The sequence below is a fragment of the Neoarius graeffei genome, chromosome 21, assembly GCF_027579695.1.
Source record: "Neoarius graeffei isolate fNeoGra1 chromosome 21, fNeoGra1.pri, whole genome shotgun sequence".
NCBI lineage: Eukaryota > Metazoa > Chordata > Actinopteri > Siluriformes > Ariidae > Neoarius > Neoarius graeffei.
In genome coordinates, this window is record NC_083589.1 from 2,255,339 (window position 1) to 2,399,517 (window position 144,179).

Consider the following 144,179-nt stretch of genomic DNA (forward strand, 5'->3'; position numbering starts at 1 on the left):
GGAAAATTCAGTGATCTAAACTGCTCGAGCTCCAAACCGTTCATCTGCCAAAAAGGTGAAACCTGAGCTCGGTTCTGAGGTGGAAAGTTGTGTTCAGGTCATGTGTAAACATTATTTTATGATCAGAGCATCTCCATCAGTCAGAGGCGATGACCTTCAACCTTATAGTCTGCTTCTTTCTGCTGTAATCTTTATAGCCTCTTTTCTAAAGGATGATGTTCATTTCTCATTTTTTTAATTCTACAAATTTATCTGTATTTACCAATTTAAGTAAAGAGTGGAAATATATTATGATTTGCAGAACTTTCAGCTTTCTGGTAGAGTTTTATTCTATTATTAAATATCAGTTTGATAATATTCAGATTAATGTGATGTTTTGATGTCTTCAGGAAAAAATGTTGGCCCTCCACCAGTTCCACCCACCGCCGTACCAGGTATCAGTTTCTCTCTCTCTCTCTTTCTTTCTTTCTCTCTCTCTCTCGTAATGATTTATTGTATAAAATATATAATAATCACACAGTAATATTGTAAACCAATAATGTGAAAGTTAAAGAATAAAGGAAAATGCTTCAATGAAACTGTAACATTTACTAACTGTGTAAAACATTATTTGATGATCAGAGCATCTCCATCAGTCAGAAGCGATGACCTTCTACTTTATAGTCTGCTTCTTTCTGCTATAATCCTCTTTTCAAAAGGATGAGATTCATTTATCTTTCTTTTTTAATTCAACAAAATTACCTGTATTTACAAATGTAAGTAAAGAGTATTAATTATATGAAATTTCATTCAGTGTATTTTGATCTGAGCCCTGTGATGACCTGGTGACGTGTCCAGGGTGAACCCCACCTCTCGCCCATAGTCAGCTGGGATAGGCTCCAGCCCGTGACCCTGTACAGGATAAGCGGCTACAGATAATGGACGGATATTTTGATTTGTGTAACTTTCAGTTTCTGGGAGAGTTTTATTACCTTATTAAATATATGTTTTATAATATTTAAATTAATGTGATGTTTTGATGTCTCCAGGTCAAAGTGTTGGTCCTCCACCAGTTCCACCCACCGCCGTACCAGGTATCAGTTTCTTTCTCTCTCTCTCTCTCTCTCTCTCTCTCTCTCTCTCTCTCTCTCACACACACACACACACTCTCTCTCTCTCTCTCTCTCTCTCTCTCTCTCTCTCTCAGGCAGTGTGAGGCTGGTGAATGGTGGAAGTCGCTGTGCTGGGAGAGTGGAGGTTCTTCAGGATGGTCAGTGGGGAACAGTGTGTGGTCGTGGCTGGGATATGAGAGAAGCTGCAGTGGTGTGTAGAGAGCTGGGCTGTGGGGAGCCTGTAAATGCACCACAATATGGTGAATTTGGAGCGGGATCAGGAACAATCTGGATGGTTTATGTGTGGTGTAGAGGATCAGAGTCGACACTGAAGAACTGTAGATCAGATGGGAGGGGGGATTACTGTGGTCACGGTCGTGATGCTGGAGTCACCTGTTCAGGTAAACTGCTGTATTTAGGAAAAAAATATAACAAATAGTAAAATTATTGTTTTGATCGATTTGACTAAATTTTGCCCCTCCATTGTAATGATTTATTGATATTCTGGCTAACAATGTGTGTGTGTGTGTGTGTGTGTGTGTGTGTGTGTGTGTGTGTGTGTGTGTGTGAGAGAGAGAGAGAAAGAGAGAGAACATGATGTTATGGTTTTTGTGGATTTTCTCTCTCTCTCTCTCTCTCTCTCTCTCTCTCTCTCTCTCTCTCTCACACACACACATACACACACACATGCTCTCTCGCTCTCTCTCTCTCTCTCTCTCTCAGACGGTGTGAGGTTGGTGAATGGTGGAAGTCGCTGTGCTGGGAGAGTGGAGGTTCTTCAGGATGGTCAGTGGGGAACAGTGTGTGGTGATGACTGGGATCTGGACGATGCTGCAGTGGTGTGTGGAGAGCTGGGCTGTGGGGGGCCTGTAAATGCAACACAAAATAGTGACTTTGGAGCGGGATCAGGACCAATCTGGCTGGTTGGTGTGCAGTGTAGAGGATCAGAGTCGACACTGAAGAACTGTAGATCAGATGGGAGGGGGGATTACTGTGGTCACGGTCGGGATGCTGGAGTCACCTGTTCAGGTAAACTGCTGTATTTAGGAAAAAATATAACAAATAGTAAAATTATTGTTTTGATCGATTTGATGAAATTTTGCTCCTCCACTGTCAAGATTTATTGATATTCTGACTAAAAATGTGTGTGTGTGTGTGTGTGTGTGAGAGAGAGAGAGAGAGAGAGAGAGAAAGAGAGAGCATGAGAGAGAGAGAGAGAGAGTGTGTGTGTGTGTGTGTGTGTGTGTGTGTGTGTGTGTGTGTGTGAGAGAGAGAGAGAAGTTTTATTTGATGGTCTGGTTTATGTGGATTCTCTCTCTCTCTCTCTCTCTCTCTCTCTCTCTCAGGCAGTGTGAGGTTGGTGAATGGTGGAAGTCGCTGTGCTGGGAGAGTGGAGGTTCTTCATGATGGTCAGTGGGGAACAGTGTGTAATGATTACTGGGATACGAGAGAAGCTGCGGTGGTGTGTAGACAGCTGCGCTGTGGGGAGCCTGTAAATTTTCGGTATAAGGCTCACTTTGGACGAGGATCCGGACCAATCTGGATGGATGATGTGAACTGTAGAGGATCAGAGTTGACACTGAAGAACTGTACATCAGCAGGGTTGAGGAAAAATGACTGTAATCATGGTGCAGATGCTGGAGTCACCTGCTCAGGTAAATTGGTTTTAATCTTAACATTTAAAATATATGCTCAAAAATATATTTATTACCACAATCGATATTTAAGTTCAATAAAATAAATGTTGATCATAATAGACTGCGCTGTCGGGGTCCGGTGTAAAGTCCACTTTGATGAACATGACAGTGTGTTGGACGCAGCGTCACTGCAATCTGCTGTAAAATCAGCTTTCGAGGAATTACACACTATATGATCATTTTACTACTACTGATAATAATAATAATAATAATAATAATAATAATAATAATAATATCTCAGGTGACCTCTGGTGGGATCACAACCCTGAGGGTAATAAGCTCTGCCTCAAACATTCACACTCTGCTTTTCCTTTGATTTCGATGAAACAACAGAGAACTCTGATTATGTTTTGTGATTATTACATTACATTCTGCTCAGTGAGATTCTGTTCAGTTTCTTTGACAAATTAGAAGAAATTTTAAATTATATTTAAATCTCCACATCAGTATTCAGACCTGCGATGTAATAACTGACTTATTTTCAGGGCGGAGTTTATCTACAACAGAGGCGTGTCTCAGTTGCGTGCGTTTCTGATGTTGAACTTAAATGCGTGTTTCTTGCGTGATATCAGCCTGAGTGAGGAGCAGTGTTAACTCCAGCGCCACCATCTGACAGTTTGCTGGAACAACAATGCCATGCTGACATTTATATTCATGCTGTAAATTCACTCAAAAACACGATGGAGCGTCATTCAAGGGCAATAATCAAGACATAAATACGATGGTATTAAATGATTACCAATATTCACACTTATAGTGCATGAAAAAGGTTGTTTCACATGGAGGATGTTGGAAGAGACACATGTGAATAAGAAATATTGCTTATCTGGAGGAGTGAAGTCTTTATGGCCAAAATTATAAATGAACTTAAAGTTTCTCTGTAAGTGTATCAGACGAGCGCTCGGTCAGATTATCCTTCACACCGTGATTATGTTTTCTGAACAGGAGAGCAGATGGAATTAACACAGACATCATGTTTTATTCATTTGAAGAATTAAAATTCAAATCTAAAGCATGAAAAAACTGACTACAATAGAACATGATGTTCTGGATCAGGGCCCATTTTATAAGCTGGAGAACAATGAGTGTGGAAGCCATATAATTAAATTAACAGAACTATTCAGGCATCAAAATCTTATCAATATGATCGACTCAGTGCTCGCCATCTCATTCCTATATCATCATATTAGTCTTTTTATTTTTAAACTGTTTCTTGCTTTTATGTTCCATCGTGTTACATTTGACAGGAAATGTAAAAAGTGCGATTTTCAGTCCCAGATATTTTGTGAATTTAATGATGAGTGTTAATAAAATGATGATATTAAATGTGAATAATATAAAGGAAGAACACATAAAACTGCCTGAAGCAGCTGTGTAACCCGACTCTGAATATGAGGAACTCTCCCTGTTGACATTCTGCTGTGACTTCTGGACTTCACTGGTTCTGAATCTGGCCCACTGGGATTGTTGTGACTCTTCAACACTATTTCTGTCACTTTAATGTTCATTCTGACTTCATCACTTTAAATATCTGTGTGTTACTGTAGGAAATGATCCTGAGAACGAGGATGATGCTGTTCCAGCTGATCAGAGTACAGTTATAGTGACAGGTATGATAAAGTAAGATGAGATTTATTTTTGTATCATTTGTTTGGTGAATTATTGAATTTTCCTCTTAATGAAAGAGTTAATATAATTTCATTCATGGTAATTACAGCACATACTGCATACTGTACAACCCCGATTCCAAAAAAGTTGGGACAAAGTACAAATTGTAAATAAAAATGTAATGCAATGATGTGGAAGTTTCAAAATTTCATATTTTTTTCAGAATAGAACATAGATGACATTTCAAATGTTTAAACTGAGAAAATGTATCATTTAAAAAGAAAAATTAGGTGATTTTAAATTTCATGACAACAACACATCTCAAAAAAGTTGGGACAAGGCCATGTTTACCACTGTGAGACATCCCCTTTTCTCTTTACAACAGTCTGTAAACGTCTGGGGACTGAGGAGACAAGTTGCTCAAGTTTAGGGATAGGAATGTTAACCCATTCTTGTCTAATGTAGGATTCTAGTTGCTCAACTGTCTTAGGTCTTTTTTGTTGTATCTTCCGTTTTGTGATGCGCCAAATGTTTTCTATGGGTGAAAGATCTGGACTGCAGGCTGGCCAGTTCAGTACCCGGACCCTTCTTCTACGCAGCCATGATGCTGTAATTGATGCAGTATGTGGTTTGGCATTGTCATGTTGGAAAATACAAGGTCTTCCCTGAAAGAGACGTCGTCTGGATGGGAGCATATGTTGCTCTAGAACCTGGATATACCTTTCAGCATTGATGGTGTCTTTCCAGATGTGTAAGCTGCCCATGCAACACGCACTAATGCAACCCCATACCATCAGAGATGCAGGCTTCTGAACTGAGCGCTGATAACAACTTGGGTCGTCTTTCTCCTCTTTAGTCCGAATGACACGGCGTCCCTGATTTCCATAAAGAACTTCACATTTTGATTCGTCTGACCACAGAACAGTTTTCCACTTTGCCACAGTCCATTTTAAATGAGCCTTGGCCTAGAGAAGACATCTGCGCTTCTGGATCATGTCTAGATACGGCTTCTTCTTTGAACTATAGAGTTTTAGCTGGCAACGGCGGATGGCACGGTGAATTGTGTTCACAGATAATGTTCTCTGGAAATATTCCTGAGCCCATTTTGTGATTTCCAATACAGAAGCATGCCTGTATGTGATGCAGTGCCGTCTAAGGGCCCGAAGATCACGGGCACCCAGTATGGTTTTCTGGCCTTGACCCTTACGCACAGAGATTCTTCCAGATTCTCTGAATCTTTTGATGATATTATGCACTGTAGATGATGATATGCTCAAACTCTTTGCAATTTTACACTGTTGAACTCCTTTCTGATATTGCTCCACTATTTTTCGGCGCAGAATTAGGGGGATTGGTGATCCTCTTCCCATCTTTACTTCTGAGAGCCGCTGCCACTCCAAGATGCTCTTTTTATACCCAGTCATGTTAATTACCTATTGCCAATTGACCTAATGAGTTGCAATTTGGTCCTCCAGCTGTTCCTTTTTTCTACCTTTAACTTTTCCAGCCTCTTATTGCCCCTGTCCCAACTTTTTTGAGATGTGTTGCTGTCATGAAATTTCAAATGAGCCAATATTTGGCATGAAATTTCAAAATGTCTCATTTTCGACATTTGATATGTTGTCTATGTTCTATTGTGAATACAATATCAGTTTTTGAGATTTGTAAATTATTGCATTCCGTTTTTATTTACAATTTGTACTTTGTCCCAACTTTTTTGGAATCGGGGTTGTACATGTGGAAGTTGTCCTTCATTTAGATCAGGAACTTGATAATACGGTACACCTTGCCTGTAAGGTTAGTGATGGTTATGGTTAGCGGAGTGATATGGTGTAAGGTCAGCAGGTCATCTGTCACGTTGTTGAGTTGTCGGGTGTCCTACAGTTGTGGCGGACATTAAAGTGAATTAATGAGCAGACAAGCTCTCCCTTTGTTTTCTCAAAATCAGTCTCGAAAAAGCCACGTTACAATAATAATGTGACAGTTTTTATACTGACAGGTATGATAATAATGTGACAGTTTTGTAATCTCTATCATCAACACAGTCATAAATAATATCAAAGTGTATTTACTGTCATTGATTTAATTAATTTTGACAGAGAAAATACCAGAGTCCTGTGATGCTGCTGTTACCAATAGTACACAAGGATTATATCACAGAAAGAAAGAAAGATGTTTCACTTTTACATCTGTGTGTCTGGATAGAATCTTTTGAGTAAAACAGGGTAAAAATATTTTGAAATTATGTTCTGTATCTAACAGACACCATCACAGACCCTGATCTTTTTATTTGTTTTTTTTTTTGCATACTGATTCCATTGTTCTGTCCACCTCTCAGACGGTGTGAGGTTGGTGAATGGTGAAAGTCGCTGTGCTGGGAGAGTGGAGGTTCTTCAGGATGGTCAGTGGGGAACAGTGTGTAGTCTTGCCTGGGATTGGAAAGATGCTGCAGTGGTGTGTAGAGAGCTGAGCTGTGGGGAGCCTGTAGATCTGCGGTTTTGGACTGGGTTTGGGCGAGGATCCGGACCAATCTGGATACACGATTTGTACTGCAGAGGATCAGAGTCAACACTGAACAACTGTAGCTCACAAGGGGGACACGTCTGTAATCAGAATACTAATGCTGGAGTCATCTGTTCAGGTAAACTGATGTACTGAGAAAAAAATCTATCTAATATCAAAACAATTATTTTTTACATTTTCGATTTTATGTAAATCTAAAGCATTTTGCAGCTACACTGTAATGATTTGTTGGTATTCTGACATGTTGAAAATGTGTCCAATATTTACACAATGAAATAAAACACAGGTCACATAAGGCCGAGACTCTCTGCTGGTCCTCACCGGTGCTCTGGGAGAGTGGAGGTGTTTCTTGGACGTTCCTGGTCCACAGTGTGTGATGCTGACTTTGACCAGCAGGATGCAGAAGTTGTGTGCAGAGAGCTGGGCTGTGGGATTCCTGTGGAGGTGCTGGGATCAGCTGCTTTTGGCCGAGGGGAGGGTCAGGTGTGGACAGAGGAGCTTCAGTGTAGAGGAAACGAATCTGAGATTTACTTCTGTCCAACATCATCTTCATTCAAACACTCAACCTGCTCCCATGACAACAATGTGGGATTAAAATGTTCTGGTGAAGTATCATGATTTAACTTCTGTTTAAATAGAGACCACAAACCTGTCAATCAAACTTTAAGGTGCCTTTGTTAATTTTCCTCTTTCACCGAGCTCTCGGCTGTTTGTTCAGCTCACACAGGGGCGCGGCTGGTGAACGGACCGGACTCCTGTTCCGGTCGAGTGGAGCTCCAGTACCTCAGTGAGTGGGGCACAGTTTGTGCTGTAAGCTGGGATATGAGAGCTGCAGATGTTCTCTGTGCACAGCTGGACTGTGGGAGTGCTGTGGTGGAGGTTGACTGGTTTGGGAATGGGAGTGGCCGCATCTGGGCTGATGTGTTTGATTGTCAGGGGAATGAGACACACCTCTCACAATGTGGCATCTCATCATGGAGTCGAGCTGCATGCTCTCATCAACACGATGCTGGAGTCATCTGTAATGGTGAGATATTAACATCACATACACCATGTTAGTGAATAAAGTCAGTGTTCATTCGAATATTTAAACCATGTTCTTCTGCTTCAGGATCATCCGTGGCGTTTCATGAGGGGCGAGTGCGGTTGTCTGGAGGGAGCGAGTGTCAGGGGGAGGTGGAGATTTATTTCAGGCAGGACTGGAGGAGAGTTCTCCAGGACTTGTGGAGTCTGTCTGAGGCGTCTGTGCTCTGCAGACAGCTGGGCTGTGGCTCTGTGCTGAACTACCGCTCCTCTCCATCCACCACTGAACACAAACACATGTGTGTAACGGGCTTCAGCTGCTCTGGGACTGAAGCTCATCTGGGGAACTGCAGCAGAGCACTAAATGTCAGCTGCAGCTCCGGGGAACAGCTGTACATCACCTGCTCAGGTAAGCAGCACAACACCGACCAATGAACGATTAACACGATTAACAACAGTAATAAATGTTTTATCCTTCTAAAGTGTTCTATTAAATATACAGAAAAATAAAATAGTCTACAAAGGTATATTAGTTTTATATACTTTATTAAATTAAATAAATCTTTAACTCAGACCCCAGGTCCATCAGGCTGGTTGGTTCTGGTGGAGACTGTGCAGGAAGGCTGGAGGTTTTCCACAGCGGCTCGTGGGGGACAGTGTGTGATGACTCATGGGATATTGAGGATGCGCAGGTGGTGTGCAGACAGCTGCAGTGTGGAGAGGCCCTCAGTACCCACATACCAGCCTGGTTTGGTCCTGGAACTGGGTCCATATGGCTGAATGAGGTGGAGTGTGAGGGGAACGAGACGTCCCTGTGGAACTGCAGATTTCAGCGGTGTGAAGAGGGTGAATGTGGACACCAGGAGGACGTAGGAGTCGTGTGCTCAGGTACAGTGTGATGACTGAGATTAAACCTGTTAAATATGGACATGTCTGTGTTTCAAAACTCAGCTCCAAAGTTCCTGAAATTCAACATGAGAGTAAGGAGCTGTTTATAAATGTCATCCATGTTGAATATCTTTTTACAGAAAGATAACAGAGTAAACCTCAGCCACGAACTGCCAAAATATAAACAGCACATTAAGTGTCCCACCAGGGACTCTAACACTCTGGACCACTGTTACACTGTTTTAAAGGACTCATACACGGGCGATTACTCTAAGACAATGAGGGAGGCTCAGCCTCCTCTAAAAATGACGAACATCGTGTAGGATGAATTGCGCTAGGCTTATGTTATAGCCGACCTTATAACATTGCTATTTCAGATCCAGAATCATAGAAATATATGTGCTCAACCCAACTACAGTGCGAAATCATTTTGTTATAACTTTCCCCAGTTCGCCTAATGTGTGCGTGAGTTTTTCCCCCTCGTGACAGCGTGATCCAGCCCAGCCTCAGTGGACTAAAATGGCATTTGGGAGCTATGCGCTTGTCAATCTCAAAATGCAAGACAATTATTGGACAAATACTGCGAAAATGCCCACCCCACGGAGTCCCACGGACTCCCAGCCTCAGTGGACTTCAACGGCATTTGGGAGCTATGCGCTTGTCAATCTCAAAATGCAAGATGATTATTGGACAAATACTGCGAAAATGCCTGCCCACGGACTCCGAGCCTCACAGTGGGAGGGACATGGCAGTTTCCGCAAGGAGACTGGTGATTGGTGAAAGCGGCCGGATATTTTCTTTGATTGACAGCTCGTTTCAACTATAGACAGGCAGCGGTGAATTTCAGTTCAGTCCCATGCGGATTCGCAAGTGCTGTGGTGTATTGTAAGAGATCAGCTTACATTTCGATTTCATTCATTACATACGGTTTCTACCAGCTTTTTTAGTTTGTATATATTTTCATTGTAAATAAAGTGTAAATATAGTGTTGTCAAGTTTGCTATCTTAGTTCCAGAAATTTCGTTTATTTGAGTGACTGAACTTGAACTTGAGGGGGCTAGTCAGCTAGCAAGAAAGCTGCGCATGGATGCCAAGCATTGTTGATTTAATTTTGGCAAAGCAATTTGCCAGTCTTCCTTTCGAGGAAAAAATAAAAATTAAAGAGCAGGGTAGACCAACGCCTCAAATTGACTTGGTGAAAAAGGTAGGGAATAATACTCGTTCCTTTCAGCTCTCCTGGTACGAGAAAGTGAATTGGCTAACAGCAAGTGACCCACATCAACAACAGTAAATAGGCTACTTTAGTAATATGTCATGGATGGACCAAAACTATAGAATCTATTTAAAATGTTTATGCTGAGTATATTATATTGGAATATATATTTTTCTGGATATGAATTAAACACCGCTACAATTTGGAAAACATTTTTAAGCAAAAACACAGCTGAGAACATTTCACACTACAGACCTTGATTAAACGTGAAGGGTTATCAAAATTGTCAATAAAACATTTCTCAGTCAAAATAAATAAAATATAGGGAAAGTGTCATTGAATGAAATGTGTGGCACCCAGCTCTATGTTTGGCTCCCCAAGGTCAGTGCTTGTGCCTATTCCAGAACACTCTGCTGTTACTGCTGAGGTTCCTGACAAACAGCTGCTTTCAATAATGATCAATTTTTAAACAACATGCCACAATTTTAAAATATCTCATCTCATCTCATTATCTCTAGCCGCTTTATCCTTCTACAGGGTCGCAGGCAAGCTGGAGCCTATCCCAGCTGACTACGGGCGAAAGGCGGGGTACACCCTGGACAAGTCGCCAGGTCATCACAGGGCTGACACATTGACACAGACAACCATTCACACTCACATTCACACCTACGGTCAATTTAGAGTCACCAGTTAACCTAACCTGCATGTCTTTGGACTGTGGGGGAAACCGGAGCACCCGGAGGAAACCCACGCGGACACGGGGAGAACATGCAAACTCCACACAGAAAGGCCCTCGCCGGCCCCGGGGCTCGAACCCAGGACCTTCTTGCTGTGAGGCGACAGTGCTAACCACTACACCACCGTGCCGCCCATTTTAAAATATAAAATGTTAAAATATACCCCCCCAACACCACCATCATGTATATTGGACAGTAGGCTAATGGGCCAAAGAACCTGTTATTTCACAGTTTGTGACCCTGCCAACAATCAGCCAGATCAGAGGCAAGAGTATGGGCAAAATTGATGTGTTTTTTCTTTTAAAATCTGGAAATATCGTAACCGATCAGCCTCCCCTGTTTGAAAGACTACCAGCCGCCACTGGACTCATACCACTCTGTCCCCCGTGCAGCCTTGGGACTATCTGATCACTGTATGGTTCATCTTATCCCGTCCTAAAGGTAGAAGCTGAAATCTGCTAAGCCTGTAGTTAAGACAGTGAGGAGATGGTCTGATGAGGCCAAAGCGGAACTACAAGCCTGCTTTGACTGCACTGATTGGAGTGTTTTTGAGGCTGCAGCTTCAAACCTTCATGAACTGACTGATACTGTGACATCTTACATCAGTTTTTGTGAGGATATGTGTGTGCCCACCAAGACCTTCCGCACATACAGTACAATAACAACAAACCCTGGTTCACCACAAAACTCAGACAGCTTCGCCAGGCCAAGGAGGAGGCCTACAGAAGTGGGGACAAAGTCCTGTACAAACAGGCCAGAAACACACTAACGAAAGAGGTGAAATCAGCTAAGAGGAGCTACGCTGAAAGAATTAAAAACAGCCTTTCAGCCAACGATCCAGCATCAGTGTGGACAGGCCTGAAGAATATCACTCAGTGCGTTTACATGCACATCCAAATCGAGCTACTGTCGGTAATCGAGCTAAGGGTCCCAGCAGGGGTGCCAGAGAAATCCAATCCTACATGCACACAAGGAAATCGAGCTATTGTGTGAGGTACATTGTGCACCCGAGCCACAGGTGGCGCTACACACCCCATTATGTTGGTACACTTCCGGTTGTCATCATGAAGAAGAGCTATTCAAGAGTATAAACAAAGTTATCAGTTCCATGTTCACAAGAAGAATGACAACGAGGACAGCAACATCGAGAGAGAGAAGATGGACAACAACGAAGCAGCTCAGCACTTGCTGAACATTCTGTACACCGAGGCTGTTGTGTTTCCCGCTTGTGGTCTCGTCACTCGTCACTTCTGGAAGGGGCAGTGCTGAAGTAAGTAGCTCGACTACGTAGCTCGATAGGGTTTACATGCACTAAGTAGCTCGGCTACAATCACATAATCTAGGTCGCGTAGCTCGATTACGAGAAATCCAGTTCGGTTCGATTTCAGCCGAGCTAATGTGTTTCCATGGCATTTAGAACTTCGATTTCAGTCGAGCTACAGCAGAAATTAGATTTTCTCTATGTGCATGTAAACGCACTGACTGTGGACAGGCCTGAAGAATATCACTAACTACAGGAGACCATCCCCCTACACTGCAATGAACCATCAACTGGCTGACGAGTTGAATGTGTTCTACTCCAGATTCTACAAATTCACACCTCTCCCCCCCTCAGACATTAAAGACCCATTCACACCCCCTGCTATTCTGCCTCCTCTCACCTCTGACCCCACACCAGCACTCAAGATCTGCGAAGAGGATGTTTGTCAGCTTTTTCGCAGACAGAAGATCAGGAAGGCACCTGGCTCAGATGGTGTATCACCCTCCTGTCTGAAGGTCTGTGCTGATCAGCTGGCTCCCATCTTCACCCAGATCTTCAATATATCCCTGGAGCTGTGTGAAGTCCCCTCATGCTTCAAACACTCCACAATAATCCCGGTTCCCAAGAAAACCACCATCACAGGACTGAATGACTACAGGCCTGTAGCTCTCACATCTGTAGTCATGAAGTCCTTTGAGAGACTGGTGTTGTCACACCTGAAGGACATCACAGACTCCCTGCTGGACCCCCTGCAGTTTGCCTACTGAGCAAACAGGTCAGCAGATGATGCAATCAATATGGGACTACACTACATCCTGCAACACCTTGACTCTGCAGGGACGTACACCAGGATTCTGTTTGTGGACTTCAGTTCGGCATTCAACACCATTGTTCCAGACATCCTCCACACCAAGCTCACACAGCTCACTGTGCCCTCCTCCACCTGTCAGTGGATTACAAACTTCCTGACTGACAGGAAGCAGCAGGTGAGGATGGGGAGCTTCACATCCAGCACTCGGACTGTCAGCACTGGCGCCCCACAAGGGTGTGTGCTCTCCCCACTGCTCTTCTCCCTTTATACCAATGACTGCACCTCAAAAGACCCTTCCATTAAACTCCTGAAATTTGCAGATGATACAACGGTCATCGGCCTCATCCGGGACAGTGACGAGTCTGCATACAGACGGGAGGTTGAACGGCTGGTCTGGTGGTGCGGTCAGAACAATCTGGAGCTGAACACGCTCAAAACTGTGGAGATGACAGTAGACTTTAGGAGGAGCCCCCCCACTCTGCTGCCCATCACCATCAACAACAACACTGTGACTGCAGTTGAAAGTTTCAGGTTTCTGGGTTCCACAATCTCTCAGGACTTGAAGTGGGAGACCAACACAGTCATTATCATCAAAAAGGCTCAGCAGAGGTTGTACTTTCTGCGCCAGCTCAGGAAGGTCAACCTGCCTAAGGTGCTGCTGACACAATTCTACTCTGCCATCATTCAGTCTGTTCTTTGCTCTTCCATCACTGTTTGGTTTGGATCGGTCACCAAACAGGAGAAGAACAGACTGCAATGGACAATAAGGTCTGCAGAGAAAATTATTGGTGTCAACCTGCCCTCCATTCAAGACTTATACTTGTCCAGAGTCAGGAAACGGGCAGGTAACATCTCTGCGGACCCATCACACCCTGGTCACAATCTGTTTAATCTTCTCCCCTCAGGGAGGCAATATAGATCTCTGTATGCAAAAACAACCAGACACAAGAATAGTTTCTTCCCTCAGGCTGTCTCTGTGATGAACAGCTAAAATACAGATTCATATATCAGTAATATCACTTGCAAAATAACTGCACACTCATACTGTCATTCTGTGCTCACTGTTACTTATATTTATACTTATTTAAATTTACTATTCATCTTTGCACTATGCACCATATTGCACCAAAAGGGAAATCCTTTCTGTGATAAACAGCTAAAATCCAGATTCATATGTCAGTAATATCACTTGTAAAATATCTGAACACTTATACCGTCATTCTGTGCACACTGTATACTTTATATTTATTTAACTATTCCATACTTGACTTACCAGGATTACTTTGCACTATGCACCTATTTTTGTTGTTGTTGTTTGCTTGTTTGTTTGATTTTGTGTCTATGCTTTTTTATCTGTTTTGTACTATGAGAGCTACAGTAAGTGAACCGGAGTCAAATTCCTCGTGTGTGTCCACATACCTGGCAATTAAAGTGTTTCTGATAGCTTCTGATAGCTTTCTGATAATATTACACATCTTTAACTGAGTCAATAAAACAGGATTTTTACAAATGAAGTCGAAGTCATTCTTCTTCCAGCAGAGTTTAAAGAGATCCGACTTACGGAGGGCTGTGAGGGGAATCTGGAAGTGTTCTACAATGGAACCTGGGGTAGTGTGTGTCACAATCAGATGGATGATGAGACAGGAAACATGGTGTGTCGAGAGCTGAACTGTGGAAGACGTGGCAGTCTGTCAAACACTGCAGCGAGAGTAAAATCTGCTCCGAACTGGCTGGATTATCTGAAGTGTAGGAAACACGACTCTAATCTGTGGCAGTGTCCATCTTCACCCTGGGGACAGAACCGCTGTGATAATGGTGATGAGGTGGTTCATATTACCTGTACAGGTGGGTGGATTCAGACTTTTCTGCTTCTGTCCATTGCCATAAACTGCAGTGTTTCATTGTGAATAGTGTATAACTAATGTTGCTGAAATATAAAGTGTATTTGGTAAAAAATCCTGTGAAAAGTCTGAGGAAAGTCTGCTCTGAGAGATAAACCTGCATGTGAAACCTTTTCATTAATGCATGTATTTTATTCCTGCAGATGACGGAAAGTCTCTCCATCCACGAGAAAAGTGCTCTTCATTTCCCTCTCAGAAACATTGCTCAAGTAAGGATGGATAAGGAAAAGCTTTTTGTACTGTTCTTCATTTGCATTTGTTAGTGACAGAAGATATTTCCTCATGTGTTTATAAAATCATTTTCTGAGGACTTGAATGGATTTCCTCATAGAACCATCCTGAGGGCATCAGTCTTCCTCACACTTCATGAAAATTCAACCAACAGAGATCAAATCAGGAAACAGAACCCAAAGCTGATCTTAGTGCTTTACATGATTTCATTCAGCAGCAATTCATTCCTTTATTTATGAATAACACATCAAAGTAAACACCTGGATATGGAGTTGGTATAATATTCTTTTTCAGAAGACCTCAGAAAGTGTTTTTGGTAAACGAGCCCATGTTGAGTGTAATATAAGGTTGTATTATCATTGTGTTGTAGTGAGCTGTGTGACTGGAGCTGTTCTTCAGCGTGGGTGTGATCCTCATGTGTGATGTGTGTGATGTAGAGCGCTGGTCTCTCAGGCTGAGGGAAGTTAAGGGAAGCTGCTCTGGGAGGTTGGAGGTGTATCATAACGCTACGTGGGGCTCCGTTTGTGATGATCAGTGGAACATCAGGAACGCTCAGGTGGTGTGCAGACAGCTGGGCTGTGGGTCGGCGCTGAGAGCTGAGAGGAATGTTACTGGTTCTGGTGAAGGGACAATCTGGCTGAACAGAGTGAAGTGTCGAGGGGATGAGATTCACCTGTGGGACTGTCATCATTCCCTGAAGAACCACACTGACTGCTCTCATGCTGGAGTCACCTGTGCAGGTCAGAGGGGTGCACTAACTTTTCAGCTTTCTGTCTCCACTCATTACACTTTTCTCCCAGTGTTAAAACTTGCTGACTTTTATTTATAATCTTTAATGGAATCTTGAAAGCTCAGATCTGAAACAGTAATTCACTCATTAGCATCTCATAAACCTTATTGAGTGAGAGTTTATATTTATTGGAGGATAGAAATGTTTTTTTTTTTCTTTTTGTAAATACAGACATATCCACTGTGTCCATGACAATACCCATCACCAGCACCACCACCACATCAGGTCTGTATATTTGTTCCAGTACAATAATTGCTACTGTTCAGTATTTTTCTAAATATTTATGATTACAGTGTCGTATCGAGATCCTCTTCTGTGTTTCTGACTTTAGTAAGAGCCACTCAAACTCCTCCATCAGCTGGAGCTCCATCCAGCCCTCCACTGGTTCTCTTTGTGTTGGGAACGCTGCTCTTCCTGGCCTTAGTGCTTCTGCTGCTCCTGTTTTACCAGAACAGAGCGCTCAGGAGAGGTACGACACATTCACACATTTTCTTTTCTCTTCAACACCAACTCTATTATTGGATTATATTATTTACAATCGCACACTTTATTCAAAATTGGTATTCAGAATTATTCACAAATACAAACTCATTATTATTATTATTATTATTATTATTATTATTATTATTATTTTCCACTCCCAGATGTCTCTAAGACGAGGCATAAGACTCAGCCTGAGGCAGTCTATGAGGAGATCAACCACAGATCCATCACTAGAAGAAGTAGGAGCTCCACTCAAAGAGGTGAGTGAGATGTGAACTGATCTCCATCACACTGAGGGCCCGGTCCCACAACACCCATAACTATAACTCTACCTATAACTCCAACTCTGACTCTCCCTCTGCCTGAGTTTAGTTCCAGTCTGGAGCAGAAACACCACAACTATAATCCCCACTATAATATCGCTTGGTCCTGACCCTCAGGGAAATAAATATTCATGACTGTTGGTTTAAACAATGAGCTGATTGGTCAGATGCTTGATGGGATCAGGTCCAGGCCTGGAAACATCGCTCCAGAAGCAGCGATACGGATAAACCCAGGCCTGGGCTATAGGGATCCATATCGCTCTGGTGTGAGCACCGACCACATACACTGCAGGGGACCCAGTTATTTATAGTTAGAGTTAGAGTTATTGTGGGAGCGGGCCTTCAAACAGTATTTTCCCCCAAATCCAGTGAGATTTATTTCTTTACAACAAATCAATAAAAATGAATAAAAATGAGTGTGTGTGAGAGGAAGTGTGCAGTTGGAATCCATGTGGTGTCGAGACAGAATTCTGCTGATAAACATCTATTAAAGCTTCTGATTTAGTGCAAGTGTGTGTGTGTGCACTTTCCTGCAACACCCCGCCCCCTCCTGTGTGTGTGTGCTTACGTGCTTTCCTGAACCCTGAACCCCCCTCTCTACCTGTGTGTGTTTTCCTGTACAGGTGCATTACTCTCTCCCTCCCTGTGTGTGTGTGTGTGTGTGTGAGAGATTTACCAAAAATGAATAAAAATGTGTGTGAGAGGAAGTGTGCAGTTGGAGTCCATGTGGTGTCGAGACAGAATTCTGCTGATAAACATCTATTAAAGCTTCTGATTTGCTGCATTTGAACATCAAGTCGAGTCAAATTTATTTATAAAGCAAATTTAAAAACAACAGCAGTTGAGCACAGTGCTGTACAATCATCACAACACACACCATAAAACACCACAATAACACACAAACACCAAGTTAAGAGACAAATCACACCATCTAATAATAATAATAATAATAATAATAATAATCTGAAAATGTCACTGATAATTTTGAATCTTCATCTGTTTCAAACGTAAACTGACAATGTTAATGTTAACAGTCTCGCACCATTTGCTTCACACCGAACGACATTCACCTCGCGGCTCACTCCAGACAGTTCCCCCTACACACACACACACACACACACACACACAGAGTTGTGTCATGTGACTCTTCTTACGATGCATTTACACTCCATCCAATCTACACTTTCACTGCACTGTTCACCAGTTACACTTTTTAAAAGCCTGATGATGATTTCTCTTCTTACACACTGACACACAAATCTCATCCACTTCTCTTTTTAAACACAACTTTCCTCTTCTTGATCATTTTATAGAAACTCCATCTGTTTGTGTTTTATTTCCATTACAATCTGCACTGAAGATTGTGTTTACTCCCTAAAGTATCTGTCCATGGAAACAGCTGACGGAATTAGTGCATTAAAAACTGAACATCACCGACCCGACCTCGCAAAGGAGCTCAAAGGTCAAATCTGACAGTTGATTCAGGGAGAATGGGTGTATATTTGGGGTCGTTTACTGTCACATGGTCTCAGCCAAAAACTTTATTTCATGGTGAAAATGACATTTTTGTCTCTTTTGATAGTTTTTCAGACTTTAGAGCTGAAAATATCAGAGAAACCTGTGATTTGACAGAACGAACAGAAAGAGCAGATGTAAATTATACACAGTGAATAATACATTTCATTTATGTCGAGGTCAGAGTTTCGGGTAAAAGTGGAGAAAACACCGACGCAAAGTTTTCAGTGATAACCATCACACTGGGGAATTTCTGTCATTTTTATCTCCAGCTTTTGATAAAATATATCAGTTTGTCAATAATCTACAAAAGAATCTGCACGAAAGAAAAAATACAAGGTCATTATCTGTAAATATGAAACTATTTTTATGATTTTTTGAAAATAGTACAGTCAGAAACAGAAAATGACCTTTTTGACCTCTCACAGTAGGTCAAAGGTCAGATTTGACACTTGATTCTGGTAGAACGGGTCGGTATTTGGGGTTGTTTACTGGAACATATTAGAAGCCAAAATCAATATTTCATGGTGAAATGGCGAGAGTGACCATTTTTGCGAGCGCCAAAATACATTAAATTCAGTTTTTCAAAAACTGACAAAGAATTCTTGACCAAAGAAGAACCTGCACTGGTCCAGAGCAAATCATAACTTTTGGCACCATTGGTGTTTATGAACATGTTGTGGTTTTGGCTGTTTAGGAAACAAACCGTTTTCCACCGCAGTCCAGAACGCGTCACTTTCCACTTGACTGGCGTCGAAGCTTTTTGCGCAGGAAATGAGCTCATAATTTATTTACATAAAATCCAGGGTGAATCCTGATATCTTTAGGAGATACTGTAAGAAATGAAATGACATTTTCAACAAAAAACACATAAAATGTACTCTGTGACCTTGAAAAATAGATCAAGGTCACTCATCTTGGGTCAGTGAGTTTCCGTTGTCTGTGGCTACCAGCAGTTAAAATTTCATCCAAAACCAAAAACTTTTGGAAGAAAAAAATAAATATCACCAAAAATAACAATCCAACAGTAACAGCTTGGGGGCGACAACTGCAAAGGCACCATCTCCCCTGGGCTTCAACCTCGATTTTGGGACGCGACACCCAATGCAACCGGTCAGTGACCTGAGTGACCTTGATGGGACGTGTGGCTGTAAAAGGTCAGAGAGAGAGGGCGGAGCTCGCCCATTTAATGAGTTGTTTTTGGAAAATAAAAATGGATCCTAAACCCTACAGGGAGTCAGTGAAGGAAGGCCAGTACAGGACAAGTAAGAGCTGAAGCCCTCCAGAGCAGGAGCTTTAATGCCCACACAATGCTCCAGGCAGGAGATGAGGATGCTGTGGTCTACTGTGTCGAATGCAGCAGTGAGATGGAAAAGCATCAGAATGGCAGAATCCCTGGAGTCAGTAGCCAATAAAAGATGGTTCAAACTTTTAAAAGTGCAGATTCAGTGCTGTGAAGGACTTTAAAACCAGACTGGAACACCTCAAGAACTCCGTGTGTGTCTAAAAAAGATTGCAATTGTAAGAGCACAACTTTCTCCAGAATTTTTGAAAGCCAGTTAAGAAATTGATGTAAAATTGGAGAGGACTGCGGAGTCCAGATGAGGTTTTGTGATCAGTGGTTGCACTACTGCATGTTTCAAATGTACTGGAACAACACCTGAGGAGAGACTGCTGTTCATAACCATTTGGATGTTTGGGCCAATAGTTTCCAAAATCTCTTGAAAAAGGCGAGGGGGGACAACATCTGTGGGACAAGCTGAAGATTTCATCTGACCAATAATTTCCTTTCAGAGAGAAAGAGACACAGGCTCAAAGTGGGTAAAAGCAGCAGAGCGAGTGACAGTGATAGACGGCTCATAAGAAGGGGGTGAGATGATGCTCTAAGGCTCGCAAGCTTGTCCACAAAGAAGTGGAGGAATTTTTCACAGGTTTCTGGGGAAACATCAGGACGAGCAGATTGGGGGGAATTAAGAACAGTGTTAATGGCACTAAAAAGAACGTGAGCTTTATGACAGTTATTTCAAATAATATCAGAAAAATATTTTGTCTTTTCAGCTTTGACAATTTTCTGGTATCTGCACCAGCTGTCCTTTAAAATCTCAAAACACACCTGCAACTCGTCTTTTTTCCGCCTGTGTTCACCTATCCTGTGAATGTTTTCCTGTACAGGTGCATCGCTGTCTGTGTGTGTGTGTGTGTGTGTGTGTGTGTCTCATGACCATGCTGCTCTCCTCTAACAGGAAGTCTCCTCTCTGAAGAACAGCATTCTGGGTATGAGCATGTGGATGATGAGCTTCTCTCAGGTAAAAAAGCCCAGAGTGTGAGTTTGTCGAACTCCATGAGATTAGAAGAGATTAGAATTGCAATTAAAAATCAGAAATGACTAAACGTGTCCTTTCTGAGACGTGATTATGATGTATTGTATCGAAGAATTACAGTAACTCCAGTGTTTTAATGCTGACACATGACATCTCACAATCAACCTGATCTTACTTTAAGCTTCTGAAATCCCTCTTATCAAATTGATCAAAGCTTCTTTGGATGAGGATTTTATTGAGTATAAATGTGTTTAAAAACCCCAAACAAACAAATGGTTCTTTTTACAGTCAAGTCTGGGATTGGAGAAAAGGCGGAGTATTATGATGATGTCATCAACACCAGTGACTTCATAAGTGGGTGCAGTTGTGAACTGATCCCATAAATTTAGTGACTTGACATGAAACCATGAGGTCAGAATGTGATGGAGCTGTTTGTACAGACCCTCTGCTTTTATTTCATTTAGGTGATACAGGAAGAGTCGAGCCACCAGAGGACTACGATGATGCCGTCACTGCTGGACCAATCCCTGATAACGTGGAGGGTGTGGTTCTGTTTGGGGATTTGTTTTAGAAAGCAGTAGAAATTAAACACACACACTGCACATCAGTTTGTTTCTTGCTTTGTGTGTCGTGACATTTTTGACATGTATACGACATAATTTTGCATTGCGTCATCAAATACACAGTGTACAAACTGCCACTTCAGTAAACTTTAACTCTCTTTAAATATCTGTGTTTTGGTGTAGAGGATGAAGCGGAGAATTATGATGACACCATTCCAGCTGATCAGAAGTCAGTTATACTGACAGGTATGATAATAATGTGACAGTGTCGCATCCACAAGCATCCAAACCATCATTAATGACATTCATGTGGATTTAATAGCTTTTATCTCCACATTCTGACAGAGGACGTGTCCGAGAACTATGATGATGCAGTTACCATGGAAACAAACCCAATCATCATCACAGGTCAGATTTTTTTCTGGAAATAAACAAAAAAAGAAAAGCTGCTGAGGGAACCACTGTTTATAGCTGCGATGACATCAGTGAGCAAAGGAACAAACTTATTTTTCCAAAGATATACAACATTATCTGTAACTATAAATGGATGAAAAGTACAAGATCTAATTCTTTACTCAGTGAAAAACTGAAATTGTTGGCAAAGTCCCATGGTCTAAGAGGAATAAACCACTTGGGGACATGCTGTTGTAGGTAAATGATCAACGTTAGGGTGGTAGCAGTAACTCAGCTTCATCACACCACCCTGTAACTCAGTATTTTACTAGAACAGCAACACAAACAGTGGTTTATTACTGATTCATTGATTTCTTCAGGAGACGGTCCAGAAGATTATGATGATGTCATCACTGAGGAACAGGATGGAGGAGAGACAGAAAGTGAGTGAGTTGTTTATTCTGGTAATGTACGTGAGTGCAAAAGCAGCAAAGTTAAAGTGTGACTCTATTCTATACCATATATAATATAAATATCAGCTTTCTGTTCTGTAATCTCCATTCTGTCATTGAACAAGTGCCGTCATATTTATTACACAGTTTAGATAAGACCTATATTTATGTCTCATTTACTTCCACATCTTATACACATGGCCTGTGTTCATATTAAGAAAGCTGAACTGATAAATCTCCTTTTTTCTCTTTTTTATTGATAGAATATTAAAGACATTCCCACATCGTGCATCACTGATTGTATTTTTAAGGTTTTACATCATGATTAATAGAATACACAGGATCTATTAAAGAGGTCGATGTATTTATTTTACAGAATATGATGACGTGGAGGAGAAATCTCAGAAAGACAGGGACCATGTGACTGAGACACGCTACCAAAGGCCTTTTCTCAGGAAATTACATTTCAACTTTTATAAACACAAAAAATGATTTTATTATCCTTCCAACAATGTCATGTTTCCTGAACTGTGTTCATTTTCCCCGAGTTATTAGCAAATAGAGGAGGAGAGTTAAATCACCTTTCATATTCCCTAATGCAATGTCTCCAGCTTTTCTTTTACAACACTTTTAATGCTATAAGTCAGCTTCAATATCACTGACACACCACACCTCATTTATCTCACCAATTATTTCAGCTCAACTCATATAATATTCATCTTCATCTTTTACATTTATCAACCTATTATTCACTCTTTTACAAATGTCTTAGTAACTATAAGCCACTTGGCAAAAGAACACAAATCTTTGGATTCCTTAAAACAATGTGTGTTTTTACATTTTTAAAGACACATTTACCTTTATGTTCAATGCTGTGCTTTTAACTGTAAAACATCTCATTGAGGGGCGGCACGGTGGTGTAGTGGTTAGCGCTGTCGCCTCACAGCAAGAAGGTCCTGGGTTCGAGCCCCGGGGCCGGCGAGGGCCTTTCTGTGTGGAGTTTGCATGTTCTCCCCGTGTCCGCGTGGGTTTCCTCCGGGTACTCCGGTTTCCCCCACAGTCCAAAGACATGCAGGTTAGGTTAACTCGTGCCTCTAAGTTGACCGTAGGTGTGAATGTGAGTGTGAATGGTTGTCTGTGTCTATGTGTCAGCCCTGTGATGACCTGGCGACTTGTCCAGGGTGTACCCCGCCTCTCGCCCGTAGTCAGCTGGGATAGGCTCCAGCTTGCCTGCGACCCTGTAGAAGGATAAAGCGGCTAGAGATAATGAGATGAGATGAGATGACATCTCATTGAGACGGATTCGAGAATTCCTTTATGAAATATTCAGACCATGACGTGCTCATTAGATCGCTTGCTATATTGCGTTTTTGTTGTCATTTTTATTCGGTAGCTGGCGATGTTACAAGCCAGATATAGTCTATGCAAGTATCATAAATATATATACAGGTTTCATTATGTATTCTCAGATTTTCATTTTAAATTCTCAGGTTTGTTTCCTTATTCTCAGGATTTTGTTTTATATTCTCAGTTTTCATTGAATATTCTCAGATGTTTGTTTTATAATCTCAGCTTTAATTCAATATTCTCACTTTTTAAATGAGTGATGGCCAGTTCATTTTAATATTACATCTTCATCAACAATATACAAGTTAATGTGACTTTTTATCTTTCCACTATGAGAACAAGTCAATATTTTACATTCTGCAGAGTTTTACTGGCTCGTTTTCATATTGTGTAACAATCATCTATTTTTATCCATTCAATGAAATAAAAGTGCTTTGATTATTTTGAGTATAATGTGATGATGTGTGTTGGAGTTGAGTGAGCGGCTCTTGTAGTGATGAATCTGTGGTCGATGCCCTTATAGACCATCTCAGGCAGTAAAAAATAAATCAGTATTTATCGACTGATCAGAAGGTTGTGAGTTCAAATCCCAGCACCACCTTGAGCTCGACCCTTAACCCTCGGCATCTCCACTGTATCATAAAAGCTTCAGCTAAATGAATAAATGTAAACACACACACACGTTAGTCTTCCTGTCCTTCTGAGGACCTTCCACTGACATCATTATTAATGCACTTAATTAATGCTGTGACTGCAGTTGAACCGAACCCCAACCTCAACCTCAGGAATGGAAAGGACACGTTTTGCCTCTTTTATTTATTTATTGTTCCAACAACAACAACACTTTCCTTATGGGGACCATCGAGTTCTGATTTGACAGAAGTTGATGAAGTGCTGCTGTGGTTTGATTTGGACTGAAACCCAGCTGAAGCCCGTGATCCCCGATTTTATTTTTATTTTGATCTTTTGTTTTTTATAATATTTAGGTTTTGCCAATAATAATAATAATAGGCGGCACGGTGGTGTAGTGGTTAGCGCTGTCGCCTCACAGCAAGAAGGTCCTGGGTTCGAGCCCCGGGGCCGGCAAGGGGCTTTCTGTGTGGAGTTTGCATGCTCTCCCCGTGTCCGTGTGGGTTTCCTCCGGGTGCTCCGGTTTCCCCCACAGTCCAAAGACATGCAGGTTAGGTTAACTGATGACTCTAAATTGACCGTAGGTGTGAATGTGAGTGTGAATGGTTGTCTATGTGTCAGCCCTGTGATGACCTGGCGACTTGTCCAGGGTGTACCCCGCCTTTCGCCTGTAGTCAGCTGGGATAGGCTCCAGCTTGCCTGCGACCCTGTAGAAGGATAAAGCGGCTAGAGATAATGAGATGAGATGAGATGAGATGAGTAATCTCAGGTTGGAAGTGCTTTACTGCCATCTAGTGGAGGGAGAAATTGTCCTGTGATTAATAATAACACTAATAATTTATTTTTAGTTATTAATGTGTATGAATCTGAAACATGTATCGAGTCTCTGTGTGTGCTGTTAAAATATCTAATAATTTATTTCAAAGCATTTCAGAGTCTCAATTCTCTAACAATAAAAATCATAATATGAGCAAATAATAAATTATAACAATAAAAGCAAATGTAAATTAGCGTTTACATGTATTAAATATTATGAAAACAATTTAACTGAAATGAAGATTAGGATTCAAATCGTAAGTAACAACAATAATAATAATACATTAATATAAATATGACAGTATGCAAGGTGGCAGTATGTGGATAAATAACTGTACAGTATGTATAAATATGATCATTTAAAAATCAGTATCTACAAAAATGTCGTGTGGTGCAATTTGCTTCTGAGGGAGAAGGATCAATCGCAGCAGAGACGATATTTAAAGTGGTGTGTGTACAGAGGGGGTGGTTAATACACCAGACAGGTTCGAGTGCATGTGAAGAAGGGGGAAGTGGCTGGAGGGGTGAGGAGAGGGACAAGGATGGCAGAGAGTTGAGGAGCTGAACCTCTCTGGGGACAAAGTTCGCTCTTCTCCTCTGTGTTCATCAGCTCAGACAACGCAGTCGGCGTCCTGAGGGGACCCACTCAAATGCAGGGAACTAGACATGTGAAGGGTCCTGAAGAATCCTGCTCACTGAGTTTACTGTCTGCTGCTCACACAGTGTTGAGAGTGACCCGAGGGGGGGCAATAATTTTAGAGCACACCTTGACTGTGCTCTGCAGGCAGTTTTTGTACTGAAGGATAAGGGAGCGGAACTAGCAGGTTATGGAAAACAACATTCTACTCTCAGTGAAGGAGTAGTAGAAAGTAGTCAGAATGTCCTTGCTGACTCCAAAGGACTTAAGCTTCCTCAGGAGGTACTGTTGCTGTTGGCACTTTCTGAGGATCTCCTCTGTGTTGGAGGCAAATCTGAGTTTATTATAAAAGATTGTGCCCAAGTACTTGTACTCCTCAACCATCTCCACCGCCTTCCCATGAATGGTGGTGATGATGGCGGCATTATACTCGATGCAGCATTATACTCGATGCGGGCATTATACCCGATGTGGCATGATACCCGATGCGGCATGATACCCGATGCAGGCATTATACTCGATGCGGCATTATACTCGATGCAGGCATTATACTCGATGCAGGCATTATACTCAATGCAGGCATTATACTCAATGCAGGCATTAATTGGCAGCCAGTGTCGCCTCTTCAAGACATTGGTGACGTCTTCACCATGTGGGGGTCATGCTACACCTCTGGCGGCTGAATTTAGGACACGTTGGAGTTTCTTGAGCTTGTACTCCAGCAGACTGTAAAGCAGGCTGTTACAGTAATCCAGCCTTGATGGAACAAAGGTATGGACCACCCTCTCGGCAGGTGGCTGATCCAGGCCCTTTTGAATCTTGCTAATCTGACTCAGAGCCAGAAAGGAGGACTTGCAACAATTGTTGATCTGTTGAGTGAAGGACAAGTTGTGGTCAAACAATAAACAAAGATTATGAGCTTCAGGCATTGGTGAGATTTCGGAGCCTCCACCTCGTACTTTCGAGATTGCAGAAACAGACGGCAAGAACTTGGACTGGATCAGTCGCAGTTTGGTTCTGTCTTTGTTTTGAATTAGTTTATTGTTTAGGCACCAGGTCTTTATATCATTCAAACAGTTCTGTAGCACATGAACAGTGTTATCATGGCTGCCCTTCTCAATGATGTACAATTGTGTGTCATCCGCATACGTCATGGCAGATAACCCATGAGTAGCCAGTACATCTTCAAGTGGAGCAACATAAAGTCAAAAGAAGATAGGACCAAGGACAGAGCCTTGGTGGACGCCACAATCAAGTTTGTATGTAGATGAGGTCAAGTTCATAACTCTGACAAAGTGGTGTCGATCCTCAAAGTAAGATTGGATCCAAGCCAGTGCGAGGCCAGAGAAGCCAAACCTTTCTTCAAGTCTTCACAGCAAAATGCTATGATCACTGGTGTCAAAGGCTGACAAAAAATCTAAAAGTACAAGCAAAGCCTCAAAACCCTTGTCCACAGCTCTGAGCAGATCATCATGGACACGAAGCAGTGCAGTCTCAGGTCTGTGGTGTTGACAATAGGTTGATGGCATTTTAGGAAACAAATTGTTTCCAGCAAAGTGGTGATATAACGGAGGTGCAACAGCACGTTTCAGAACTTTTGATACGAAGATGAGATTGGAGTCTGGTCTATAATGGTTCAGAACATCCAGATCTAAAGATGGATATTAAATGGTCCTATAAGGTTAACAGTTTTCAAGTAAACACCATGCAGGAGGTCATCTGTACAGATGTGCTGTCACCACTTTTCTCGCCATTGTTTATCCTGTCTCTCAGCAGGAACGGAAGGGAAGCAGGAAACACTTTCTTTGCTCCGATTAAATCAATCTGAACGCCGTAAAGCGCACACAAACGGACCATACCACCAACTTAAACGCTTCTGATTAAATCACAACTGTTTGTCCTCTTGACGACAGTTGTTAAGGAGCTGAAAGCGCTCTGTATGCATTCAGCTATTTATTTCATATTAAGAACCAACTTTAGTTTACGTTAAGGTGAATAAATAAAACTAACTGTGTAAAACTCCCTGAAATCACCTCTACACACAAAATATATGAACTGAATTCACTCTTTATATTACACCTGTGTACACTAAAACCAAATGAACTAAAATCCATAAGCTGATGCTGTGGCTGTTTTTATTAACCGCGGCTTTAATAAATCGCGTTTCTTTGACCCGGACAGGCGCCGTTTGGCCCCTCGCGGCTCCCGTCACTCTCTTTCCTTGGCAACACGTCAACTTTCCATAAAACTCTAAAGCGGATCCAGACGAATTAGAACCGACCAGGAAAATTCTCTCTCTTAAACAGCCTCTAGTGTAGATTTATTATTGTTAAAAGGGTTATAAATATGTATAATATGTGTTTTAATAATCTTGAGAGCTTTTATTTCGGCCAGCTGGGATTTCCGGCTTTAACGGAAGTGACGAAAAGAAAGATGGCGGCGCCTCAGAAGCGCTAAACACACGATTAATTTTTTTAATTAACCCTCATGATAAAACTCATCCCGTGTATCGACACAACCACAGAGTTAGGGAACTGATTTAATTATAAATTATTAATTACAGAAACACCACACACTGGGCTAACCGCGAAGCTAACTGTGAAGCTAACTGTGAAGCTAACTGAGCCGCACGAGCTGTTGAGCTGAAGCTATTGTTAGCATTGTGTCCGCTGTGCTAAGCTAACGGCTTCTCCTCAGACCTTCACACGGCCTCCAGAATCCGGACCGAATTCAGCCATCCTCTTAAACATAGTCCCCACAGAGGGAACCCGGAACCCGTCCTCTTAAACATAGTCCCCACAGAGGGAACCCGGAACCCATCCTCTTAAACATAGTCCCCACAGAGGGAACCCGGAACCCGTCCTCTTAAACACAGTCCCCACAGAGGGAACCCGGAACCCGTCCTCTTAAACATAGTCCCCACAGAGGGAACCCATCCTCTTAAACACAGTCCCCACAGAGGGAACCCGGAACCCATCCTCTTAAACATAGTCCCCACAGAGGGAACCCGGAACCCGTCCTCTTAAACATAGTCCCCACAGAGGGAACCCATCCTCTTAAACATAGTCCCCACAGAGGGAACCCGGAACCCATCCTCTTAAACATAGTCCCCACAGAGGGAACCCGGAACCCGTCCTCTTAAACATAGTCCCCACAGAGGGAACCCGGAACCCGTCCTCTTAAACATAGTCCCCACAGAGGGAACCCATCCTCTTAAACATAGTCCCCACAGAGGGAACCCGGAACCCGTCCTCTTAAACATAGTCCCCACAGAGGGAACCCGGAACCCATCCTCTTAAACATAGTCCCCACAGAGGGAACCCGGAACCCGTCCTCTTAAACATAGTCCCCACAGAGGGAACCCGGAACCCGTCCTCTTAAACATAGTCCCCACAGAGGGAACCCGGAACCCATCCTCTTAAACATAGTCCCCACAGAGGGAACCAGGAACCCATCCTCTTAAACATAGTCCCCACAGAGGGAATCCGGATCAGTTTCCAGAGAAACAAGCCTGGGTTTAATAACTGATCCGGATTACAGTGTGAAGCTGCCATGATGCGCAGCCGGAGAGTCGCATCAGCGGGAGGAGTGTGAACTGTGCGATGATAAGAGTCCACACAGAGAGAGAGAGAATAAAAGTCTCAGTGTTCCTGACGCGATTTCGGAGTCAGAATCTTTATTCCATGAAATTTTAACAAAATAAAAAAGACTCTAAATCTGCTGACACTGTAACTGAAAATAACATCACATGCCATTTGGTTGAAATTTATATTTATGGTATTTGGCAGAAGTGTTTATCCATCTGACAGTGAGTGTGGCCTGACTGGAGAAACATTTCCACAGTAATAACTTCATATTTTTATTGTATTTATCCTTTATTTAGTATCCGTAATCATACAGGGCCGAGTAAAATCAAGGATTAATTTCACGAGTATCGTTTTCCATAAAATAATCTGAAAACGTAGGACAAGTTTTGCTATTTCTAATAATTGAATTTAATCCATTCCATGCACCTCTAATGTTCTCCTTATTCTTTTCTAATACGTTATTGTAGAAATCTTTCTTACATTTCTGAATAATATCAGTTAATTTATTTTATATCTTTTATATTTTATTTCTCGTTCTGTAGTTCTATGCTTTATAAATTGTTTGTACAATATATTCTTTTTTTTTTTACAGGCATTCAACAAGCCCTTTGTAATCCAGGGTTTATCATAACTGATTATTTTCCTCCTGCTCTGTTTTATTGGACATGTTCTGTCAGATAAGGAAAGGAAAGTATCCAGAAAACAGCCATAAGCAGAGTCTACATCCCCTGCTTTGCATACATTTCTCCAGTTCTGACATAACAGTTCACTTCTCAATGTTTTTATCGTACCTTCTGTTCTTCCTCTCCTCTGTCTTATTTCATTTTCATCTTTCAACATTTTATATTCACAATCATAATTAACAAACATGGGCAGGTGGTCGCTGATATCATTTATTAGTAATCCTCCAATTATGTTGTCTTCCAAGTTGTTAGTAAATATATTATCTATAATTGTTGCTGATTGAGATGTTATTCTACTGGATTTAGTGATGATCGGATAAAAGCTCATACTATGCATTGCAGCACTAAATTCATCAATCAAGGCTTATTTATTAGGATTTAAGAGATCTATATTGAAATCACCACAAATGAAAGTGACCTTCTGCTCAGTGTTTATGAACATACATTCCATCACTTCTTTGAATTGTTCTATCCTGGAGCTGGGAGCTCTGCAAACACAGCTGGCAAGAATATTTTTGTTGTTCTTCATGAAAATCTCTATAGAAATACATTCACATATATCATCAATAGCAGCAGTCATACTGTTAATAATCTTATATTTCAATCTTCTGTCTACATACAGAGCTGCCCCCCCCCCTCCCATTTTGTTAGCTCTATTCGTGTAATTTAATTCATACCCTTCTAGTTCAATATCACCCTTTTTCCCACTCTCAGCCAGGTTTCAGAGATGGCTATCGCACTAAAGGCTGCAGTGAACTGACCCAGGTGATCTTTTATATTTTGAAAGTTTGTGTATAAACTAATGCTATTAAAGTGAAGGATCGATACTCCATGTTTTATACTGAATTTGTTATTAAACTGATCTTCAGTATCGTAACAGCAATTTCTAATCACATTATTTAACAGATTGCTTTCTGGGTCTATATCTGATTCTATGTCCTGCATATTGACTAAAGAGTTTCTGACGACTATATATAAACACACAACTTCTATATATTTTACACTCCAAAAACAAAAATGGGCATCTTCCGTCAAAAATAGTGCAAAACTGGGGCAGGAAACAACATGATCCCTGATATCCAAACCATACAGCGTAACTATTCATTTTGGAAAAGCAAAATTCCACAGTCCAACAGAAACATATAAGGAGAGAAGGGTGATTAAAACTCTCCATATGAAAAAAGCACAAAAAAATGCCTTTTATCATTTCAAAAAAGAAAAAAAAGGTTAATCCTACTACAGATAAATGGTGTCATTAATACTTGTCCAGTTCCTCCAAGCTTCTAACAACCAAAACTTTAGCTTGCTCTGGGGAACCCTTTAGTTTAATAAAGATTTTGCAGTTTGTAGACCCCATAGACTGTATTTTCTTCTGCCTTCATAGTGAGCGGGCTTTTCGAGCAATATCTGCATTCTTTTTAGTCAAATGTTCATTCAAATATACATTGGTTCCTTTCAGCATTCGGCCTTGTTTTAGCAACTCCTTTTTGAACTTTCTGTTGACAAACCGTACAATCACAGCTGGTTTGTCCATATTTGTTCTCTGAGGAAGGAGATGGCATGCCTCGATGTTGTTGATGTCTAGCTTAATTCAGTGTGAATGGAAGAAAGTGGACACCTGTTGCTCCACCGAAATGGCTTCCATCTCAGTGAGTTCTTCTCCGTCTTGCCACTTTACTGCGTGGGCATACGACCGGGGTTTAATCTCCAGCCCGGAGACTATGACATCATTTATCCTTGAATATTGTTCAGGATTTTCGACCTGGTTTTCCAGCAGCATGATCTTCTGGTCCTTCTCAACATTTTGGATCCTGAGGGATTTCACCTCGTCTACCAGATCCATTATTATTTTCTGCTGCTTGTGGACAGCAGAAACCTCTTCCGTAAGGAAATCGAGCGATTTTTTAAAATCCTCGATCTCATCCATTAAGTTATTTTTTGGCTGCATTTCTTGAATTTCTTTTCTTTTTCGCGTTAGGGGGCGGAATGGCAGCGACTTCTCTATCTAGCTTTCCTCCTCAGTTGATTCTCCACAGAGAGTTAGCTTTGCTAACACTGCTAGCACTGAGCAGCTCTGACTCTGGAGCAGCATCACTCCACACAACTCCAGCATAGAGCTTCTCCGCAGAAAAACGCAGCTCTGCCTCCACTCAGCCGTGCGACGCTCCGATTTTGGCTAGTTTATTTTTCTCAGTGTTTTCATGAATCATCTATCTTTTGTTTTCAAAACATTTTGCTATAAATCCCTAAAGTACACTGCAGTTTATAGGAATAAAAAGAATAATATACATGTGAGTTTGGAGAAATGTATCTTCTCGTGATGAAATGGAAATTGAAACACATCAAAGTCCATCATCTGCTGCAAGTTTGTTTTCATTTGAATGGAAGCACCGCTATTAGGGAGGATGGAGCTCATTTTATATTATAAAGCATTCATTCATATTCTCTCAGAGCACAGCTGAAAGCCATGGCGACTCCCCAAAGCATTCCCACCTCAGGCCTGTAGATGGCAGTAGTGTACTAAGATTGCAATCTGCCACTAAACTCAGCAGAAGAAGACACACCCCTTCACACTCGTGAGACTGTTTCATTTAGGAAGGAGTCTTGCCTCTGAAGGACGCGTCCTACCAAAGCAACATCCTTTACCTTGAGAAGCTCCCAGAGTTTGACCTGTGGAGGAATTCTCTGAGCTCAGACAGGAAGTGACGTTTCCACACATCTCCCAATGGAGGAAAACAGTTGAGGTGGAATTTTGTGCACTGAGCTAAAGATAAAATATAAAACATAGTTCAACATCAGCATTATAAGTTGTGCTCCTATAAAAATAACCAGAATTAGGATTTTTATATTTTAGAGTAATATCAAATATAAAGGGGTTGTGTGGTATCTTTGGTACATGACTGATGTTTTTTTTCCAGCTGCTATTAGTATTTTTCAAAATTTTTAAAACCTATTGATGTTATATATAATACATTGTGTGTGTGTGTAATATTGTGAAAGTTTGTGGTGATAAATAGTTTCAAAAACAGAATGAACTGGTTGGTCATTTCCAGCTGCACTTTCTCAGCTCCACCAGCAGGGAGCAACAGATCTTTGATAATACGAAAGTGAGGCAAGTGGAGAAATCAGTCGGCACAATGTTTTCTGCTGGTAATTATTCATTCTGTAAGTGTTTTCCAGCATTAACTCTTTTCACTCAGTGTTCCAGTCCCTTTTCTTACTTCCTGTGGACTGAGTGCACTTGGCAGCCATCTTAAGGGTGGTTTTATTCAGTTATTGACTGAAGTGTATTAAGACGAATTGCTTGTTTGTGTCTTTTTTTTTTTTACAGAGAACTATTAATTCTAGACATTGTCACAAAGCAGCTTTACAGAAGCCTGGGTGTATGTTTATGGGGAAGTTATGGCCTAATGGTTAGAGAAGCAGCTTTACAGAAGCCTGGGTATATGTTTATGGGGAAGTCATGGCCTAAGGAGGTGGGGCGTCACAGTGGTGTAGTGGTTAGCACTGTCGCCTCACGGCAAGAAGCAGGGCTCTCAAGTCTCACGCCCTGAGTGTGACAGTCGCGCTTTTCGGTCTTTTGTCACACACTCCCGCCACACATTGTGTTTCTCACGCTGAAAAAAAATTATAATATAAATTTCTCTGGCGCGCCACTGTCACTATGGAAATGGCAGGAAACAAGCACGTCTCCCATGAGTCGAGCCTGCCCCTTACCAGCCAATCAAATAAAGGAAAAGGGCGGGGCTACACAATAGCCAATCAGAAACACTATTGTATCTGGGTCGATAACGCAACAACCAATGAAAAAAGCATTGTTATCCTGGGAATTGTTCACGTGATTCTGCTCCAACCACAGTGTTGCGAGATTGGGCGGTTTTGAATTCTACTTTGCGGGCAAAAATGGTTTAGGCTTGTTGACAAAAATTGGGCGGGTTTGACGTTAGTTCAGCGGGTTTTTATCAGATGTTTATAAATATTTTGCACTGTTCTGTGTGAGAATGCAGCCAGAGACACTTATCGCCTTAGAAGGACTTTGATGCAGAACATTCTATGTACTATCTACGTCCACTAGTCTACATCCAATCCATATTAAACACTTCTGTGACCCAATCAGAGATCATGGGCATCACACAACGCAGAGTGCAGTTAGTGAATGACGGCTAGTCAAGATGCCAAAGTGGGCAAAATACAAAAAAAAAGTACAGAAAGGAGTGGGAAAACGACCCAGATTTAAAGTTATGGATAGTATACTGGTATTTAGCTGCATATTTTTACTTTACAAGATAGGCATCAAGTACATTTTACATTTTGGGTGGTTTTAAGTGCATTTTGGCGGGTTTTGAACATATTTTGGGGCTGGAAAATGTCAGCAGTATCTGGCAACACTGTCCAACCATCTTCTGAAAGTGTTGTTCAGTGGACACCATGAGGATGAGCTCCGAGCAGCACGGAGACCAGAGGAAGTCATATCCTGTTTTAATGTTACAACAAATTCACAATGTGTTTAACACAAGAAATGACAGTTTGCCTGCTGTGAGAGAATGTTGCCCAGATAAATGATATGGAGCTGTGTGTGGGCACGATGTGAGTGCAGGGGTAGAGCAGCCATGAATAGATGCAGTTTGGGGATGAAATCGAGTGCATGGGTAGAGCAGCCATGAAGAGATGCAGTTTGGGGATGAAATTGATTGCATGGGTAGAGCAATCATGAATAGATGCAGTTTGGGGATGAAATCGAGTGCAGGGGTAGAGCAGCCAGGAAGAGATGCAGTTTGGGGATGAAATCAAGTGTAGGGGTAGAGCAGCCATGAAGAGATGCAGTTTGGGGATGAAATCGAGTGCATGGGTAGAGCAATCATGAATAGATGCAGTTTGGGGATGAAATTGAGTGCATGGGTAGAGCAGCCAGGAAGAGATGCAGTTTGGGGATGAAATCGAGTGCAGGGGTAGAGCAGCCAGGAAGAGATGCAGTTTGGGGATGAAATCAAGTGTAGGGGTAGAGCAGCCATGAAGAGATGCAGTTTGGGGATGAAATCGAGTGCATGGGTAGAGCAATCATGAATAGATGCAGTTTGGGGATGAAATTGAGTGCATGGGTAGAGCAGCCAGGGAGAGATGCAGTTTGGGGATGAAATCAAGTGTAGGGGTAGAGCAGCCATGAAGAGATGCAGTTTGGGGATGAAATCGAGTGCATGGGTAGAGCAATCATGAATAGATGCAGTTTGGGGATGAAATTGAGTGCATGGGTAGAGCAGCCAGGAAGAGATGCAGTTTGGGGATGAAATCGAGTGCATGGGTAGAGCAATCATGAATAGATGCAGTTTGGGGATGAAATCGAGTGCAGGGGTAGAGCAGCCAGGAAGAGATGCAGTTTGGGGATGAAATCAAGTGCAGGGGTAGAGCAGCCAGGAAGAGATGCAGTTTGGGGATGAAATCGAGTGCCCTTCCCACCTCACCCTAACGAAGATGGGCCCACACAACGACCCCGAGGCCTTCCTCGCTCTCTTTGAGCAGGCAGCAGAGGCGTGGGTTTGGCCGGTGGAACAGCGCGCGGCACGCCTCCTTCCCCTGCTCACGGGCGAGGCGCAGCTGGCCGTGCTACAGCTCCCCACCAACAGCCGGCTGGTCTACGCGGACCTCCGCAGGGCCGTCCTCCAGCATGTGGGTCACACTCCGGAGCAGCAGCGGCAGTGCTTCCACGTGCTGCGCCTGGAGGAGGTCGGCCGGCCGTTCGCGTTTGGCCAGCAACTCCGGGATGCCTGCCGCTGGTGGCTGAGGGCCGACAACCGAGACGCCGAGGAGATCATCGATCTGGTGGTGCTGGAGCAGTTCGTCGCTCGACTTCCAGAAGGAACCGCGGAGTGGGTCCAGTGCCATCGCCCGGCATCGCTGGATCAGGCCATTAAGCTGGTGGAGGACCATATGGCGGCCATTCCAATGGCAGGACAGCGTGTCTCCCCTTCTCCCTTCCCCTCTCCCTCTCTCTCCCCTTCTGTTCCTCTCTCTTGCCCCATTCCCCCACCGGGGAGGCGGGGGCCGGCTCCACCCCAGCTGGCCCGCTGCACCCGCGGTGTCCTACCGTTTCCTACTTCCGTGTCTGTGTCTTCCCCCCCCCTCAGGTGAGTGATATCCGGAACACCGTTGCAGAGAGAGAGAGCCTGGGCCGGTGTGCTGGCACTGCGGGGAGCCGGGGCACCTCCAGCCTCAGTGCTCGGCGATGGAGGTGGGCGCGGTGGTCCAGATCCCCGATGCGCCAGGAACCACCCTCGATCGGGCCGGAGCGTATCGCATACCGGTCAGTATCCAAGGGGATATGTATCAGGCTTTGATGGACTCCAGCTGTAATCAGACCTCAATCCACCAAAGCCTGGTGCAAAATGAGGCATTGGGGAGAGCACAATTGGTGAAGGTGTTGTGTGTGTGTACGGGGATGTTCACAACTACCCTTTAGTGTCGGTCCACATTCTGTTTCGAGGGGAGAAATTTAGAGTTCAGGTGGCGGTTAAGCCAGGCCACCTTCTTCCTTTCCTCTTTGGTCCAGTTCTGATGCTTATGTCCCAGTTGTAGGTCTTTTGGCAGTGGACAGGGGTCAGTATGGGCACTCTGACCAGTCTGCAGCTACACAGCCCCAAACACAGCAAGCTGCAATGCACTGTGTGTTCTGACTCCATTCTATCACAGCCAGCAGGAACTTTTTCAGCAGGTTGTGTTACAGGAGCTCTTCTGTGTGATGGGACTACCCGGTCTAGCCTTCGCTCCCCTCGTGCATCAGTGAGCCTTGGGTGCCCATGACCCTCTCACCAGTTCACCAGTTTTCCTTCTTTGGACCCCTTTTGGGAGAGACTCACCATTGCATACTGGGAACACCCCACAAGACCTGCCATTGTGGAGATGATCTGACCCAGTCATCTAGCAATCACAATTTTTGTGGCAAAAAAGAGAAAGAAAACAAACAAACAAAAAAGCATTTGGATGATTTTTTAAAATTTGTTTTTCAAATAATTTTTGTTTTAGAAAAAAAACAATTAGTGGGTGGGGATTGATGGGGGAGGGGTGTGTGTTTGCCAGGGTGCCGTATATAGCTCGCACTGCCACTGCCTAATATACCCCACCCCTTTACAGTTGCCATTGTTACAAGATAATCAATGTTCTTCATTTCACCTCTCATCATCATCATCCAGCAACATTCTAACAGCGCCCTCAGCAGGTCAGTTCAGAGAAAAATGCATTTCATGAAACACAATGTCAGTTTGGGGCGGCACGGTGGTGTAGTGGTTAGCGCTGTCGCCTCACACCAAGAAGGTCCTGGGTTCGAGCCCCGGGGCCGGCGAGGGCCTTTCTGTGTGGAGTTTGCATGTTCTCCCCGTGTCCGCGTGGGTTTCCTCCGGGTGCTCCGGTTTCCCCCACAGTCCAAAGACATGCAGGTTAGGTTAACTGGTGACTCTAAATTGACCGTAGGTGTGAATGTGAGTGTGAATGGTTGTCTGTGTCTATGTGTCAGCCCTGTGATGACCTGGCGACTTGTCTAGGGTGTACCCTGCCTTTCGCCCATAGTCAGCTGGGATAGGATCCAGCTTGCCTGCGACCCTGTAGAAGGATAAAGCGGCGAGAGATAATGAGATGAGATGAGACAATGTCAGTTTGGAAGTGTTTTACTGCCATCTAGTGGATGGAAAATTGTAATAAATAATCAAACTAAAATCGATTTTTATTATTCATAATATTAATCTGTGTGTGTGTGTGTGTGTGTGTGTGTGCGCGCACTGTAAAAATTATATCTCAGTGAAAATAAAGGGATTTTTTAATATGCAAATCTGTCTATGTGTAATAATGCTCAGGAAAAAAAAAAATTAAACTTCAGTAAAATGTCTAGAAATTGTTGAAATCATGTAATAATAATGTTATAATAGTGTAATACTTAAAATACTAAATATTTAATGTTTAACATAATACCTGATTAAATATTAGATGTGTGTGTGTGTGTGTGTGTGTTCAGATTATGTAGTGGGGGGGGGGGGGGTCATGGTCAATTCCCACCCACCAGACAGGTCTCCTCTATCACATGACAGCTACCAATCAGGGACCGCAAAGACTCTCATGCGTATCCTCCAAAGAATGTGACACCAGCCGACTGCATTTTTTATTTTATGTGGCTGCTGATGTAACATTAGTGGGCGGAGTAACACGCTCAGAGGAAAACAGTCTCCGCCCATGAGCTCACAGATGCCCATGATTAGCTATTGTCACTGTAATAGACAGGGGTCAGAGAGTACACCACCCCTCCCTCCCTGAGAGCACGGAGCTCTTGGGCTTCCGGCCATGGATGGCTATGACATCATCAGGATCTGAACTAGTGACCTCCAGATGATGGGGCAAATACTTTTCTGTTGTGGCCCTCAGGAGCCCAGTTAATTATAATTATTTGGAATGTAACCAAAAAGAGTCTTCAGCTGAAAGAGAAAAAAAGACCAAAATGTGGCACTAAAAGATGAAATGGGCCGACAGTGACGTGTCAAATCTAATGAATAATGTTAATGGTGATGTGAATTAGAAAGGGATTTATTTTTGCTGTTTTTGTGCCTGTGTTGTGCTGAATTCTGACTCCCTGCAGAATCTGACTCCCCTTCATGTGCACATGCAGATGGACCTGATTTCTGCTGTTTCTCTTCTCTTGGTAGATTGCAGTTCATTTTTAATTGTCCTCCACAGTAACCACCAGAATAATGCAAAACATCCCAACAAAGAGCCTCACAGTGAAACTATGCATCTAATGACCTGAAGACTTTGTGAGTGTGCTGTTCAGAATCCAACTTCCCTTCACATGCATGCAGGCCTCATAGTGTCCTTTTCCTCACATCGCATGTTCTCAACAGAAACTGGAGGAAATATGCAGCTTCACTATATGGATTCTGTAACACACATGAAGAGCAGTCTGATTCTGCCGGGAGTCTGAATTGGACATGACACCGGCAAGCGATTCCCAAGCTCATGAATTGGGCCATCAGTTCAGGATGATTTATATCATTTATCTCCAGATTTTACAATCTCAATCATGGACAAGGAATAAATCAATATCGCACAAGCTGATACTGCACTATTGCCCTTTCACCTGGCCCTGACTACCTCTATAAGCTGCTGTACCATTCTACAGACCACATTCTCATCATTATATACATCCATATTTTTATTTCTAATTCTGGACACTTTAGGACTTTTTTTTTGTACTGCAACCCAAATGTGACTGTACCTGTATGATAACAATAAAGATTCTATTCTCAGGAACACAAACATCATCAATCATGAGTTTATACACGTACATCATCAAATTTACGCACGCCAACATAATTTTATTTGTTATATATAATAAAATATTAAATGAAAAAACATATATTTTACGTGTGTGTGTGTGTTTAGCTGATGTAGTTGTAATGTGCTGCAGTGGTTTATCAGTGTGTGTATCTGCTCTGTGCAGCTGTCAGGAATTAATGCTGTATGAGAGCCGAGTGCTTCCTCTCTCTGAAATCAGTGTGTGATGTGGTTGACTCTCATCAGTCACACAGCTCAGAGCCGGGAGGAGGAGCTCTGTTCATCAGTCACACACTTCAGAGCCGGGAGGAGGAGCTCTGTTCATCAGTCACACACCTCAGAGCCGGGAGGAGGAGCTCTGTTCATCAGTCAAACACCTCAGAGTCGGGAGGAGGAGCTCTGTTCATCAGTCCCACACCTCAGAGCCAGGAGGAGGAGCTCTGTTCATCAGTCACACACCTCAGAGCCGGGAGGAGGAGCTCTGTTCATCAGTCACACAGCTCAGAGCTGGGAGGAGGAGCTCTGTTCATCAGCACTGATGTTATTTTGATATATATGGAGAAAGTGAAAGATTCCTCGTCTGATTTGTTCTTGAGGCTGTGTGATGATTTCCGCTCATCTTTCTAATAAGGTAACAGTGAGTGTGATTGGTCTCTCTCTCTCTCTCTCTCTCTCTCTCTCTCTGTAGGGGCTGAGTAAGGGGACACACTTCTCTCAGTCTCTCTGGGTGAGTGGAGGTGAACACATCGTGTACAGCGAGGAGGGAGATGGAAATCTGTCTGAGTTTTATGATTCTCTCTTCCACATTCTTTCTCTCTTCTGCAGGTAAGAACAGACTGATTATTCACACTAAAACATCACACACTTCTCACTTTAACAGGAGGGATGATTTTTAATCATGAAATCTGAGAAAGTCTCATGGATCCATCATAACTTTATAAACAGTGAAACTTTCATTGTTATAGAATTTAAAAAGCTGTGGATGAGCAAACACATACCATCCTCAGGGTTTTTTCTGAGGCATCAGTTATAAAATCAGCTCCAGATTAATGTTTAGAGTTTACACATGATTTATTGTGAGTAAAAACACCTGAACTAACACAGGGCTGTGTTCGTGTGTGTGTGTGTGTGTTTGAGAGAGAGAGAGAGAAATGGGGAGAGAATTCTCATAAACCACAATATAAACTGAAATCTCTCTCTCTCGCTCTCTTTCCCCACTGTAATGCTTTATTGTATAAAATACATAATAATCGCACAGTAATATTGTAAATCAATAATATGAAAGTTAAATAATGAAGGAAAATGTTTCATTGAAACTGTAACATTTACTAAACTAACTAATTTATACTAAATACTGTATTTCGTAAACAAAGTCTTCATCCTTCTCTCTTGTCTCTCTTTGTTATATATTATCCCGGTTTCTCTGGCTGCAGAATTTCACTGTGATAAGGGATATCATCTCTACGGGGATTACTGCTATCACTTCAGCAGTGAATCAGATAAAATGTGGCAGGATGCTGAAAACTATTGCAGCTCCCAGAACGGACACCTGGCCAGCGTCCACAACCAGGAGACAGTCAGATTCATAACAGGTGAGTGACAGACAGCTGCTTATGCTGGGTGGCACAGTGGTGTAGTGGTTAGCACTGTCACCTCACAGCAAGAAGATTCTGGGTTCGAGCCCAGTGGCTGACGGGGTCTTTCTGTGTGGAGTTTGCATGTTCTCCCCGTGTCTGTGTGGGTTTCCTCCAGGTGCTCCAGTTTCTCCCACAGTCCAAAGACATGTGGTTTGGTTAACATGGGAGCAGCCTTGGGCTGAAGAGCCCTTTAGCAAGGCCCCTAAACCCCCAACTGCTCCCCGGGTGCTGTAGTATAGATGCCCACTGCTGCAGGCCTGGCGCCATGGGGGGGCGAAAGGGGGTGTCGCCCCCTCGTGGCTACAGCCCCGCCCCCTCAACGGAGACTCAGATAACTTATTTGTCTCATCTCATCTCATTATCTCTAGCCGCTTTATCCTGTTCTACAGGGTCGCAGGCAAGCTGGAGCCTATCCCAGCTGACTACGGGCGAAAGGCGGGGTACACCCTGGACAAGTCGCCAGGTCATCACAGGGCTTAACTTAATTGTTTTCTTATGAAAATATAATGTATTATAGACGTATTAATAATTTGCATTTTCAAATACGAAATATTAAGTGGTTGCGCATTGCACAAAAATACATTTCACATAAATCACTACTAAAACTGGCATGGTAGAACAAATCTGATTGGTTGTTATGATTCTTATGTTGCAATCGGAGAATTCAACTGTATTAAGGTAGGATTATTTCAAAAAGCCTGAATTTAATATTAACCCTGTTTTAGACATATGTATCAATCCTAACTACTGGGGACTAGTTATTGTGGGTGTATGTGTGAAATGCTGACACAGCCGCGCACACACAGACCTGTGATAAGGACAGGGGGAGGGGTCATGCGGGCGGGGGTTTTACATGTACACTTACAAGTGCACTGTCTCTGCAATATCCTGTAATATGCAGACAGTTTTCGGGAGTAGTCTTTCCCCCGCCGAATTAAACGAATTCAATCACAATATTGTGAACCCATTTTCTTTCTTTGTAGGCTAAGTTTATCTCCGTTTATGTTGGTGTATGTGTTCATATATGGTCCGCTTTGTGCGCAAATAGCGTAAGAATATGTGTCGTTGACGTCACCCCCCATGCAGCGGGGGTGAAAATTCATCACTTCAGAGTGTTTAGTTCCCTACACGCCTAAACTGGGATCGCGGATTAAGTGGTTAGCGTTGACTCGGTGCGAGTCAGGAAGGCTATTACTGGTGCAGCCGCGGGGTCTGTTGATTTTTTTTAAATTATGATTTTGGCCGCTGAGCCAAGTACCTTAGACTTGCATTGACGTTTTGTTTTCATGCCGTGGAGCTATTTGTATGTATTTTAAATTTAAAGGACTTGCCTGTAGGTTTGTGTGTGTTGTTTTATGTTTGGCATCTTTCCAGTTGTAACGCGTGTCTGTGAGAAAATTGGAGGGGAGGGTTAACAGGTGGGCACGGGAGTTGATAAAGCGCAACTGCCCTGGTAATATGCCACATGATTTTCCCGGACTAAAGCAACCTTCGGGGCCGTGGTTTTGTGGTTGGCACAGTTAATTGTTTGAAACACGTTGTCAGGCCGCCATCACTACTACACACTATATGAAAAAAATATTTGCCCCCTTGCGATTTCTAATTGCCCCCTTAGTAAACTGTTCCTGGCGCCGGGCCTGCACTGCTGCATGTGTGTGTGTGCTCATTGCTGTGTGTGTGTGTGTTTTCACTGCTTCAGAGGGTTAAATTCAGAGGAGACATTTTACTGTGCTAGAGTGTGCATGTGACAAATAAAGGCTTCTTCTTCTCCTCATTTCTCACTCAGTCATGTTATTCATCATTAATCAGATTATTCTCTGAGGCAAGCGTGAGTCTTGGGAATGAACTGGTTTTCATGAACGTGTTTGCTCTTTATGGACATCTCTTAGTAGCTTCATGTAGTAGGTGGGATTTGAATATGACTGTGTTTATGGTTTTGTTTTGTTTTCTTCCTCAAGCTTACATTCCCAGAGCTTCCTGGATTGGACTTAATGATCGACTACATGAGGGAAACTTTGTCTGGTCTGATGGAACGCCTTCCGTATGTAACACTCCCTCAATATCCTTCAACACGTACTTGAAGTAAAGGCTCTCATTTTAACCCTAAAGCATCATTTTAAAATGACTTTAAATAGTTTATGTCCATGTTCAGTTTTTGGTTTGTTTACAAAAACATATTTTTAACCACTTTTTATTGTATATCTCTTTTCTATACAACATTTATTCTGTTGAAATAAAATCTTAAGACATCTTCAATAAATTCTCCGACACCACAGCGCTGATGGATTCTCGATTCTCATTGGGCAGAAGGTGTTGATTAATTTTCTATAACAGCAACTAAAACAAAAGTGTAGCTCTAAATCACAGGTTTATATTAATGATCTCGTTCTTCGACGTTGTTTCGATAGCAACAGCTCATTCAGAGGGACTTTTACAGTCGATGCTCCAGATAAGCAAATGAAAAATAATTCTTTTCTCCAGGGTCAGGAGATGTTTATTTAACATTTATGAAAGGAGTCTCCAGTGTCAGTGCTTTGTAATAGTCAAAGGGAAAACTGAACCCAGATGGCTGGAGGATGTTGCGTTTCATGCATTACAGTTTTTATTAACTCCATGAGAAAGTGAGGGAACAACCTATAGCTGCTATAACATAAAAGATAACAGGAACTTACTTGTTCTGCAGATGTTCCACAGCATTGACTGGAACTTTAAGTGAAAAAAAGTATGACATATGTTTTATTCATTTATTTATTTATTTATTTTATTTTTTTTTTACTGAATTCAAATTTAAATCTCTGGCACATTGTTGTGGTATAAGAGGAATAAAACACATCAGGACATATTTTTACAGGATAATAATCAACTTTAGTGTGGTGAGATTAACTCTGCTTCATCACTCCACCCTGTAATTGATTTTCTAACAATAACAGTATGTCCTGTCATATTGTCATTATTTTCTTTCATGATTTCTGGATTGCTGTCTCCAGGACTTCTTGCCGTGGGTCCCGGGTCAGCCGGATAACTGGGAGGATGATGAGCACTGCGTACAAATCCACGGCATGAAGGACAATTATAGGGGAAAATTCAGTGATCGAAACTGCTCGAGCTACGAACCGTTCATCTGCCAGAAAGGTGAAACCTGAGCTCGGTTCTGATGTGGAAAGTTGTGCTCAGGTCATGTGTAAATATTATTTTATGATCAGAGCATCTCCATCAGTCAGAGGCGATGACCTTTGACCTTATAGTCTGTTTCTTTCTGCTGTAATCTTTATATCCTCTTTTCAAAAGGATGATGTTCATTTATCTGTATTTTATTAATTATAAAAATGTATCTGTATTTACAAATTTAAGTAAAGAGTGGAAATATATGATGATTTGCAGAACTTTCAGCTTTCTGTTAGAGTTTTATTCTATTATTAAATATCAGTTTTATAATATTCAGAATAATGTGATGTTTTGATGTCTTCAGGAAAAAATGTTGGTCCTCCACCAGTTCCACCCACCGCTGTACCAGGTATCAGTTTCTCTCTCTCTCTTCCCTTTATTAAGCTTTATTTTATATAAAATATATAATAATCACACAGTAATATTGTAAACCAATAATGTGAAAGTTAAAGAATAAAGGAAAATGCTTCAATGAAACTGGAACATGTACTAACTGTGTAAACTTTATTTGATGATCAGAGCATCTCCATCAGTCAGAGGCGATGACCTTCGACCTTATAGTCTGCTTCTTTCTGCTATAATCCTCTTTTCAAAAGGATGAGATTCATTTATCTTTCTTTTTTAATTCAACAAAATTACCTGTATTTACAAATGTAAGTCAAGAGTATTAATTATATTAAATTTCATTAAATATATTTTGATCTGAGCCCAGTGATGACCTGGTGACGTGTCCAGGGTGAACCCCACCTCTCGCCCATAGTCAGCTGGGATAGGCTCCAGCCCGTGACCCTGTACAGGATAAGCGGCTACAGATAATGGACGGATATTTTGATCTGCATTACTTTCAGTTTCTGGGAGAGTTTTATAATCTTATTAAATATACGTTTTATAATATTCAGATTAATGTGATGTTTTGATGTCTTCAGGTCAAAGTGTTGGTCCTCCACCAGTTCCACCCTCCGCTGTACCAGGTATCAGTTTCTCTCTCTCTCTCTCTCGCTCTCTCTCTCTCTCTCTCTCTCTCTCTCTCTCTCACACACCTCTCTCTCTCTCTCTCACTCACACACACACACACACACACACACACACACACACACAATATCTCTCTCTCTCTCTCTCTCTCAGGCAGTGTGAGGCTGGTGAATGGTGGAAGTCGCTGTGCTGGGAGAGTGGAGGTTCTTCAGGATGGTCAGTGGGGAACAGTGTGTGGTGATGACTGGGATCTGGACGATGCTGCAGTGGTGTGTGGAGAGCTGGGCTGTGGGGAGCCTGTAAATGCAACACAAAACAGTGACTTTGGAGCGGGATCAGGACCAATCTGGCTGGTTGGTGTGCAGTGTAGAGGATCAGAGTCGACACTGAAGAACTGTAGATCAGATGGGAGGGGGGATTACTGTGGTCACGGTTGGGATGCTGGAGTCACCTGTTCAGGTAAACTGCTGTATTTAGGAAAAAATATTACAAAGAGCCTGTAAATGTTCGGTATGAAGCTTACTTTGGGCGAGGATCCGGACCAATCTGGATGGTTGATGTGTCCTGTAGAGGATCAGAGTCGACACTGAAGAACTGTACATCAGCAGGGTTGGGGAAACGTTACTGTGATCATGGTGAAGATGCTGGAGTCACCTGCTCAGGTAAATTGGTTTTAATCTTAACATTTAAAATATATGCTCAAAAATATATTTATTACCACAATCGATATTTAAGTTCTATAAAATAAATGTTGATCATAATAGACTGCGCTATCGGGGTCCGGTGTAAAGTCCACTTTGATAAACATGACAGTGTGTTGGATGCAGAGTCACTGCAATCTGCTGTAAAATCAGCTTTAGAGGAATTACACACTATATGATCATTTTACTACTACTGATAATAATAATAATAATAATAATAATAATAATAATAATAATAATATTGGGATATTAGAGGCAGATGACCTAACACACAGTGGCGTGAGAAAGGCAATATCTAATGAGTAGTTGAGAAGGATATGAAGGATACTGAAGTCAGAACTGAATGGTGGAAACGTGATGAAGGCGATCAATTTAAAGGCAGTTTCAGTGGGAAGGTCTGGTGCAGGAATTATCAATTGGGCCAAAGAAGGGCTCAGGAGATTGGACCAGAAAACGAGAAAGTTGTTCACCATTAACTGAACACTTCACCCACAGGGGGATGATGATAGATTTTATGTGAAATGATAAGTGGTGGATGAGGTTTATTAAGTGTCGAGGACTGTGTAAACATTGAAGTAGGTTGTTTATACAAGTTTGTTGAAGCAACTACCGAAAGGTTACTTCATTTTGTAGCAGATGAAAAATTTTTGGATGAGGGGGTGAGAAAGCAAAGTATAGCTGAAGAAAGAATGAGCAGATATAGAAACAAGAGACTGCATGGATAATTTATGAAGGGACCGGAGGAAGTGAGAGATTAGGATTTGTGGAACTGGTTAAATAGACGTACCATAAAGAAAGAAATGGAAGGACTCTTAACTGCTGCACAAGATCAAGCATTCCGAACCAACAGCATCAAGAACAGAGTTGACAAGGAGAATGTGTCCCTGATGTGCCGATTTTGTGGAGAAAGAGAAAAGACAATGCGTCATCTAACAGCAGAATGAAAGAAACTCACACAAACAGAAAACAAAATGTGGAGACAAGATAAGTTCGGACAAGTCATTCACTGGAAGCTCTGTCAGAAGTTCAGTGGTATAAGTGGTATGACCACACTCCGGAAGGGCTCATGGAAAATGATGAAGTGAAAATACTGTGGGACCTCAGGGTTCAAACAGGCCATCATCTTCAACATAACAGACCTGATATGGTCGTATTGGAGAAGGAGGAGAAAACGTGAAATGTAATCGACATAGCATGCCCCTTTGACACGCGAGTGTTTGAAAAGGAACATGAGAAAATTAAAAATATCAAGACCTTAAAAGAGTGATTGGGAAGATCTGGAAGTGCAGGAGAGTAAATGTAGTACCAGTTGTTATTGGAGCACTTGGGAAAATCACTAAGAACTTCAAGGCATCGATAAACAAAATTGGACTGAATGACAGCACTGCGTTGCTTCAGAAAGCTCACTTGTTGGGAACAGCAAAGATTTTAAGAAAGTCACTTGACACCTCAGGATATAGGCTAAAGCTCGATGTCTAGATTACAAAAAAAAACATTATCAGCTTACCGTTTGAATTGCTGAAATAATAATAATAATAATAATAATAATAATAATAATAATAATAATAATATCATCTCAGGTGACCTCTGGTGGGATCACAACCCTGAGGGTAATAAGCTCTGCCTCAAACATTCACACTCTGCTTTTCTTTGATTTCGATGAAACAACAGAGAACTCTGATTATGTTTTGTGATTATTACATTACATTCTGCTCAGTGAGATTCTGTTCAGTTTCTTTGACAAATTAGAAGAAATTTTAAATTATATTTAAATCTCCACATCAGTATTCAGACCTGCGATGTAACAACTGACTTATTTTCAGGGCGGAGTTTATCTAAAACACAGGCGTGTCTCAGTTGCGTGCGTTTCAGATGTTGAACTTAAACACGTGTTTCTTGCGTGATATCAGCCTGAGTGAGGAGCAGTGTTAACTCCAGCGCCACCATCTGACAGTTTGCTGGAACAACAATGCCACGCTGACATTTATATTCATGCTGTAAATTCACTCAAACACACGATGGAGCGTCATTCAAGGGCAATAATCAAGACATAAATATGATGGTATTAATTGATTAACAATATTCACACTTATAGTGCACAAAAAGGTTGTTTCACATGGAGGATGTTGGAGGAGACACATGTGAAGAAGAAATATTGCTTATCTGGAGGAGTGAAGGTTTTATGGCCAAAATTATAAATGAACTTAAAGTGTCTCTGTAAGTGTATCAGACGAGCGCTCGGTCAGATTATCCTTCACACCGTGATTATGTTTTCTGAACAGGAGAGCAGATGGAATTAAACCAGACATCATGTTTTATTCATTTGAAGAATTAAAATTCCAATCTAAAGCATGAAAAAATTGACTACAATAGAACATGATGTTCTGGATCAGGGCCTATTTTATAAGCTGGAGAACAACGAGTGTGGAAGCCATATAATTAAATTAATAGAACTATTCAGGCATCAAAATCTTATCAGTATGATCGACTCAGTGCTCGCCATCTCATTCCTATATCCTCATATTAGTCTTTTTATTTTTAAACTGTTTTTTGCTTTTATGTTCCATCGTGTTACATTTGACAGGAAATTTAAAAAGTGCGATTTTCAGTCCCAAATATTTTGTGAATTTAATGAATGAATGAATGTATTTATTTTTTTATTTCGAACATGTATAAAAAAATGTATGTAACTATTTGTACATACAAAAGAAAGAAAATGAGAAATAAAAAAAAAACAATAAAGAGCTAAGACATTACAAAACACCGCACATTGTTCGAAAAAGGAGTGGGAAGAAGTACAATAATTTTTTAATTTCCCACCCCTTTTTAACTACCCCGAAATCCAAACTACATTAATACACCTATAAAAATATATACCATATATACACTTCATGAATATCTATATAAATATGTAATGACAAAAATAAATATATACTACATACTATATATATATATATATATATATATATATATATATATATATATATATATACTTCATAAATATCTATATAAATATATAACTACAAAAAAATATATATATACTATATACCATATATACACTTCATAAATATCTATATAAATATATAATTACAAAAATAAATATCTATTACATACATATCCCTGTAAATATGAATATATAATCTATCCCCATGAATAAATATATACCATATATACCAAATACTAAGTTAGTTCTAATATAACAATCAACCCTATTTTATTTATCCCTCATCATCCTCCGTTAACATACTTCCTCTTCTATATACTTGTTTAAAAATATTTTTTGTACCTTTTTTTAAACAGATTTATATTTGCATTTGTTTTATTTCTGTCTCCAGTCTGTTCCATAAAGTCACCCCGCAGCTCGAAACGCACATGCTTTTCATATTTGTTCGAACCTTTGTTTTTTTTTTTAAATTTAGGTCTCCCCTTAGATTATATCCCCCCTCTCTCTCACTAAACATTCCTTATATATTTTTTGGCAATAGATTATTTCTCGCTTTGTACATTATTTGTGCTGTTCTGAATTTCAATCATGATGAGTGTTAATAAAATGATGATATTAAATGTTAATAATATAAAGGAAGAACACATAAAACTGCCTGAAGCAGCTGTGTAACCCGACTCTGAATATGAGGAACTCTCCCTGCTGACATTCTGATGGGACTTTTGGACTTCACTGGTTCTGAATCTGGCCCACTGGGATTGTTGTGATTCTTCAACACTATTTCTGTCACTTTAATGTTCATTCTGACTTCATCACTTTAAATATCTGTGTGTTACTGTAGGAAATGATCCTGAGAACGATGATGACGCTGTTCCAGCTGATCAGAGGACAGTTATAGTGACAGGTATGATAATAATGTGACAGTTTTGTAATCTCCATAATGAACACAGTCATAAATAACATCAAAGTGGAAAACTGTTATTGATTTAATTAAATTTGACAGAGAAAATACCAGAGTCCTGTGATACTGCTGTTACCATTAGTACACAAGGATTATATCACAGAAAGAAAGAAAGAAAGAAAGAAAGAAAGAAAGAAAGAAAGAAAGAAAGAAAGAAAGAAAGTTTCACTTTTCTATGTGTGGGTCTTTTTTTTTTTTTGCATACTGACTCCATTCCTCTGTCCACCTCTCAGATGGTGTGAGGTTGGTGAATGGTGGAAGTCGCTGTGCTGGGAGAGTGGAGGTTCTTCAGGATGGTCGGTGGGGAAGAGTGTGTAGTTCTGCCTGGGATGTGAAAGATGCTGCAGTGGTGTGTAGAGAGCTGCGCTGTGGGGAGCCTGTAGACCTGTGAGATTGGGCTGATTTTGGACGAGGATCAGGACCAATCTGGATACACGATTTGTACTGCAGAGGATCAGAGTCAACACTGAACAACTGTAGCTCACAAGAGGGACATGCCTGTGGTCATGTTAGTGATGCTGGAGTCATCTGTTCAGGTAAACTGCTGTATATATTTTTTTCAAATATATTAGCTGGGATAGGCTCCAGCTTGCCTGCGACCCTGTAGAAGGATAAAGCGGCTAGAGATAATGAGATGAGATGAGATGAGATATTACAAAGAGTAAAATTATTGTTTTGATCGATTTGACTAAATTTTGCTCCTCCACTGTCATGATTTATTGATCTTCTGACTAAAAATGTGTGTGTGTGTGTGTGTGTGTGAGAGAGAGAAAGAGACAGAACATGATATGTTTTTTCTCTCTCTCTCTCACACACACACACACACACACACACACTCTCTCTCTCTCTCTCTCTCTCTCTCTCTCTCTCTCAGATGGCGTGAAGTTGGTGAATGGTGGAAGTCGCTGTGCTGGGAGAGTGGAGGTTCTTCAGGATGGTCAGTGGGGAACAGTGTGTGGTGTTGGCTGGGATCTGGACGATGCTGCAGTGGTGTGTGGAGAGCTGGGCTGTGGGGGGCCTGGAGATGCACCACAAAACAGTGACTTTGGAGAGGGATCAGGACCAATCTGGCTGGTTGGTGTGCAGTGTAGAGGATCAGAGTCGACACTGAAGAACTGTAGATCAGATGGGAGGGGGGATTACTGTGGTCACGGTCGGGATGCTGGAGTCACCTGTTCAGGTAAACTGCTGTATTTAGGAAAAAATATTACAAAGAGTAAAATTATTGTTTTGATCGATTTGACTAAATTTTGCTCCTCCACTGTCATGATTTATTGATCTTCTGACTAAAAATGTGTGTGTGTGTGTGTGTGTGTGTGTGTGTGTGTGTGTGTGTGTGTGTGTGTGTGAGAGAGAGAGAGAGAGAGAGAGAGAGAGAGAGAGAGAAGTTTTATTTGATGGTCTGGTTTATGTGGATTCTCTCTCTCTTCTGCTCCTCCTACTCAAGTGAGTAGGACACTTCTTTGCTTTGCTCCTGCTTTCTTGATCTTTATTTCTATACTTTACTTTCTCATTTAATTTCCACTATTTTTTCATTTTATTTTTCATCTTTATAAGCTTTTAATTTAATTTTAATTTAATTTCCACTATTTTTTCATTTTATTTTTCATCTTTATAAGATGAGTTAGCTTTTAAAACAAAATGCCAGGGGGCAAAAAATCCTGCAGAAAATGCATGGAACTAGAACAGAGGATTTCTATCCTGGAATCAAAGATTGATGCTCTGCCAAAGACGGATGAATTAAAAGCGATAACTCAGGAAAGGAGTACAGAAACAGTGGCTGAGAATGCAGAGATTGCACTCCGACAGACCGATGGCATTGCAGATCGAGTGGATGAATTCATCAATCAAGCTGGGCAAAATGTGAGTACAGAAAACTGGCAAATGATGGGTGGCAAGCCCAAAAATAAAAACAGAAGAGTAATTACTTCAACACCAGCTCGTTCTACAAATTACAATAGGATTTACAATCCTATGGAAAATCCACAGCCCATAAGGCTTCAGAACAGATTTGAATGCCTCAGGGATGTGGAAGAGGATTTTTCAAGCAGACAAACACATCGTAAAAAGAGATCGCACCAAGATCGAAGAGCTGTGGGAAGAGGCAAAAAGCAGCTCGTAACACCACCTGATCCCACAATCCTTGTTCTTGGTGATTCCACTGTAAGACATTTAAAAGGTCATGGGATGATTATTTGCTGCCTTCCAAATGCATCCATCTCTGACACCAAAGACAGCATTTTGAAACTCATGTCCGAGCATAAAACTATCAAACGTATTGTTGTGCATGTGGGAGCAAATGATGTTTTCAGAGAACAGCTGTTTGTCCAAGATGATTTCAGAAAACTTTTTTCTGATCTCTATAAGACTGGAATACAATCTTTTATTAGTGGCCCACTCCCAGCGAGAGGAAGTTTTGCATTTTCTCGACTCTTCAGTCTTAACACCTGGCTTGGAAAAACTTGTTTTTCATTTGGTATGAACTTCATAGACAATTTTAACCTTTTCTGGAATCGCAGAGAATTCTTCAAGCCAAATAGCACTGAACTCAGCTGGATTGGAGCCAAAGTCTTAGTAGACCATTACAGACTTGCAATCTTTTCTCAGCCAGCATTGAGGAAAACAGTTGATAAGATGTCGCAGACTGACATAGTTACAAAAAACAATACCTCTGCAAAGCCAAAACAATCATCTTTGCAAGTCATCATCAAGGACACACAGACATCTGACCTGCCAGACTGCCAAGATTCAAAGACAGACTGCCAAAAATCAGAGACAAACTGCCATACAAAGAACTCACCAATTTCTCGCTCTTCTGACTTCACTGCGCCATCTCCGTCTCCCACCCGCATGGATTTCCCAAATAGTATGCAAAGATTGCTCCCAATGGCTACACTCTCTTTTTCCAGCCCAAATCTGTCGCGACAAGCAGTGTACCCAGTTCATCAAAATTGTGTTCGCCCAGGACTTTCAGCTGGCTACAAATCTTTTTCACCATCTAAAAGATACATGTCATCTCCAATCCTTTCACCCTCAAACCAAATGGAACATTTAGAAAGTCTTGTTTAATGTACTCTGGGTCCCTGCAAATGGGTGTAGTTTTGAAAACGAGCTGGGACCCAATATGCCTATGCCATTCTCTATTCCTGTGTTGATAAGAAATAGAAAACATAGAGCACATTTAACCCAGGGGGTAAACCAATCTAATCTCCTTCCTGTTTTAAAACAACATCAGAGTGCACAAGCAGATATTACTTCTAGACTTTCTGTAAAGCTAGCTCTTCTGAACGTTAGATCACTTTTAAACAAGTCATTTTTAATTAATGATCTTATCTGCAAACACAATCTTGATTTTTTGCTTCTAACTGAAACTTGGCTGGATCAAGCAAATAGTGCTACCACCCTTATTGAAGCAGCTCCCCCAAATTTTAATTTTTTGAATGTTACCCGACAAGGGAAAGGTGGAGGGATCGCAAATATATTCAAAGTCTCTTTTCAATGTAAACAATCCTCACTTGGTGATTTTACATCCTTTGAACACTTATGTGCACTTGTTACATGCTCGCCTAACATATTATTATTAACTATTTATAGGCCTCCGAGACATTCAGCCAAAGTCTTTCTTGAAGAGTTTGGTGAACTGTTGTCAGTCATTTGCTTAGAGTTTGATTGTCATATTATATCTGGGGATTTTAACTTGCATGTAGATAATACTGAAAACACTTATGCCAAAGAACTACTTGCACTTATTGACAACTTCAACCTAGTACAAAATGTACAGGGGCCGACCCACTCTCGTGGTCATACCCTTGACCTCGTCATCACAAAGGGTCTTACTGTTTCTACTACTGTTGTTGACCTGGCCTTATCTGATCATTTTTGTGTTTTCTCTGATGTTTCTATGTCTCCTCACATTCAGAGCAGCTCAATGACTATGGGTAGGAGAGTCATAAAAGATAACACATGTGCTCTCTTTGAGCAAGCTCTCTCTCAGAACTCAACCAAAATGTCAGACTCTGTAGATGATTTACTTGAAATTTTTAATTTAAATATGACCCAAATTATGGATGATATTGCTCCATTCAAAATCAAAAGAGTCAATGATAAGCAGAAAGCACCATGGAAGCAGTACCCGGCTGTTAAACTGCTAAAGAGAGAATGTAGAAAGACTGAAAGAAAATGGCACAAATCTAAACTTCACATCCATTATCAAATCCATAAAGAGATGCTTTGTAATTATAATTATGAAATTCGTAAAGCAAGACAGTCTTTCTTCTCCAACATCATCAACAGAAATATGAACAATGCCCGTGTGCTATTTTCAACAGTAGAGAAGCTAACTAATCCCCCACCACAATTAGCACCTGAACTTCTCTCAGTTAATAAATGCAATGAGTTTGCATCCTTCTTCAAAGGTAAAATTGATAAAATACGGCAGAATATTGCTCATAATATATCTCAGTTGCAAAAAATTGAAAAACTGCAATCACCAATGACACAGATAGATAACTTCAACACAATGTCAGAATTTTGTTTAATTGATTATGAGACTCTTGAAAAAACTGTACAAAATCTCAGTTCCTCAACATCTGAACTGGACATTCTGCCCACCAACTTTTTTAAGTCTGTTCTTCATCTTATAATTACAGATGTGCTCCAAATTATAAATACATCCCTAGAGACTGGCATTGTTCCTGTGTCCCTGAAAAAAGACGTTGTAAAGCCCCTACTTAAAAAAATAATCTGGATCCTTCACTATTAAATAACTACAGGCCAATATCAAATTTACCATTCATCGGGAAAATCCTTGAAAAAATTGTCTTCAATCAATTAACTGCCTTCTTGATATCAAACAGCCATTTTGATAATTTTCAGTCAGGATTTCGTGCCAATCATAGCACTGAAACAGCGCTGATTAAAGTTATAAATGACATACGTCTTAATACTGATGCAGGCAAAACATCGGTCCTGGTATTACTGGACCTCAGTGCAGCTTTTGATACTGTTGATCACAACATACTGCTATATCGACTTGAACACTGGGTTGGATTGACTGGTAAAGTTATCAATTGGTTAAATTCATACTTAAGATAGAAGCTTCTTTGTTACTGTTAGGACTGGGACTGTTTTGGCCTCTAGAGGCCGCTGTTATTTCCTTTGCGTGTCATGTTTGTTTTGGCCTCTAGAGGCCACCACTGTTCCTGTGTTTTGTGTCTGTGTTAATTGCCTGTTTAGTCCTGATTATTTTCACCTGTGTTCAATTTAGTTTGTGTATTTATACCCCCTGAGTTCAGTCCTCTTGTCACGGAGTCTTTGTGCTGTTATGTTTATCTCCAGTGTCCTCTGTACCGTGTTCTTTGTTTTGCACTTTGCTTTTCTGTTTTTTTGGCTTTTGTTTTGTACCTTTGGATATTTTTATTTTTGTTATCTTCTGAGCTTTTGAATTTTCTTTTTTTTGTTTGTTTTTTCATCGGATTGTAAATATTGTACATAGTGTTAATAAACTGTTGTTTGATACTTTTTCTACTCACGCCTCTGCATTTGAGTCATCCCCCTGGTGGCCTAGTGGGGGTTTGCTGGATCATCACACCAACGAACCAGGTTCGAATCCCAGCAAATCCCTAACAGAAAGACTCCGTCATGACCGACTCAGCAGAGGCTGCTTCAACTGTCTACCCGGCCAACCTTCAGGGAATTATGGCAGCTTTGACACGCTTCGGAGCGACCATGGACGCTCATGGACGTATGCTCACCAGCCAACGTGAGGCCCTTGCTCGCCATGAGGAACTGCTTCAGCAAATTGGGAAAACCCTGGCACAGCTGACATCTCTGCCTGCATCTCCTCATCCTGATCCAGCTCCTGCTCCTGATCCAGCTCCCGCTCCTGCTCCAGTGCCTCCTGCCATGCTGCCTTCTTCACCTTGCGAACCCAGCCTTCCTGCACCACAGAGGTATGACGGCAAGCACAGTGAGTGCCGAGAGTTCCTTACCCAGTGTCAACTCACCTTTGAGCTTCAGCCTACCACCTACACTACGGATCGCCGCAAGATTGCCTTTGTGATAACCTTATTAGCTGGTAAGGCGCGAGCCTGGGCTACTGCTATCTGGCAGAGACAGGGACCTGAGTGCTTTGATTTCCAGCTGTTTTCTGAGGAGATGCTTCGGGTCTTCGATCAGGCAGACATCAGTACCGACGCAGCCCGAAAGCTCATGTCCATCCGGCAAGGAGGAAGCGTCGCACATTACGCCATCTCGTTCCGAACGCTTGCAGCAGTAAGTGGATGGAACGAGACTGCCCTGGTGTCAGCCTTCCACCATGGTCTGTCTGACCCCATCAAGGACGGTCTGGCCTCTATTGGATGCCCAAGTGACCTCGAAACCCTCATCTCACATGCTATTCGTCTGGACAACAGGATGAGAGAACGCCACCAAGCCTTGAGCCCCCCCAGCCTCCCTACCTCTACCTGGAGACCGTCTACCTCCTTCAGTGACTGTCCAGAACCCATGCAAGTGGGTCGTACTCGCCTCTCTGCATCTGAGAGGGAGCGCAGAAGGAGGGACAAGTGCTGTATCTACTGTGGCAAGCCTGGTCATTTCCGAGCATCATGTCCTGAACTCTTGGGAAAAGGACCGCCCCGTCCAGCCAAGGGAGGGTTGTGACGGGGCCTACCCTCTCTCCCGGACTCCCTGGCCAAGGAATCTACATCCCGGTCTCCATCTCCTGGGGTGAGTCTGTCCACTCTTGTCAAGCTTTGTTAGACTCAGGGGCGGCTGGGAACTTTATGGATATTCACTTCGCCCAAAGCATCAATATTCTGACTGCACCTCTTGAAGTCCCACTGTCTGTGTCTGCCCTCGATGGCCAAGCGTTAGGTGATGGAAGAGTCACCCAAGTTACTTCTCCAGTCTTCCTCCAGTCTCAAGGTCACAAGGAAGAAATATCCCTGCACCTGATTCTTTCACCTGAGTTCCCGGTTATTCTAGGCCTTCCTTGGCTTACTCGCCACAACCCTCGCATAGACTGGGTAACAAGCCAGGTTGTGGAATGGGGCCCTGCATGCCATGCCTCTTGTCTGCTCTCTAGCTCTCCTGTGTCTCCTGCCAAGGCCCCTGATCTCACCGAGTTATCTCAAGTTCCCACAGTACTGGGATCTCAAGGAGGTCTTCAGCAAGAGCAGGGCCGCCGTTCTTCCTCCGCACCGGGCCTACGACTGTGCCATCGACTTGCTCCCTGGGACTACCCCTCCTCGTGGCAGACTGTTTTCCCTCTCTCAGCCAGATCGCAAGACCTGGAGCAAGGTCAGGAAGACCCTCATACAGACCTCCAGAACCAACCAGACTCAGGCCAACCGCCATAGAAGACCTGCACACGCTTTCCGCCCTGGGCAGCAGGTTTGGCTGTCCACTAAGGACCTTCCGCTGCGGGTGGAGAACCGCAAGCTTGCTCCTCGCTACATTGGCCCCTTCAAGGTGGTGCGCAGGGTGAGCCCTGTCTCCTACCGGCTCCAGTTGCCCCGGACTCTGAGGATCAACCCCACTTTCCATGTTTCCCTGTTGCGGCCCGTACTGATGTCTACGTATGCCCCTGCCCCTAGGAACCCCCCACCCCCCCGCATCTTCCAGGGTCAGACTGTGTTCACTGTGCATCGCCTGCTTGTCTCCCGCCGGGTCCGCGGCGGGTTGCAATATCTGGTGGACTGGGAGGGCTATGGTCCTGAGGAGCACTGCTGGGTTCCTGCTCGGGATGTCCTAGATAAAGAACTGTGTCGGGACTTCCATTCGGCCCATCCGGATCGCCCTGGGAATGTCAGGAGACGCTCCTAGAGGGGGGTTCTGTTAGGACTGGGACTGTTTTGGCCTCTAGAGGCCGCTGTTATTTCCTTTGTGTGTCATGTTTGTTTTGGCCTCTAGAGGCCACCACTGTTCCTGTGTTTTGTGTCTGTGTTAATTGCCTGTTTAGTCCTGATTATTTTCACCCGTGTTCAATTTAGTTTGTGTATTTATACCCCCTGAGTTCAGTCCTCTTGTCACGGAGTCTTTGTGCTGTTATGTTTATCTCCAGTTTCCTCTGTACCGTGTTCTTTGTTTTGCACTTGCTTTTCTGGTTTTTTGGCTTTTGTTTTGTACCTTTTGGATATTTTTATTTTTGTTATCTTCTGAGCTTTTGGATTTTCTTTTTTTTGTTTGTTTTTTCATCGGATTGTAAATATTGTACATAGTGTTAATAAACTGTTTGATACTTTTTCTACTTCTGCCTCACGCCTCTGCATTTGAGTCATCCCCCTGGTGGCCTAGTGGGGGTTTGCTGGATCATCACACCAACGAACCAGGTTCGAATCCCAGCAAATCCCTAACAGTTACCATGGGAAATTGTACCTCAACGTCAATGTCCTTGACCTGTGGTGTCCCCCAGGGGTCGATTCTTGGACCATTACTTTTCAACCTTTTATATGCTCCCACTTGGGCAAATTATCAATAACAATTCAATTTTGTATCACTGCTATGCAGATGACACCCAAATTTATTTTGCTTTATCACCCAATTATTATGCCCCCCTTGAATGTCTCTACCAGTGTATCGATCAAATCAACAACTGGATGTCACAAAATTTTCTTCAGCTGAACACAGATAAAACAGAAATAATTTTATTTGGAAAAAAAGATGAAAGACTCAGGATTACCACTATTCTTGACACAAAAGGGATTAAAACTAAAGAAATGGTTAAAAATCTTGGTGTTTTCATTGAAAGTGAGCTAAACTTTGACAGTCACATGAAAGCAATCACTAAAACGGCATTTTATCACCTAAAAAAACATTTCCAAACTAAGAGGACTTATGTCAAAAAATGATCTGGAAAAACTGATACATGCCTTCATCTCTAGTAGGGTTGATTACTGCAATGGCCTTTTCACAGGCCTGCCAAAAAAGACCATCAAACGACTTCAGCTGGTTCAAAATGCAGTGGCTAGGGTTCTCACATGAACAAAAAGAACAGAGCACATTACTCCAATTCTAAGGTCCCTTCACTGGCTTCCAGTAAGCTACAGAATTGACTTTAAAGCATTGCTGCTGGTGTACAAATCTCTAAATGGTACAGGGCCCAATTACCTCTCTGATATGTTGCAGTGGCCTAACCCAATCAGATCTACCAGATCGAAACAGAAAAATTTACTATTAAAACCTGTTGTTAAAACAAAGTATGGTGAAGCAGCTTTTACCTACTATGCAGTGCAGCTATGGAACCAACTGCCAGAGGACATTAAAAATGCTCCTGCTGTTGGCAGCTTCAAATCTAGGTTAAAGACCAAGCTGTTTTCAGATGCTTTCTGTTAAATAATTAATATTGTCTTCTTTACATGTTTTATAATCTTTACTTTTACAGTCTCTGCATGTTTCAAATTTTACTTCACTTTTATTCTATTTTATTTTGCTGGGTTTTTTTTCTTTTTCTCCCCCTATTTGAACTTCTACTTCATTTTATTATTTTATTTCTACTATTGTTTAATTCTTATTTTTCTTCCCATTTATTTTATGTAATTTTATTCTCTATTGTTTACTGTTTTGCTTTTACTTCTGTAAAGCACATTGAACTGCCACTATGTATGAAATGTGTTATATAAATAAACTTGCCTTGCCTCTCTCTCTCTCTCTCTCAGGCAGTGTGAGGCTGGTGAATGGTGGAAGTCGCTGTGCTGGGAGAGTGGAGGTTCTTCAGGATGGTCAGTGGGGAACAGTGTGTCATAATGACTGGGATATGAGAGAAGCTGCAGTTGTGTGTAGAGAGCTGCGCTGTGGGGAGCCTGTAAATGTTCGGTATTTTGCTCACTTTGGACGAGGATCCGGACCAATCTGGATGAATGCTGTGAAGTGTAGAGGATCAGAGTCGACACTGAAGAACTGTACATCAAGAGAGTTGGGGAAAAATAACTGTAATCATGGTGCAGATGCTGGAGTCACCTGCTCAGGTAAATTGGTTTTAATCTTAACATTTAAAATATATGCTCAAAAATATATTTATTACCACAATCAATATTTAAGTTCTATAAAATAAATGTTGATCATAATAGACCGCGCTGTCGGGGTCCGGTGTAAAGTCCACTTTGATGAACATGACAGTGTGTTGGACGCAGCGTCACTGCAATCTGCTGTAAAATCAGCTTTAGAGGAATTACACACTGTATGATCATTTTACTAGTACTGATAATAATAATGTTGGGCGGCACGGTGGTGTAGTGGTTAGCGCTGTCGCCTCACAGCAAGAAGGTCTGGGTTCGAGCCCCGTGGCCGGCGAGGGCCTTTCTGTGTGGAGTTTGCATGTTCTCCCCGTGTCCACGTGGGTTTCCTCCGGGTGCTCCGGTTTCCCCCACAGTCCAAAGACATGCAGGTTAGGTTAACTGGTGTGTCTAAATTGACTGTAGGTGTGTATGTGAGTGTGAATGGTTGTCTGTGTCTATGTGTCAGCCCTGTGATGACCTGGCGACTTGTCCAGGGTGTACCCCGCCTTTCGCCCGTAGTCAGCTGGGATAGGCTCCAGCTTGCCTGCAACCCTGTAGAACAGGATAAAGCGGCTACAGATAATGAGATGAGATAATGTTGGGATATTAGAGGCAGATGACATAAAGCACAGCCACATTAGAAAGGCAATATCTAATGAGTAGTTGAGAAGGATATGAAGGATACGAAAGTCAGAACTGAATGGTGGAAACGTGATGAAGGCGATCAATTTAAGGGCAGTTTCAGTGGGAAGGTCTGGTGCAGGAATTATCAGTTGGACCAAAGAAGAGCTCAGGAAATTGGACCAGAAAACGAGAAAGTTGTTCACCATTAACAGAACACTTCACCCACAGGGGGATGATGATAGATTTTATGTGAAATGATAAGTGGTGGATGAGGTTTATTAAGTGTAGAGGACTGTGTAAACATGGAAGTAGGTCGTTGATACAAGTTTGTTGAAGTAACTACGAAAAGGTTACTTCATTTTGTAGCAGAATGAAAAAAATTTTGGATGACGGGGTGAGAAAGCAAAGTACAGCTGAAGAAAGAATGAGCAGATATAGAAACAAGACACTGCATGGACAATTTATGAAGGGACCAGAGGAAGTGAGAGATTAGGATTTGTGGAACTGGTTAAATAGACGTACCATAAAGAAAGAAATGGAAGGACTCTCAACTGCTGCACAAGATCAAGCATTCCGAACCAACAGCATCAAGAACAGAGTTGACAAGGAGAATGTGTCCCTGATGTGCCGATTTTGTGGAGAAAGAGAAAAGACAATTCGTCATCTAACAACAGCATGAAAGAATCTCACACAAACAGAAAACAAAATGTGGAGACATGATAAGGTTGGACAAGTCATTCACTTGAAGCTCTGTCAGAAGTTCAGTGGTATAAGTGGTATGACCACACTCCGGAAGGGCTCATGGAAAATGATGAAGTGAAAATACTGTGGGACCTCAGGGTTCAAACAGGCCATCATCTTCAACATAACAGACCTGATATGGTCGTATTGGAGAAGGAGGAGAGAACGTGAAATGTAATCGACATAGCATGCCCCTTTGACACGTGAGTGTTTGAAAAGGAACATGAGAAAATTAAAAATATCAAGACCTTAAAAGAGTGATTGGGAAGATCTGGAAGTGCAGGAGAGTAAATGCAGGACCAGTTGTTATTGGAGCACTTGGGAAAATCACTCAGAACGTCAAGGCATCGATAAACAAAATTGGACTGAATGACAGCACTGCGTTGCTTCAGAAAGCTCACTTTTTGGACAACAGCAAAGATTTTAAGAAAGTCACTCGACACCTAAGGATATAGGCTAAAGCTCGATGTCTAGATTACAGAAAAAACACATTATCAGCTTACCATGTGAATTGCTGAAATAATAATAATAATAATAATAATAATATCTCAGGTGACCTCTGGTGGGATCACAACCCTGAGGGTAATAAGCTCTGCCTCAAACATTCACAGTCTGCTTTTCTTTGATTTCGATGAAACAACAGAGAACTCTGATTATGTTTTGTGATTATTACATTACATTCTGCTCAGTGAGATTCTGTTCAGTTACTTTGAGAAATTGGAAGAAATTTTAAATTATATTTAAATCTCCACATCAGTATTCACACCTGCGATGTAACAACTGTCTTATTTTCAGGGCGGAGTTTATCTAAAACAGAGGCGTGTCTCAGTTGCGTGCATTTCAGATGTTGAACTTAAACACGTGTTTCTTGCGTGATATCAGCCTGAGTGAGGAGCAGTGTTAACTCCAGCACCACCATCTGACAGTTTGCTGGAACAACAATGCCACGCTGACATTTATATTCATGCTGTAAATTCACTCAAACACACGATGGAGCGTCATTCAAGGACAATATTCAAGACATAAATATGATGGTATTAATTGATTAACAATATTCACACTTATAGTGCACAAAAAGGTTGTTTCACATGGAGGATGTTGGAGGAGACACATGTGAAGAAGAAATATTGCTTATCTGGAGGAGTGAAGGTTTTATGGGCAAAATTATAAATGAACTTAAAGTTTCTCTGTAAGTGTATCAGACGAGCGCTCGGTCAGATTATCCTTCACACTGTGATTATGTTTTCTGACCAGGAGAGCAGATGGAATTAACACAGACATCATGTTTTATTCATTTGAAGAATTAAAATTCCAATCTAAAGCATGAAAAAATTGACTACAATAGAACATGATGTTCTGGATCAGGGCCTATTTTATAAGCTGGAGAACAACGAGTGTGGAAGCCATCTAATTAAATTAATAGAACGATTCAGGCATCAAAATCTTATCAATATGATCGACTCAGTGCTCGCCATCTCATTCCTATATCATCATATTAGTCTTTTTATTTTTAAACTGTTTCTTGCTTTTATGTTCCATCTTGTTACATTTGACAGGAAATGTAAAAAGTACGATTTTCAGTCCCAGATATTTTGTGAATTTAATGATGAGTGTTAATAAAATGATGATATTAAATGTTAATAATATAAAGGAAGAACACATAAAACTGCCTGAAGCAGCTGTGTAACCCGACTCTGAATATGAGGAACTCTCCCTGCTGACATTCTGATGGGACTTCTGGACTTCACTGGTTCTGAATCTGGCCCACTGGGATTGTTGTGACTCTTCAACACTATTTCTGTCACTTTAATGTTCATTCTGACTTCATCACTTTAAATATCTGTGTGTTACTGTAGGAAATGATCCTGAGAACGACGATGACGTTGTTCCAGCTGATCAGAGGACAGTTATAGTGACAGGTATGATAATAATGTGACAGTTTTGTAATCTCCATAATGAACACATTCATAAATAACATCAAAGTGGAAAACTGTCATTGATTTAATTAATTTTGACAGAGAAAATACCAGAGTCCTGTGATACTGCTGTTACCAATAGTACACAAGGATTATATCACAGAAAGAAAGAAAGAAAGAAAGAAAGAAAGAAAGAAAGAAAGAAAGAAAGAAAGAAAGAAAGAAAGAATTTTCACTTTTCTATCTGTGGGTCATTCTCTTTTTTTGCATACTGACTCCATTGTTCTGTCCACCTCTCAGACGGTGTGAGGTTGGTGAATGGTGGAAGTCGCTGTGCTGGAAGAGTGGAGGTTCTTCAGGATGGTCAGTGGGGAACAGTGTGTGGTTCTGCTTGGGATGTGAAAGATGCTGCAGTGGTGTGTAGAGAGCTGCGCTGTGGGGAGCCTGTAGATCTGCGGTATTGGGCTGAGTTTGGAGAAGGATCAGGACCAATCTGGATACACGATTTGTACTGCAGAGGATCAGAGTCAACACTGAACAACTGTAGCTCACAAGGGGAACATGCCTGTGAACATGGTGATGATGCTGGAGTCGTCTGTTCAGGTAAACTGTTGTACTTGTGAAAAAAAAATATAATATCAGTCCAATATTGGAATTAGATTTTAGATTTTATGTAAATTTAAAGTATTTTACAACTCCATTGGAATGATTTATTGATATTTTAACAGAAAATGTGTACAATTTTTACACAATGAAATAAAACCCAGGTCAGGGATTGAGACTCTCTGCTGGTCCTCACCGGTGCTCTGGGAGAGTGGAGGTGTTTCATGGACGTTCCTGGTCCACAGTGTGTGATGCTGACTTTGACCAGCAGGATGCAGAGGTTGTGTGCAGAGAGCTGGGCTGTGGGATTCCTGTGGAGGTGCTGGGATCAGCTGCTTTTGGCCGAGGGGAGGGTCAGGTGTGGACAGAGGAGCTTCAGTGTAGAGGAAACGAATCTGAGATTTACTTCTGTCCAACATCATCTTCACTCAAACACTCAACCTGCTCCCATGACAACGATGTGGGATTAAAATGTTCTGGTTAAGTATCATGATTTAACTTCTGTTTAAATAGAGACCACAAACCTGTCAATCAAACTTTAAGGTGCCTTTGTTAATTTTCCTCTCTCACTGAGCTCTCGGCTGTTTGTTCAGCTCACACAGGGACGCGGCTGGTGAATGGACCGGACTCCTGTTCTGGTCGAGTGGAGCTTCAGTACCTCAGTGAGTGGGGCACAGTTTGTGCTGTAAGCTGGGATATGAGAGCTGCAGATATTCTCTGTGCACAGCTGGATTGTGGGAGTGCTGTGGCTGTGGTGGAGGTCGAATGGTTTGGGGAGGGGCGTGACCCCATCTGGGCTGATGTGTTTGATTGTCAGGGGAATGAGACACACCTCTCACAATGTGGCGTCTCATCATGGAGTCGAGCTGCATGCTCTCATCAAAACGATGCTGGAGTCATCTGTAATGGTGAGATATTAATGTCATGTACACCACGTTAGTGAATAAAGTCAGTGTTCATTAGAATATTTAGACCATGTTCTTCTGCTTCAGGATCATCCGTGGCGCTTCATGAGGGGCGAGTGCGGTTGTCTGGAGGGAGCGAATGTCAGGGGGAGGTGGAGATTTATTTCAGGCAGGACTGGAGGAGAGTTCTCCTGGACTCGTGGAGTCTGTCTGAGGCGTCTGTGCTCTGCAGACAGCTGGGCTGTGGCTCCGTGCTGAACTACCGCTCCTCTCCATCCACCACTGAACACAAACACATGTGTGTAACGGGTTTCAGCTGCTCTGGGACTGAAGCTCATCTGGGGAACTGCAGCAGAGCACAAAATGTCAACTGCAGCTCCGGGGAACAGCTGTACATCACCTGCTCAGGTAAGCAGCACAACACCGACCAATGAGCAGCAATTAACAACAGGAATCAATGTTTTATCATTCTAAAGTGTTCTATTAAATACACAGAATAATCACATAGTCTACAAAGGGATATTAATATTAAGTAATTTATGAAATAAAGAAAAGTTAAATCACTTGGTCTTTCCTTATTTTGGGCCATACTGCAGGTATCTTTGACTCCGCCCACAGCTCCATCAGGCTGGTTGGTTCTGGTGGAGACTGTGCAGGAAGGCTGGAGGTTTTCCACAGCGGCTCGTGGGGGACCGTGTGTGATGACTCGTGGGCTATTGAGGATGCGCAGGTGGTGTGCAGACAGCTGCAGTGTGGAGAGGCCCTCAGTACCCACATACCAGCCTGGTTTGGTCCTGGAACTGGGTCCATATGGCTGAATGAGGTGGAGTGTGAGGGGAACGAGACATCCCTGTGGAACTGCAGATTTCAGCGGTGTGAAGAGGGTGAATGTGGACACCAGGAGGACGTAGGAGTCGTGTGCTCAGGTACAGTGTGATGACTGAGATTAAACCTGTTAAATATGGACATGTCTGTGTTTCAAAACTCAGCTCCAAATTTCTTGAAATTCAGCATGAGAGTAAGGAGCTGTTTATAAATGTCATCCATGTTGAATATCTTTTTACAGAAAGATAATATTACACATCTTTAACTGAGTCAATAAAACAGGATTTTTACAAATGAAGTCGAAGTCGTTCTTCTTCCAGCAGAGTTTAAAGAGATCCGACTCACGGAGGGCTGTGAGGGGAATCTGGAAGTGTTCTACAATGGAACCTGGGGTAATGTGTGTCACAATCAGATGGATGATGAGACAGTAAACATGGTGTGTCGAGAGCTGAACTGTGGAAGACATGGCAGTCTGTCAAACACTGCAGCGAGAGTAAAATCTGCTCCGAACTGGCTGGATCATCTGAAGTGTAGGAAACATGACTCTAATCTGTGGCAGTGTCCATCTTCACCCTGGGGACAGAACCGCTGTGATAATGATAATGAGGTGGTTCATATTACCTGTACAGGTGGGTGGATTCAGACTTTTCTGCTTCTGTCCATTGCCATAAACTGCAGTGTTTCATTGTGAATACTGTATAATAATGTTGCTGAAATATAAAGTGTATTTGGTAAAAAATCCTGTGAAAAGTCTGAGGAAAGTCTGCTCTGAGAGATAAACCTGCATGTGAAACCTTTTCATTAATGCATGTATTTTATTCCTGCAGATGATGGAAAGTCTCTCCATCCACGAGAAAAGTGCTCTTCATTTCCCTCTCAGAAACATTGCTCAAGTAAGGATGGATAAGGAAAAGCTTTTTGTACTGTTCTTCATTTGCATTTGTTAGTGACAAAAGATATTTCCTCATGTGTTTATAAAATCATTTTCTGAGGACTTGAATGGATTTCCTCATCGAACCATCCTGAGGGCATCAATCTTCCTCACACTTCATGAAAATTCAACCAACAGAGATCAAATCAGGAAACAGAACCCAAAGCTGATCTTACTGCTTTACATGATTTAATTCAGCAGCAATTCATTCCTTTATTTATGAATAACACATCAACGTAAACACCTATATATGGAGTTGGTATGACATTCTTTTTCAGAAGACCTCAGAAAGTGTTTTTGGTAAACGAGCCCATGTTGAGTGCAATATAAGGTTGTATTATCATTGTGTTGTAGTGAGCTGTGTGACTGGAGCTGTTCTTCAGCGTGGGTGTGTTTCCTCATGTGTGATGTGTGTGATGTAGAGCGCTGGTCTCTCAGGCTGAGGGGAGATAATGGAAGCTGCTCTGGGAGGTTGGAGGTGTATCATAACGCTACGTGGGGCTCCATTTGTGATGATCAGTGGAACATCAGGAACGCTCAGGTGGTGTGCAGACAGCTGGGCTGTGGGTCGGTGCTGAGAGCTGAGAGGAATGTTCCTGGTTCTGGTGAAGGGACGATCTGGCTGAACAGAGTGAAGTGTCGAGGGGATGAGATTCACCTGTGGGACTGTCATCATTCCCTGAAGAACCACACTGACTGCTCTCATGCTGGAGTCACCTGTGCAGGTCAGAGGGGTGCACTAACTTTTCAGCTTTCTGTCTCCGCTCATTACACTTTTTTCCCAGTGTTAAAACTTGCTGACTTTTATTTATAATCTTCGATGTAATCCTGAAAGCTCAGATCTGAAACAGTAATTCACTCATTAGGGTCTCATAAACCTTATTGAGTGAGAGTTTATTTTTATTGGAGGATAGAAATGTTTTTTTTTTATTTTTGTAAATACAGACATATCCACTGTGTCCACGGCGACACCCACCACCACATCAGGTCTGTATATTTGTTCCAGTACAATAATTGCTACTGTTCAGTATTTTTCTAAATATTTATGATTACAGTGTCGTATCGAGATCCTCTTCTGTGTTTCTGACTTCAGTAAGAGCCACTCAAACTCCTCCATCAGCTGGAGCTCCATCCAGCCCTCCACTGGTTCTCTTTGTGTTGGGAACGCTGCTCTTCCTGGCCTTAGTGCTTCTGCTGCTCCTGTTTTACCAGAACAGAGCGCTCAGGAGAGGTACGACATATTCACACATTTTCTTTTCTCTACAACACCAACTCTATTATTGGATTATATTATTTACAATCTCACACTTTATTCAAAATTGGTATTCAGAATTATTCACAATTACAAACTCATTATTATTATTATTATCTCATCTCATTATCTCTAGCCGCTTTATCCTATTCTACAGGGTCGCAGGCGAGCTGGAGCCTATCCCAGCTGACTATGGGCGAAAGGCGGGGTACACCCTGGACAAGTCGCCAGGTCATCACAGGGCTGACACATAGACACAGACAACCATTCACACTCACATCTACGGTCAATTTAGAGTCACCACTTAACCTAACCTGCATGTCTTTGGACTGTGGGGGAAACCGGAGCACCCGAAGGAAACCCACGCAGACACGGGGAGAACATGCAAACTCCGCACAGAAAGGCCCTCGCCGGCCACAGGGCTCGAACCCGGACCTTCTTGCTGTGAGGTGACAGCGCTAACCACTACACCACCGTGCCGCCCCTATTATTATTATTATTATTATCCACTCCCAGGTGTCTCTAAGACGAGGCGTAAGACTCTGCCTGAGGCAGTCTATGAGGAGATCAACCACAGATCCATCACTAGAAGAAGCAGGAGCTCCACTCAAAGAGGTGAGTGAGATGTGAACTGATCTCCATCACACTGAGGGCCCGGTCCCACAACACCCATAACTATAACTCTACCTATAACTCCAACTCTGACTCTCCCTCTGCCTGAGTTTAGTTCCAGTCTGGAGCAGAAACACCACAACTATAATCCCCACTATAATATCGCTTGGTCCTGACCCTCAGGGAAATAAATATTCATGATTGTTGGTTTAAACAATGAGCTGATTGGTCAGATGTTTGATGGGATCAGGTCCAGGCCTGGAAACATCGCTCCAGAAGCAGCGATACGGATAAACCCAGGCCTGGGCTATAGGGATCCATATCGCTCTGGTGTGAGCACCGACCACATACACTGCAGGGGACCCAGTTATTTATAGTTAGAGTTATTGTGGGAGCGGGCCTTCAAACAATATTTTCCCCCAAATCCACTGAGATTTATTTCTTTACAACAAATCAATAAAAATGAATAAAAATAAGTGTGTGTGAGAGGAAGTGTGCAGTTGGAGTCCATGTGGCGTCGAGACAGAATTCTGCTGATAAACATCTATAAAAGCTTCTGATTTTGTGTGTGTGTCTGTGTGTGTGTGTGAACTTTCCTGTAACCCCCCCTCCCCTTTCCTGTACAGGTGCATTACTCTCTCCCTCGTGTGTGTGTGTGTGTGATTTACCAAAAATGAATAAAAATAAGTGTGTGTGAGAGGACGTGTGCTGTTGGAGTCCATGTGGTGTCGAGACAGAATTCTGCTGATAAACTTCTATTAAAGCTTCTGATTTGCTGCGTTTGAATGTCAAGTCGAGTCAAATTTATTTATAAAGCAAATTTAAAAACAACAGCAGTTGAGCAAGGCGGCACAGTGGTGTAGTGGTTAGCCCTGTCGCCTCATAATAAGAAGGTCCGGGTTCGAGCCCCATGGCCGGCGAGGGCCTTTCTGTGCGGAGTTTGCATGTTCTCCCCGTGTCCACGTGGGTTTCCTCCGGGTGCTCCGGTTTCCCCCACAGTCCAAAGACATGCAGGTTAGGTTAACTGGTGACTCTAAATTGACCGTAGGTGTGAATGTGAGTGTGAATGGTTGTCTGTGTCTATGTGTCAGCCCTGTGATGACCTGGCGACTTGTCCAGGGTGTACCCCGCCTTTCGCCTGTAGTCAGCTGGGATAGGCTTCAGCTTGCCTGCGACTCTGTAGAAGGATAAAGTGGCTAGAGATAATGAGATGAGATGAGCAGTTGAGCACAGTGCTGTACAATCATCACAACACACCATAAAACACCACAATAACACACAAACACCAAGTTAAGAGACAAATCACACCATAAAATAATAATAATAATAATAATAATCTGAAAATGTCACTGATAATTTTGAATCTTCATCTATTTCAAATGTAAACTGATAATGTTAATGTTAACAGTCTCGCACCATTTGCTTCACACTGAGCGACATTCACCTCGCGGCTCACTCCAGACAGTTCCCCCTACACACACACACACACACAGAGTTGTGTAATGTTACTCTTCTTACAATGCATTTACACTCCATCCAATCTACACTTTCACTGCACTGTTCACCAGTTACACTTTTTAAAAGCCTGACGATGATTTCTCTTCTTACACACTGACACACAAATCTCATCCACTTCTCTTTTTAAACACAACTTTCCTCTTCTGGAACATTTTATACAAACTCCATCTGTTTGTGTTTTATTTCCATTACAATCTGCACTGAAGATTGTGTTTACTCCCTAAAGTATCTGTCCATGGAAACAGCTGACGCAATTAGTGCATTAAAAACTGAACATCACCGACCCGACCTCGCAAAGGAGCTCAAAGGGCAAATCTGACAGTTGATTCAGGGAGAATGGGTGTATATTTGGGGTCGTTTACTGTCACATGTTCTCAGCCAAAAACTTTATTTCAGGGTGAAAATGACATTTTTGTCTCTTTTGATAGTTTTTCAGACTTTAGAGCTGAAAATATCAGAGAAACCTGTGATTTGACAGAACGAAAAGAAAGAACAGATGTAAATTATACACAGTGAATAATACATTTAATTTATGTCGAGGTCATAGTTTCGGGTAAAAGTGGAGAAAACACCAACGCAAATTTTCAGGGATAACCATCACACTGGGGAATTTTTGTCATTTTTATCTCCAGCTTTTGATAAAATATATCAATGTGTCAATAATCTTCAAAAGAATATGCACTAAAGAAAAAATACAAGGTCATTGTCTGTAAATCTGAAACTATTTTTATGATTTTTTGAAAATAGTACAGTCAGAAACAGAAAATGACCTTTTTGACCTCTCACAGTAGGTCAAAGGTCAGATTAGACACTTGATTCTGGTAGAACGGGTCGGTGTTTGGGGTCGTTTACTGGAACATATTAGAAGCCAAAATCAATATTTCATGGTGAAATGGTGAAAGTGACCATTTTTGCGAGCGCCAAAATACATTAAATTCAATTTTTCAAAAACTGATGAAGAATTCTTGACCAAAGAAGAACCTGCACTGGTCCAGAGCAAATCATAACTTTTGGCACCATTGGTGTTTATGAACATGTTGTGGCTTTGGCTGTTGAGGAAACAAACCGTTTTCGACCACAGTCCAGAACGCATCACTTTCCACTTGACTGGCATTGGAGATTTTTCTGCAAGAAATGAGCTCATCATTTATTTACATAAAATCCAGGGGGAAATCCTGATATTTTTAGGAGATACTGTAATAAATGAAATTACATTTTCAACAAAAAACACATAAAATGTGCTCTGTGACCTTGAAAAATAGGTCAAGGTCACTCATCTTGGGTCAGTGAGTTTCTGTTGTCTGTGGCTACCAGCAGTTAAAATTTCATACAAAACCAAAAACTTTTGGAAGAAAAAAATAAACATCACCAAAAATAATAATCCAACAGTAACAGTTTGGGGGCGACAACTGCAAAGGCACCATCTCCCCTGGGCTTCAACCTCGATTTTGGGACGCGACACCCAAAGCAACCGGTCAGTGACCTGAGTGACCTTGATGGGACGTGTGGTTGTAAAAGGTCAGAGAGAGAGGGCGGAGCTCGCCCATTTAATGAGTTGTTTTTGGAAAATAAAAATGGATCCTAAACCCTACAGGGAGTCAGTGAAGGAAGGCCAGTACAGGACAAGTAAGAGCTGAAGCCCTCCAGAGCAGGAGCTTTAATGCCCACACAATGCTCCAGGCAGGAGATGAGGATGCTGTGGTCTACTGTGTCGAATGCAGCTGTGAGATGGAAAAGCATCAGAACGGCAGAATCCCTGGAGTCAGTAGCCAATAAAAGATGGTTCAAACTTTTAAAAGTGCAGATTCAGTGCTGTGAAGGACTTTAAAACCAGACTGGAACACCTCAAGAACGCCGTGTGTGTCTAAAAAAAGAATGCAATTGTAAGAGCACAACTTTCTCCAGAATTTTTGAAAGCGAGTTTAGAAATTGGTGTAAAATCGGAGAGGACTGCAGAGTCCAGATGAGGTTTTGTGATCAGTGGTCGCACTACTGCAGGCTTCAAATATACTGGAACAACACCTGAGGAGAGACTGCTGTTCATAACCATTTGGATGTTTGGGCCAACAGTTTCCAAAATCTCTTGAAAAAGGCGAGGGGGGACAAGATTTCATCTGACCAATAATTTCCTTTCAGAGAGAAAGAGACACAGGCTCAAAGTGGGTAAAAGCAGCAGAGCGAGTGACAGTGATAGACGGCTCATAAGAAGGGGGTGAGATGATGCTCTAAGGCTCGCAAGCTTGTCCACAAAGAAGTGGAGGAATTTTTCACAGGTTTCTGGGGAAACATCAGGACGAGCAGATTGGGGGGAATTAAGAACAGTGTTAATGGCACTAAAAAGAACGTGAGCTTTATGACAGTTATTTCAAATAATATCAGAAAAATATTTTGTCTTTTCAGCTTTGACAATTTTCTGGTATCTGCACCAGCTGTCCTTTAAAATCTCAAAACACACCTGCAACTCATCTTTTTTTCCGCCTGTGTTCACCTATCCTGTGAATGTTTTCCTGTACAGGTGCATCTCTCTCTGTCTGTCTGTCTGTCTGTCTGTGTGTGTGTGTGTGTGTGTGTGTGTGTCTCATGACCGTGCTGCTCTCCTCTAACAGGAAGTCTCCTCTCTGAAGAACAGCATTCTGGGTATGAGCATGTGGATGATGAGCTTCTCTCAGGTAAAAAAGCCCAGAGTGTGAGTTTGTCGAACTCCATGAACTGAACGAGACTAGAATTGCAATTAAAAATCAGAAATGACTAAACGTGTCCTTTCTGAGACGTGATTATGATGTATTGTATCGAAGAATTACAGTAACTCCAGTGTTTTAATGCTGATACATGACATCTCACAATCAACCTGATCTTACTTTAAGCTTCTGAAATCCCTCTTATCAAATTGATCAAAGCTTCTTTGGATGAGGATTTTATTGAGTATAAATGTGTTTAAAAACCCCAAACAAACAAATGGTTCTTTTTACAGTCAAGTCTGGGATTGGAGAAAAGGCGGAGTATTATGATGATGTCATCGACACCAGTGACTTCAAAAGTGGGTGCAGTTGTGAACTGATCCCATAAATTTAGTGACTTGACATGAAACCATGAGGTCAGAATGTGATGGAGCTGTTTGTACAGACCCTCTGCTTTTATTTCATTTAGGTGATACAGGAAGAGTCGAGCCACCAGAGGACTACGATGATGCCATCACTGCTGGACCGATCCCTGATAACGTGGAGGGTGTGGTTCTGTTTGGGGATTTGTTTTAGAAAGCAGTAGAAATTAAACACGCACACTGCACATCAGTTTGTTTCTTGCTTTGTGTGTCGTGACATTTTTGACATGTATACGAAGTCATTTTGCATTGCGTCATCAAATACACCGTGTACAAACTGCCACTTCAGTCAACTTTAACTCTCTTTAAATATCTGTGTTTTGGTGTAGAGGATGAAGCAGAGAATTATGATGACGCCATTCCAGCTGATCAGAAGTCAGTTTTACTGACAGGTATGATAATAATGTGACAGTGTCGCATCCACAAGCATCCAAACCATCATTAATGACATTCATGTGGATTTAATCGCTTTTATCTCCACATTCTGACAGAGGACGTGTCCGAGAACTACGATGATGAGGTTACCATGGAAACAAACCCAAACATCGTCACAGGTCAGTTTTTATCTGGAAATAAACAAAAAAAGAAAAGCTGCTGAGGGAACCACTGTTTATAGCTGCGATGACATCAGTGAGCAAAGGAACAAACTTATTTTTCCAAAGATATACAACATTATCTGTAACTATAAATGGATGAAAAGTACAAGATCTAATTCTTTACTCAGTGAAAAACTGAAATTGTTGGCAAAGTCCCATGGTCTAAGAGGAATAAACCACTTGGGGACATGCTGTTGTAGGTAAATGATCAACGTGAGGGTGGTAGCAGTAACTCAGCTTCATCACACCACCCTGTAACTCAGTATTTTACTAGAACAGCAACACACACAGTGGTTTATTACTGATTCATTGATTTCTTCAGGAGACGGTCCAGAAGATTATGATGATGTCATCACTGAGGAACAGGATGGAGGAGAGACAGAAAGTGAGTGAGTTGTTTATTCTGGTAATGTACGTGAGTGCAAAGGCAGCAAAGTTAAAGCGTGACTCTATTCTATACCATATATAATATAGATATCAGCTTTCTGTTCTGTAATCTCCATTCTGTCATTGAACAAGTGCCGTCATATTTATTACACAGTTTAGATAAGACCTATATTTATGTCTCATTTACTTCCACATCTTATACACATGGCCTGTGTTCATTTTAAGAAAGCTGAACTGATAAATCTCCTTTTTTCTCTTTTTTATTGATAGAATATTAAAGACATTCCCACATCGTGCATCACTGACTGTATTTTTAAGGTTTTACATCCCAATTAATACAATACACAGGATCTATTAAAGAGGTCGATGTATTTATTTTACAGAATATGATGACGTGGAGGAGAAATCTCAGAAAGACAGGGACCATGTGACTGAGACACGCCACCAAAGGCCTTTTCTCAGGAAATTACATTTCAACTTTTATAAACACAAAAAATGATTTTATTATCCTTCCAATAATGTCATGTTTCCTGAACTGTGTTCATTTTCCCCGAGTTATTAGCAAATAGAGGAGGAGAGTTAAATCACCTTTCATATTCCCTAATGCAATGTCTCCAGCTTTTCTTTTACAACACTTTTAATGCTATAAGTCAGCTTCAATATCACTGACACACCACACCTCATTTATCTCACCAATTATTTCAGCTCAACTCATATATAATATTCATCTTCATCTTTTACATTTATCAACCTGTTATTCACTCTTTTACAAATGTCTTAGTAACTATAAGCCACTTGGCAAAAGAACACCAAATCTTTGGATTCCTTAAAACAACGTGTGTTTTTACATTTTTAAAGACACATTTACCTTTATGTTCAATGCTGTGCTTTTAACTGTAAAACATCTCATTGAGACGGATTCAAGAATTCCTTTATGAAATATTCAGACCATGGCGTGCTCATTAGATCGCTTGCTATATTGCGTTTTTGTTGTCATTTTTATTCGGTAGCTGGCGATGTTACAAGCCAGATATAGTCTATGCAAGTATCATAAATATAGATACAGGTTTCATTACGTATTCTCAGATTTTCATTTTAAATTCTCAGGTTTGTTTCCTTATTCTCAGGATTGTGTTTTATATTCTCAGTTTTCATTGAATATTCTCAGATGTTTGTTTTATAATCTCAGCTTTAATTCAATATTCTCACTTTTTAAATGAGTGATGGCCAGTTCATTTTAATATTACATCTTCATCAACAATATACAAGTTAATGTGACTTTTTATCTTTCCACAATGAGAACAAGTCAATATTTTACATTCTGCAGAGTTTTATTGGCTCTTTTTCATATTGTGTAACAATCATCTATTTTTATCCATTCAATGAAATAAAAGTGCTTTGATTATTTTGAGTATAATGTGACGATGTGTGTTGGATTTGAGTGAGCGGCTCTTGTAGTGATGAATCTGTGGTTGATGCCCTTATAGAACATCTCAGGCAGTAAAAAATAAAACAGCATTTATTGACTGATCAGAAGGTTGTGAGTTCAAATCCCAGCACCACCTTGAGCTCGACCCTTAACCCTCGGCATCGCCACTGTATCATAAAAGCTTCAGCTAAATGAATAAATGAATAAATGTAAACACACACACGTTAGTCTTCCTGTCCTTCTGAGGACCTTCCACTGACATCATTATTAATGCACTTAATTAATGCTGTGACTGCAGCTGAACTGAACCTCAGGAATGAAAAGGACACATTTTGCCTCTTTGATTTATTTATTGTTCAAACAACAACAACACTTTCCTTATGGGGACCATCGAGTTCTGATTTGACAGAAGTTGATGAAGTGCTGCTGTGGTTTGATTTGGACTGAAACCCGGCTGAAGCCCGTGATCCCCGATTTTATTTTTATTATGATCTTTTGTTTTCTATAATGTTTAGGGTTTGGCAATAATAATAATAATAATAATAATAACTGTGGTGGTGTAGTGGTTAGCGCTGTCGCCTCACAGCAAGAAGGTCCTGGGTTCGAGCCCCGGGGCCGGCGAGGGCCTTTCTGTGTGGAGTTTGTATGTTCTCCCTGTGTCCGCGTGGGTTTCCTCCGGGTGCTCCGGTTTCCCCCACAGTCCAAAGACATGCAGGTTAGGTTAACTGGTGACTCTAAATTGACCGTAGGTGTGAATGTGAATGGTTGTCTGTGTCTATATGTCAGCCCTGTGATGACCTGGCGACTTGTCCAGGGTGTACCCCGCCTTTCGCCCGTAGTCAGCTGGGATAGGCTCCAGCTTGCCTGCGACCCTGTAGAAGGATAAAGCGGCTAGAGATAATGAGATGAGATGAGATGAGATAATAATAATCCAGCAGCATCCTAACAGCCCCCTCAACAGGTCAGTTCAGAGAAAAACACATTTCACTCAACAGTAATCTCAGGTTGGAAGCGCTTTACTGCCATCGAGTGGAGGGAAAAATTGTCCTGTGATTAATCTCATCTCATCTCATTATCTCTAGCCGCTTTATCCTTCTACAGGGTCGCAGGCAAGCTGGAGCCTATCCCAGCTGACCACGGGCGAAAGGCGGGGTACACCCTGGACAAGTCGCCAGGTCATCACAGGGCTGACACATAGACACAGACAACCATTCACACTCACATTCACACCTACGCTCAATTTAGAGTCACCAGTTAACCTAACCTGCATGTCTTTGGACTGTGGGGGAAACCGGAGCACCCGGAGGAAACCCACGCGGACACGGGGAGAACATGCAAACTCCACACAGAAAGGCCCTCGCCGGCCCCGGGGCTCGAACCCAGGACCTTCTTGCTGTGAGGCGACAGCGCTAACCACTACACCACCGTGCCGCCCCCCTGTGATTAATAATAACACTAAATTTATTTTTAGTTATTAATGTGTATGAATCTGAAACATGTATCGAGTCTCTGTGTGTGCTGTAAAAATATCTAATAATTTATTTCAAAGCATTTCAGAGTCTCAATTCTCTAACAATAAAAATCATGATGTGAGCAAATAAATTAACAAGAAAAGCAAATGTAAATTAGTGTTTACTTGTAAGAAATATTATGAAAACAATTTAAACGAAATGAAGATTAGTATTCAAATCATAAGTAATAATAATGTTGTAAAACTGTGATGACCTGGCGACTTGTCCAGGGTGTACCCTGCCTTTCGCCCGTAGTCAGCTAGGATAGGCTCCAGCTTGCCTGTGACCCTGTAGTACAGGATAAAGCGGCTAGAGATAATGAGATGAGATCATCATCATGCATTAAACCTAAAAATATGACAGTATGCAAGGTGGCAGTATGTGGATAAATAACTGTACAGTATGTATAAATATGATCATTTAAAAAACAGTATATACAAAAATATCGTGTGGTGCAATTTGCTTCTGAGGGAGAAGGATCAATCACAGCAGAGACGATATTTAAAGTGGTGTGTGTACAGAGGGGGTGGTTAATGCACCAGACAGGTTTGAGTGCATGTGAAGAAGGGGGAAGGGGCTGGAGGGGTGAGGAGAGGGACAAGGATGGCAGAGAGTTGAGGAGCTGAACCTCTCTGGGGACAAAGTTCGCTCTTCTCCTCTGTGTTCATCAGCTCAGACAATGCAGCCGGCGTCCTGAGGGGACGCACTCAAATGTCTGTGGATATGTGAAGGGTCCTGGAGAATCCTGCTCACTGAGTTTACTGTCTGCTGCTCACACAGTGTTGAGAGTGACCTGAGGGGGCAATAATTTTAGAGCACACCTTGACTGTGCTCTGCAGGCAGTTTTTGTACTGAAGGCTAAGGGAATGGAACCAACAGGTTATGGAAAACAACATTCTACTCTCAGTGAAGGAGTAGTAGAAAGTAGTCAGAATGTTCTTGCTGACCCCAAAGGACTTAAGCTTCCTCAGGAGGTACCGTCGCTGTTGGCACTTTCTGAGGATCTCCTCTGTGTTGGAGGCAAATCTGAGTTTATCATCAAAGATTGTGCCCAAGTACTTGTACTCCTCAACCATGTCCACCGCCTTCCCATGAATGGTGGTGATGACGGCAGCATTATACTCGATGCAGGCATTAATTGGCAGCCAGTGTCGCCTCTTCAAGACATTGGTGACGTCTTCGCCATGTTGAGGTCATGCTACACCTCTGGCGGCTGAATTTAGGACACGTTGGAGTTTCTTGAGCTTGTACTCCAGCAGACTGTAAAACAGACTGTGACAGTAATCCAGCCTTGATGTAACAAAGGCATGGACCAACCTCTCAGCAGGTGGCTGATCCAGGCCCTTTTGAATCTTGCTAATTTGACTCAGAGCCAGAAAGGAGGTCTTGCAGCAATTGTTGATCCGTTGAGTGAAGGACAAGTTGTGGTCAAACAATAAACAAAGATTATGAGCTTCAGGCATTGGTGAGTTTTCTGAGCCTCCAAATCGTACTTTCGAGATTGCAGAAACAGACGGCAATAACTTGGACTGGATCAGTCGCAGTTCAGTTTTGCCATTGTTTAGAACTAGTTTATTGTTTAGGCACCAGGTCTTTATATCATTCAAACAGTTCTGTAGCACATGAACAGTGTTATCGTGGCCGCCCTTCTCAATGATGTACAATTGTGCATCATCCACATACGTCATGGCAGATAACCCATGAGTAGCCAGTACATCTTCAAGTGGAGCAACATAAAGGCAAAAGAAGACAGGACCAAGGACAGAGCCTTGGTGGACGCCACAATCAAGTTTGTATGTAGATGAGGTCAAGTTCATAACACTGACAAACTGGTGTCGATCCTCAAAGTAAGATTGGATCCAAGCCAGCACGAGGCCAGAGAAGCCAAACCTTTCTTCAAGTCTTCACAGCAAAATGCCATGATCACTGGTGTCAAAGGCTAACAAAAAATCTAAAAGTACAAGCAAAGCCTCAAAACCCTTGTCTGCAGCTCTGAGCAGATCATCATGGACACGAAGCAGTGCAGTCTCTGGTCTGTGGTGTTGACAATAAGGTTGATGGCATTTTAGGAAACAAGTTGTTTCCAGCAAAGTGGTGATATAACTGAGGTGCAACAGCACGTTTCAGAACTTTTGATAGGAAGCTGAGATTGGAGTCTGGTCTATAATGGTTCAGAACATCCAGATCTAAAGATGGATATTAAATGGTCCTATAATGTTAACAGTTTTCAAATAAACACTCAGGACGTCATCTGTACAGATGCGCTGTAACCACTTTTCTCACCATTGTTTATCCTGTCTCTCAGCAGGAACGGAAGGGAAGCAGGAAACACTTTCTTTGTTCCGATTCAATCAATCTGAACGCCGTAAAGCACACACAAACGGACCATACTGCCAACTTAAACGCTTCTGATTAAACCACAACTGTTTGTCCTCTTGATGACAGTTGTTAAGGAGCTGAAACCGCTCTGTATGCATTCAGCTATTTATTTAATATTAAGAACCAACTTTAGTTTACGTTAAGGTTAATAAATAAAAATAACAGTGTAAAACTCCCTGAAATCACCTCTACACACAAAATATATGAACTGAATTCACTCTTTATATTACACCTGTGTACACTAAAACCAAATGAACTAAAATCCATAAGCTGATGCTGGGGCTGTTTTTATTAACCGCGGCTTTAATAAATCGCGTTTCTTTGACCCGGGCAGGCGCTCCCGTCACTCTGTTTCCTTGGCAACATGTCAACTTTCCATCAAACTCTAAAGCGGATCCAGACGAATTAGAACCGACCAGGAAAATTCTCTCTCTTAAACAGCCTCTAGTGTAGATTTATTATTGTTAAAAGGGTTATAAATATGTATAATATGTGTTTTAATAATCTTGAGAGCTTTTATTTCGGCCAGCTGGGATTTCCGGCTTTAACGGAAGTGACGAAAAGAAAGATGGCGGCGCCTCAGAAGCGCTAAACACACGATTAGTTTTTTAATTAACCCTCATGATAAAACTCATCCCGTGTACCGACACAACCACAGAGTCAGGGAACTGATTTAATTATAAATTATTAATTACAGAAACACCACACACTGGGCTAACCGCGAAGCTAACCGTGAAACTAACTGAGCCGCACGAGCTGTTGAGCTGAAGCTATTGTTAGCATTGTGTCCGCTGTGCTAAGCTAACGGCTTCTCCGCAGACCTTCACACGGCCTCCAGAATCCGGACCGAATTCAGCCATCCTCTTAAACATAGTCCCCACAGACGGAACCCATCCTCTTAAACATAGTCCCCACAGAGGGAACCCGGATCAGTTTCCAGAGAAACAAGCCTGGGTTTAATAACTAATCCGGATTACAGTGTGAAGCTGCCATGAAGCGCAGCCGGAGAGGCGCATCAGCGGGAGGAGTGTGAACTGTGCGATGATAAGAGTCCACGCAGAGAGAGAGAGAGAATAAAAGTCTCAGTGTTCCTGACGTGATTTCGGAGTCAGAATCTTTATTCCATGAAATTTTAACAAAATAAAAAAAGACTCTAAATCTGCTGACACTGTAACTGAAAATAACATCACATGCCATTTGGTTGAAATTTATATTTATGGTATTTGGCAGAAGTGTTTATCCATCTGACAGTGAGTGTGGCCTGACTGGAGAAACATTTCCACAGTAATAACTTCATATTTTTTATTGTATTTATCCTTTATTTAGTATCCGTAATCGTACGGGGCCGAGTACAATCAAGGATTAATTTCACGAGTATCGTTTTCCATAAAATAATCTGAAAACTTAGGACAAGTTTTGCCATTTTTAATAATTACATTTAATCCATTCCATGCACCTCTAATGTTCTCCTTATTCGTTTCTAATACGTTATTGTAGAAATCTTTCTCACATTTCCGAATAATATCAGTTAATTTATTTTTATATCTTTTATATTTTATTTCTCTTTCTATAGTTCTATGCTTTATAAATTGTTTGTACAATATATTCTTTTTTTTTTTTACAGGCATTCAACAAGCCCTTTGTAATCCAGGGTTTATCATAACTGATTATTTTCCTCCTGCTCTGTTTTATTGGACATGTTCTGTCAGATAAGGAAAGGAAAGTATCCAGAAAACAGCCATAAGCAGAGTCTACATCCACTGCTTTGCATACATTTCTCCAGTTCTGACATAACAGTTCACTTCTCAATGTTTTTATCGTACCTTCTGTTCTTGCTCTCCTCTGTCTTATTTCATTTTCATCTTTCAACATTTTATATTCACAATCATAATTAACAAACACGGGCAGGTGGTCGCTGCTATCATTTATTAGTAATCCTCCAATTATATTGTCTTCCAAGTTGTTAGTAAATATGCTATCTATAATTGTTGCTGATTGAGATGTTATTCTACTGGGTTTAGTGATGATTGGATAAAAGCTCATACTATGCAGCACTAAATTCATCAATCAAGGCTAATTTATTAGGATTTAATAGATCTATATTGAAATCACCACAAATGAAAGTGACCTCCTGCTCAGTGTTTATGAACATATGTTCCATCACTTCTTTGAATTGTTCTATCCTGGAGCTGGGAGCTCTGCAAAGACAGCTGGCAATAATATTGTTGTTCTTCATGAAAATCTCTATAGAAATACATTCACATATATCGTCAATAGCAGCAGTCATACTGTTAATAATCTTATATTTCAATCTTCTGTCTACATACAGAGCTGCCCTCCCCTCCCATTTTGTTAGCTCTATTCATGTAATTTAATTCATACCCTTCTAGTTCAAAATCACCCTTTTTCCCACGCTGAGCCAGGTTTCAGAGATGGCTATCACACTAAAGGCTGTAGTGAACTGACCCAGGTAATCTTTTATATTTTGAAAGTTTGCGTATAAACTAATGCTATTAAAGTGAAGGATCGATACTCCATGTTTTATACTGAATTTGTTATTAAACTGATCTTCAGTATCGTAACAGCAATTTCTAATCACATTATTTAACAGATTGCTTTCTGGCTCTATATCTGATTCTATGTCCTGCATTTTGACTAAAGAGTTTCTGACGACTATATATAAAACACACAACTTCTATATATTTTCCACTCCAAAAACAAAAATGGGTGTCTTCCGTCAAAAATAGTGCAAAACTGGGGCAGGAAACAACATGATCCCTGATATCCAAACCATACAGAGTAACTATTCATTTTGGAAAAGCAGAATTCCACAGTCCAACAGAAACATATAAGGAGAGAAGAGTGGTTAAAACTCTCCGTATGAAAAAAGCACAAAAAATGCCTTTTATCATTTCAAAAAAGAAAAAAGTTAATCCTACTACAGATACTGTAAATGGTGTCATTAATACTTGTCCAGTTCCTCCAAGCTTCTAACAACCAAAACTTTAGCTTGCTCTGGGGAACCCTTTAGTTTAATAAAGATTTTGCAGTTTGTAGACCCCGTAGACTGTATTTTCTTCTGCCTTCATAGTGAGCGGGCTTTTCAAGCAATATCTGCATTCTTTTTAGTCAAATGTTCATTCAAATATACATTGGTTCCTTTCAGCATTCGGCCTTGTTTTAGCAACTCCTTCTTGAACTTTCTGTTGACAAACCGTACAATCACAGCTGGTTTGTCCATATTTGTTCTCTGAGGAAGGAGATGGCATGCCTTGATGTCTAGCTTAATTCAGTGTGAATGGAAGAAAGTGGACACCTGTTGCTCCACCGAAATGGCTTCCATCTCGGTGAGTTCTTCTACGTCTTGCCGCTTTACTGTGTGGGCATACAACCGGGGTTTAATCTCCAGCCCGGAGACTATGACATCATTTATCCTTGAATATTGTTCAGGATTTTCGACCTGGTTTTCCAGCAGCATGATCTTCTGGTCCTTCTCAACATTTTGGATCCTGAGGGATTTCACCTCGTCTACCAGATCCATTATTATTTTCTGCTGCTTGTGGACAGCAGAAACCTCTTCCGTAAGGAAATCGAGCGATTTTTTAAAATCCTCGATCTCATCCATTAAGTTATTTTTTGACTGCGTTTCTTGAATTTCTTTTCTTTTTCGCATTAGGGCGTGGAATGGCAGCGACTTCTCTATCTAGCTTTCCTCCTCAGTTGATTCTCCACAGAGAGTTAGCTTTGCTAACACTGCTAGCACTGAGCAGCTCTGACTCTGGAGCAGCATCACTCCACACAACTCCAGCACAGAGCTTCTCCTCAGGAAAACGCCGCTCCGATGTTGGCTAGTTTATTTTTCTCAGTGTTTTCATGAATCGTCTATCTTTTGTTTTCAAAACATTTTGCTATAAATCCCTAAAGTACACTGCAGTTTATAGGAATAAAAAGAATAATATACGTGTGAGTTTGGAGAAATGTATCTCCTCGTGATGAAATGGAAATTGAAACACATCAAAGTCCATCATCTGCTGCAAGTTTGTTTTCATTTGAATGGAAGCGCCGCTATTAGGGAGGATGGAGCTCATTTTATATTATAAAGCATTCATTCATATTCTCTCAGAGCACAGCTGGAAGCCATGGCGACCCCCCAAAGTATTCCCACCTCAGGCCTGTAGATGGCAGTAGTGTACTAAGATTGCAATCTGCCGCTAAACTCAGCAGAAGAAGACACACCCCTTCACACTCGTGAGACTGTTTCATTTAGGAAGGAGGGAGGAATAAGAAGGGATTTCTCTTTACCAGTAATTAAAGATAGTGATGGTGAAGCAGTAAATAATGATGAAAAAGCAGAGATGCTTGCTAGGGCCTTTGTTAAAGTGCATAGCTCTAAAAACTTAACAAATGAAGAGTTATTATGGAGAACAAAAATGATTGAAGATAATGGAAACGTATTAGGAAAGAAAGATATAAGTGAGGGCGCACTTGATAATAATTTTACATTATTTGAACTGAAAAGGGCGGCACGGTGGTGTAGTGGTTAGCGCTGTCGCCTCACAGCAAGAAGGTCCTGGGTTCGAGCCCCGGGGCCGGCGAGGGCCTTTCTGTGCGGAGTTTGCATGTTCTCCCCGTGTCCGCGTGGGTTTCCTCCGGGTGCTCCGGTTTCCCCCACAGTCCAAAGACATGCAGGTTAGGTTAACTGGTGACTCTAAATTGACCGTAGGTGTGAATGTGAGTGTGAATGGTTGTCTGTGTCTATGTGTCAGCCCTGTGATGACCTGGCGACTTGTCCAGGGTGTACCCCGCCTTTCGCCCGTAGTCAGCTGGGATAGGCTCCAGCTTGCCTGCGACCCTGTAGAAGGATAAAGCGGCTAGAGATAATGTGATGTGATGTGTGTGTGTGAACTGAAAAGAGCATTGGTGGGTGTTAAAAATATGTCTCCAGGTAAAGATAGAATTTGTTACAAAATGATTGAAAAATTATCTGATGTGGCTAAAAGTGTGATTTTAAAGTTATATAATACAATTTGGGAGCAAGGTAAGCTGCCCTCCAGCTGGAAACATTCAGTAGTGGTACCTATAGACCCTTCCCGCATGACGTCATCGCGCCGCGAGATTTCGGTAGTCGCCATATTGGAAGACCAAGTACACATCTATGCAAGTACATACATACATAAAACAAACTACACCTGAAATGTAGCAAGGGCCGGTTCTGCCCTAATCTGGACCCAGGTGCAACATCGCGCACCACCCCCCCCCAAAAAAAACACACCAGTCTAAATCAGGACAACCAGTGTTCGAACTACGGGGGTACTCGGGGGATCCGAGATCCCCTGAAACAGACATGAGATCCCTTGAAAACATGATTTGGGAAATATTGGGGGGTCTCTAAAATATTGGCAAAATGATGTTTATTGACAGCAATCGTGTGTAACGGGAAGCATTTGCATATCCGAAGTGTTGTGTTTACATCAAAGATAAAATAAACCGATATGACAACGACTGCTGCTGCAGTTGGTTGTCGAGTAGCCTGACTGTTTTTTTTTTGTTGTTCTTGCGTGTGGTATCATTGTTGACACGAGGTTGTTTTTTGAACATGTCAATGCGGACACGATTTCCCCTGATGAGTTATGACTTCAGACGCGATGCGTGTGTGGAGGTGTGGAGTCCGCGTGATATGTGCGTAAGATAGGCTTCTCGTGTTTGGAGATCTGCGCTCCGAGACAAGCGCAAGCACACCCCCCCCCCCCCCCCCCGGGAAAAAAAGGGACCCCCCGAAAATATCGGCATAGTTCGAACACTGAGGACAACCATCACATAACTATAACTATAAACATTTTATATCAACTATTTTAACTAAATGGGCTATAATAAATAAGCCTGCAGGCAGCCACGGCGGGCTGCCTCAGAAAAGTAACCATTCAATGACACAACTGAAAGCCTGCAGCCACGGCGGGCTGCCTCAGAAAAGTAACCATTTGTCCTACCTTAACTCGTTTTGCTTTTTCTGCCTCCTTTTTTGTATTTTCGACCCTGCGTTTATTTTCTTTCCTTTTCTGAAAACCCGATTTGTGTCCAGACATTTTGTTCTGCTACCAACGAACTAACTCGTCAGGTCTCGTCTCTCGAGTCTGCGATGAAGGGCAACAATTGATACATTTTTACAGACAGGCTCTCCTTTGCTCACAGACACTCAGTAATGCACTTATTCTCTGTCTCCTGGCAGAAAGCTCCTTGGTTTGCTTGTGTCTCAATCACAGCTGGTATTCTGTAGAAAGACTTCTTTTCACCTTTCCCATCAGCTTTGTTGGAACACCCTAACACAGCACAAAAGTTTACCATTGTAGGTTTATGATGAATCAAGTGCCTCGTGGGTTTAAATTCCGCGCGCTGCCATTATTTCCCCCTAATCACGAGTTTGTTGGTCTTCCAATATGGTGCAGGGTTTGTTTACTTCCGGTTTCCGGTGATGTCAGTGGGAAGGGTCTTTAGCTAAACCAGGTAAGGATAAAGCAGAGGTCAAAACCTATAGGCCTATAGCACTAACATCCAATCTTTGTAAGTTAATGGAAAGGATGATAACGAAGAGGTTAGTATATGAGATTGAAAAAAGAAGTATTTTCTCTCCACATCAAAGTGGGTTTAGAAATGGCCGTACTACTATGGATCCAATAATCTGCCTAGAAAATGAAATTAGGAAAGCTCAAGCAAATAAGGAGTCAGTCTTGGCAACATTCTTTGATATTGAAAAAGCATATGATATGCTCTGGAAAGAGGGTATTTTACTTCAATTGAATAAAATGGGAATAGAAGGCAAAATGTCCAATTGGATTAGAGATTTTTTAAGGAATAGAACCATAGAGGTAAGAGTTGGAGCGCCACTCAAAAATCTACGCTATAGAAAATGGTACCCCACAGGGTAGTGTCTGCAGCCCAATTCTATTTAATATAATGATTAATGATGTTTTTAACAATATTGATTCCAGAATCAGTAGAGCACTTTATGCAGATGATGGAGCACTGTGGGTGAAAGGTCGAAATTCTGATAGTCTAAGGAACAGAATGCAAATAGCTATAAACGAGGTTGAAAGATGGTCACATGAGTGGGGGTTTCATTTATCTGTTGAAAAGACACAAGTTATATGTTTCTCACAAAAAGGGTTAACCCTACAGTGGACCTCAGGTTGTATGGGCAGCCACTCAAGCAAACGGATAATTTAAGATACCTTGGTGTATGGTTCGATAACAAACTTTCTTTTAAAAATCATATTCAAAAGGTTATAGACAAATGTAAAAAGGGAATTAATATTCTGAAATGCTTAGCAGGGAATGACTGGGGGGCATCAAGCACATCCTTGAAAAGAATTTATAGTGCCCTAATCCGACCAGTATTGGATTATGGATGTATAGCATATAATTCAGCAGCCAAGACTTCCTTGTTAGAGCTAAACAAGATACAAGCCAAAGCCCTCCATATATGTTGTGGTGCCTTCAGGACCTCTCCAGTCCCAGCACTTCAGGTGGAAGTAGGGGAGATGCCACTGGACCTCAGGCGACTGAAATTATCAGTATCATATTGGCTAAACCTACAGGGTCATGAAGACAATCACCCAACCAAACAGGTACTAAGGGAATGCTGGGAGGATGGTCAACCCGTACGCAGTTTTGGGTGGGATGGTAATCAGCAGGCAGATCAACTGGGGATCAGTGACATTCCTCTTTGCAAAACAATTACAAGGTCAATCATTTCCCCTTGGTTATTTTATTTCCCTATTGTAAATTTGAAAACTAAGGAGATGGCAAACCAGAATGTACAGCAGTATTTAGAAGTAATGTATGATGACACGACACAGATATATACAGATACTTCTAAAGATGAAACTGGTAAGACAGGAGCAGCAGTATTCATCCCCAGCTACAATATAAGTATTGGGAAAAGGGTGTCAGATCACTTGTCAATTTTTTCAGCAGAAATGATGGCTATTATACTGGCCCTGCAGTGGGTGGAGGAGGTGAAGCCTAGTAAAGCAGTTATTTACTCAGATTCTATGTCTTCCTTAAATAGTATCCCGAGTGGGAAATCTACATGCTGACAAGATCTCTTAGATGAAATTAACCATCTCGTATTTAAGATTAATCAACATAAAACTTTTATTCAGTTCACATGGGTTCCAGCTCATAAGGGGGTTGAGGGTAATGAGAAAGTGGATAAAATGGCCAAAGAGGCCATCAAGGCAAATGAAGTTGAGTTAGAAGTCCCATTAAGCAAGGCAGAAATTAAAGTAATAATTAAAGACAACATCAACAAAATGTGGCAGGAGAGATGGAAAACAGAGGAGAAAGGAAGGCATCTATATAAATTACAAAAGGAGGTGGTGTTTAGAAGGGGTGGTGAACTGAAATGACAGGAGGAGGTTTGGTTGACGAGGCTGAGGATAGGACACACAAGTCTAAATAGTGGGTTGTATACAATAGGGAAACATCATTCTGGGGCCTGTGCACACTGTGGAGAAGTAGAAAAGGTTGAGCATGTTCTTATACACTGTACACAGTATTCCAGTGAAAGAGAGAAGATGGGGAGAACATTAAGAAAATCTGTAATTATAGACAACTTATTAAGTCAGCCATTCACACAATCAGCAGTAACAGCTCTAACACAGTATTTAAAGGACACTCAACTAGCAAACAGAATTTAGTACGGGAAGATTTTGTTTGGTTCATGGGACAATTTGGCTGGAGTTTCTCTAAGCTCCGGTGAGGTGGGACGAGGGCTGATAGGGCATGCCCGCCCTCTGAGCACCAATACCCATCAAGAAGAGCAAAAATTAACTCGAGCATGCATCTCTTAATATTGTTAATATTTTACTCCATTCTATTTTACTATTTCAGCGAGAAGGCTAGAATTATTCTGTGACCTTGTGTCTCACTGTGTATTGTACTGTTATGATAACACATTGCTTGAGACATAATACTGATATCTTTTTGAACATTCTACAACCCCGATTCCAAAAAAGTTGGGACAAAGTACAAATTGTAAATAAAAACGGAATGCAATGGTGTGGAAGTTTCAAAATTCCATATTTTATTCAGAATAGAACATAGATGACATGTCAAATGTTTAAACTGAGAAAATGTATCATTTAAAGAGAAAAATTAGGTGATTTTAAATTCCATGACAACAACACATCTCAAAAGTTGGGACAAGGCCATGTTTCCCACTGTGAGACATCCCCTTTTCTCTTTACAACAGTCTGTAAACGTCTGGGGACTGAGGAGACAAGTTGCTCAAGTTTAGGGATAGGAATGTTAACCCATTCTTGTCTAATGTAGGATTCTAGTTGCTCAACTGTCTTAGGTCTTTTTTGTCGTATCTTCCGTTTTATGATGCGCCAAATGTTTTCTATGGGTGAAAAATCTGGACTGCAGGCTGGCCAGTTCAGTACCCGGACCCTTCTTCTACGCAGCCATGATGCTGTAATTGATGCAGTATGTGGTTTGGCATTGTCATGTTGGAAAATGCAAGGTCTTCCCTGAAAGAGATGTCGTCTGGATGGGAGCATATGTTGCTCTAGAACCTGGATATACCTTTCAGCATTGATGGTGTCTTTCCAGATGTGTAAGCTGCCCATGCCACACGCACTAATGCAACCCCATAGCATCAGAGATGCAGGCTTCTGAACTGAGCGCTGATAACAACTTGGGTCGTCCTTCTCCTCTTTAGTGCGAATGACACGGCGTCCCTGATTTCCATAAAGAACTTCAGATTTTGATTCGTCTGACCATAGAACAGTTTTCCACTTTGCCACAGTCCATTTTAAATGAGCCTTGGCCCAGAGAAGACGTCTGCGCTTCTGGATCATGTTTAGATACGGCTTCTTCTTTGAACTATAGAGTTTTAGCTGGCAACGGCGGATGGCACGGTGAATTGTGTTCACAGATAATGTTCTCTGGAAATATTCCTGAGCCCATTTTGTGATTTCCAATACAGAAGCATGCCTGTATGTGATGCAGTGCCGTCTAAGGGCCCGAAGATCACGGGCACCCAGTATGGTTTTCCGGCCTTGACCCTTACGCACAGAGATTCTTCCAGATTCTCTGAATCTTTTGATGATATTATGCACTGTAGATGATGATATGTTCAAACTCTTTGCAATTTTACACTGTCGAACTCCTTTCTGATATTGCTCCACTATTTGTCGGCGCAGAATTAGGGGGATTGGTGATCCTCTTCCCATCTTTACTTCTGAGAGCCGCTGCCACTCCAAGATGCTTTTTTTATACCCAGTCATGTTAATGACCTATTGCCAGTTGACCTAATGAGTTGCAATTTGGTCCTCCAGCTGTTCCTTTTTTGTACCTTTAACTTTTCCAGCCTCTTATTGCCCCTGTCCCAACTTTTTTGAGATGTGTTGCTGTCATGAAATTTCAAATGAGCCAATATTTGGCATGAAATTTCAAAATGTCTCACTTTCGACATTTGATATGTTGTCTATGTTCTATTGTGAATACAATATCAGTTTTTGAGATTTGTAAATTATTGCATTCCGTTTTTATTTACAATTTGTACTTTGTCCCAACTTTTTTGGAATCGGGGTTGTATCAGGACATGACCTGCTCAAGGTCTGACTACAGGCTCAGTTTTGATTTATTCTCATGTAAGCATTTGCAACGATTAATATCCCTTGAGATCACACCTCAGCCCGGTAGATGGCGGTAATACACATCGATTGTTAACCGCCAATAAATTGACAGAAGAAGAAGACATTTAGGAAGGAGTCTTGCCTCTGAAGGACGCGTCCTGATCTAGTTGAGTATAAAAAAGCCCAAGCTATGGTTAGGAGGGTGATTAGAAAGGCAAAGAGGGAGCGGTGGAGAGCATTTTGTGACACTATTGGAAGAGATACGGCAATTAATGAAGTGTGGGGGATGATTAGAAGAATGGGGGGAATTAGGAGGGAATATTCCTTACCAGCTATCAAGTTTAATGATGAAGTCATGGGAACGGACAAGGAGAAAGCAGAAGCCCTTGCTACAGTGTTTGCCAGAATTCATAGTATGAATAATGTGTCTGCTGAGGCTAGAGTGGCTAGGGAGGAATTGGTAAGGTTGCACCCTAATGTGTTAGAGAAAAAGATTATTACTGATGAGGCCTTTGATGCACCATTCTCTATGTTTGAGTTAAAGCAGGCCCTTAGGGGAGTTAGATCTACCTCTCCAGGGAAAGATGACATCTGTTATGTAATGGTGGATAAAGTAAGGCCTGAAGCACAAATGGTACTTTTGAAGCATTTTAATTTGATATGGGAAATGGGGACTATTCCCCTAGCTTGGAAACACTCTGTTGTGGTACCAATTTTAAAACCAGGTAAGGAAAAGAGCGAGGCAACAAGCTACAAGCCCATTGCGTTGACCTCTAACCTCTGCAAGTTAATGGAGCGGATGGTCACAGATAGGTTGACTTATGTCGTTGAAAAGAGAGGTTTAATTACCCCATGTCAGAGTGGGTTTCGCAGGGGAAGGATGACTATGGACCCTGTGTTGTGCTTGGAGGATACTGTAAGGAAAGCTCAAGCAAACAAAGAGCAAGTCAATGCAGTTTTCTTTGACATAGAAAAGGCATATGATATGCTATGGCGTGAAGGACTCCTTATCAAGTTAGAGGCAATGGGAATAAGTGGTAGGCTGTATAACTGGGTCATGGACTTCCTGTTAAATAGGACCATTGAGGTGCGTGTTGGACAGTCATATTCTGGTACTTATCCTGTGGATAATGGAGTTCCACAGGGTAGTGTGTGCAGCCCTCTGTTGTTCAGTATAATGATTAATGATATTTTTTCTGGAATAGATGTTAATATTGGACGTTCATTGTATGCAGATGATGGAGCACTGTGGATTAGGGGCCGAAACTCAGTGTTCATTAGTCAGAAACTTCAGGCGGCGGTCAGTCTTGTGGAGAAGTGGGGCGATAAGTGGGGTTTTCGTTTTTCAGTGGAGAAGACACAGGTTATTTGTTTCACCAAGAGAAGACGTGTACCTCCTGTGCAAATTATTTTATATATCCAGCCGCTCAAACAGGTTGAGGTGGTGAGGTTCTTAGGGGTTTGGATGGATAGTAAACTTACTTTTAGAGATCACATTCAGAGAGTTGTTGTCAAGTGTAAAAAGGCAGTAAATATACTTAGGTGTCTAGTGGGGAGTGATTGGGGTGCCACTATGATGGCATTAAAACGTGTCTATATAGCACTTATTAGATCGTCACTGGATTATGCGTGCATTGCGTATGGAGCGGCAGCAAAGACACACTTATTGAAACTTGATGTGGTCCAGGCACAGGCCTTGCGAGTGTGCAGTGGGGCATTCACAACCTCTTCAGTCCCTGCACTTCAGGTTGAAGCAGGGGAGATGCCATTGGCTTTAAGGCGGCAGCAGTTGGGGATGGTGTACTGGACGAACCTGCAGGGTTATAAAGGGGATCATCCAACCAAGCATATCCTTAATCAATGTTGGGAGCATGGCAAGGCAAACTTTAATAGTTTTGGGTGGGTTGGAAATGATCAGGCTAGAGAGCTTGGCTTAACCAAGGTGGCCCATAGCTCTGTGGTACCACTGCCAGCTATTCCCCCCTGGTGTTTTATTATGCCTGAGGTGGACCTTAACCTGGTGAAGATGCGCGAGGAAGCTGAGGATGATAGTAATGTGAAATATTTAACCAACTTTCACATTCGCAATAACTATCCTGAAGGGGTTCAAATTTTTACAGACGGCTCTAAAGACCCTGAAACTGGGAAAACTGCAGCTGCGGTTTTTATCCCACAGTATAAGACAAAAATAGCAAAAAGGACGTCTGACCACCTTGCAGTTTATTCAGTGGAGTTATTTGCCATCTATCTTGCTTTAATGTGGATTGATAACACTAAATCTAGATTCAATGTCATATGTTCTGACTCCCTGTCAGCATTGAATAGTATCCTTCACGGCAAGTCTAAGTGTAGGCCTGATTTACTTTGTGAGGTACTTCAATATCTTTTTAGACTACACCAGCAAGACATTTTAATAAATTTCCTATGGGTTCCATCCCATTCGGGCATTGCAGGAAATGAGGCTGTGGATCAGCTTGCCAAAGAGGCTTTGAAATCTGAAATCCAGTCTAACATCCCACTAAGCAAAGTGGAGGTCAAGGTTATTATATTCAGGAAAATGTTGGGTGCATGGCAGGGGCAGTGGGATAGGGAAAGTAGGGGCAGCTTTCTACGAGCAATTCAAAAACAGGTCCCTTCAAGAAGACTGGGCAGCGGTAGCCATAGAGAAGAACAAGTAATCACAAGGCTTAGAATAGGTCATAGTAGATTAAATGGCAACCTCCACACAATTGGCAAACATGCCACTGGTCACTGCATCTACTGTCAGGAAAGAGAGACTGTAAATCACGTGTTATTAGAATGCCAAGCTTATAGTGTCCAGAGAGCAATTCTGTTAGAACGAGTTAGAGAGCTAGGGGAGACTAGGCTCACTCTTGATAGGTTACTTGCCTTCTCAGTACCATCTGCTTGGAAGCATGTTTTTGAGTTCCTTAAAAATACAGGCCTTTTAGGTAGGATTTAGTGTATTTATTGTTTTTTTTTTTTTTTTTGGTCACTCCTCCATTGAAACTCCAACTAGATAGTGTCGCAGTTCCGCAAAAATACAGTTGGTGGCGGTAATGCACCATAGTGGATGCCAACCGCCATTAAACCTGAAAGAAGAAGAAGAAGAAGAAGGACGCGTCCTACCAAAGCAACATCCTTCACCTTGAGAAGCTCCCAGAGTTTGACCTGTGGAGGAATTCTCTGAGCTCAGACAGGAAGTGACGTTTCCACACATCTCCCAATGGAGGAAAACAGTTGAGGTGGAATTTTGTGCACTGAGCTAAAGATAAAATATAAAAAATAGTTCAACATCAGCATTATAAGTTGTGCTCCTATAAAAATAACCATAATTAGGATTTTTATATTTTAGAGTAATATCAAATGTAAAGGGGTTGTGTGGTATCTTTGGTACATGACTGATGTTTTTTTCCAGCTGCTATTAGTATTTTTCAAAAATTTTAAAACCTCATCTCATCTCATTATCTCTAGCCGCTTTATCCTGTTCTACAGGGTCGCAGGCAAGCTGGAGCCTATCCCAGCTGACTACGGGCGAAAGGCGGGGTACACCCTGGACAAGTCGCCAGGTCATCACAGGGCTGACACATAGACACAGACAACCATTCACACTCACGGTCAATTTAGAGTCACCAGTTAACCTAACCTGCATGTCTTTGGACTGTGGGGGAAACCGGAGCACCCGGAGGAAACCCACGCGGACACGGGGAGAACATGCAAACTCCACACAGAAAGGCCCTCGCCAGCCCCGGGGCTCGAACCCAGGACCTTCTTGCTGTGAGGCGACAGCGCTAACCACTACACCACCGTGCCGCCCAATTTAAAAACCTATTGATGTTATATATTTATATATATATATATACTGTGTGTGTGTGTGTAATATTGTGAAAGTTTGTGTTGATAAATAGTTTCAAAAACAGAATGAACTGGATGGTCATTTCCAGCTGCACTTTCTCAGCTCCACCAGCAGGGAGCAACAGATCTTTGATAATACCGAAGTGAGGCATGTGGAGAAATCAGTCCGCACAATGTTTTCTGCTGGTAATTATTCATTCTGTAAGTGTTTTCCAGCATTAACTCTTTTCACTCAGTGTTCCAGTCCCATTTCTTACTTCCTGTGGACTGAGTGCACTTGGCAGCCATCTTAAGGGTGGTTTTATTCAGTTATTGACTGAAGTGTATTAAGACGAATTGCTTGTTTGTGTCTTTTTTTTTTTTTTTACAGAGAACTATTAATTCTAGACATTGTCACAAAGCAGCTTTACAGAAGCCTGGGTGTATGTTTATGGGGAAGTCATGGCCTAATGGTTAGAGAAGCAGCTTTACAGAAGCTTGGGTGTATGTTTATGGGGAAGTCATGGCCTAATGGTTAGAAAAGCAGCTTTACAGAAGCCTGGGTGTATGTTTATGGGGAAGTCATGGCCTAATGGTTAGAGAAGCAGCTTTACAGAAGCCTGGGTGTATGTTTATGGGGAAGTCATGGCCTAATGGTTAGAGAAGCAGCTTTACAGAAGCCTGGGTGTATGTTTATGGGGAAGTCATGGCCTAATGGTTAGAGAAGCAGCTTTATAGAAGCCTGGGTGTATGTTTATGGGGAAGTTATGGCCTAAGGAGGTGGGGCATAGTTAGAGAAGCAGCTTTAGGTGGTGTAGTGGTTAGCACTGTCACCTCACGGCAAGCAGCAGGGCTCTCAAGTCTCACGCCCTGAGTGTGACAGTCGCGCTTTTCAGTCTTTTGTCACGCACTCCCGCCACACATTGTGTTTCTCACACTGAAAAAAAAATTATAATATAAATTTCTCTGGCGCGCCACTGTCACTATGGAAATGGCAGGAAACAAGCACGTCTCCCATGAGTCGAGCCTGCCCCTTACCAGCCAATCAAATAAAGGAAAAGGGCGGGGCTACACAATAGCCAATCAGAAACACTATTGTATCTGGGTCGATAACGCAACAACCAATGAAAAAAGCATTGTTATCCTGGGAATTGTTCACGTGATTCTGCTCCAACCACAGTGTTGCCAGATTGGGCGGTTTTGAATTCTACTTTGCGGGCAAAAATGGCTTAGGCTGGTTGACAAAAATTGGGCGGGTTTGACGTTAGTTCAGTGGGTTTTTATCAGATGTTTATAAATATTTCGCACTGTTCTGTGTGAGAATGCAGCCAGAGACACTTATCGCCTTAGAAGGACTTTGATGCAGAACATTCTATGTACTATCTACATCCACTAGTCTACATCCAATCCATATTAAACATTTCTGTGACCCAATCAGAGATCATGGGCATCACATGATGCAGAGTGCAGTTAGTGAACGACGGCTAGTCAAGATGCCAAAGTGGGCAAAATACAAAAAAAAAAGTACAGAAAGGAGTGGGAAAACGACCCAGATTTAAAGTTATGGATAGTATACTGGTTTTTAGCTGCATATTTTTACTTTACAAGATAGGCATCAAGTACATTTTACATTTTGGGCAGTTTTAAGGGCATTTTGGCGGGTTTTGAACATATTTTGGGCTGGAAAATGTCAGCAGTATCTGGCAACACTGTCCAACCATCTTCTGAAAGTGTTGTTCAGTGGACACCATGAGGATGAGCTCCGAGCAGCACGGAGACCAGAGGAAGTCATATCCTGTTTTAATGTTACAACAAATTCACAATGTGTTTAACACAAGAAATGACAGTTTGCCTGCTGTGAGAGAATGTTGCCCAGATAATTGATATGGAGCTGTGTGTGGGCACGATGCGAGTGCAGGGGTAGAGCAGCTATGAATAGATGCAGTTTGGGGATGAAATCGAGTGCATGGGTAGAGCAGCCGTGAAGAGATGCAGTTTGGGGATGAAATCGAGTGCATGGGTAGAGCAATCATGAATAGATGCAGTTAGGGGATGAAATCGAGTGCAGGGGGAGAGCAGCCAGGAAGAGATCCAGTTTGGGGATGAAATCAAGTGCAGGGGTAGAGCAGCCATGAAGAGATGCAGTTAGGGGATGAAATCAAGTGCAGGGGGAGAGCAGCCAGGAAGAGATCCAGTTTGGGGATGAAATCAAGTGCAGGGGTAGAGCAGCCATGAAGAGATGCAGTTTGGGGATGAAATCGAGTGCAGGGGTAGAGCAGGCAGGAAGAGATGCAGTTTGGGGATGAAATCGAGTGCAGGGGTAGAGCAGCCAGGAAGAGATGCAGTTTGGGGATGAAATCAAGTGCAGGTGTAGAGCAGCCATGAAGAGATGCAGTTTGGGGATGAAATCGAGTGCATGGGTAGAGCAATCATGAATAGATGCAGTTTGGGGATGAAATCGAGTGCAGGGGTAGAGCAGCCATGAAGAGATGCAGTTTGGGGATGAAATCGAGTGCAGGGGTAGAGCAGCCAGGAAGAGATGCAGTTTGGGGATGAAATCGAGTGCAGGGGTAGAGCAGCCAGGAAGAGATGCAGTTTGGGGATGAAATCGAGTGCAGGGGTAGAGCAGCCATGAAGAGATGCAGTTTGGGATGAAATCGAGTGCAGGGGTAGAGCAGCCAGGAAGAGATGCAGTTTGGGGATGAAATCGAGTGCCCTTCCCACCTCACCCTAACGAAGATGGGCCCACACAACGACCCTGAGGCCTTCCTCGCTCTCTTTGAGCAGGCAGCAGAGGCGTGGGTTTGTCCGGTGGAACAGCGCACGGCACGCTTCCTCCCCCTGCTCATGGGCGAGGCACAGTTGGCCACGCTACAGCTCCCCACCAACAGCTGGCTGGTCTACGCGGACCTCCGCAGGGCCGTCCTCCAGCACGTGGGTCGCACTCCAGAGCAGCAGCGGCAGCGCTTCTCCGCGCTGCGCCTGGAGGAGGTAGGCCGGCCATTCGCGTTTGGCCAGCAACTCCGGGATGCCTGCTGCCGGTGGCTGAGGGCCGACAACCGAGATGCTGAGGAGATCATCGATCTGGTGGCGCTGGAGCAGTTCGTCGCTCGACTTCCAGAAGGAACCGCGGAGTGGGTCCAGTGCCATCGCCCGGCATCGCTGGATCAGGCCATTAAGCTGGTGGAGGACCATATGGCGGCCATTCCAATGGCAGGACAGTGTGTCTCCCCTTCTCCCCTCCCCTCTCCCTCTCTCTCCCCTTCTGTTCCTCTCTCTCGCCCCATTCCCCCACCGTGGAGGCGGGGGCCGGCTCCACCCCAGCCAGCCCGCCGCACCCACGGTGTCCTACCATTTCCTACTTCCATGTCTGTGTCTTCCCCCCCCTCAGGTGAGTGATATCAGGAACACTGGTGCAGAGAGAGAGCCTGGGCCGGTGTGCTGGTGCTGCGGGGAGCCGGGGCACCTCCAGCATCAGTGCTCGGCGATGAAGGTGGGCGCGGTGGTCCAGATCCCCGACGCTCCAGGAACCACCCTTGATCGGGCCGGAGTGTATCGCATACCGGTGAGTATCCAAGGGGATATGTATCAGTCTTTGATGGACTCCAGCTGTAATCAGACCTCAAGCCACCAAAGCCTGGTGCAAAATGAGGCATTGGGGAGAGCACAGTTGGTGAAGGTGTTGTGTGTGCACGGGGATGTTCACAACTACCCTTTAGTGTCGGTCCACATTCTGTTTCGAGGGGAGACATTTAGAGTTCAGGTGGCGGTTAATCCTCGCCTCACCCACTCTATAATTTTGGGGACTGATTGGCCAGGATTTCGGGATTAAATGACGCACTTAGTGAAGAGTGGGTCTTGCCGTAGTTCAGCGGGGGGAGGTCCCAGAGTGGCATTGGCGGGAGCAGCTGTCACAGAGCCGTCTACGTCATCACCGTGTCAGAGTGAGGAGCAGCAGGCTCCTCCTCCCTCTCTCAGGGAATCCCTCACGGATTTTCTGTTAGAGCAATCGCGAGACAAGTCTCTGTGGCATGCATTTGACCAAGTGAGAGAAATCGATGGTCAAATGCTCCAGCCAAACGCCACCCCGTCTTTCCCCTATTTTTCCATTATTAAGGATAGATTATACTGAGTGACGCAGGACACTCAAACTAAGGAACAAATAACCCAACTTTTGATCCCAAAGACCTGCCGGGAATTAGTATTCCAGGTGGCTCACTTTAATCCCATGGCTGGACACTTAGGGCAGGATAAGACACTAGCCGGAATAATGGCCTGGTTCTATTGGCCAGGGATTCGCGGCGATGTCCATAGGTGGTGTATGGCATGCCGCGGATGCCAGTTAGTAAATCCAGCAGCCATCCCAAAAGCGCCTTTGCACCCTCTACCATTAATCGAGACCCCGTTTGAAAGAATTGGGATGGATCTCGTCGGGCCATTAGATCGGTCAACACGAGGGTATCGCTTTATTTTAGTTCTGGTGGACTATGCAACGCGATATCCGGAAGCAGTGCCGCTTCGCAATATCTCCGCATGTAGTATTACGGAAGCGCTCTTCCACGTCATCTCCCGAGTCGGAATCCCCAAAGAGATTCTGACTGATCAAGGCACTACGTTCATGTCACACACACTGCGCGAACTGTATGGGTTATTGGGAATCAAGCCGATCCGCACCAGCGTTTATCACCCACAAACGGACGGCTTAGTCGAACGGTTTAATCGCACCCTCAAAAACATAATTAAAAAATTTGTAAGCGAGGATGCACGTAGCTGGGATAAATGGCTCGAACCCCTGCTTTTTGCAGTGCAAGAGGTCCCACAAGCCTCCACGGGGTTCTCCCCATTCGAATAATTATATGGGCATAAACCGCGTGGCATCCTAGATGTGCTGCGGGAAAATTTGGAGGAGGGACCTTCCCCATGCAAAAATGAAATTCAATATGTTATTGACCTGCGCCCAAAACTCCACACACTCACACACCTAACCCAGGAGAATTTGCAGCAGGCTCAAGAACGTCAAGTCCGCCTGTACAACAGGGGCACGTGCCTTAGGGAATTCACACCAGGAGACAAAGTACTCGTGTTATTGCCCACATCAAGCTCTCAACTAATCGCCAGGTGGCAAGGACCCTTTGAGGTCCCACGGTGAGTCGGGGACATCAACTATGAGGTAAGGCAAATGGACAGGGGTGGGGAGTTACAGGTATACCACCTCAATCTGTTAAAACGTTGGCATGAGGAGGTCCCCGTGGCACTGGTGTCGGTGGTTCCAGAGAAGGCGGAGCTGGGGCCGGAGGTTCAAAAGGGAAAATCGGCATCACCCACCGCTCCGGTCCCCTGTGGAGCCCACCTCTCCCCGACCCAGCTCGCGGAGGTCTCCCGGTTGCAAGCAGAATTTTCTGACGTGTTCTCGCCCCTGCCCGGCCGCACCCACCTCATAAAACACCACATTGAGACGCCCCCGGGGGTGGTAGTGTGCAGCCGCCCTTACAGACTGCCCGAACACAAGAAAAAAGTGGTTCGGGAAGAACTCGAGGCCATGCTCGAAATGGGCATTGTCGAGGAGTCCCACAGTGACTGGAGCAGTCCGGTGGTCTTGGTTTCCAAGGCCGACGGGTCGGTCCGGTTCTGTGTAGACTATAGAAAAATCAACGCGGTGTCTAAATTTGATGCATACCCAATGCCTCATATTGACGAGTTGCTCAATCGACTAAGCTCATTTTTATTCAACACTGGATTTGACAAAGGGATATTGACAGATCCCCTTGATTCCACTATCCCGAGAGAAAACGGCCTTTTCCACACCGTTTGGCTTACACCAGTTCGTCACACTTCCGTTTGGGCTGTTTGGGGCGCCTGCTACGTTCCAGCGGCTTATCGATAGGGTCCTCCGCCCCCACGCCACCTATGCAGCCGCATACTTAGATGACATTATTATTTATAGTAATGACTGGCCGCAGCACCTAAAACACCTGAGGGCCGTCCTGGGGTCGCTGAGGCGAGCGGGGCTCACAGCCAACCCGAAGAAGTGTGCGATTGGGCGGGTGGAAGTATGGTATCTGGGCTTCCACTTGGGCAATGGGCAGATGCGTCCCCAAATCAATAAGACAGCAGCGTTTGCGGCCTACCTGAGGCCCAAGACCAAAAAGGGGGTGAGGCAGTTCCTGGGGCTGGCTGGCTACTATCGTAGGTTTATACCTAATTATTCAGTCATCACCAGCCCGCTGACTGATCTCACTAAAAAGGGGGCACCAGATCCGGTCCAGTGGACGGAGCAGTGCCAGCGGGCTTTTTCTAAGGTAAAGGCTGCACTGTGTGGGGGTCCACTGTTACACTCCCCTGACTTTTCTCTCCCCTTTGTTTTACAGATGGATGCATTGGACAGAGGGCTGGGGGCTGTTCTGTCCCTGGAGGGGGAGGACCGTCCAGTGCTGTACATCAGCCGCAAGGTGTCGGTGCGCGAGGGCAGGTACAGCACCATAGAGAAAGAATGCCTCGCCATCAAGTGGGAGCGGCACGGTGGTGTAGTGGTTAGTGCTGTCGCCTCACAGCAAGAAGGTCCTGGGTTCGAGCCCCGGGGCCGGCGAGGGCCTTTCTGTGTGGAGTTTGCATGTTCTCCCCATGTCCGCGTGGGTTTCCTCCGGGTGCTCCGGTTTCCCCCACAGTCCAAAGACATGCAGGTTAGGTTAACTGGTGACTCTAAATTGACCGTAGGTGTGAATGTGAGTGTGAATGGTTGTCTGTGTCTATGTGTCAGCCCTGTGATGACCTGGCGACTTGTCCAGGGTGTACCCCGCCTTTCGCCCGTAGTCAGCTGGGATAGGCTCCAGCTTGCCTGCGACCCTGTAGAACAGGATAAAGCGGCTAGAGATAATGAGATGAGATGTTCCAGCAGGCAGCACTGGCCTTTCTGGTCAGAGCTGTGGAGTATGCCATGGATAAACTCCCACTGGAAGATGGTCTCCTGAAGCAGCGAGATTTATTGATGTGCAGCTGAGGGCTGAGTGCGGGGTTGAAGATGCCCTCTACTTTCCTGACAGGCAAGGGTTTTCACATAATGACTATATATTTTTAAGTTTAATGGTCATGATCACAAAACAAATCTGTTTCTCACTGTATTCTAATCAGTCTTGTACACATTGTGCTCTTTTTAAGATACCAGGAACTCCTTCCTTTTCATGACCCAAAGGAACAGGACCAAATAAGTGAAGAGTTTATGGAGTACCAACTGATGGACATTGCCATGCCCCAGGACCCAACATCCTTTGACGTTGAGGAGTTTTGGGGAAGAATGTCCTCAAAAAAGAACAAAATAAGAAATTTTTTGCACACAACATGACTTGCTCGTTATTAAGATAAAAGGAAAACATTTAAGTAATAGAGGCCCTTGGTTCCTTTTTCAGGTGACTGGCTTGAACCAATTTGTGAGGCTATCAAAGATCACAACCTTGGTTTTGGTGCTTCCTCATTCAAATGCTGATGCCAAGAGGGTATTTTCAATGGCCGGTCTGAACAAAACCTCAACCTGAAACAGCTTGTCTCTGGACGGGACATTGGCCTCGATCATGACCCTGAAAATGGCTGGACTTGAGCTGAACTGTTTTAAGTGGGACCCAAAAACACAAATGATGAAGGACTCCAAAAAGGCAACAAACACTTACAATGAACAACACCAGTCATAATCTCTCTCTCTTTGCTCTCTCACACACATGTACACTTATTCAATACATGGAAATTGAATAAAGACTTTGTATTTGGTTGAATTGTCAGTGCCATGTGTCATCCTTTCTTTTGCAAGTCTGAGCAGTTATTAATAACAACAACACTAATAATAATATAATTAATGAAAGACCCCCATTCCTGCGACCCGTTCGACTGCCCCCCCCCCCCCCCCCCCAACAGGGGGGATGTCACTCTTGCCTGCATTCAAAACTTGAGAACCCTGAACCTGGCTGAAGCCCCTGATCCCTGATTTTATTTTTATTATGATCTTTTGTTTTCTATAATATTTAGGTTTTGCCAATAATAATAATAATCCAGCAGCATCCTAACAGCGCCCTCAGCAGGTCAGTTCAGAGAAAAACACATTTCACTCAACAGTAATCTCAGGTTGGAAGCGCTTTACTGCCATCTAGTGGAGGGAAAAATTGTCCTGTTATTAATAATAATAATAATAATAATAATAATAATTTATTTTTAGTTATTAATGTGTATGAATCTGAAACATATAGTGATTGTGTGTAATAATAGTAATATTGTTTTCTTTGAAAGCATTTTACAGTCTCAGTGGTCTAACAATAAAAATCATGATATGAACAAATAAATTATAAGAATAAAAGATTATTATTATTATTATTATTTACATGCTGGGTGCGATTTGCTGGGGGGGATGGTGGGGATCATCCCCCCCTCTGGTTTTTATCTCTGCTGAAAAAAAATCCTCGGGGACAACCCCGTCAATAAAACAAACAAACCAAAAAAAAAAAGTTGACATGACAGGCATGTTGTGACACAGTTTTCTATGGTCTACATTGCACTCACTTTCAAAATGACCCGAAATGGCAGCTTTGATGTTCACGAACGTCTAGGGTTGCCAACCATCCCGTATTGGGCAGGACATCCCGTTTTCTGGGTAATTTTAATTTGTCCCGTCAGGGACAGATCCTGCCCCTCACTCCAATGCTGTGGTGTAAATCGCGTAATTGCCGTGAGAAGCGCTATTACCGCTAGTCGTGGTCATCTGCGATTTAAAACCATTCACTGTTGCCATATCCTGAATTTTTAAGCTATACTGACAAAATATGGTGTTCGTTATGGACAAACTGTGACTAGCACAGAAGTCCAATAACAAAACACCACTCGGGTTCAGATCGGGGAGGCCGTTCCTCCCAACCACGCCCCTCCAGGTGTCACTGTCATCGCCCACGTGAGCATTGAAGTCCCCCAGTAGCACAATGGAGTCCCCAGTCTGAGCACCCCTCAGTACCTCTCCCAGGGACTCCAAGAAGGCCGGATACTCTATACTGCTATTTGGCCCGTAGGCACAAACAACAGCAAGAGCCCTCTCCCCAATCCGAAGGCGCAGAGAGGCGACCCTCTCGTTCACTGGGGTAAACTCCAACACATGGCGGCTGAGCTGGGGAGCTATAAGGAAGCCCACACCAGCCCGCCGCCGCTCCCCATGGGCGACTCCAGAGAAGTGGAAAGTCCAGCCCCTCTCGAGGAGCTGGGTTCCAGAGCCCAAGCTGTGCGTGGAGGTGAGCCCGACTATCTCTAGCCGGTACCTCTCAACCTCCCGCACAAGCTCAGGCTCCTTCCCCCCCAGCGAAGTGACATTCCATGTCCCAACAGCCAGCCGCTGTGTCCGGGGGTCAGGTCGTCGAGGCCCCTGCCTTCGACTGCCACCCAATCCACACTGCACCAAACCCCTACTGCTACCTCTGTGGGTGGTGAACCCACAGGAGGTCGGGCCCACGTCGCCTCTTCGGGCTGAGCCCGGCCGGGCCCCATGGGCAAAGGCCCGACCACCAAGCGCTCGCATACGAGCCCCAACCCCGGGCCTGGCTCCAGGGTGGGGCCCCGGCTGCGTCCTACCGGGCGACGTCACGGTCCTGGATTTTTTCTCCATAGGGGTTTTTTGGTGAACTGCTCTTGGTCTGGCCTGTCACCTAGGACCTGTCTGCCTTGGGAAACCCTAACAGGGGCATAATGCCCCCGACAACATAGCTCCTAGGATCATTCAAGCACACAAACCCCTCCACCACAATAAGGTGGCAGTTCTAGGAGGGGTATTAGGTCGGAGGTCGATGATCGACTTTGTAGTCGTGTCATCTGATCTCCGACCCTATGTCTTGGACACTCGGGTGAAGAGAGGGGCTGAGTTGTCAACTGATCACCACCTGGTGGTGAGTTGGATCCGCTGGCGGAGGAGGAAGCTGGACAGACCTGGCAGGCCCAAACGTATGGTGAGGGTCTGCTGGGAACGTCTGGCCGAGCACTCTGTTGGGGAGGTCTTTAACTCCCACCTCCGGGAGAGCTTTTCCCAGCTTCCGAGGGAGGCGGGGGACATTGAGTCTGAGTGGACCATGTTCTCTACCTCCATTGTGGACGCAGCTGTTCGGAGCTGTGGCCGCAAGGTCTCCGGTGCCTGTCGTGGCGGCAATCCCCGAACCCGGTGGTGGACACCGGAAGTAAGGGATGCCGTCAAGCTGAAGAAGGAGTCCTATCGGGCCATGTTGACCTCCGGGACTCCTGAGGCAGCCGACGGGTATCGGCAGGCCAGGCGTGCTGCAGCTCGGGCAGTTGCGGAGGCAAAAACTCGGAACTGGGAGGAGTTCGGGGAGGCCATGGAGAAGGACTATCGGTCGGCCTCGAAGAAATTCTGGCAAACCGTCCGGCGCCTCAGGGGGGGGAAGCAGTACTCTGCCAACACTGTTTACAGTGCGGGTGGGGAGCTGTTGACCTCGACTGGGGACATTGTCGGGCGGTGGAAGGAATACTTTGAGGATCTCCTCAATCCCACCGTCATGTCTTCCACTGAGGAGACTGAGGCTGATGACTCAGAGGTGGACTCGTCCATTACCCAAGCCGAAGTCACTGAGGTGATTTGCAAGCTCCTCGGTGGCAAGGCACCGGGGGTGGATGAGATCCGCCCTGAGTATCTCAAGTCTCTGGATGTTGTGGGGCTGTCTTGGTTGACACGCCTCTGCAACATCGCGTGGCGGTCGGGGACAGTGCCTCTGGAGTGGCAGACTGGGGTGGTGGTCCCTCTTTTTAAGAAAGGGGACCGGAGAGTGTGCTCCAATTATAGGGGAATCACACTTCTCAGCCTCCCAGGGAAAGTTTACTCCAGGGTACTGGAGAGGAGAATTCGACCGATAGTCGAACCTCGGATCCAGGAGGAACAATGCGGTTTTCGTCCTGGTCGCGGAACACTGGACCAGCTCTATACCCTTCATAGGGTGCTCGAGGGTTCATGGGAGTTTGCCCAACCAGTCCACATGTGCTTTGTGGATCTGGAGAAGGCATTCGACCGTGTCCCCCGTGGTATTCTGTGGGGGGTGCTTCGGGAGTATGGGGTTCGGGGCTCTTTGCTAAGGGCTGTCCGGTCCCTGTACGAACGGAGCAGGAGTCTGGTTCGCATTGCCGGCAGTAAGTCAGACCTGTTCCCAGTGCATGTTGGACTCCGTCAGGGCTGCCCTTTGTCACCGGTTCTGTTCATAATTTTTATGGACAGAATTTCTAGGCGCAGCCAGGGGCCGGAAGGAATCCTGTTTGGGAACCACAGGATTTCATCTCTGCTTTTTGCGGATGATGTTGTCCTGTTGGCTTCTTCAAACCAGGACCTTCAGCATGCACTGGGGCGGTTTGCAGTCGAGTGTGAAGCGGCTGGGATGAGAATCAGCACCTCCAAGTCCGAGGCCATGGTTCTCGACCGGAAAAGGGTGGCTTGCCCTCTCCAGGTTGGTGGAGAAGTCCTGCCTCAAGTGGAGGAGTTTAAGTATCTCGGGATCTTGTTCACGAGTGAGGGAAGGATGGAGCGTGAGATCGACAGGCGGATCGGTGCAGCCTCCGCAGTGATGCGGTCGCTTTACCGGTCCGTCGTGGTGAAGAAGGAGCTGAGCCAAAAGGCGAAGCTCTCAATTTACCGGTCGATCTACGTTCCGACTCTCACCTATGGTCATGAGCTTTGGGTAATGACAGAAAGAACAAGATCGCGGATACAAGCGGCTGAAATGAGTTTCCTTCGCAGGGTGGCTGGGCGCTCCCTTAGAGATAGGGTGAGAAGCACAGTCACTCGGGAGGAGCTCGGAGTAGAGCCGCTGCTCCTCCACATCGAGAGGAACCAGCTGAGGTGGCTCGGGCATCTTTTTCGGATGCCTCCTGGACGCCTCCCTGGGGAGGTGTTCCAGGCATGTCCCCCCGGGAGGAGGCCCCGGGGAAGACCCAGGACACGCTGGAGGGACTATGTCTCTCGGCTGGCCTGGGAACGCCTCGGTGTTCTTCCCGAGGAGCTGGCCGAGGTGTCTGGGGAAAGGGAAGTTTGGGCTTCCATGCTTAGACTGCTGCCTCCGCGACCCGGTCCTGGATAAGCGGAAGAAGACGAGACGAGACTGACAAAATAGGCATCAAATTAAACTAGAGCAGATGGTGCAGCCAGTGGATACAGCCTAACTGTTTGATAAGGATAGCAGATAGCTTAAAAAAAAAACCTTCTGAAACAGGATAGACCTCAGCCTATAGTAGGGGAGCTTTTCTGCCTCACTCCTGCCTTTGTGATGTCTTTCTCTTTTCTTCTTCTGCTATGAAGCATTGCAGAAGGTTCTTAGGGTTTTCAAATGGACAATTAAGCAAATATCAGGGTTTTACAGCTACAGCAAATCATTTTTCAGTTTATGACATTGCCTTCATAAATATGGCCTGATGAATTATTTGGCCAAAGTTTAAAAGAGAAAAATGAGACAATAATATTAGAATTGTTATTTTGCATTAAGTTACTTAAAAATATCCATTAATTGGTCTATTAATTTTTAAAAGCTCTATTTTAGAAATGAATTTTGTAGTGGCCTACATTTGAAGCACTCACCTAAAGGCGATTCGGTACTGTAACTATTTTGGGGCGCTGGGGTGCGTGTACAGGGCCTGTACCGGTACTTGTCCGCACCCGGAACAAAGTGTCCCTCATTTGGATATGAGAAAGTTGGCAACCCTAAGAACATCCCCAGCAAATAGATACATTGTAGATAATCAGAGTGTGAATGTGGATTTAGTGCCATGAATCACATCCTTACTGATGAGCGCAACAGAATGAATGTATCCACACTGAACAGCCTTCTTTTCCTCGCTGTCAATGGGCCAGACGTGCGTTCCTTTCCTGCTGAGAAATTCGCAGAAATGTGAATTAAAGAAGGGCGAAACGTGGCGGATAGCACATCGACGGGAAAGCAGAAAAGGCCACATGAACTTAGTCTGGCTAACGCGACTTCAAAGCTCTCCGAGCTATTGGTCTGGCCAAGCTATTAAGCCCAACCGTTTCCCAGAGCCCGTGGTTGACCCGCCTCCCTGAAATGCCTCAGTTTACTACTGGTCGAAGCCAGAAAAGGCTGTGACGAAGCTTAAACCAATCACATCACTCTTTCCTCTGATGTATGTGATGCGACGGAAACTGCGGGGCTAACTGGTAGATTAAACTCTTACCAAAGCCGGTCGGGAGCAAGGCGTCCTTCCTTTCAATAAATACCTCCAGGGCTGCTCTTTGCTCCGTTTTCAATGAGAACTTCCCGTTGAATGCTTTCAATACAGCATCTACCACTGTGTTAAAGGCTTGCCGCTGCTCCATGTTCGTGATGTGAATGAAGCGCTTCCGGCATAGATTCTGTAAATAATCTATGGCTTCCGGTCGCAGTTCTACTACATCAGTGCCTTCAACACGCCTCTACCCAGGGCCATTGGAGATGCTCAAAGTTGATTGGTTCCCGATTTTTCGGGAGCTTGGAAGAGCTGGAGATAGCTTGCCTGGCCAGACTAAGCTCGCAACAGGCCCTCGTGTTGCGTCACGCTTAGGATGGGCGGGCCCAGGCTAACATGAACTGCGCCATCAGAGCAAACTGTTCATTTAGTATTCATGTATTTCAGTGATTTTCGAGTCACTTTCCATTTAATCTGGAGGGAGAGAAACATCACAGCAACGCGACAAGCAATGCGAACTTTGTTGTGTGTTAGTGTTCGTGTTTAGTCAGAGAGACAGGAAGATGAATTTACTATCTCTGGTTTAGTGTTCGTTTTCATTTAGTGTTATTCATTTGATATCATTGGATGTTATTGAGCTGTTAGCCTATTGTTACCTTAATTTTGTGACGTTTCATGATTAAAAAAAAAAACATCCCCCCTTCTGTTTTTTTGACAAATCGCACCCTGTTTACATGTATTAACATATGAAAATAATTTCATCAAAATGAAGATTAGAATTTAAATTGTAAGAACTTAATAATAATAATAATCATTTTTCATTTAAAATAGATGTAAGAAGTTGATCATATAAAACATTCAAAAGATATAGTGTTGCACATTTAAGATGAGAACAACATAAATTATTCCTCAATTAGTTTAAAACATAAAAAAAAATTAAATTACAAAATCTCGGCTCTGGCAGAAAGTAATCTAAAATCGTCCACAGTTTCATTGGTTGTTTTCTGAAATAGTGTTCTTGATCTTCTAATACAAACTGTAGATGTACGAATTTCATAATTTCAAATGACAGTCTAGTTCTTATCCACGTTATTGCAGTAGCATAATCGTCCCCATTTTTCTGTGAAAATTTCTCGGCTCGGTTCTTAAGGAACATTTGACATTCCATTCCCATGCCTCCATTGGTTCCAAAAAACCAGGGGTGTGAAGGTACCCATTTCTACATTGAGGATTCTTTGTTGGCATTTTCTTTTTGTTCTCTTGTTCTTTGAAAATCTCCGATGTATGCTTTTTCTGGTTACTTTGGGAGTTTACATGCGTAACGCGGACGTCAAAGAATGCTGTAACTCCCCTGGTCCAGAAACCTCCAGCCTTTATATCGAGTCGAGCTTCAGGACTTCTATTGGTGGACTTCAGATCAAAACCTTCGTTGTCTAGCAGGATATGTCTCGGTTCTGCATCTACGTCATTACAGACTTTACCAAGTAGTGTTGTCAAAAGTTCGCGAATGCCATCATGTCTTTGAGCCACGAAGCCCCCTCTTTTGCAAGATAAGGCATGGTTAATGGAGAAACTTGCTCCACAAGTACAAAAACTTGGAAGGTCAGGTAATGTGAGGTTGTAGCGCAGTCTCAAGGAGTCCCTGAATTCTTGTTTGTTTAAGGCAAAGCCCTGCTCTTTGATGGGTATTGCGTTCAGCCATGAGCTGGCACCTTTGTCCCTCGCTTGTGTAACGTGTGTTAGTAGATCTGTTGGGAGGGAGGCATCGATGTGTTCCATTTTAGATCTTGTTATCACTGTCTTAAGTGACTGTTGCTGTTTCTTCAGGTCCTCCGTTGTTGAAGGCATCAATGTACTTTGCGATACGATTGACTGTACATGTGGAGACGTTATTGAAGTTGAAGCGGCTTATTGTTGAGGCACTTCTTCTTTCAGTGCAGGTATCCCTAACCCTCCCTGAGCGGGGGATAGAGTTATAAGTTCGTTTAAGATGCCAGGCAATAGATCTGTTTGTCCAAATAACGCAGGCAGAAACAGCTCGTTGATGGTTTCATGAATAGGATCTACGTAGTCTTCAAAAGAACTTATTGTTCGCATGAAATACTGTAGGTGAATTTCGATTTATACTCCTTGGTAAAGGCGATATAAGCTGAATGTGGTTGGCTCTTTGCAAACTCACTGAGTGTTTCAATTTCTTCCTCATCTCATCTCATCTCATTATCTCTAGCCGCTTTATCCTTCTACAGGGTCGCAGGCAAGCTGGAGCCTATCCCAGCTGACTACGGGCGAAAGGCGGGGTACACCCTGGACAAGTCGCCAGGTCATCACAGGGCTGACACATAGACACAGACAACCATTCACACTCACATTCACACCTACGGTCAATTTAGAGTCACCAGTTAACCTAACCTGCATGTCTTTGGACTGCGGGGGAAACCGGAGCACCCGGAGGAAACCCACGCGGACACGGGGAGAACATGCAAACTCCACACAGAAAGGCCCTCGCCGGCCCCGGGGCTCGAACCCAGGACCTTCTTGCTGTGAGGCGACAGCGCTAACCACTACACCACCGTGCCGCCCTCAATTTCTTCCTTCCATTTAAAAATCTTCTCGTAGCAGGATTCGTCTTTATAGCTCTTGGATCCTATCACAGCACCCAGATGGCGTTTACCTTTTGTAGTTATATTGACTTCTGCACCAAAACCTCTTTGTGCTTCTGAGGCTAGGGCCTGTGATTTAATGATCAACCAGCTTTTAGAGCCATTGGCATAGTAACCATATTTCTTTCCTTCCTGGCATAGGCATTCACACCAACAATATAGTGAGGCAATTGTTCCTCCTCCAGCTGAGTCATCAGTCAACCAAACCTGTTTAACTTTGGGTATATAGGCTCTCAAGATTTGTATTATGATTGACATATTGACTGAATACCAAGGCATAGCCAGTGGATCGCCTTGAGTCATGTCTTCTTGTGATAAAATCTCTTCTCCTCCGGATATGAAAAACCTGGAGGGACTTCTATAACTATTAATTATGTACAAGGAGATTTTTTTACAGGTGATCTGAATGTTATGCATGGCTATGGAATGATTCATTTGGTTGAAGGCATTACTTGCATCAATCAATAATATTGCATCTGTCTCATCTTCAGCAAAGACTTGGCTCATGGTGTGCACAGCTGCTTCAGCACCTGCAGTGTGTTCAGCGCAAATTTGTAGAGGGCCAGCTGCCTGTTTCATCTCCTCCTTAAAGAATGCGGATACAGTTTTACCAACGATATGCTGAAGCACTTCACAGACTCCTATTGGTCTAATTCCAGGGTTCTTATCCAATGGTATGAGCCTACAAGATGAGTAGCCTTCAAGAAGGGAAGGATGGTAGAATGATTTCAACAGGTTTCTGGTCATGGTGACTATTTCTTCTCTTAGCTGTTTTCCTTCGGTGTTGAAGTTCTTTGAGCATAGAAGTCTTCAGTACAGCTCTGCATCCATTCCCGAGGGCTCAGCAGAACCCCTTGTTTTCATTGCAGCATTGTAGATCATCTGTTCATCGATCAAATAAAAAATATTTGGTGAGATGTAATCCATTGGTCCAGACAGAAGACACTCATCCTCTACATCTGCAGCTGGAGGATGTTTATGTTTGAGCTCCTCGAGCACTTCGGGTGATAGGGTAAGAAGACCTGATGAACTCTCTTTGTCCAGAAGTTTTATTGCAGCTGTTAATTTTCCTTGCATAACTAGATTCGCAAACACCTTGGATGAGTCCTCCACTGATCTAGTTTTCATTGAGGGTTTAAACCTCCCTTGTATGAAGCTCACTCTTTTCATGAGAAGAGATACGTCACCTTGTCTCCACAATAGTAATCTGCATTTGATAGCCACGCTGTATTCTTTGCTTTTGGATGTTGCTGAAGGCTTTTGTAGAATCAAAGAGCACCATGAAAGCTTTCAAGGCAATTGAATTCAGATGTGAATTGGAGTTAAATTGTTTCAGCCAAAAAGTTAGCTCTGTCATGAAAACCTTCCCCACTTTTCCAGAGGGTACAATGAAGATGTTTCTTCTGAAGTGGACAATTTCATTGTCGGTCTCATTAATTTCATTGCAGAAGTGTTCGTGACTGCTTTTATCCCACATTTTCTCTTTGACAGGGAAGCACATCAAAATCAGGTAGATTTGGTAGTATTTTGTCTGAGCACCTATCTTCTTTGTCTCGTAATTCCTTGAGGGATTCCGATACACTCATATGCAAATTTGGCATCAGTCTTGGTTGATTTGTTGCATATTGAGCTTCATCATTTGGAATATCATTTTCCTTGATTTCTTTCAAAGACTTTGTATTAAAGGAAGAATCCTGGAAAGTTTGCAACCTTGAGGCTTGGTCTCGCAGGTTTTGTCCCATTAATCCGAGGTTTTCATAGCCCTTTTCATCCCATAACTCCTTCATGAGTTGAATATAGCCAATCTTCCTGCCATTCGCCTGACTTAGGGGTGGATTGTCTGATGATTGCAATTCGAGTGCTCTTCTCTTGCATTCCAAGACATTTCTGTTCATTTCCTCTGTCCATTTCATTCTTCTTGATTTCCTTAACATCGCTTTTAAGACTCAAAAGCAATGAATTACTGCATTAACAATTATGTCAATAATAATAATAATAATAATAATAATAAGAAGAAGAATAAAAAGAATAAGAATAAGAGCCCTGTGATGACCTGGCGACTTGTCCAGGGTGTACCCCCCCGTAGTCAGCTGGGATAGGCTCCAGCTTGCCTGCAACCCTGTAGAACAGGATAAAGCGGCTAGAGATAATGAGATGAGATAATAATAATAATAATAATGTTCTAAAAGTAATGTCTCTAGTCCAGTCTTGAAGGTTCCATATGAATCAGCTTTATGAAGGAACTACAGGAGCTTATTCCACAGGCTTGGTCCAGCTGATGAAAATGCTCTATCACTGTAACTTTTGGTGTTGGTCCTTGGAGCAGGCAGGAGCTTCTTCCCATTCGACCTCAGTATGTGACATTTGGGATCTACGCACAACAGTTCCTCTCAGTATGTCAGAGTGAGTCCATGTCATAATTTCTAGACCAGCATCAATAACTTATTTCAGTTAAATTCAAATCAAAACACTTTATTTGTCTGTTTGTGGCAATTTAAAGGCACACAGGGAAGTACAGTTAAACACGTTATTCTTATTATCATAATAATAATAATAATAATAATAATAATGCATTAAACATAAAAAATGACAGTATGCAAGATGGCAGCATGTGGATAAATAACTGTACAGTATGTACAAATATGATCATTTAAAAAAAGAGTACATACAAAAATATCATGTAGTGCAATTTGCTTCTGAGGGAGAAGGATCAATCGCAGCAGAGATGATATTTAAAGTGGTGTGTGTACAGAGGGGGTGGTTAATGCACCAGACAGGTTCGAGTGCATGTGAAGAAGGGGGAAGGGGCTGGAGGGGTGAGGAGAGGGACAAGGATGGCAGAGAGTTGAGGAGCTGAACCTCTCTGGGGACAAAGTTCGCTCTTCTCCTCTGTGTTCATCAGCTCAGACAACGCAGCCGGCATCCTGAGGGGACCCACTCAGATGCAGGGACCTGGACATGTGAAGGGTCCTGAAGAATCCTGCTCACTGAGTTTACCATCTGCTGCTCACACAGTGTTGAGAGTGACCTGTGGGGGCAATAATTTTAGAGCACACCTTGACTGTGCTCTGCAGGCAGTTTTTGTACTGAAGGCTAAGGGAGTGGAACCAGCAGGTTATGGAAAACGACATTCTACTCTCAATGAAGGAGTGGTAGAAAGTAGTCAGAATGTCCTTGCTGACCTCAAAGGACTTAAGCTTCCTCAGGCGGTACTGTCACTGTTGGCACTTTCTGAGGATCTCCACTGTGTTGGAGGCAAATCTGAGTTTATTATCAAAGGTTTTGCCCAAGTACTTGTACTCCTCAACCATCTCCACCACCTTCCCATGAATGTTGGTGATGATGGCAGCATTATACTCGATGCAGCATTATACTTGTTGCAGGCATTATACTCGATGCAGGCATTAATTGGCAGCCAGTGTCGCCTCTTCAAGGACATTGGTGACGTCTTCACCATGTTGAGGTCATGCTACATCTATGGCAGCTGAATTTAGGACATGTTGGAGTTTATTGAGCTTGTACTCCAGCAGACTGTAAAGCAGGCTGTTACAGTAATCCAGCCTTGATGTAACAAAGGCATGGACCAACCTCTCAGCAGGTGGCTGATCCAGGCCCGTTTGAATCTTGCTAATTTGGCCAGCTCTGCTATCAGGGCATTCACTACGACGGTAATCCTATCCACCCTGACAGCCTTGTACGACTTGATCAAATTCTTGCCTCTTTGGTAATGTTGCAAGATCTTCTGGTAGCTCTTGACCACCTGGTGTGGATTTACTGCTATCATGGAAAAGACAAAACAAAGATAAATGAAATGTATACAACAGCTATTTCCAACCATGCATTGAGATTGGCCAAGATACAGTCTAAGCTGTGCCAATATGATTTAAATAAACCACAGACGTACAAAATAAATTATTTGTTGCACAACTCTTTTGGAATTAACTGGAATGTCAATTGATGGGAACATAGGATAGCATCTGTGAATCTCTGACTCCACTGTCCTCTCTGCCTGAATTCATATTTTGCACATGTGCTGGCAGGGGTCCCAGACAGATGATGACAGGGCAGATTATTTAATGTTGCTATTAGGGCTGAATAAATGCCACATTTGTGATAGCTAGTGACACACACAAACACAGTGAATTCATCCAAAAAAGGTCAGAATTGTGGGTTTGGTGGATCATATCTCTGTTGCCACTGTATTAAATAGCACAGTTGTATCTTACGTAATCAGAAAGCCTGCTCTTTTCTCTTTAAAGTGGCCCATCCATAAAGCTCATGCATTTCTGGGATGAGCAGCAAAGGTGATGATCCTTGCAGATGTGACATCATTGTAAAGGGAAATGAACAGGCTTTCCAATAATGTAAGCTGCAATGCTATTTATAACAGTGACAACAGATATTTGATTGACCAAACACAAAGCACAATAACTTTTTGGGTTCTAAACCAAGAACAGCATACAGTAAGCTGAAATGGACATCCATGAATCAACAATACTGTGGATAATTAAACAATTAGTATCTGAGTCCATAATTCCAAACTATTCATTTTAAACAGTAATACAAGCCCAGTTTTTGTAATCATAGCTCTCAAAGACACACAATTTCTCGAGCCCATATTTACCTCTGTGTCTGAAGTGTTTTTCCTCCCCTCTGGTCTTCTCTTTTTCCCTTCCTCTTCTTCTGTTTCTTGTTTTTCTTGTTCCTCTTGTGTTTCTTTCTCTCATCCTCAGAGAATGAGGAAGATGATGAGGAGCTTGAGGAACCCTGGAATGATTCTGATGATCCAGAGACTTCCAGGTCTATCGCAGCATCCTCATCTGCCCTGGCACTGCTTTTCTTACTTTTCTTCTTATCTAATACAGAGCAAAAATAAAGACAGACATACAGTAAAAATGTATTCGACACAGTAAAGAAAATAGAGAGCTTAGTTGTGGCTGCAAATAGTGTGTTGGCATGAGCTGAAGCTGTCCATGACCCGATGAAGACTGTTTTTATTTACTTTGAAATGTAATACAACAGCGTGATATCCTCATGTAGAAATAGTTGAAGGTGGGTGGAGCACAGAAGCACAGCAGGCCAGAACTGAGTTCTTACAAAAAACCTTTAATTGCGCTTTTCAGCGGCTTACTTCACTTGCCCACACACACACACACACGCACGCACACAAGTGTCCAGGTTGGGGAGAGCTCCCTTTCTCTGCTCTCTCTCTCCTTTTATAGGGCGCGGTCACTGGGGGAGACACACAAATACAGGTTAATTCACGTCAGGTGCAGGGATTCAGCCACTTACCTTCCCTGACTCCGCCCTCCATTCACAGACCAACGCTTGACCACACCCTCACTGCCACATACCCCCACCGCCTGACTCAGGCCGGAGAGACATCCGGCCTGCAGTTGACTCCCCCCCCCCTTGATGGGAGAGGAAATCCGCCATGACCATCTGCACCCCCGGCCTGTGGACCACCTTGAACTTAAACGGCTGGAGTGCCAGATACCAACGGGTGATCTGCGCGTTGGCATCCTTCATGCAGTGGAGCCACTGCAGGGCCGCATGGTCCGAACAGAGGGTGAAAGGGTGCCCTAGCAGGTAGTCGTGGAGGGCGACGACCGCCCACTTGATGGTGAGGCATTCCTTTTCTATTGTGCTATACCTGCCCTCATGCACCGACAGCTTCCGGCTGATGTACAGCAGTGGACGGTCCTCCCCCTCCACCTCCTGGGACAGAACAGCCCCCAGCCCTCTGTCCGATGCATCCGTCTGCAAAACAAAGGGGAGAGAAAAGTCAGGGGAGTGTAACAGTGGCCCCCACACAGTGCAGCCTTTACCTCAGAGAAAGTCCTCTGGCATTGCTCCTTCCACTGGACTGGATCTGGTGCCCCCTTTTTAGTGAGATCAGTCAGCGGGCTGGTGACATCCGAATAATTAGGTATAAACCTACGATAGTAGCCAGCCAGCCCCAGGAACTCTCTCACCCCGTTTTTGGTCTTGGGCCTCAGGCAGACCGCAATCGCTGCTGTCTTATTGATTTGGGGACGCATCTGCCCATTGCCCAAGCGGAAGCCCAGATACCGTACAGGTACTTCCACCCGCCCAATTGCACACTGCTTTGGGTTGGCTGTGAGACCCGCTCGCCTCAGCGACCTAAGGATGGCCCTTAGGTGTTCTAAGTGCCGCGGCCAGTCATTACTATCAATAATGATGTCGTCCAAGTATGCGGCTGCGTAGGTGGCATGTGGGCGGAGGACCCGATCCATAAGCCACTGGAACATAGCGGCTACCCCAAACAGCCCAAAAGGAAGTGTGACGAACTGGTGTAAGCCAAACAGTGTGGAAAAGGCCATTTTCTCTCGGGATAGCAGAGTCAAGGGGATCTGTCAATATCCCTTTGTCAAATCCAGTGTCAAATAAAAATGAGCCGTGCCTAGTCGATCAAGCAACTCATCAATACGAGACATTGGGTACACATCGAATTTAGACACCGCGTTGACTTTTCTATACTCCACACAGAACTGGACCGACCCATCGGCCTTGGGAACCAAGACCACCGGGCTGCTCCAGTCACTGTGGGACTCCTCGACGATGCCCATTTCAAGCATGGCCTCTAGTTCTTCCCGAACCACCTTTTTTTTGTGTTCAGGCAGTCTGTAAGGGCAGATGCACACTACTACCCCTGGGGGCGTCTCAATGTGGTGTTCTATGAGGTGGGTGCAGCCGGGCAGGTGCAAGAACACGTCAGAAAATTCTGTTTGCAACTGGATGACCTCTGTGAGTTGGGTCAGGGAGAGGTGGTCTCCACAGGGGACCGGAGCGGTGGGCGATGTCAATTTTCCTTTTTGAACCTCTGGCCCCAGCTCTGCCTTCTCTGGGACCACCGACACCAATGCCACGGGGACTTCCTCATTCCAAAGTTTTAACAGATTGAGGTGGTAAATCTGTAACGCCCCACCCCTGTCCGTTCACCTCACCTCATAGTCGACGTTCCTGACTCGCCGTGTGACCTCAAAGGGTCCTTGCCACCTGGCGATCAATTTGGAGCTCGACGTGGGCAACAGCACGAGTACTTTATCTCCTGGTGTGAATTCCCTAAGGTGCGTGCCCCTGTCGTACAGACAGACTTGACGTTCTTGGGCCTGTTGCAAGTTCTCCTGGGTTAGGTGCGTGAGTGTGTGGAGTTTGGCGCGCAGGTCGATAACATATTGAATTTTATTTTTACTTGTTGAAGGTCCCTCCTCCCAATTTTCACGCAGCACATCTAGAATGCCACGCGGCTTACGCCCGTATAATAATTCGAATGGGGAGAACCCTGTGGAGGCTTGTGGGACCTGCATCGAGCACTGTGAATAACAGGGGCTCGAGCCATTTATCCCAGTTGCATGCATCCTTGCTTACAAATTTCCGAATTATGTTCTTGAGGGTGCGATTGAACCGTTCAACTAAGCCATCCGTTTGTGGGTGATAAACGCTGGTGTGGATAGGCTTAATTCCCAGTAACCCATACAGTTCACGCAGTGTGCATGACATAAACGTAGTGCCTTGATCAGTCAAAATCTCTTTGGGGATTCTGACTCGGGAGATGATGCAGAAGAGTGCTTCTGCAATACTATGTGCTGAGATATTGTGAAGAGGCACTGCTTCTGGATATCGCATTGCATAGTCCACCAGAACTAAAATAAAGCAATACCCTTGTGTTGACCGATTTAATGGCCCGACAAGTTCCATCCCAATTCTTTCGAGCGGGGTCTCGTTTAATGGCAGAGGGCACAAAGGCGCTTTTGTCTTATCCTGCCCCGTGTCCAGCCATGGGATGAAAAGCTGTTATCAGTTCCTTAGTCTGAGTGTCCTGCATCACTCGGTATAGCCTATCCTTAATAATGGAGAAATAGGGGAAGGACGGGGTGGCGTTTGGCTGGAGCATTTGACCATTGCTGACTCTCACTTGGTCAAATGTATGCCGCAGAGTTTTGTCTTGTGACTGCTCCAATGGGAAATGCGCAAGGGATTCCCTGAGAGAGGAAGGAGGAGCCTGCTGCTCCTCACTCTGATGTGGTGATGATGTAGACAGCTCTGTGACAGCTGCTCCTGCCAATGCCACACCGGGACCTTCCCTGCTAAATTATGGCAGGCCCCACTCTTCACTAAATGTGCCATTAATTCCCTAAATCCCGGCCAATCAGTCCCCAAAATTATCGAGTGGGTAAGGCAAGGATTAACTGCTGCCTTTACTTGAAATTTCTCCCCTCGAAATAGAATGTGGACTGACACTAAAGGGTAGTTGTGAACATCCCCATGCACACACAACACCTTCACCAATTGTGCTCTCCCCAATGCCTCGTCTTGCACCAGGCTTTGGTGGATTGAGGTCTGATTACAGCTGGAGTCCATCAACGCCTGATATGTATCCCCTTGGATACTCACCGGTATGTGATATGCTCCAGCCCGATCAAGGGTGGTCCCTGGCACGTTGGGGATCTGGACCACCACGCCCACATCCATCGCCGAGCACTGATGCTGGAGGTGCCCCGGCTCCCCGCAGCGCCAGCATACCGGCCCAGGCTCTCCCTCTGCACTGGTGTTTCGGAGCTCACTCACCTGAGGGGGGGGAGACACAGACAAGGAAGTAGGAAATGGTAGGCACCGCGGGTGTGGCGGGCCGGCTGGAGTGGAGCCAGCCCCCGCCTCCGCGGTGGGGGAATGGGGCGAGGATAAGGAACAGAAGGGGAGAGACAGAGAGAAAAGAGGGGAGAAGAGGATACGTGCTGTCCTGCCATCGTAACAGCCGCCATATGGTCCTCCGCCAGCACGATCGCCTGATCCAGCGACGCCGGGCAATGGCACTGCACCCACTCCGCTGTTCCTTCCGGAAGTCAGGTGATGAATTGTTCCAATGCCACCAGGTCAATGATTCCCTCAGCATTGCGGTTGTTGGCCCTCAACCACTGCTGGCAGGTGTCCCGGAGTTGCTGGCCAAATGCAAATGGCTGGCTGACCTCCTCCAGGTGCAGCATGCGGAAGCGCTGCTGTTGCTGCTTCAGGGTGCACCCCACATGTTGGAGGACGACCCTGTGGAGGTCGGCGTAGACCAGCCGGCTGTTGGCGGGGAGCTGTAGCGTGGCCAGCCATGCCTCGCCTGTTAGCAGGGGGAGGAGGCGTGCCACGTGCTGTTCCACTGGCCAACCCCACGCCTCTGCTGCCTGCTCAAAAAGAGTGAGGAAGGCTTCGAGGTCATCCTGCGGACCCATCTTCGTTAGGGTGAGGTGGGAAGGGTCCGCGGAGGTGGTGATGGTGGACCCCGCCAACACAAGCAGGTGCCGGAACGCATGGTGATCTTCCTGCTGTGCCAGCACCATTGTTCCTGCTCCTTCCGGAGGGCAACCAATGCCTGGTGCTGGCTCTGTTGGGCTGTGGCGAGGGCATGGACCAGGTCCTTGAAGGGGGAGGACTCCATGAGGCTGTTCTCTTCTGTACTCTGTCCCAGGTTTCGGCACCACTGTAGAAATAGTTGAAGGTGGGTGGAGCACAGAAGACCGGCAGGCCAGAACTGAGTTCTTACAAAAAGCTTTTAATTGTGCTTTTCAGCGGCTTACTTCGCTTGCCCCACACACACACACACGCACACAAGTGTCCAGGTTGGGGAGAGCTCACTTTCTCTGCTCACTCTCTCCTTTTATAGGACGCGGTCACTGGGGGAGAGACACAAATACAGGTTAATTCACGTCAGGTGCAGTGATTCTGCCACTTACCTTCCCTGACTCTGCCCTCCATTTACAGACCGACGCTTGACCATGCCCCTGCTGCCACACCTCAATTAGCAAATTTATAATTGTTCTTGAAGTTCAAATAGCATATTAAGTTTACATTGTGTTTACAGGAGCATTATGCTGAACTAAAGCATTGATTTGTAAGAGGCATTCTTATTGTCTGTCTGTGTGTGTTTGTCTCTTAACCTAAAGGTTCCCACTGGGTGGCAGAGTAAATTCATATGGGATGTGAAATCTATGAGCATAGTGCAACAGGTATAATCATGCATGGGTGATGGTGAAATTCCACAGAATTTTGTGAAAATAGGCTGTATGGTGTTTGCATAATCCCGCTTACAGATGTACAAACAGATGCTGCTGCACCACCAATGGACGAATCATGGCCAAAACATAATAGGTTATATATTGGCCCATGCTGCACCTCTCCACTAAGTTTCATGAAAATCAGTTGTGTTGTTTTTGGGTAATCCTTGTGACAGATGGACAGACACTACCAAAACAATTACCTTCATTCTTTGTGCATCAATAGATTCATATGTAATCATCAAGCATAGGAGCCCAGCATGGGGCAGGCAGCCCCAGTGACCTACAATCATCAACATCTGCAGTAGTGCCATGCGGGCACTAAGTGGGATGACTGCTCACCCTGGGGCTGGTGGACATCAGGTGGTGGATTCTGATGGAGGTCTCGATGATGATGGCCTTCACCACCACAGAGCAGTCACCAACTCCATATCCTTTCGTGTTCATTGTAGGCTGACTGTTTTTCTTCCTTATTATACTGTATATATTTTATTGCAGGTTTTCTCCATGTAAAACATCTTAAATCTATCTTGGAAAGTGCTGCTGTTGTAATGAAGCAACTGAATGAATCAAATTGCGTTGCTTGTCTGTGGAGCCTGAATAATATTTGATGGATGTCACCCCAGGTTTGCCTCATGACAGGGGGGTATAAGTAAACCTTTACTGAATAATATGATATGTAATGTTACTCAGTGCGATACTTACATTCAGACAATTCTGCCAATACGGCCTCCTTCTCTTTGGTCAATGACTCTATTTTTTTTGGATTGAGAATCCTCTTTTTCCTGATCCTTCATCAGCTGTGTGGGCAATTTCTTGTCCGACAGCACAGCTGTGGGGGACGGTGGCATAGGGTTACCTGAAACTACACAGAAAAGGACCAGTGGCAGCTAGTTAACCAAAAGTGATTGTTAATATAATACTGTGTTATAACTAGGGAGGGGAATTAGTAAGATATTATGAAGGTCAAATTCATTATCAATTCTGCTTATTGATCCAATTCATTATTGATTCCTTTATTGATTCCTGATTTATGTGAGGAAAACCTACATAAATCAGCTGATTAGAATCAGACAGGAGGGTGCCTGCTGACCTGATAGCTGGTTGCAATATCTCAATTCATATCATTAACTGCATTTGCATGGACATCTTATTTTCAATACAATTTTAATAATTCGGATTTTAAAAAGTTGTCCATGTAAACGAGGCTATTAATAGAAAATGCAGTAGTGAGCTTGCCAGAGTGGTTTACGACCGATTCTCAATCTGAACTGGTTCTCGATTCCCATCTGTAGTTATAATGCAAAGAACTAGAGACCATAGGTATAAGCTGTGACACTTGGAACGTGGGGTGGATGCTTTGCATGGTGAGTGGTCATGTCAATCTGATGGAACATGGGTTGATTAACTTTTTGACGAGGAAGGGTCCTAGGTACCTGGGAGCCAGCTTGCTGGAGACGGTTCTGAGTGGCAGATGGCGTGTGGAGAGCATGACTCATTGCCCTACCCGGTAAGTGGGCGCCTTAGAGCGGTGTTTGTCGGCCTGCCTCTTGGATGCTAGGGTGGAGCGAATGAGTTTTCTCCAGGCCAATGCCCACTTCCTCCTGCAACAGCATATGAAGGTCTGGACTGAGGGTACGGTGACCTCCTCCTCTTGGTTGGGGAAGAGTGGTGGTTGGTAAACTAGGGATCACTGGAAGGGTGAGAGACCTGTGGCAGATGAAGGAAGAGTGTTATGAGCATACTCGATCCAGGGTAGGTACTTGCTCCAAGAACTGGCATCCCTGGATGCCATACACCTGAATGCAACCTCCAAAGCCTGGTTTGCCCATTCTGCCTGGCCATTGGTCTGTGGGTGGAAGCCAGAGGTGAGACTACAGGTGGCCCTGATGAGTTTGCAGAAGGCCCTCCAGAACTGTGCAGTGAACTGAGGGCCCTGGTCAGAAACGATGTTGGTGGATAGTCCATGTAGGCAAAAGACGTGGTGGATAAGTAATTCTGCGGTTTCCTTGGCTGAGGGGAGCTTAGGCAGAAGAATGAAATGGATGGTCTTGGAGAAACGGTCAATGAAAGTGAGGATGCATGTGTTGCCACCTGAGTTGGGGAGTCCTGTGATGAAGTCCAGGGCGATGTGAGACCAAGGTTGATGTGGAGTCAGGAGTGGTCTTAGCAAGCCGGCAAGGGATCAATTGGCTGTATTGTTCCAGGCACATGTGTCGCAGGCTGCCACGAACTCTTGGACGTCCTCCTTGATGGATGGCCATCAAAAGCGCTGCTGGATGAGTGCCAGGGTTTGGGCGGCTCCCGGATGACAGGCCAGCTTGGAGCCATGACCCCACTGCAGCACCTGGGTTCGCACAGGGCAGGGAACAAACAGTTGGTTAGGAGGAGTATTGTTGGGGTTACCTTCACCGGGGTCCTGCTCCAGGGCTTTCTGCATGAGCATCTCAACCTCTGCAATGGCGGCTCCTACCAGGCAGCGTGGACGAAGGATGGTCTCGGGCAGCTTGGACTCCTCTTGGTGGGAAGAGAATATCCTGGACAGGGTGTTGGGTTTGCCATTCTTGGAGCCTGGGTGGTAGGAGAGCATGAAGTTGAACCGGGAGAAGAAGAGAGACCAACGGGCTTGACAGGAATTCAGGCGTTAGGCAGACTTGAGGTATTCCAGATTCTTATGGTCGGTCCAGACTAGGAAGGGGAGCTCTGATCCCTCAAGCCAGTGCCTCCACTCCTCCAAGGCTAGTTTAACAGCCAGTAGTTCTCGGTCACCGATGTCGTAATTACGTTCGGCTGGGGGTAGCCAGCGGGAGAAGAAGGAGCATGGGTGGACCTTGTCATCACTGGCCCTCTGAGATAGTATAGCTCTGACCCCTGACTCAGAAGCATCGACCTCGACAATAAACTGCTTGGTAGGATCGGGTATGGTGAGAATGGGTGCTGTGGTAAACCTGTGCTTGATCTTGGAAAGTCTTTCTCTGCTTCCTCCCCCCACTTGAATTGGGTCTTGGTTGAGGTCAGGGCTGAAAGAGGTCCGGCCACTGTGCTGAAGTTGCAAATGAAGTGCCTGTAGAAGTTGGTGAATCCTAGGAAGTGCTGGAGCTCTCGTCTTGAAGATGGGGTGGGCCAATTGGCAACTGCCTTGAGCTTGAGAAGGTCCATCTGGATCCTTGCTGGGGAGATGATGAATCCCAGACATGAGACAGAGCTCTGGTGAAATTTGCTCTTTTCCACCTTGACAAACAACTTGTTCTCTAGTAGGTGCTAGAGGACCTGCCGGATGTGACCCCAATGTTCCTCAAGGGAGTGGGAGAAGATCAGGATTTCTTCCAGGTACACAAAAATGAAGATGTTTAGGAAATCCCTTAAGACATTGTTAACGAGTGCCTGGAAGACTGCGGGCGCGTTGTCAGGCCGAAAGGGACCACGAGGTACTAGTAGTGACCAGTAGTGGTGTTAAAGGCCGTCTTCCACTCGTCCCCCTCCCTGATGCCGACGAGATGGTATGCATTGCCTAGATCTAGCTTGGTGAATGCCTTGGCTCCCTGGAATAGTTCAAAGGCCATGGTCATGAGCAGTAGTTGGTAGCGGTTCTTGACCATGATGGCATTGAGACCCCAATAGTCAATGCAGGGGCGGAATGACTTGTCCTTCTTTTCCATGAAGAAGAATCCTGCCCCAGCTGGAGAAGAGGAAGGACGGATGATCCCAGCTGCCAATGATTCGGAGATGTACTTCTCCATGGCTTGCCTTTCAATGGGAGAGAGTAGAGTCATCCTTTGGGTGGTGCTGTCCCAGGTAGGAGGTCGATACCACAGTCATAGGGTCTGTGAGGAGGGAGGGACACTGCTCAGGTCTTGCTGAAAAGAAGTTTGAGATCCAGATATTCCAAAGGCACATGAGAGAGGTCAGGGAACTCGCTGGCTGAGGGCTGCAGTGGTTTGGCGGGAGGCAGAGTGGAGTTCAGACAGGAAGCTAGGCAGGACTGGTTCCAGCCTAGGATGGTGTTGTCAGCCCAGTTAAGGTGGGGGTTGTGCTGCATTTACCATGGTAATCCTAGGACGATGGGTACTTGGGGGTTGTTCATGATGTGAAGCTGGATGGTTTCTGAGTGATTACCAGAAATCCTTAGGGTGAGGGGGGTGGTAAGGTGGGTGATGCTTGTCAAACCAGTGCCATTGAGTGTCAGAACAGTGAGAGGGACATCAAGAGCAAGTAGCGGGATTCCCAGATGCTTGGCAGTGGCAGAGCAGATCAGGTTCCTGTCCGCCCCTGAGTCGAAGAGGGCCTGGAGGTGGTGATGCTGGTTGTCACAGATAATGATGACAAGAAGTAATGGATGATTAGCTGGGGACTGGTTCCTTGATTCACTGGTGAGCTGGTCCTTTTAGTGGGCAGGCTCGGCAGATGTGTCCCAGCTGACTGCAGTAGAAGCAGGCCCCCGTGCTCCACCAGCGATGTCGTTCCTCCGCTGACACCTGAACCTGGTCTACCGCATGGGTTTGACAGATGGGGTGGGAGGTGGAGAGGAGGTGAATCTGGGGCAGTTATTCTCTCTCCTCCATTGCTGAATCCGAGTGTTGATGTGGTTGGCGAGGTCCAAGAGGCTGGAGAGGTCTGACGACAGTTCCTGCGATACCAACTCATCCTTGATGACATCGGACAAGCTGTGCAGGAACTCGTCGATCTGGGCGTTCTTGTTCCAACTGCATGAAGCCGCCAATGTCTGGAACTCGATGGCATAATCCGAGGTAGACCAGGACCCCTGCTGCAGCTCCATGAGCTCTCTGGCCGCCTCCCGGCCAGACAGACAGCGATTGAAAGTTCACCTCATCTTCTCGGAGAAATCCTTGAAACTGGAACAAAAGGGAGCATTGGCATCCCAGACCGAAGTTCCCCACTCTCTGGCCTTGCTGGTGAGGAGCATTATTGTATCTGCCACCCAGGAGCATTCTGTGGGGAAGGCCAGAGGTTGCAGTTCTAGAATCAACAAACATTGAGACAAAAACGATCTGCAGGTACCTGGTTCTCCATTGTAGGGTTGAGGTGCTGGAAGTCTCAGTTCATGGAGAAAGGCGGTGGCAGGAGCTGAAGTAGGAGACAGCTGAGCAGGGGTAGGCACGGCTTGACAGCACTGCATCTGCATGGTGAGAAGATTGAATGCATTGGACAGGGTGGCGAGGTTCTGGGTAATTTGTTGTAGGTCTTGTCAGTGGGTCCCGAGGAGAATCCCTTGCTGCTGGATGGCTGTTCTCAGATGGGCGAATTCCACTGGATCCATGTTGGCCAGAACGTACTGTTAGGACTGGTATGGTGAAGTTAGGATCCAAAAACAGAACACAGACAGTAATCCAAGAAATAAGATGATTTAATACAGGGAAGAAAGGGCATGGCAAATAGGTAAACAGACAGGACAAAAAAAAAGAAATGGCAAAAATAGTCCGGGCAAAAAGAGACAAATAACTTGACAAAAACAAGAGACAGGCAAAGACAAAAATGCTAGAGTGAAAAACCATGAACAAGAAAAAAAGCATGAGTGCAAAAAAAAAACATGAACCAGAAAAAAACACTTAGTACAAAAACCATGAACAAGAAAAGTTACTAGAGAGAAAAACCATGAGAAGCAAGACCAGCAGAGAAATGGCTAGAGTAGCAAGCAAAACGTTCTGGCAAAAAACAGAGTCTGTGAATGACCTTTAAAATAAGCAGCAGTGAAAACCAGGAAGTGAGATCAGGGGAGAAGGAATTACTGTCCCGGATCCGGATTGGCACTGGCATGAGAGATCTGTAATCTCCAGAGTGGATGTCCAGTGCGGAGATTCAGTAAGTTTTTGAATGCAGGACTTTTACTTGTAGTGGAGTATTTTCACAGTGTGATATTAGTACTTTTACTGCACAAGCACAAAGTATTCAATGTTTCCTGTAACACGAACTCATCTCCTTGCATCGATCTGCATTGACTATGTAGGATTAGCAAAACTATCATATCTATCTAGTGTTGATAAAGTTGGCTAGACTAACCGATATAGCTAATATAGCTAACTTGCTAAAAAAACAATGTGTTTGTGCTTGCTTGATAACTTAGCAGATTTATCCAGTCAAAATACAGTAAGTCAACAAATAAGTTAGCCTCCAAATGTGAATTTAGTACTGTGGGTTTACTGAATACTGTAATGTTAGCTTACCTGTGCTGGCGCTAGCTTCTTCCCCATCTTCGATAGTAGAGTGTCACTTGGAGCGCTTAGCTCTTGTTCTGGCATCCATGTTCCAGCTTCAGAGTGTCTAATGAACAGTGTTTAATGATCGTACAAGCTTAAAATGATTATATTTTGATGAAAAGTATCTTAGACGAGTCAGAAGCAAGAGACATTTCTGGTCTATCTGAGAAACTCAGGAGGATCTTCGACAAACACAACATTCCGGTACATTTCAGACCCAGTAACACCCTGAAGCAGAGACTGGTCCACCCTAAGGACAGAATAGCCAGACACAAACAGGACAACGTAGTGTATACAATTCAGTGCAGTGAGGAATGCACAGAGTCGTATATATGTGGCAGACCACAGAATCCAGGGACACATGTCGGCCGAAACGAATCCGAGATAATCGCAAAAGAAGCATTTTTTTTTCGAAATTTGTGATTTTTGTTTTTTTCCATCATGTGCAAGTTGAGATCTTGAAGAATGCAATCAGTATCTCAGATAATAGATTTTGTTGGAAAAGCATACATTTTTTGTTGCAAATTGTCTCGTTTTTGTCAGGACTGTAGCCTGCTGGGGGGTGTGGGTAAATTACCATATGGGCCATTCACATGAAGATTCAAGTCATTTGTTTTTTTTTTCCGCGAATCAGCTGTATGATCCGAGTTGAGCGCGTGGCTACTTAACCTGCATAGAAACGTGTGATTTCACTATGGAATGAGGAAGCTAAACAGAGCGCAGAGGAGCAAACACCGTGAAGCAGACACTTTGGTATTTACATCGGAGATCACCATTTCTAGCAAAAAAAAAAACGCAACCTCGTTTTCCAGATTGAATGGAATACTTGAATGATCGGATGATACACGAACCGTTCTAGGATTACATTCCATCGGAGGCATTGGTGTGTGCAAGGCGCCGTTTCTCTTTCTGATGGAGTAAGTTTATTAATCTAAGGCTGTGTGGTTATTTTTGCATGTAACGGAGAGTGTTGTGGTTTGGTTAAGCCTAGGTCACAACCGGATGTACGATTTTTTGGTGTTTCCCAAATCGCTGCGGGTTTTTTTTGTTCACGGAGAAAGACGCGCGTTGGCCGTAAGTTTGTCTTGCAACCTGAAAAAAACGTAAGCGCCCGTAGAGTTTGTTTGACATGACAAAGAACCTCTGCGGCCGGTCTGTGGCTCGAAAATCAGCACATCACACACGCGCTCTCGTGCTTTGCACACGAGCGCTCTCGTGCATTTCATGCGCGCTCTCCGTGTGTTTCTTGTGTTTTTTGCGTGTAGACCGGCTGTAGGAGCGCGTACTGTATGGCCGGTTGTGACCGAGGCTTTACATGAAACTAGTCTTGTGTTAGTTGTGTCATCATCGTGCTATCTTTCTTTCTTACGGTGTGAGTAATTTTTCAACCACAAAACGTTCAAGTATACTTTAGGACTTATTTTTGTACTTCATAATTGTGTTGGGCATACTTTGCATGGAAGGAAAATTGACGTGGTGATCTTTGTTTACATGAAAGTAGTATCATGCTAGCTCGTAGGGGGTAGGGCTTTCCTTAATGTCATGCAAATGAGCACCATTATGTGCCCGCCCTACACCCAGAGTAGCTGAGATGGAAAACTTTGAAGGCGATTTTCTCCCTTTTCTGTTTTAAGAAGTATGCACTTTCAAAAGGCCACACATTCTTCAAATATTGTCAGATCTCCACATGGAAGGCATCATTGGAAAGCTTAGAAACTGTACTTTCTGAATCTGTCAATAACTCAAAATGCCCCCGGGCCGACATGTGTCCCTGGATTCTGTGGTCTGCCACATATTGGGGAAACAAAACAACTGCTTCACAGGTGCATGGCTCAACACAGGAGAGCCAGTTCCTCAGGCCAGGACTCTGTTGTCTATCTTCATCTTAACAACAAAGGACACTCATTTCAGGATTGCAATGTATGCATTTTAGCTAGAGAGTATTGTTGGTATTAGCGAAGAGTTAAAGAAGCCATTTCTGTCAACCTGGAATGGCCATCACTGAACAGAGGTGGTGGTCTAAAACACCATTTATCAGCCACCTACGATGCAGTCCTTGGCACACTTCCCAGACAACTGAATGCACACCAAAACCCAGCTGTTTTCAGTGACTCACAGGAGGACAAAGAGAACCAACAACCCATTGATCACCCCAATGACTCTCTAGGCCGTTCACACCCAGCCCCCAGTGACCCACACCAACAGGATGACTCACCGACACCTTAGGATTGCTTTTCATCCATGAGAGGATAAATACCTGATACTCCCTATTAGTCAGACAGAACTGAAGAAGCCTTTTGGATGAGAGGTGAAATGACTTCAAGACTCTTCAAGCAAGTCCAGTTGTTCTCTTTTACCACCCAAAGTTGGTAATTTTTACTCCAGTACATTTATTTGGTAGCTGGAGTCACTTATCATTTGTTCTCTTTTACCACCCAAAGTTGTTTGTACTGTTTCTTTACAAATGAGGGCATTTCTTTGTGGGTGGACGAGTGATGTAATGAGGTTTATATTACAGTAGCAAAACCACTGTGTAGAAGTTGACCAGTAAAAGTACAAGTCATTTTTTTATTTCTCAAAATAAGCGATAAGTGACTCCAGCTACCAAATAAATGTACTGGAGTAAAAATTACAGGTGCAATTACAGTGCTATTAAATAAAGCAAAGTAAAAGTATAAATAAACTAATGTAGTAAAGTAATTCAGAAAAGATTTTTGCTTTCTTTTTCTTTTCTAATATGCTGTTTGCACTGTTATTCTGTTTCTTTAGGTGGTATTGGTTTGCACCCCTTTGGCCTTTTGGAATAAAAAATTAAAAGTTTACTGTACTTAAGTAAATATACATTCCTCCACTGATTTTTAATCACTAATAATTCACTAAGAGCCACATATTTCTTTAAATCAGGTGTGGTGGAGCAGGAAAACATCGAACACATGCAGGTCAGGGGAAAAACCAGTGCCTTATGGCACATACCATATTACTCTTTCTTCAAAAAAAAAAACATCTATTTTTTTCTAAATTGTGGAACGAAATTCTGAAATTAGATACACTGGGCAACAATGAAGAGAATTAAATAAAATGAAAAATAAATGAACAAAATCTACATCAAAGAAACATGTCCCCCTCCCCCACCTTTCTGACCACCCATCTTCTCCCAAACATTTTGCTACAACCCGGCGATTCCTGCACGTGCTGATGACTCCTGTGGATTAAATCCTGGGCGGAGCTGAGACACTGCAGGTAAGACTGATGATAAAACTCAAAGAACCTGTTCACACTCTGAAAGAAGATTGCCACTGAAAACAAGATGCTGATCATCACTGGTGCTTTTTAAGTCAAGTGAAGTCAAGTGAACTTGATTGTAAATTCTGCCATATGGACAGGACAGACAGGATTGAAATATCATTTCTCCCACACCCTCGGTGTAAACACAAATAAAGCAAGTATGTCTGTGTGTGTGGTGCAGTGTGGATTGGGCAGCAGTCGAAGGCAGGGCCCTCGACGACCTGATCCCTGAACACAGCGGCTAGCTGTTGGGACTTGGAATGTCACTTCGCTGGGGGGGAAAGAGCCTGAGCTTGTGCGGGAGGTTGAGAGGTACCGGCTAGAGATAGTCGGGCTCACTTCCATGCACATTTTGGGTTCTGGAACCCAGCTCCTCGAGAGAGGCTGGACTCTCCACTTCTCTGGAGTCGCCCATGGTGAGTGGCGGCGGGCTGGTGTGGGCTTGCTTATAGCTCCCCAGCTCAGCCGCCATGTGTTGGAGTTTACCCCCGTGAACGAGAGGGTCGCCTCTCGGCGCCTTCGAATTGGGGAGAGGGCTCTTGCTGTTGTTTGTGCCTACGGGCCGAATAGCAGTATACAGTATCCGGCCTTTTTGGAGTCCCTGGGAGAGGTACTGAGAGGTGATCAGACTGGGGACTCCATTGTTCAACTGGGGGACTTCAATGCTCATGTGGACGACAACAGTGACACCTGGAGGGGCGTGTTTGGGAGGAACGGCCTCCCCGATCTGAACCCAAGTGGTGTTTTGTTATTGGACTTCTGTGCTAGTCACGGTTTGTCCATAACGAACACCATGTTCAAGCATAGGGGTGTCCATAAGTGCACGTGGCACCAGGACACCTTAGGTCGGAGGTCGATTATCGACTTTGTCATTTCATCTGATCTCCGGCCCTATATCTTGGACACTCGGGTGAAGAGAGGGGCTGAGCTGTCAACTGATCACCACCTGGTGTTGAGTTGGATCCGCTGGCGGAGGAGGAAGCCGGACAGACCTGACAGGCCCAAACGTATGGTGAGGGTCTGCTGGGAATGTCTGGCCGAGCACTCTGTCGGGGAAGTCTTTAACTCCCACCTCCGGGAGAGCTTCTCCCAGCTTCTGAGGGAGGTGGGGGACATTGAGTCTGAGTGGACCATGTTCTCTACCTCCATTGTAGATGCAGCTGTTCAGAGCTGTGGCCGCAAGGTCTCTGGTGCCTGTCGTGGTGGCAATCCTCGAATCCAGTGGTGGACACTGGAAGTAAGGGATGCCGTCAAACTGAAGGAGTCCTATCAGGCCATGTTGACCTCCAGGACTCCTGAGGCAGCTGACGGGTATCGGCAGGCCAGGCGTGCCACAGCTCGGGCAGTTGCGGAGGCAAAAACTTGGAACTGGGAAGAGTTTGGGGAGGCCATGGAGAAGGACTGTTGGTCGGCCTCGAAGAAATTCTGCCAAACCGTCCGGCACCTCAGGAGGGGGAAGCAGTACTCTGCCAACACTGTTTACAGTGCAGGTGGGGAGCTGTTGACCTCGACTGGGGACATTGTCGGGCGGTGGAAGGAATACTTTGAGGATCTCCTCAATCCCACCGTCATGTCTTCCATTGAGGAGGCAGAGCCTGATGACTCAGAGGTGGACTCGTCCATTATCCAAGCCGAAGTCACTGAGGTGGTTTGCAAGCTCCTCGGTGGCAAGGCACCGGGGGTGGATGAGATCCGCCCTGAGTATCTCAAGTCTCTGGATGTTGTGGGGCTGTCTTGGCTGACACGCCTCTGCAACATCACGTGGCGGTCGGGAACAGTGCCTCTGGAGTGGCAGACTGGGGTGGTGGTCCCTCTTTTTAAGAAAGGGGACCGGAGAGTGTGCTCCAATTATAGGGGAATCATACTTCTCAGCCTCCCAGGGAAGGTTTACTCCAGGGTACTGGAGAGGAGAATTCAGCCAATAGTCGAACCTCGGATCCAGGAGGAACAATGCAGTTTTCGTCCTGGTCGTGGAACACTGGACCAGCTCTATACCCTTCATAGGGTGCTCGAGGGTTCATGGGAGTTTGCCCAACCAGTCCACATGTGCTTTGTGGATCTGGAGAAGGCATTCGACCATGTCCCTTGTGGTATTCTGTGGGGGGTGCTTCAGGAGTATGGGGTTTGGGGCTCTTTGCTAAGGGCTGTCCGGTCCCTGTATGAACTGAGCAGGAGTCTGGTTTGCACTGCCGGCAGTAAGTCAGACCTGTTCCCAGTGCATGTTGGACTCCAGTAGGGCTGCCCTTTGTCACCGGTTCTGTTCATAATTTTTATGGAGAGAATTTCTAGGCACAGCCAGGGGCCGTAAGGAATCCTGTTTGGGAACCACAAGATTTCATCTCTGCTTTTTGCAGATGATGTCCTGTTGGCTTCTTCAAACCTGGACCTTCAGCATGCACTGGGGTGGTTTGCAGCCAAGTGTGAAGCGGCTGGGATGAGAATCAGCAACCTCCAAGTCTGAGGCCATGGTTTTCGACCGGAAAAGAGTGGCTTGCCCTCTCCAGGTTGGTGGAGAAGTCCTGCCTCAAGTGGAGGAGTTTCAGTATCTCGGGATCTTGTTCACGAGTGAGGGAAGGATAGAGCGTGAGGTCAACAGGAGGATCAGTGCAGCCTCCACAGTGATGCGGTTGCTTTACCGGTCCGTTGTGGTGAAGAAGGAGCTGAGGCAAAAGGTGAAGCTCTCAATTTACCAGTCAATCTACGTTCTGACTCTCACCTATGGTCATAAGCTTTGGCTAATGACTGAAAGAACAAGATCGCGGATACAAGCGGCCGAAATGAGTTTCCTTTGCAGGGTGGCTGGGTGCTCCCTTAGAGATAGGGTGAGAAACACAGTCACTCGGGAGGAGCTCGGAGTAGAGCCGCTGCTCCTCCACATCGAGAGGAATCAGCTGAGGTGGCTCGGGCATCTCTTGCAGATGCCTCCTGGACGCCTCCCAAGGGAGGTGTTCCAGGCATGTCCCCCCGGGAGGAGGCCCCGGGGAAGACCCAGGACTTGCTGGAGGGACTATGTTTCTCAGCTGGCCTGGGAATGCCTCAGCGTTCTTCCCAAGGAGCTGGCCGAGGTGTCTGGGGAGAGGGAAGTTTGGGCTTCCATGCTCAGACTGCTGCCTCTGTGACCCGGCCCCGGATAAGCGGATGAAGACAAGATGAGACGATGTCTGTGTGTATATATATATATATATATATATATATATATATATATATATATATATATATATATATATATATATACAGAGAGAGAGAGAGAGAGAGAGAGAGAGAGTGAGTGTGTGTTCTGGACAAAACTTTTAGGCATCCTATTTTTTAATGAAATCTTTGTGATAGATTTTTATTTTATGACCTCTGCATGATCCAGTCAGTACAAAAGCATTTTAGATTTCAAACATTAGCTTTCTGACACAAAATTAAATGATTAAATGTTACAGAAGGGCAGCACGGTGGTGCCTCACAGCACACCTCACAGCAAGAAGGTTCTGGGTTCAAGCCCAGTGGCTGACGGGGTCATTCTGTGTGGAGTTTGCATATTCTCCCCGTGTCTGTGTGGGTTTCCTCCGGGTGCTCCGGTTTCCCCCACAGTCCAAAGACATGCGGTTTGGTTAACATGGAGCAGCCTTGGGTTGAAGTCCCCTTGAGCAAGGCCACGGACCCCCAACTGCTCCCCGGGCACTGCAGCATAGCTGCCCACTGCTGTGGGTGCGAGTGTGTGTGCGCTCATTGCTCACGTGTGTGTGTGTGTGTTCACTGCTTCAGATGGATTAAATGCAGAGAGGACATTCACTGTGCTTGAGTGTATGTGTGATAAATTAAGTTGTTGTTGTTCTTCATCTTAAAAAATGATTGAATGTCAGTAAAGAAAGCAGCAGATTACAGAAAAGATAATTTTCATGAAAAAAAAAATGAAGGCTGCTGAATTTTCTGCAAGAATAAGAAACAAGTGTGAAAGTAAAAAACCTCCAGAAGAATTGTGGCTGGTTCTGCAAGACTTTCACAAAAACTTATCTTTGAAGATGTCTTTGTTCTACAGCATTTCTTTACACATGCCAAAGGCTTCTGCACAGTCGTGTGTGTGTGTGTGTACACTTCTGGTGACATCTAGAGTTGATTGTTACCAGTTGAACATGTTGGGGAAAAGATGATATTTTACTTGTAATTTTACTGATTTCCCACCAGAAAAACATGAAAAAAATACTAGTTCGCCCTAATGTGGGTGGAGTCCTGAAGCACAGCAGGCAGGAGATGATGTTTACACACACTTTATTTTTAAGACTATCACTTTTCAGCTTCATTCATTCACTCACTCACTCACAATTCATACACATGGACACACACACACACATACAACATGACAAATTTTCCATCCACGAGATGGCAGTAAAACGCTTCCAACCTGAGATTACTGTTGAGTGAAATGTGTTTTGTATTGAACTGACCTGGTGAGGGCACTGTTAGGATGCTGCTGGATTATTACTATTATTATCCATCCATCCATGATCTGTAGCCACTTATCCTGTCCTTCAGGGTCGCAGGCAAGCTGGAGCCTATCCCAGCTGACTATGGGTGAGAGGCAGGGTTCACCCTGGACAAGTTGTCACAGGGTGACACACAGAGACACAAACATTCACACTCACATTCACACCTACGGTCAATTTAAAGCCACCAACTATCCTAACCTGCATGTCTTTGGACTGTGGGGGAAACCGGAGCACCCGGAGGAAACCCACACAGACACAGGGAGAACATGCAAACTCCACACAGAAAGACCCCCATCAGCCACTGGGCTCAAATACAGAACCTTCTTGCTGTGAGGTGACAGTGATAACCACTACACCACCATGACGCCCAGGTATGGAGATGGTACATGGTAATCTACATGAATGCGAGGACCCAACGTTTCCCAGCAGAACATTGTCCAGAGCATCACACTGCCTCCTCCGGCTTGCCTTCTTCCCATAGTGCATCCTGGTGCCATCTCTTCCCCAGGTAAGCGACACACACACACCTGGCCATCTACATGATATAAAAGAAAACGTGATTGATCAGACCAGGCCACCTTCTTCCTTTCCTCTTTGGTCCAGTTCTGATGCTTATGTCCCAGTTGTAGGTCTTTTGGCAGTGGACAGGGGTCAGTATGGGCACTCTGACCAGTCTGCAGCTACACAGCCCCAAACACGGCAAGCTGCAATGCACTGTGTGTTCTGACTCCTTTCTATCACAGCCAGCAGGAACTTTTTCAGCAGGTTGTGTTACAGGAGCTCTTCTGTGTGATGGGACTAGATGGTCTAGCCTTCGCTCCCCTCGTGCATCAGTGAGCCTTGGGTGCCCATGACCCTCTCACCAGTTCACCAGTTTTCCTTCTTTGGACCCCTTTTGGGAGAGACTCACCACTGCATACTGGGAACACCCCACAAGACCTGCCATTGTGGAGATGATCTGACCCAATCATCTAGCAATCACAATTTTGTGGCAAAAAAAGAAAGAAAACAAACAAAAAAGCACTTGGATGATTTTTTAAAATTTGTTTTTCAAATAATTTTTGTTTTAGAAAAAAAAAACAATTAGTAGGTGGGGATTGATGGGGGGAGGGGTGTGTGTTTGCCAGGGTGCCGTATATAGCTCGCACTGCCACTGCCTAATATACCCCACCCCTTTACAGTTGCCATTGTTACAAGATAATGTTCTTCATTTCACCTATCATCATCATCATCATCATCATCCAGCAACATTCTAACAGCGCCCTCAGCAGGTCAGTTCAGAGAAAAATGCATTCCATGAAACACAATGTCAGTTTGGAAGTGTTTTACTGCCATCTAGTGGATGGAAAATTGTAATAAATAATCAAACTAAAATCGATTTTTATTATTCATAATATTAATGTGTGTGTGTGTGTGTGTGTGTGTGTGTGTGTGTGTGTGTGTGTGTGTGTGTGTGTGCACTGTAAAAATTATATCTCAGTGAAAATAAAGGGATTTTTTAATATGCAAATCTGTCTATGTGTAATAATGCTCAGGAAAAAAAAAATTAAACTTCAGTAAAATGTCTAGAAATTGTTGAAATCATGTAATAATAATGCTATAATAGTGTAATACTTAAAATACTAAATATTTAATGTTTAACGTAATACCTGATTAAATATTAGATAAGTGTGTGTGTGTGTGTGTGTGTGTGTGTGTGTGTGTGTGTTCAGATGATGTAGTTGGGGGGGGTCATGGTCAATTCCCACCCACCAGACAGGTCTCCTCTATCACATGACAGCTCCCAATCAGGGACAGCAAAGACTCTCATGCGTGTCCTCCAAGGAACGTGACACCAGCCGACTGCATTTTTTTTTTATGTGGCTGCTGATGTAACATTAGGGGGCGGAGTAACACGCTCAGAGGAAAACAGTCTCCGCCCATGCGCACAAGCTCACAGATGCCCATGATTAGCTATCGTCACTGTAATAGACAGGGGTCAGAGAGTACACCACCCCTCCCTCCCTGAGAGCACGGAGCTCTTGGGCTTCCGGCCATGGATGGCTATGACATCATCAGGATCTGAACTAGTGACCTCCAGATGATGGGGCAAATACTTTTCTGTTGTGGCCCTCAGGAGCCCAGTTAATTATAATTATTTGGAATGTCACCAAAAAGAGTCTTCAGCTGAAAGAGAAAAAAAGACCAAAATGTGGCACTAAAAGATGAAATGGGCCGACAGTGACGTGTCAAATCTAATGAATAATGTTAATGGTGATGTGAATTAGAAAGGGATTTATTTTTGCTGTTTTTGTGCCTGTGTTGTGCTGAATTCTGACTCCCTGCAGAATCTGACTCCCCTTCATGTGCACATGCAGATGGGCCTGATTTCTGCTGTTTCTCTTCTCTTGGTAGATTGCAGTTCATTTTTAATTGTCCTCCACAGTAACCACCAGAATAACGCAAAACATCCCAACAAAGAGCCTCACAGTGAAACTAAATGCATCTAATGACCTGAAGACTTTGTGAGTGCGCTGTTCAGAATCCAAATTCCCTTCAAATGAATGCAGGCCTCATAGTGTCCTTTTCCTCACATCACATGTTCTCAACAGAAACTGGAGGAAATATACAGCTTCACTATACGGATTCTGTAAAACACATGAAGAGCAGTCTGATTCTGCCGGGAGTCTGAATTGGACACGACACCGGCAAGCGATTCCCAAGCTCATGAATCGGCCGTCAGTTCAGGATGATTATATCATTTATCTCCAGATTTTAAAATCTCAATCATGGACAAGGAATAAATCAATATCGCACAAGCTGATACTGCACTATTGCCCTTTCACCTGCCCCTGACTACCTCTATAAACTGCTGTACCATTCATTATTATATACATCCATATTTTTATTTCTAATTCTGGACATTTTGGGACTTTTTTTTACTCTAACCCAAATGTGACTGTACGTGTATGATAACAATAAAGATTCTACTCTCAGGAACACAAACATCATCAATCATGAGTTTATACATGTACATCATCTAATTTAGCCACACCCACATCTCCACTACGCTACTTGAATAAGACAGAGATAAATACATTTACATCATTTTAAACAGAATGGGCCGTGTTCAGAGTCAAGTTAAGTCCACAGAATGACGACTTCATACTGAAATTACACACATCAGAACTCCACACTGATACACTATTCACAAGGAGCATTGGGATTAGTTTTATTTGTTTTATATATATATATATATATATATATATATATATATATATATATATATATATATATATATATATATATATATACACACAGACATCATTATATATATATATATATATATATATATATATATATATATATATATATATATATATATGTGTGTGTGTGTGTGTGTGTCAGAAAACAGAATCCAGGGACACATGTCCGCCTGGGGGCATTTTGAGTTATTGACAGATTCAGAAAGTACAGTTTCTAAGCTTTACAATGATGCCTTCCCTGTGGAGATCTGACAATATTTGAAGAATGTGTGGCCTTTTGAAAGTGTATACCTCTTAAAACAGAAAAGGGAGAAAATCGCCCTCAAAGTTTTCCATCTCAGCTACTCTGGGTGCAGGGCGGGCACAAAATGGTGCTCATTTGCATGACATTAAGGAAAGCCCTACCCCCTATGAGCTAGCATGATACTACTTTCATGTAAACAAAGATCACCACGTCAATTTTCCTTCCATGCAAAGTATGCCCAAAACAATTATGAAGTACAAAAATAAGTCCTAAAGTATACTTGAATGTTTTGTGGTTGAAAAATTACTCACACCGTAAGAAAGAAAGATAGCACAATGATGACACAACTAACACAACACTAGTTTCATGTAAAGCCTCGGTCACAACCGGCCGTACGCGCTCCTACAGCCGGTCTACATGCAAAAAACGCAAGAAATGCACGATAGCGCACGTGTGACATGCTGATTTTCGAGCCGCAGAGGTTCTTTGTCATGTCAAACAAACTCTACGGGCGCTTACGTTTTTTTCAGGTTGCAAGACAAACTTACGGCCAACACGTGTCTTTCTCCATGAACAAAAAAAACCCTGCAGCGATTTGGGAAAAGCCAAAAATCGCACGGCCAAAAAATTGTACATCCGGTTGTGACCTAGGCTTAACCAAACCACAACACTCTCCGTTACATGCAAAAATAACCACACAGCCTTAGATTAATAAACTTACCCCATCAGAAAGAGAAACAGCGCCTTGCACACACCAATGCCTCCGATGGAATGTAATCCTAGAACGGTCCGTGTATCATCCGATCATTCAAGTATTCCATTCAATCTGGAAAACGAGGTTGTGGTTTTTTTGCTAGAAATGGTTATCTCCGATGTAAAAACCGTGTGTCTGTTTGCTTCGCGGTGTTTCAGCTCCTCTGCACTCTGTCTAGCTTGCTCATTCCATAGTGAAATCACACGCCTGTATGCAGGTTAAGTAGCCATGTGCTCAGCTCGTATCATACAGCTGATTCGCGAAAAAAAAAAAAAAAGACTTAAATCATCATGTGAATGGCCCATATGGTAATTTACCCACACCCCCAGCAGGCTACAGTCCTGACAAAAACGAGACAATTTGCAACAAAAAATGTATGCTTTTCCAACAAAATCTATTATCTGAGATACTGATTGCATTCTTCAAGATCTCAACTTGCACATGATGGAAAAAAACAAAAATCACAAATTTCGAAAAAAAAAATGCTTCTTTTGCGATTATCTCAGATTCGTTTCGGCTGACATGTGTCCCTGGATTCGGTGAGGGGTCATATATATATATGTAGCCCATCCTATTACCATTCAAATAAATAAGAGGACCAAAGTGGGTTCGCGCTAAGTTATAGCAAGTATTGGTACCTGTCAATGTAATTATCCTAAAGTGAGTGGAGTCTGACAAGTAATATACGGAATTTTCAAAAGGAAAAATATTTATTCAGAACACCAGGTGCATACTCAATAGCAACATAAATTGTTGTCTGTGACCAATGTTCAAAAGGGTAATAAAAAAAAAGGAAAAAATCCCAACCAATACAATACAAACAACACTTATGTTACCCCTGTGTAAACCAGAAGAAATAAAATAACCAAGGATGTTACACAATTATCCCTTCCAGGATATGTTTCACTTATCCCCCTGACTATTGGTCACTTACACCTTTACCAGCCACCCCTCTAAACCGTGACCACACTAGTTGCGTTCATAAATTTCCCCGTAACAAATAGTAAGTACCCCTTTAACCAAACAAAAGGCTTCCCCTTTGCAAGTAAATCCGTCACACGGTCGCCCCACTATAAATGTAAACTAAACAAATGTTTCCCCAAGCACTCAGAGAAACCACGACGCTTACTTCACACTTTTAGTTACAATCACACAAATGCACCAGTGCACCAAAAGAAAAACAAAAGAAAAAGCCGGCTATGAAAATAACAAACGTTGCAGGCCTGTTGTGTCTCACTAGTTTTGTTTCCTTCCAAAAGTCTGTTGTTACTCACGACACCCAGCGAGCTGTAGCGGGATGATTTTTATGTTGTCGCATATCGCCCATGCAACCATCCGACATGAAGCGCGAGCCTCCCTCGTTGCCCGGATGAACCACTGACTTTACCCGGGTCGTCAGTGGCGCTATCCGGGGCACGTTGATCCCTCGATGGTTACCTGGTGGAACCTCAGACGTGCCTGGTAGTCTGAGGCACTAACCAAGCAAAGTTCACTGTCTTCTTTGTCTAACTATAGCCAACAACGGCTGCGTGACTATGCACTTCTCTTTTTATAACTAGCTGCTGGCACAACTCATGTGCGTTGCCTAAACGCGGTGTCCACCTCGCAATGTTTACAACTAGTTGCTGCCCGGTATAAAATCAAGCCTCCCCAAACTCGGATGGCTTGGTTCATCAACAATAAACTGTTACAAATTATCAGTAACTGAGTAAACAATGAAATATTTCTCAAACTTTAGCCTTCTCCAAGCAGCTTGCCCGGAGCTCCCCTTTTCTTCTTCTTTTTTTTTCATTTCCCTCCTTCCTCCCTCCCCCTCAAGTCCCACGATAACTTCATGAACTCACGTATACAGTATTTCCCCTTTACTCTCTGATGGAACATCTCTCATTAAATCTTATCTAGGTGCTTTCACAATGTTTTAACAGAAATAAAAAAACAAAAATACAAATATTCTGCTCATCATAAATTTTACCACCACTTTATTACTGACAATAAATTGACATGCTAAGATGCAGTCACGAGACTCGGAGATGGCATCCGGGTTACATACATGCCTTACATACATGCATATATATATATGTGTGTGTGTGTGTGTATATATACAGTAGAAGCCATTCATTTGTTTGCCTGTTTCCATGCCCGCACTATGCTTGGTCCGTGCGGGGTCCGTGCGAGGGCCGTGCCCGTATCGTAATCCTCCACACATGACGTGTTGATGAAGCCTGGACTGGCAACGCCCCTTAAAAAACACAGCTGCAATACCATTTTTTTCCACGGGGAGGAGCAGTGATTTGTGAAGTTGCATTGACAAGCCAGATCAACGTTTCTGAAGAGGATGGCAATAAACCAGAGTTTAAGTCCCGTTGAAAGAAGTGCAGTTTTCTCGCTTACAGTACCATGTCCAAAACCTGACTTGAGCTGAGGCGATATTACGCCAATACGGCGCATTGCTCTAAACGTTGGTGGTATATCTGGGTTGTTATTCGTTTGTTCAATAATGCTGATTTGTTTACACTGAGTCCCGATGATTAACTATGCAATATTAGTTAGCTGTACGGCCTTGTAATGTCTGTCATTCATTTGTTATAACAGACAGACAGTTGACGTGGATTATTCAGGCATCGCGTGGGGAAAACAATACGAACATAAACACTTCTCAAAACATCCACTTCAACATGTTCCAGGTTTCCTACAAAACTGGCATGACTTTCCCTTTGTGTTGGGCAATGTATCAACATCGGGTTATTTGAGCTGTTGCTCATTTTATTGGTGACTGTTTGCCTACATCTGGCGCTGCGCATACTGTACTGTATGTGGAGTACAACGGTAAAATAATGTGTTCTTACTTCCCTTTTCTGTTTGCGCATTCCCATTATATTCACCAGTTATTTCATTTTATTAAATGCGGATTGATTTTGTCATTACTGTACTGTATGTCACACAAAGTTTGCTCCGAGTTAAGCTGGCAATTTAGAAGCACTTCTCCATAAGCAAACGGAGAGAGGGGAGGGGCGCTGCACAGATGCAGCTGTGCGTATTCTGATTAATGCAAGAACAAGATAAGTACTGTAACAGTAAATAGCTGCAGCTGGCTCCTGCTGGGGCTCAGCGCTTGCACTGGCTATGTTTCTGTTTTCATCTTTAAAAAATCTTTATCTCAAACAATCTCAACAATCATAGCTTGCTACTGGTAACATCATAATAATCTACAGCACAATTTGTCTGTTTCTTAGCACAGGGTGCAGCAGGGTGTCCTGGGAAAGTGAAGTGTGTACAGTAGCTGGCTGACGAGACAGCAGCAAGACCACTAAAGTCCGCAATGCGACTGCTTTTCACTAACCTGGAATGAGCGAAACATTACGTGCTCACTGGTTGATGTCACTCCAAATCTATATACAGTATAATCTGAAACCATTTCGCATTGAGCGTCAAGAATACCGATTTTAACTTTGTAACATTTTGTGACAAATTATTCAGAAGGTGGCCATGAGCACACCAGAATCTGCGGTCTTCGCTGGTTACGAAGTTGCATTATTGCTGTCCTGGCCAGAGCGTTGTGGCCACAGCCACTGCTCAAAGTCTTGTGTACAAGCAAATATAATATTCGCTTTTTTTTTTTTCAAATGACGGCCGAGAGATCCGAGGCTATTCCCGGGAGATGAAGTTGCAAAACTGTGCAATAGACACGTTTTCATGCCAATAGTTATTTGCATTTACATGCTTAGGCTACAGTTTTTATCTCCTACAGGAAGTGATTCAACGATGGACATCATATTTTAATGATGGAAAAAATAAACAGAAAGAACGTGATCTCGAATCTCCTGTGTTTTTATTGGTGGGTGAGGAAGGAAGACCGATCAGGAAAGCCTAATATAACGGCGTAATCCTACTGCAGCGGTGCAAACCGGACGTCTCCTTTTCTTTGACTTGGAAGAGCTGATTTTTCAGGCATGTTCCTGTAGTTTCCTGCGATGCAGCCGAAAATCAGCCCTTCCTAGCGAGACACATTGTACTGTATTAGACAAGAATGGGACAGCATTCCCATTTCTAAATTTGAGAAACTTGTCTCCTCAGTACCCAGACGGTTGCAGACTGTTGTATAGAGCTAGTGTGCTACACAAAGGAAATATTACAATTGCTGCCATAGCTCCCTAACTGTTTAGACAAAAATGCTGGTACTGTACAGTACATTGCCTGCCCCCATGCTATTCGCTACTTGATAAAAAAAACAACAACAGGGAAGTCTGTCACGTCCAGAAGCAGAGCCGGCCCGTGGCATAGGCAATATAGGCAAATGCTAAGGGCGCTGCGTCAAAGATAATGAAGCAGATGAAAATTACTTTGTCATAGATCATACAACCCACATGTGTATTCTATTAGTTGCAAATGTAATTTCACACAGCCGTTAAGGTATCACGCTGATTTTAACTTCGAACGCAACATGTTGTTCGTTTCAACCGTCCCGCACTGTCGGGACAATTGAAACACGTATGCGGGATGAATGAAACATCGTGTTGTAAACAGAAACCATTCACTGTACTCTGAGCCGGCCCGTGGCATAGGCAATTTAGGCAAATGCTAAGGGCGCTGCGTCCATCCAGGGGTGCAGAAACGGGGGGAGAAAAATTATGACTTCCACTATTCTGAAAACGAGTCAGCATTATAATGTCTTAGCCTAATTTAATTGTACAGCAAAGCATGTAGTCAGGGTGCGATTTGTCAAAAAAAGCGGGGTGGGGTGTGGTGGTGGTTGTTAATCATGAAACAATAAGCGCTCAAGTGCGCATCTGCGGCTATTCTCTGTTTTGGCCATGTAATAGCCTAAGTGTTGTTGGCTAAAGAGTGTTTTTGCATTAAGTAGATACAGTAACTGACATAGATCTGTTGCTTGTTTTGAATATGGCTGCACTTGGAGCAGTCTGTCGGTGTCGTTGAGCAGTCTGGGCTGAAGTAAAGGTCTTTTATGCACCGAACACGTTTCGCAGCGAGATATTCCAATGGTGCCTGGCACGTTTTTTTTTTTTTTAAATAAAACAAAGTTGCTTTGTTGATCTGTGTTCTCATTAAAATGACAGTTTAGCAGCTCATTCAAGCAACCATGTTGCGAAGAGCTTCCTGGAGGAAAATGTAATAAACGCGTTGAAAACAAGAAACAATCTCAGTGCGTCAAGACTGCAGGGAAACGAAACAAGCACTCAGATGTGTTCTCTTTACCAGCGCCGGCGATTGCCTAGAGCGCAAAGTGTGCCCAGGGGCGCCAAGGGCGACCAAAACCCCACCAAAAAGGAGGGATGGAGTTATTGAATGGAGATGTTACCAAGTGCATCAGTGGTGTACAGTACAGTGTTTTCAACCACTGTGCTGCCGAACTCTAGTACCGCGGAACACTAGTGTGCCGTGAGAGATCACCAAGTGTACCGTGGGAAATTATAGAATGACTGTATATTGTAAATATTGGCAACAGCGTTTTAGTTTCAGTCAACATTTTCTATTGGTGATGTGCCTTGAGATTTTTTCATTGAAAAAAGTGCGCCCTGGCTCATGAAAGGTTGAAAACCTTTTTTACAACACCTCTGAAGCGGCTGGGGATGTAGAAATACGCGCTCCTTACCTCTGCTGTTACACTACCTGTGACAGTACTGTAGCTGCTGCTGAAAGAAGCTTTTCAAAATTAAAACTGCTGAAGACATACAGTACTTAAGGTCAACAATGAGTCAAGAACGTCTGAATGGGCTTGCTGTAATGAGCATCAACCAAGAGATCTCAAGAGAAATATCATTTGATGATATTATCAAGGACCATTAGGAAGACCAGACGAGTCCCATTGTAATGTTACTTCAATAACAAAGTACCCATACAGCAATAGCACTTTTGTTTGAAAATACAGCCCATTGATGTCCTAACAGGGTGCTTAAGTTTGCACAATTTAGAATTGTAGAATTTTTTATTCATTTAATTTGTTAATTCTTCAGAGATGACTTAACTTTTAATAGCAAAAAAGAAACTAAAAACAATTTCTTGTTTATTGTCCATGCACTACACTTTGAACAGGGTGCGGAAGAGTTTTTGCCCATTATATGGAGATATGTATTGAATTTGTGTGGTCATTTTACTTTGTGACACTTTATGTGAATAATGATTAACAATAATAACAATAATGAAAAAGATAAAAATGACTTCTTGTTTATTGTCCATGCACTGTACATTGTTTAAAAGTAATAGAGTGATTAGATTAAAGTGTTATTTAGATGTTATTAGAGGGTTTTTTCTGGGGGGGGGCGCTAAAACTCAATCTCGCCTAGGGCAGCCAAAGAGCCGGCCCTGGTTGTGTTGAACACAACACATTTCTAAAATACAGAACGAACGTGAATTTTTCAAATTATGAGGCATGAGCGACGAACATGAAGATGAATGAAACATGAACGAAACGTTCATGTTGATTCGAGTGAAATTAGTGCCTGAAATTAGTTTCTGACTGATTCAGGGGCGTGTCGTAATGGAAGCCAGGGGAATCCTGGCTTACTCGAAAATTTAAAATTACAATAACAAACGAACATATTCATTGATCAAATACGTCAAGTAGGCCTACGTTATAGAAATATAGAAAATATACGCAACATTGCTTGCATTACGACTGCACATATTCACTTCTCTAAACATTTAACTCATTTCTCATGCCTTTTTCACTGAAAACATGATAAAGTAATGGACTGCAATTAATATTTGGCTCTACTACCAAGGACGCAGCGCCCTTAGCATTTGCCTATATTGCCTATGCCAGGGGCCGGCTCTGAACACAACACAACTGTTGAACGCAACACATTTCTAAAAGACTAGTAAAACTGTTCCCCAGATTTGCATTTGTTTAGCTCAGAGCACTGACATGTACATCTGAAAGCCTCTCCTAATTGGGGGGGGACATGGGGGGCCAGTTGCCACGTCACTTTGTGTCAGTTTGGAGTCAGATTTACTGTATGTAATTATGTAATTGATTAAGAGACTCAATAACTCTATCGGCATAAGTGTTCTTGTTTTTTT

At 43.6% G+C, this 144,179-nt stretch overlaps 2 protein-coding genes across 2 annotated transcripts; both read left to right on the forward strand.

Annotated features, from left to right (window-relative positions):
• Positions 1–1,018: 1,018 nt before the first annotated feature.
• On the forward strand, positions 1,019–39,372 carry LOC132869644 (scavenger receptor cysteine-rich type 1 protein M130-like). Its single transcript, XM_060902936.1, has 23 exons — positions 1,019–1,073; positions 1,187–1,492; positions 1,815–2,120; positions 2,438–2,746; positions 4,336–4,398; positions 6,735–7,037; positions 7,206–7,523; positions 7,638–7,946; positions 8,031–8,356; positions 8,506–8,830; positions 14,392–14,747; positions 14,929–14,962; positions 15,422–15,724; positions 15,946–16,039; positions 16,110–16,243; positions 16,419–16,517; positions 20,339–20,401; positions 20,705–20,770; positions 20,881–20,958; positions 21,163–21,225; positions 21,325–21,387; positions 21,753–21,815; positions 39,080–39,372. The coding sequence occupies exons 1-23, from the start codon at positions 1,019–1,021 to the stop codon at positions 39,370–39,372; spliced, it is 4,329 nt and encodes a 1,442-aa protein (XP_060758919.1).
• A 5,179-nt stretch (positions 39,373–44,551) lies between these two features.
• LOC132869645 (scavenger receptor cysteine-rich type 1 protein M130-like) lies at positions 44,552–112,347 on the forward strand. Its single transcript, XM_060902937.1, is given in 25 exon segments — positions 44,552–44,606; positions 44,761–44,925; positions 45,126–45,269; positions 49,447–49,749; positions 50,088–50,393; positions 58,870–59,178; positions 62,790–63,108; positions 63,270–63,571; positions 63,686–64,000; positions 64,085–64,405; positions 64,594–64,923; positions 65,146–65,501; positions 65,682–65,715; positions 66,176–66,478; positions 66,699–66,780; positions 66,851–66,984; positions 67,522–67,620; positions 71,742–71,804; positions 72,107–72,172; positions 72,283–72,360; positions 72,565–72,627; positions 72,727–72,789; positions 73,154–73,216; positions 110,351–110,369; positions 111,762–112,347. Coding segments are annotated over 25 exon segments (4,878 nt in total).
• The last annotated feature ends 31,832 nt before the right edge of the window (positions 112,348–144,179 follow it).

Bases quoted from the DNA above. Each gene is read 5' to 3' on its own strand.
- LOC132869644 (XM_060902936.1), top strand. From the start codon at position 1,019: ATGTCTCCAGGTCAAAGTGTTGGTCCTCCACCAGTTCCACCCACCGCC. The intron at 2,121-2,437 runs GTAAACTGCTGT...TCTCTCTCTCAG, and splicing joins TGCTGGAGTCACCTGTTCAG to GCAGTGTGAGGTTGGTGAAT. The intron at 20,771-20,880 runs GTGGGTGCAGTT...TATTTCATTTAG, and splicing joins CAACACCAGTGACTTCATAA to GTGATACAGGAAGAGTCGAG.